The sequence below is a fragment of the Mixophyes fleayi genome, unplaced genomic scaffold, assembly GCF_038048845.1.
Source record: "Mixophyes fleayi isolate aMixFle1 unplaced genomic scaffold, aMixFle1.hap1 Scaffold_84, whole genome shotgun sequence".
NCBI classification, from domain to species: Eukaryota; Metazoa; Chordata; class Amphibia; order Anura; family Limnodynastidae; genus Mixophyes; species Mixophyes fleayi.
Window position 1 is genome coordinate 116,696 of NW_027448564.1, and position 144,179 is coordinate 260,874.

At 43.4% G+C, this 144,179-nt stretch overlaps 2 protein-coding genes across 2 annotated transcripts; one reads left to right on the forward strand and one right to left on the reverse strand.

Annotated features, from left to right (window-relative positions):
* The first annotated feature begins 24,853 nt into the window (after window positions 1-24,853).
* LOC142135729 (uncharacterized) lies at window positions 24,854-64,759 on the forward strand. The gene is made up of 11 exons (XM_075194620.1): window positions 24,854-25,000; window positions 26,835-26,924; window positions 30,267-30,324; window positions 31,639-31,944; window positions 32,713-32,748; window positions 33,310-33,453; window positions 35,926-36,024; window positions 37,320-37,397; window positions 38,117-38,212; window positions 62,611-62,743; window positions 64,123-64,759. The coding sequence occupies exons 1-11, from the start codon at window positions 24,854-24,856 to the stop codon at window positions 64,220-64,222; spliced, it is 1,287 nt and encodes a 428-aa protein (XP_075050721.1). The 3' UTR covers window positions 64,223-64,759.
* An 18,595-nt stretch (window positions 64,760-83,354) lies between these two features.
* LOC142135730 (uncharacterized) lies at window positions 83,355-99,896 on the reverse strand. The gene is made up of 8 exons (XM_075194621.1): window positions 99,862-99,896; window positions 89,735-89,877; window positions 89,055-89,210; window positions 87,699-87,890; window positions 87,521-87,620; window positions 87,308-87,405; window positions 87,031-87,142; window positions 83,355-84,106 (listed from the first exon to the last, which is right to left on the reverse strand). The coding sequence occupies exons 3-8, from the start codon at window positions 89,121-89,123 to the stop codon at window positions 83,355-83,357; spliced, it is 1,323 nt and encodes a 440-aa protein (XP_075050722.1). The 5' UTR covers window positions 89,124-89,210; window positions 89,735-89,877; window positions 99,862-99,896.
* Between the last annotated feature and the right edge of the window lie 44,283 nt (window positions 99,897-144,179).

Consider the following 144,179-nt stretch of genomic DNA (forward strand, 5'->3'; position numbering starts at 1 on the left):
TGGGCCTTTGGCCAGAGCAGGCATCTGACACTTCATCACAAAACTTCGTTAGCACTTTCTGCTATCAGACTTCAAACATATACCTTAGACATGAATGCATTTCCTCTCACTAAGATATGCAAAAGGCTTTCAAAACAAAGACTTATTGTATCAGATATATACATCCAGGGCCGGATTTACCGCTAGGCAACCTAGGCACCTGCTTAGGGCCCAGCGGTACTAGGGGGTCTCCCCTGACATCCGTCCCTGTAATTAAGTTCCGTTCTATTCTTGGATAGAACATCACTGCAGATAATATGATTAAGAGCTGAACCACATGCGGCAGATAACTCGCCTGCCCCGGCTGCAGCCTCTGTAAGGGGAGGTTCCAGCCTCCGGTCACATGACAGTGTGTGTTTAATTGAGACAGAAAGCACATGTAGCCGGCAGGCAGCCGAGGCAGGATGTTCTGCTGATAATCGCTAAGGGTCGGCTGACCACATCTCACATGAATCCTTTCTGTGAGTGTCTTAATAGAGGGGGGCTGGTAGTGTGTGGGGAGGACAAATATACAAGACAGAAAACATCAGTTACTTAAATCAAGGCAAAAGAACTTCAAAGCCCATAATGCTCTACACGGCAACAGAGTGCTAAGCATCATGGGAGAAAAACTTTGCCCTAACTCAGGGGTCAGCAATCCCTGGCACTCCGAAGCAGCTTTCACTTTCACTCTCAGGAGAAGATCGCAGAGCAGCATTTCATCCCGGGTCCCGTTGCTGAGCTGACAAATTGTGTGAGAGGTGAGTCACACACAGAGCTGGTTAATGTGATGTAATATTAGGGGCACTTGTGTGAGCATAATGGGTATTGGGGACACTTATGTGAGGCATATTGTGTATTGGGGCAGTAATGTGGGGCATAATGTGATTTGGGAGCACTTATGTGTTGCACAATGTTATTTGGGAGTACTTAGATGTGGCATAATATGATATGGGGGCACTTATGGGTGGCATAATGTGATTTTGGGGCACTTAGATGTGGCATATGTTTTGGGGGCACTTAGATGTGGCATAATTTGAACTAGGGCACTACTGTATCAATGTTTATTTGTTGGTTCCATTACTACTATCATGATATTAGCATAATAAAATGTAATTGTATATGTGTGTGTGTGTATAATATATATATATATATATATATATATACACATACAGTGCTCGAAGTGGGACGTATACGGCGGTGTGTCATACCGCCATTTTTCCCACTGATGTGATTTACTGGTTGGTATCTCTGTGTCTGTATGCTGAATGTATCCTTAAACCCCTACCCTTCTTGTATAACTATGCCTCCTATTACCTTAGCATCTGTGATTTGCTTCAATCCCTGCACCACCTGGATAAGAAAAGCATTGTGGATATGTCTGAGCTCCGCCCCCCCTGCATTGCTGCTATCAATCTAATCAAAGGCATTCTTCAGCAGGGGCCTCCGCTCCCCTGGTGTTAATGGGGCTTACCTGGCACCAGGCTTTTTCCCTCCAGATGCGCATTCTCTTCAGGTCCTCTCCCATCGCGCTACTTGCCTGCTATTACCACCCCTGTGGTGAATGATGTGTATGTGATTGTAGGTGCATACAGTCAAGCAGACAACCACATGTTTCTGCCGCAAAACCCTGCATTCCACTAACCCATATCCTTCCGCAAGTCCCCTGCCGCACGCCTACTACTACACTGCGTCAAGCCCCCTTTGAGGCCCATGGTTGTCAGGTAGCTAAGTAATAAAAGATTATCAGGAAGTTATTTTTATTAGTATTTTTGTCATCTCTGGTTATACAGTATGTGTAACAATGTTTTCTATGCTAATACATCAACCACTATGTTTAATACTTCCCACATGAATGTTAATTTATGAACTGCAAAAAGTTTTCACCTGCAATGCTTATTTATGTACCCCAGCTCTGCAGATCCCCCGCATCCTTCTCTATCCTCTACTCTGTCTCATCCTCTTCTCTCTCGTATCATACCTCACCAAAAGTTAATATATGAATATATGCTATGGTTGTTACACAGGGGGGGGGGGGGGCAAACTAGTACCTTGCCTAGGGCCCCATGAGGTGTAAATCCGGCTCTGTATACATCAGAAACAGGCATTTCCTATAGCAAGGTTAAACAGAAAACCCAATTTTTCTACCCTGGTTTCAGAGATAACGACTTCCTATCTTACACTAACAAAAATAAGTGCCTATGCAATTATATAAATATGCGCCCTGCGCTATTTCCTTTAAATAAATTTTTGCCAAAAGTTATTTAATAGTGATCCAGTCACACTTACTTACAATTATTCTCTAAATGTAATGATCTCTAGCAATAATACATTCTAAAGTCAATATATATATCCACTAACTTAACATGTTATACATCAATATATACATATTTATCAGTAAAGCACTGCAAGTCTGCAATCTAGTCTGTCTTTATCCCGGCGGAAAATGACTTGAAGAAATTACGCATGTACCCACTTTCCTCCTTGTCTTGTCCTATTACACAGGCCTGCAGTGAGTCAACTCTCCTCTTTACTTCCCTGTAACAAATGTCACTACTCTCAGGTAAATTCTGTTGTTTAGTGCAGATGTTCACAATATACAGCGAGTGAAATAAGTATTGAACACATCAACAATTTTCTCAGGAAATATGTATTTAATGGGGCTATTGTAATGAAATTTACACTAAATGTCAGCAACAACCCTTGCAATTCACACATGCAAATAAGTCAAACCATAGATGTCCATAAATTAAGTTTTGTGTAATAATGTGAAATGACACAGGGAAAAGTATTGAATACATGAAGAAAGGGAGGTGCAAAAAGGCATGGAAAGCCAAGACACCAGCTGAAATCTATCAGTAATTAGAAAGCAATCCTGCCAGCTGGCTCAGCCACAACTGATGGCCTATAAAAAGGTGTCTCATTACGAAGGTGTCACACAAGAAACATCTCATGATGGGTAAAAGCAAAGAGCTCTCTCAAGACCTTCACTACCTTATTGTTGCAAAACATACTGATGGCATTGGTTACAGAAGGATCTCTAAACTGCTGAATGTTCCAGTGAGCTCTGTTGGGGCCATAATCCGGAAGTGGAAACAACATCATTTCACCATAAACCGGCCACGACCAGGTGCACCTCGCAAGATTTCTGACAGAGGAGTGAAAAAAATTATCAGAAGAGTTGTCCAAGAACCAAGGACACTTGTGGAGAGCTTCAGAAAGACCTGGAATTAGCAGGTACAATTGTTTCAAAGAAAACAATAAGTAACACACTCAACCGCCATGGCCTGTATGCACGCTCACCAGGCAAGACTCCTTTGGTGAAGAAAAAACATGTTGAAGCTCATTTAAAGTTTGCTGCACAACATTTGGACAAGCCTGCGAAATAGTATGGTCAGATGAGAGCAAGATTGAACTCTTTCAATGCTATAATACACATCATGCTTAGAGGAGAAATGGCCCAGCCAATCACCTGACTTGAATCCAATGGAAAGAACTAAAGATCAGAGTTCATAGAAGAAGCCCACAGAACCGTCATGATGCGAAGACTATTTGCATTGAAAAATGGGGCAAAATCACACATGAGCAATGCATGCGACTAGTTTCTCCATACAGGAGGTGTCTGGGAGCTGTCATTACCAACAAGGGCTTTTGTACAAAGAATTAAATTTCATGAAACGTGTTCAATACTTTTTCCCTATGTCCTTTCACATTATTACACACAACTTAAATAATGGACATCTATGGTTTGATTTCTTTGCATGTGTGGATTGCTGACATTTGGTGTAAATTTCATTACAATAGCCAAAGTTTGATCAATCTCTGACATTAGTGCACATGTGCGAGCCATCATGTCCACCAGCTCTACATTAACTTATGTAGTTATTACATACAACTATACATTTTGATAAACAATGCACACTTACATAAATAACTTAAAATACCAAATAAACTAAACACTTTCCAGTTCACATAATGATCATCACTAATATTGAAGGTAGCACTTCTAATGGGATCCTTGACCCTGCTTCTCCTTTCTAAGTTTGTCAATATCCAGATTATAATTTGTTACTTTTAGTTGTACACAGGCTTCCGAGTGATCCGTTGTCAATCGGCTTCGGTATGGATTCAACACACTTTTCATGTGCGAAAAGATTGCTTCACATGTGTATATTGAACCAAATGCTGAAAGCATTGCTAGAGCTATTTTCTTGGGGCAACTAAATTATTCTGGGAGAGAACCCAGCATTTTAAGATAGCAGCACCTCGATTTTCACAGTTCCCTTCAAGGTTTTTTCTTAACTCTATAAATTTAGTCATCCATAAATCTGAACTTTTCAATTCCATCAACTGCATCTCGAAACCGTCAGGACCCATCCAGTCAAAAATGTTCAAATCCAACAGGTTTACATAAAAAACATCAGATTTTATCAAAATTAAAACATAGGTCCATATTTTTTTGAAACCTTCACATCTTCCTAAAAACTCCTTTATCAAACCATCCATATAGTTCCCCATTTTACTAACCATCATCTTGGAAGGGGTTGATAATTGTTTGACGTTGGAGAAGTAATGATAGGTCTCTCAGCAAATGTCACATAAGAATACCTTCAGTTTTTCAGTAAATGTCTTCCAACTGTCACACGCCAGCTCCCCGCGGTGTCTCCCGGGAGCCGGCATGCGCTCCCTCTGCTCTCCTGCTCCCTCCCCGCCAGCCTGTTTTAGCTGTCTGGCCGCAGCTACTGTCCTGATCCTCTCCACTGCTGTCTGTCTCGCCGGCTGTCAGCGGTTCTGCGCATGCGCAGAACCACCAATCCTTTTCTCTCCTTCTGATGCCCCCTATTGACTGCCCTGAATGAACCAGCCTATATCTTGTCCTTCTGTCCTAAGCTCTGGGCTGGTTCTTTCAGTCAGTATCTGAATACTTTCCTGGAAACAGCTCCTGTGCTATCTCATTCCTGGTTCCTGTGTGTTCCAGACTCTGTACCCCAGTGTTCCTGCTCCTCCGGGCTTCTTCGCTGCAGACGTTCCCTACTAACCATTTACAAGTGACAACGCTGCAGAACATTCCTTCCAAACCAGTTCCAAGTGGAAACGCTGCATTATCACTCCCTAGTGGTAATTTCACAGGTCATCACTAAACTCCAGTTGTCAGTAGTAACGGCTACAAATCTCCTGTGGCTCTACATCTTCTATACTACCGGTCAAATCTTACGCTTATTCTCTTGTGGTTTGTTGGGAACTTCCCTAGGGGGTCGCGACCTGCAAGTGGAAGCCGCAGAGTCCCGGGAATCACTGGCGAACACCTTTCACTTGTTAGAATCTGCGCCCCTAGCTGAAGTCACGCTAATCCCGGCTGAACTACCAGGATCCAGCTGTCCCTCGTTGGAATCATGACACCAACACTCATACAGATCGAGAACTGTTTGTCCTTCACCTTGAAGACGAAGATTCAGATCATTTAGTTGAGAAGTGATGTCAGTTATAAACATGAGCTTACATAACCATTCACTGTCCGTCAGCTCAGGGAAATTCTGATCTTTCTCAATCAAAAAAGTTTTAATCTCTTCAATGCAGCCAACAAATCTATTTAAGACTTTTCCCCAACTCAGCCACCTAACATTGCTGTGATGCAGTATATCGTCGTAAGCATTATCAAATTCTTCCAACAGAAATTCAAACTGCTTATGTGTTAAAGAAGATCGAGCAACGATGAAATTGACAATTTTGACAACTGTATCCAATACACTGTTAACGTCAGAATTTTATATTTTGGCACAAAGACTCTCTTGATGAATCATGCAGTGAAATTTTACTGATCTTCAAGGAGCTTAACAAATTCTTTGTTTTTTCCAACCATAGCCGAAGCACCATCAGTAACACAGAATATTTTTTTTAGGTCGATTCCTTTTTCTTCAAAAAAGTTTATAAAGGCAGATGCAATATCTTCACCTTTAGTAGTACCTTGAAGTGGCTTCAGTGTACACAGTTCTTCATAGATATTGTCATTGTCACAGTGCTGAGCAAGAATAGCTAAACGAGCTATGTCATTAACATCCACACTCATTAAGAACAACACTGAACACTGATGTTTCCTTAAGTGCAGGTTCTTGTTTGAATTGAATGTTTTCTGCCATTTCGGTGACACATCTCTCAATTGTCCTTCCAGATGAAGGGATATCTTTTATTCTTGATAATATTGTGTCTTTGCTTGACAAATCACTGAAAATGTATGAGACCTTGATAAATGCCTCTTTAATATACTCTCCATCAGTAAACAGCTTCCACGGTTTTGCAATACACTGTGTATTTTTGTAACTGCTGTCAGTTGCTTGGTTTTTTGTATCAGTCAATCGATTGAAAGCATTTCTTTGCTTTCTATATCCAGATACAGCTTTACTGATGGCTTCCATTCAGTCATCACGGTTAGGATACCTAACCTCGTGTTTTGTTTGGAAATGTCTCTGGACACTTGATGTACGACACACAACGCTTTCACAACAGAGCGCACAAACTGCTCGAATTTTTTGCTGAATGAATCCATAGTCATCAGTCCAAGAGCTTTGAAAAGCACGAACTTCAGTTTTTTAGGACAAGACATCTTATTTCAAGTTTTAGAACAGGAGGACTGCTGGATACATATGCAGGCAGAGTGGAGTGAGTGTAGCCTTCAATTTGATGTGACTATATGCCCCTTGATGTTGCAACTTGCTTGGGATCCTGACAAGGCAGACACAGGGCACTGGGAATCTCTGCTGGGCTCTTCCTCAGCACATCTATCAGTGTCACGAATCACCCTACAAGTTGAGTTATCAGAAGCTGTTGTTGACGAGAGCTTCACCTATAGGAACCCCCTTTCCCATAGAACCAGATATGTTTGCCATTACTCGGTTGTTCTCAGGACTTATTCTCGAGTAGTGATAACTCAACTCTGGTAGGTAGGCACCACAGAGGACTTGACAGTGGGATGCTGAGCAGAGATACTCCTGTACCAGATTAAGCAGTAACACTGAGTACCAACAGAATGCAGTACCAACCGTTACCAGTATAACAGATTGGCAGTGTGGAATAGAGGATGGTGTAGTACCAGATGTGGCCTGTGAGAGATGGAGCTAGAGAGCAGCACAGTGTCAGGGAAAATGCCAGAGCAAGATAGAGCAGTAAAACTAAACTGGGAAACACTGCTGACACAGGTGAGTCTGATGGAGCGGATAGCTGGCACCACTATCCAACAGCTGGGAGGTGATCTCTCAGGCAAAGGCTGAATCCAGTCAGAGGTCAGGGCCACATGCAAACAAGCAAGGTCAGGATCCAGGCAGAGGTCAGGGCCACATGCAAACAAGCAAGGTCAGAATCCATGCAGAGGTCAGGGTCACAAGCAAACAAGCAAGGTCGGTATCCAGGCAGAGATCTCAGTGGTATCAATCAAGCAAACTGGCAGACTACTTACAGACACAAGAGCACGGAGAAAGCAAGCGTGTGAACACTATAACTGGCAAAGGCAGAGTGAAGTTGACAGGTATTTAAACCAGTAGTAGCCAATCAGGGCAGGTGTCAGATAGAGCTGCAGGTGAGAGGACTTCAGGTGATCACACCCAAGCTGAGAACAACACTGCAGCAGCCAAAAAGATAACAGCAGTTATCTGCTGTTCCTAACAGTCAGCAAATATAGACAGGAGCTGCAGTGTACCTATGGAGGTTGGGAGTCGACACGCTGAAAAGTGGCTTGCACTATTTGTGTCCCGTTGACATTGCACCCTCTGCAAAGGCAGATGAGAGTTGTCTGAAGGCGAGCTGTAAAAGATTTCAATTGTGACCTCCGATGGGTTGGTGACATATGTTCCCCGGAATCCACGCACTTCAGTGGGAATTACAGGAACTCTAAACAAATAATAAAAAAAGATCCAGTGGTCTATTCTGCAAAAATAGTTTGAGATTTATTACAGAAAAAGCCTTAACGAGATTCCATAGTTTTGTCTCCCATAATTAGCTAAATTACACAGTGCACTGATATGAAGGTTATATACTGGTCTCCTGGTAACAAGGCAAATATCCAATTCAGAGACAGTAACAAGACAGCTCACTGCTGGTTTCATAATCTAAATGAGTATCATGACAGGAATAATGCAGCCATTTAGTTGCCAACAAGCTTTGCAACAAAACACTATAATATAATGTGCTAATAAGGAAGCTTATGTGGCTTGATTTTTATTTTAAAAATTCATTTTATGCCACAGTAATGCCCTCAATACATTCTATGCCACAGTAATGCCCCCAATACATTTTGTGCCACAGTAATGCCCCCTATACATTCTATGCCACAGTAGTGCCCCAGTAGTGCCCCAATACATTCTATGCCACAGTAATGCCCCCAATACATTCTGTGCCACAGTAATGCCCCCAATACATTCTATGCCACAGTAATGCCCCCAATACATTTTATGCCACAGTAATGCCTCCAATACATTTTATGCCACAGTAATGCCCCAATACATTCTATGCCACAGTAATGTTCCCAATACATTCTATGCCACAGTAATGCCCCCAATACATTCTATGCCACAGTAATGCCCCCAATACATTCTATGCCACAGTAGTGCCCCCAATACATTCTATGCCACAGTAATGCCACCAATACATTTATGCCACAGTAATTCCCCCAATACATCCTATGCCACAGTAATGCACCCAATATATTCTATGCCACAGTAATGCCCCAATACATTCTATGCCACAGTAATGCCCTCAATATATTCTATGCCACAGTAGTGCCCCCAATACATTCTATGCCACAGTAATGCCCCAATACAATATATGCCACAGTAATGCCCCCAATACATTATATGCCACAGTAGTGCCCCCAATACATTCTATGCCACAGTAATGCCCCCAATACATTCTATGCCACAGTAGTGCCCCCAATACATTCTATGCCACAGTAGTGCCCCCAATACATTCTATGCCACAGTAATGCCCCCAATACATTCTATGCCACAGTAGTGCCCTCAATACATTTTATGCCACAGTAATGCCTCCAATACATTTTATGCCACAGTAATGCCCCAATACATTCTATGCCACAGTAATGTTCCCAATACATTCTATGCCACAGTAATGCCCCCAATACATTCTATGCCACAGTAATGCCCCCAATACATTCTATGCCACAGTAATGCCCCCAATACATTCTATGCCACAGTAGTGCCCCCCAATACATTCTATGCCACAGTAATGCCACCAATACATTTATGCCACAGTAATTCCCCCAATACATCCTATGCCACAGTAATGCACCCAATATATTCTATGCCACAGTAATGCCCCAATACATTCTATGCCACAGTAATGCCCTCAATATATTCTATGCCACAGTAGTGCCCCCAATACATTCTATGCCACAGTAATGCCCCAACCCAATATATGCCACAGTAATGCCCCCAATACATTATATGCCACAGTAGTGCCCCCAATACATTCTATGCCACAGTAATGCCCCCAATACATTCTATGCCACAGTAGTGCCCCCAATACATTCTATGCCACAGTAATGCCACCAATACATTTTATGCCACAGTAATTCCCCCAATACATCCTATGCCACAGTAATGCACCCAATATATTCTATGCCACAGTAATGCCCCAATACATTCTATGCCACAGTAATGCCCTCAATATATTCTATGCCACAGTAGTGCCCCCAATACATTCTATGCCACAGTAATGCCCCAACCCAATATATGCCACAGTAATGCCCCCAATACATTATATGCCACAGTAGTGCCCCCAATACATTCTATGCCACAGTAATGCCCCAATACATTCTATGCCACAGTAGTGCCCCCAATACATTCTATGCCACAGTAATGCCACCAATACATTTATGCCAAGTAATTCCCCCAATACATCCTATGCCACAGTAATGCACCCAATATATTCTATGCCACAGTAATGCCCCAATACATTCTATGCCACAGTAATGCCCTCAATATATTCTATGCCACAGTAGTGCCCTCAATATATTCTATGCCACAGTAGTGCCCCCAATACATTCTATGCCACAGTAATGCCCCCAATACATTATATGCCACAGTAGTGCCCCCAATACATTCTATGCCACAGTAATGCCCCCAATACATTCTATGCCACAGTAGTGCCCCCAATACATTCTATGCCACAGTAGTGCCCCCAATACATTCTATGCCACAGTAATGCCCCCAATACATTCTATGCCACAGTAGTGCCCCCAATACATTTTATGCCACAGTAATGCCCCCAATACATTTTATGCCACAGTAGTGCCCCAATACATTCTATGCCACAGTAATGTTCCCAATACATTCTATGCCACAGTAATGCCCCCAATACATTCTATGCCACAGTAATGCCCCCAATACATTCTATGCCACAGTAGTGCCCCCAATACATTCTATGCCACAGTAATGCCACCAATACATTTATGCCACAGTAGTGCCCCCAATACATTCTATGCCACAGTAATGCCCCCAATACATTCTATGCCACAGTAGTGCCCCCAATACATTCTATGCCACAGTAATGCCCCCATTACATTCTATGCCACAGTAGTGCCCCCAATACATTCTATGCCAAAGTAGTGCCCCCAATACATTCTATGCTACAGTAATGCCCCCAATACATTCTATGCCACAGTAATGTCCCCAATACATTCTATGCCACAGTAATGCCACCAATTCTCTTAATACCTCACAAAGTGCCTCAAAATATTTTTAACATACACAAAAATGCCCCCAATGACTTTTATGCCTCACATAAGAGCCCCCAATACATTTTATGCCACAGTAATGCCCCCAATACATTCTATGCCACAGTAATGCCCCCAATACATTCTATGCCACAGGAATGCCCCCAATACATTCTATGCCACAGTAATGCCCCCAATACATTCTATGCCACAGTAGTGCCCACAATACATTCTATGCCACAGTAATGCCCCCAATACATTCTATGCCACAGTAATGCCCCCAATACATTCTATGCCACAGTAGTGCCCCCAATACATTCTATACCACCGTAATGCCCCAATACATTCTATGCCACAGTAATGCCCCCAATACATTCTATGCCACAGTACTGCCCCCAATACATTCTATGCCACAGTAATGCCCCGAATACATTCTATGCCACAGTAATGCCCCCAATACATTTTATGCCACAGTAATGCCTCCAATACATTTTATGCCACAGTAATGCCCCAATACATTCTATGCCACAGTAATGCTCCCAATACATTCTATGCCACAGTAATGCCCCCAATACATTCTATGCCACAGTAATGCCCCCAATACATTCTATGCCACAGTAATGCCCCAATACATTCTATGCCATAGTAATGCCCCCAATACATTTTATGCCACAGTAATGCCCCCAATACATTCTATGCCACAGTAATGCCCCCAATACATTCTATGCCATAGTAATGCCCCCAATACATTCTATGCCACAGTAGTGCCCCCAATACATTCTATGCCACAGTAATGCCCCCAATACATTCTATGCCACAGTAATGCCACCAATTCTCTTAATACCTCACAAAGTGCCTCAAAATATTTTTAAGATACACAAAAATGCCCCCAATGACTGTTATGACTCACATAAGAGCCCCCAATACATTTTATGCCACAGTAATGCCCCCAATACATTCTATGCCACAGTAATGCCCCCAATACATTTTATGCCACAGTAATGCCCCCAATACATTCTATGCTATAGTAATGCCCCCAATACATTTTATGCCACAGTAATGCCACAAATTCTTTTTATACTTCAAAGTGCCTCAAAAAAAATTTAGGATACAGAAAAAATGCCCCTTATGACTGTTATGCCTCACAATTGTATAAACAATAATTTTAGGGCAATAATAAATTAACAAAAAATTATATAATTGTGTACTTACCTCTTCCAGGCGTGATCCAGTCTGCAATGGTGCTTGGGAGGAACTGCGCACAGCTGAACTAAAAGGAATAAATGACAGCCGGAGAAGAGCTGAACTGCTGCGTTTTCAGCTCTTCTCCTGCTGTCATTTAGGAAGGACAGCGTGCCAGGACGCAGGGGGCTGCATGCCACCCCCGGCACCGAGTCCCTGATCTAGACCAATATGCAATACAAAGTCAGAAGCTTCATAAATACAGTACAAGCAAAAGTGTCATGTGATCACAAGAAACCTAAACACAAATAAAACAAGAAAAGCCGTTCCCAGGTAGCACACAGGTCCTGCCAATAATTCTATGTAAGCAGGACCTGTGTGTACTAGATGGGGATTTAGCACCGGCCAATCGTAAAGGATTATATCCAGGGACCAGTGGTTAGTGCCAGATGACCATACACTGTTTGGTTACTGCTATTAGTTGTAGCTGACTCATAATTTGTCCCCTCTGGACTCACAAGGACATGCCCACACAAATCAGGTCTCCCACACAAAAGGACCAAGAGTCACGTTACTTTAAGTGACCTGCGGCCAATGAGTAGAAGCACCATATGAATAAGTCGCTGACTGCAAATGTCATCCGGTCGAACTGTGCCTGCTCTGTGCGGAGGGAGAAAAATTGTTATATATGAAATCAACCGAGCCCATCGCTGGAACATGTGAGGGGGGGATTGAGGGAATTCGTGCAGTGAAAGAGACCCAGCAACCCCTGGGAGGAGACTTTATAGAGAACCCTCCCAGTGGATCCTATTGGCTAGGAGCTACAGTGGAAACAGTTCTATAAAAAAGACCCTTTTATTTTTTAAACTGCTCTCCCTCAGTATTGGCTGAATGGAAAATGAAACATTTGCATTATATCTCTTAAAAGTTGGTTAAACTATTGAAAAGTTATTGGCACCTGAAAGTAGGGGGGTGTAAATTACACATTTTAAAAAAATGTATTGTTTTTTCCCATCCTGCCCCTCGCATTACCTAGTCATTAAAGTGTTTAGCAGTGCTCCTCACAGTAAATGTATCAGGATCAGTGTGGAAAACCCACACAGCCTTGATCCCAGACTTTTCTTTCTGCTACTATGTTGCTAAGGTAACCTCGAGCAGCCGGGTGATCAACGCAGTGCAATCACATAATTCACAATGCAGCAAATCAACACAGAAGGGGAGCTCATCCCGCAGGAACCTTACAGTATAGTATGTTATAGTACAGGGAGTTCTATCTCTCATGCCATTAATAGCTCCAGCCATGCTGTGAAGCTGCTAAACCTGCTGTCACGAGCCGCGGCGGTACTCACAGCCGCCGCGGCTCGCATCCTGTCGGCCCCAGCGTCCCGGCCGTCGCTATGACAGGGACGCCAAGGCAACGGCCGGGCAGCGTCGCTGCAGCCAGGCGCGCCTGCACATTAGGGGCTAATAGTTAGATTTAGCCTGTGGCTGAATTAGCAGTCTTTAGCATGCAGGTGTGAGATTCAGGGCTAAGCCCTGATTGGCCTTTTAGTATCTGGCAATTAGTCTGCAACTGTGGCTCTGTTTGTGATTGGCTCTGGGCTGCATTTAAGGCAATGAGGTTCTGATGCCTCATTGCCGGTTATAGCGTTCTGTCCTCAGTCCTGCTGCCTGTTTGTACTATCCGTTTAGGTTCCTGCTACCTTAGATTTGACCACCCGTGTTTGACCCCTGCTTGTTATTGGACCTGTGAACCTTCTCTTCTGACCTTGACCTTTTGCCTGGAATTCGGATTTTGCTTCTTTGCCTGTGAGTTTGACCCTTCGCTTGCCCTTGGATATTGCATCTGTGCCTGTGACCTTTTGACCTTGGATTTCTCTTATATACCGTCCACCAATCACTCCTGGGAAACTCCTTTAAGTCAGTATACGCTACTCGACCCTCGGTCGGCCCACAGCCCAGTCTGTCCCCACCACTAGGGGCTCCAGCGAACACCTGGCCTTCTGAGTAGTTCCCGAGTTTCACTGTACTGACTTGGGAGTTCCTAACATTATAACCGGCCATGGACGGAGAGGAGTCGAATCTGTCCCCAGCCCAGATTCTGGCCAACCAGATACAGACAGTTTCCCAAGTGGTGCAGACTTTATCCCAGCGCCTGGCAGTCCAAGAAGAGGCTTCCAGAGGCCGGCAGCCCCAGCAAGTTCTCGCTGGTGACACACCGGAGCCTAAGATGAATTTGCCTGACCGATTCTCTGGAAGCAGGCCAGCCTTCCGTAATTTCAAAGAGAGCTGCAAGTTGTACTTTCGACTGAAACCACGTTCCTCTGGTTCCGAACAACAGAGGGTAGGGATCATAATCTCATTACTCCAGGGCGACCCTCAGTCTTGGGCCTTCTCCTTGCCTTCCACAAGTCCAGCCTTACAGTCTGTGGATGCCTTTTTTCAAGCTCTAGGGTTATTATACGATGACCCGGACAGGGTAGCCTCAGCTGAGGCTCATCTCCGTACGCTAAGGCAGGGACGTCGCTCAGCGGAAGAGTATTGTGCGGATTTTCGGCGATGGTCCACTGATAGCGCCTGGAACGACCCAGCATTGCGAAGTCAATTTCGCCTAGGACTTTCTGAGCAAATTAAGGATTCCTTAGTCCAGTATCCGATATCCGACACGTTGGAGAATTTGATGCAACTTGTTATAAAAATTGATCGTTGGATCAGAGAGAGGAAGGCTGAACGGGAGTCCTCTGCTCTTATGGACGTTTTCGCTAACCTCGATAACACTTTGCCCGATTCCTCTGAACCCATGCAGTTGGGCGCTTACCGTTTGCCTCCGGAGGAACGCTCCAGAAGACGCTCACTAGGCTTGTGTATGTATTGTGGTCAACCAGGCCACTTAGTTCGTTCATGTCCCAACAAGCCGGTAAACTCCAAAGCCTAAGTGCAGGTGAAGAGGTGCGCTTGGGTCTTCAGATTACCTCTTCAGAAAATTCTTTATTAGTCCCTGGACGTCTAACTTTCCGTGAGAGATCCATGGACTTGAAAGCTTTTCTTGACAGTGGTGCTGCTGGTAATTTCCTGGATATACATTTGGCTCAGACACTTGATATTCCACATATCAGGTTAGGATCAAGCATCACCACATGTGGTTTGGATGGTAACCCCTTGCCTGGGGGAAGGATTCTCGTTAGGACTCCATTGGTTCGGTTGTCTGTAGGAGTCCTCCATACGGAGGAGCTCTCCTTCTATCTTATCACTTGTCCCTCTGCTCCGTTGATATTGGGGTATCCCTGGCTTCGCATTCATAATCCCCTGATTGACTGGAAAAGTGGAGAGATTACTCGTTGGAGTCCCAAGTGTTCCACATCTTGCTTGACCCTGCCGCTTAGAATCCTACAGCCTAGTCCAGACTTGTTGCCGGTACCTTACCAGGACTTCACTGATGTGTTCTGCAAAAGGAAAGCTGATTCCCTTCCACCACATCGAGAATATGACTGTGCCATTGATTTAGTCCCGGGTTCCAAGTTGCCCAAAGGGCGGTTATACTCTTTGTCCATTCCGGAGACTCAGGCCATGGAGCTATATGTGGAGGAAAACCTGAAAAAAGGATTCATACGTCCTTCTAAATCTCCCGTAGGCGCAGGTTGTTTTTTCGTGTCAAAAAAAGATGGCAGTCTTAGACCATGCATTGATTTCCGTGGACTGAATAACATCACTATCAAGAATATGTACCCGCTACCGTTGATTTCGGTCTTGTTTGATCAATTAAAATCTGCCACTATATTTTCGAAGATTGACCTCAGAGGGGCTTACAATCTTATTCGAATCAGGAAGGGGGATGAATGGAAGACTGCTTTCAATACCCAGTCGGGACATTATGAATATCTCATGATGCCATTTGGGTTATGCAACGCTCCGGCGGTTTTCCAGGACCTGATCAACGATGTCTTACGAGAGTTCCTGGGTAAAACAGTAGTTGTGTATCTGGATGATATTTTAATCTACTCTGAGTCTTTACTCCAGCACCGTCAGCATGTTCGCCAGGTTCTGCTGAAATTACGGGAACATCACCTATTTGCAAAAAGGGAGAAATGTGAATTTGAGGTGGCCACCGTGTCATTCCTGGGATATATCATCTCCTCATCAGGATTCGCAATGGACCCTGCCAAAGTTCGAGCAATCCAGGATCGGGTCCTCCCTACTAATCTGAAGGCGATCCAGAGGTTCCTCGGATTTGCAAATTATTACCGTAGGTTTATTGACTCTTTTTCTTCGTTAGTAGCTCCGATCACTGCCCTCACTCGAAAGGGAGCTAACCCAGCAAAGTGGCCTTCGGAGGCATTGGCAAGTTTCTCGGCACTCAAAGCCGCGTTCATTTCTGCTCCAGTGCTGAGACATCCTGATCCGGAACTTCCGTTCATTGTAGAGGTGGACGCTTCAGATATCGGTGCTGGCGCTATCCTTTCTCAAAAAGACCCAAGCAGCAAAAAATTACATCCTTGTGCATTTTTTTTCTAAGAAATTTTTGTCGGACGAATGTAATTACGATGTCGGCAATCGTGAATTGTTGGCCATTAAGTTGGCGCTGGAGGAATGGCGACATTGGTTAGAGGGAGCTACTCATACCATCACCATCTTCACGGACCATAAAAACCTCCAATACATCCAGACCTATAAAACCCTGAATCCTAGGCAGGCCCGCTGGGCCTTATTTTTCACCAGATTTAACTTCATTATTACATTCCGTCCAGGTTCTAAAAACGCTAAGGCCGATTCCTTGTCTCGAAGTTTTTTGGCCCATCATCCTCAGTCTCCTGACACGTTGCCTATTGTTCCTACAACTACTGTTCATCTTGGACTCACCCAGGATCTAGGGGCAACTATCCGGCGTTTCCAGAGAATCGCTTCAGTTCAGACACCGGTCAACAAATTATTTGTTCCAGTACATTTAAGGAAATCTGTTCTCATTGAGGGTCACAACAACTGCTCTGCTGGCCATCCGGGAATCCGTAGGACTATTGAGGTTCTTTCTCGTTGGTTGTGGTGGCCCAATTTGTCAGACGATGTGGAGAATTGTGTTCGGGCTTGTCCTGAGTGTGCTAAAAACGGATAGGAATCGTCCTTCTGGGCTATTGTTACACTTGCCGGCGCCGAGCAGGCCTTGGACTCATTTGTCGATGGATTTCATTGTCGACCTACCAGTATCCGCAGGACATAACACCATCCTGGTAGTTGTCGACCGGTTCGTCTTCATGGGACTCCGGAAGATATCGTATCAGATCGAGGATCCCAGTTTATTTCCCGGTTTTGGAAAGCCTTTTGTAATTCCATTGGGATCTCTATCAGCCTGTCCTCAGCGTATCATCCCCAGTCGAATGGACAGACAGAGAGGACAAACCAAGCTCTGGAACAGTTTCTGCGCATCTATGTGTCTAAATTTCACGACAATTGGTCCTCTCTCCTGCCCTGGGCAGAATTCGCGTACAATAATTCCTGCCATTCCACTATTCATACATCCCCGTTTTTTTCTGCAACTTCGGGTTTCACCCAAAATCCAACTCATTTTCTACTACTGTTACCTGTGGGGATTCCGGAACGTCTGCTTTTACGGCCAGGTTAAGGTCCGTCTGGAAAAAGGTGCACGTTGCACTAGGTCACGCTTCTCGAAAATCCAAGATCTTCGCTGACCGTCACCGTAGTTCTTGTTCACTGAAAGTGGGAGATCAGGTTTGGTTATCTACATGGAACTTAAAGTTGCGACAACCTTGTAGGAAGCTGGGGCCCCAATACATTGGACCGTTTCCAATTAAGAAGAAAATGAATCCAGTGGCATTTAGATTAAAACTACCCACTTCCTTAAAAATACCGGCGACCTTTCATTGTTCGCTTCTAAAGAAAGTCGCTGCTCCCAGCAAGTTAAATCGGTCTCGCTCTAACAGGCCCAGGCCTCTGATGGTGAACGGGGACCACGAATATATTATCGAAAAAATCCTTGACTCAAGGAAGGTTCAAGCCCAAGTTCAATTCCTCGTACATTGGAAGGGTTATGGCCCTGAGGAGCGTTCTTGGATACCACAGAGGCGCCTTCACGCTGGAAGGCTCATCAAAGAGTTTTTTAGAAAGTTTCCCACAAAACCTGGATGTCGGGGTTCCTTAACCCCTGCTCAAGGGGGGGTACTGTCACGAGCCGCGGCGGTACTCACAGCCGCCGCGGCTCGCATCCTGTCGGCCCCAGTGTCCCGGCCGTCGCTATGACGACTGGGACGTCACTTCCTTCCAGCTCCCGACCGTTGCCAAGGCAACGGCCGGGCAGCGTCGCTGCAGCCAGGCGCGCCTGCGCATTAGGGACTAATAGTTAGACTCAGCCTGTGGCCGAATTAGCAGTCTTTAGCATGCAGGTGTGAGATTCAGGGCTAAGTCCTGATTGGCCTTTTAGTATCTGGCAATTAGTCTGTAACTGTGGCTCTGTTTGTGATTGGCTCTGGGCTGCATTTAAGGCAATGAGGTTCTGATGCCTCATTGCCGGTTATAGCGTTCTGTCCCCAGTCCTGCTGCCTGTTTGTACTATCCGTTTAGGTTCCTGCTACCTTAGATTTGACCACCTGTGTTTGACCCCTGCTTGTTATTGGACCTGTGAACCTTCTCTTCTGACCTTGACCTTTTGCCTGGAATTCGGATTTTGCTTCTTTGCCTGTGAGTTTGACCCTTCGCTTGCCCTTGGATATTGCATCTGTGCCTGTGACCTTTTGACCTTGGATTTTTTCTTATATACCGTCCACCAATCACTCCTGGGAAACTCCTTTAAGTCAGTATACGCTACTCGACCATCTGTCGGCCCGCAGCCCAGTCTGTCCCCACCACTAGGGGCTCCAGCGAACACCTGGCCTTCTGAGTAGTTCCCGAGTTTCACTGTACTGACTAGGGAGTTCCTAACACCTGCTTTCTTGTTATGACTCACTGTGACCAATGCTTGGATATTAACCCTGTCTGTTTGCTGCCTGCCCTGACCACTGCCTGGACACTGACCTAGTCTGTTAGCTGCCTGCACTGACCTCAGACTAGAAACTGAACATGTCTGTTTGCTGTCTGCACTGACCTCAGCCTAGATTCTGAACCTGTCTGCCTGCTGTCTGCCCTGACCACTGCTTGGACACTGACCTTGTCTGTTAGCTGCCTGTACTGACCTCAGACTAGAATCTGAACATGTCTGTTTGCTGCCTGTGATGACCTCAGCCTCGATTCTGAATGTCTCTGCCTGCTGTCTGTCCTGACAATGCTTGGATATTCGTCTAGCTGCTTGCTGTCCCTTCCTGGTCCCACTATTCTAAATCTGGAAGAACTAGATCTTCTAGATATTTAGTAGCTCCACACATCCTGCTGACCACCTTGGTGAGTTCTGTTCATTGCTATCTGTTTAATTTCTCACCTCAATACACTTCTGTCTAATGCTTCAGCCTCTAATATTATCTTGCACTGACGTCAGGATTGGTATAAGTTCCTACTACAAAGTGTTAACATCTAGCAGCAACCGAGTACCAGTGAGCATATCATGCTCTATAGGAAAGGGGGCTGCTATAGGTGAAAGCAATGTATAGACAGATCAAGGGGACTTATCCTGGTTTCTGATGCTTGGAATCACAAAATGTAGGATGAAACACTTGTTGATCATGTCAAAGATTTACTGCTGACCTAACAGTAAGGCAAGTTTAAGGATTACCAGCCTTGGGGTGGTTTATTGGAGTAGAGACATGAAATAAACTCTACAAGCGAGCATTGCTAACAGCTTATCTTTGGATTGACTGCCTCTGGAAGATTTTTTCTATCTCAATTCAAGACTAAATTTTAGCAGAACGTTACCTACCTATAAATTGTTCTAATTCGTTTGGTCAGATGATTCCTATTTATACGCTTATCTTTAAATAGTTGTAATATAAAATATTATTTAAAGGTAATTAAGCAATACTTTACTCATTTGCATAACTGAGTAATACATTTGTTCTTGCAGAGTTCCTGGACCTTCGTCTGGTTGGTGGGTCACATGACTGTGAAGGACGCCTGGAGGTCTATTATAATGGAAGTTGGGGATCTGTATGTAATAATGATATGAGAGATGACTCAATCTCTATTATCTGCTACCATCTGAGTTGTGGATCTAAGGGATATGTTAACGCATCGAGCAGATATAGAGTTCCAAATAAGCCCTTTTGGGTGGACCATATTAACTGTCGCAGAGGTGACAACTTCTTATGGCAGTGCCCATCTTCTCCATGGAATATCGACTCCTGCGATGATAGAGACCTAGCTATAATTCATTGTGAGTACATGAATGTTTATTTACACCATGTTTCCTGATCTGCATTTCACCATACTGTGTAATTCCATAATTTATGTAATAAAATATTAATGAATATCAATTTATTTAAAAATTATTTACTGTTTTATGATAAATATATCAGGATTAAACATTGAAATGGCCAAGGAATCCACCAGTGGATCACAAGCTTTACTGTCATTACACCCTTTATCCTCAGAGGACCAATTCCTGTATTAGATCCTCAAACATCTGTCTGACAGCTGATACTTTGTTCCACCGCTATTACACCAGATGGTATTATTAGCACTGAGGTCTCTAATACAGCACAACGTAAGTTCTCATCACTAGAGAGCTACTATATTCTTACAGTCTCCACCACTGGTAGGAGTCACCACAGTCCTGCACCCAGACAATATCAGTAGGACCAAGAAGAAGCCATCAGACAGAGATGGAGGTTATTGTATCTGGGTTACCGCTCCCAGCTATAAGAAGTGGGATATTGTATTGTGCTACCACCTATGTACCAGGGACATCTATGCACCTCCCCAGAGTTCCCCACCAAACCACTTATGTTCTAAGCTGGGGGTAGATATTTATTTCTATCTATTTTACAGGGAGAATGATCTATGTATTTTTTAGAAAATAATTTGATAAAATGTTAACGTGAATAACGGAACTGTAATTTTATTGTTGCATTAATACTAATATAATAAAAACAGGAAATATAAAATAAGCTGCTACATGAATCAATAGATATATTGGTTACAATGTATTAATACAGCCATTTAAAAACAAGTAAACACTTTCATGTTTAGTACATATTTATTGTTTCATTTTTAAACTATTTTAGTTTCTCGATATATCTAATAACAGGGCCGGTGCAAAGTTTCTCGGTGCCCTAGGCAAATCATGAGCCTACCGCCCCTCTTCCCCTCAATTTCGACTTCCTAGCCTCTCACACACACTTAACATTTGTAAAATTAATAGTAATGTCATGCCTGAGGATTTGTCTGTACCCGGACAGGTTGTGGCTGTGGAACAGGACTGGTGGCTATGTGCAAGAAGCTGGGTCGCTTGATTAGGGTTCTTCGCTTGGGAGAGAACGATCTGGTACAGATTGTGGTTGCTGAGCATTAAGAAGGCTACTAAGTGTGAATGGCATTGTAGACTGGGAAGAAGTCAGGAATAGCAAGACGGGGATCAGATTAAGCAGTGGAAACCAGGTTGGAACCGGAATGATGGACCGGACTGGAACCGGAATGCTGGCCGCGCTGTCTGGGCAGAAACAGACTGCTAGAAATTAGGTTGGTGTCTGAGGAATCAATGTTGCACTAGCAACAGGTTAGGGCTCCAGGAAGTCCTTTTATAGGGACTGCTAGCCCCTGACTGGAAGTTGTGGACAGCTGAGCTGAAGCAGCACTCTGGCTGGCTGAGATGGAGCAGGTGACTGAATCCAAGATGGCAGCACCCAGGCACTGGTCTTGGAGGGAACTCTGGAGTGGAGACAGACTGGACAGCACTCTGCAGGGAGACCTGAGACCAGCAGAGCCTGTGGACCACAGGGACATCTTAGAAAGTCAGCATAGGGGTGAGTAACAGGACCTGAGAGCGTAGTGCATGACAGTACCCTGCCTTTTGTGTGTGGATCCTGGACGACACCTGGGCTTTGAAGGGAATCATGCATGAAAGATACAGATCAAACATGGAGCACATACATTAGTGGATTTAATCCAGGCTCGTTCTTCTGGGTCATAACGACTCCAACTGATAAGATATTGAAGATGACCATGACAAATCTGTGAATCAAGTATCCTTTCTACTTCATACTCAACTCCTCATTGAGTTTGAATTTTAGGAGTCCTAGGGAGTGTAGAATGAAACCTGTTCAGTTCAAAAGCTTCAACGAGGAAATGTGGAAGGAGTTTGGGATTCGTAGGAATGGAGAAAGTTTGAGTCTGTTAGTTACTGGTTTGATGACCTGTTCTATGAAAAATGGACCAATGTAGCGAGGGGCAATCTTCATGGAAGGTACTTTAAGCCTCAAGTTGTGAGTGGAAACCCAGAATTGATCCCTCTGTTTGAGACCGAGTATTGCTTGATGTTTGTGATCAGCAAATTTTTTGTAATTGGAGGAAACCTCCTTCCATATTTTAGTGAACTGGCATAAAGTGTTATCAGCAACAGGTACAATAGCAGAAGGAAGAGGCTGGAACTCTGGTATTCTTGTATGAAGTCCATAGACTGTGAAAAGGATGTAGACGCAAAGAAGAAGTGGTACTAATTATTGTGGAATCTTATGAAGAAGAGACAAATCTGCAAAGAAACGTTTCTAAGTCCTGAGTCACCCTTTTGGTATGACGTTTGTTTGGGGGTGATAGGCAAACAAAAACTCAAGCTTCACTTGAAGACCTGATTATTGAGCTGACCAGTACTTGGCCACGATCTGGACCCACGATTGGAGTTAATTTCTGAAGGCAAGCCATGGAGTCTGAAAAACTCCAGAATAAACAATTGAGCCAGTTGGAGCAGAGGGTAGTCTAGTGAGGGGAATAAAATGGGTCACAGATGGTTTTGAACCCATTAGAAACTGGTAGATCTGTAATGATGTCCATAGACAGGTGTCAACCAGCAGGTGTCATACAAGGTATTTTATGCTGGGCACATTTGGAACAGGAACTATGAATTCTTGGATGTCCTGCTTGAGAGTAGGCCACCAATTGGATCTTTGAACTAATTTGAGAGATTTTCGAACTCCAGAATACCTGAAGAATCGTGAAACGTGAGTCCAGTGAGGCAATTTCTTGCGAAGTGCTGGAGCTAAAAAAATTGTAGGGACAATATTGGTGGTAGAGAAGGACCCAGGATTGATGTTGGGACTTCTTTTGATGAGGAAAAGATCTTCATCTTGAATCATACAACGATAGGGCAACAGACTGGCACGGAAGTTACCTTGAAATTAAACCTGGAAAAAAACAAGGCCCATCTTGCTTGCTTTGGGTTGAAACACTGGGCTGACTTCAGATACAGAATACTTTTATGATCTGTGATGACAGATAGGATATTTGGCACCTTTAGATGCCTCCACTTCTCCAAAGTCAACGCAATGGCTAATAATTCCTGATCTCCTATAGAGTAGTTTCAGAAATTTGTGAGAAAAGTAGCCACAGGAATGGAGATATCCACCTTCAAAATGCTGAGAAAAAACAGCATCTACACCTACTGCTGAAGCATACACTTTCAGGATAGAAGGTCGGGACACAACTGGCTGGCGAAGAACTGGGGCAGAAATGAAAACTTGTTTGATGCAATATTATTATTATTATTATTATTATTATTATTATTATTATCATTTATTTGTTAGGCGCCACAAGGTATCCGCAGCTCCGCACACGGTACTAACAGTAGACTATACAGGGTGAAACAGTACAGAACAATGAACAAAAAGTACCAATTCTTCAGAAACTCCGGCCAGTCATATGCAGTAAAGACGGAGCGGAAGAACAGGTATGGAGACAGGAGGGGAGGGGGCCCTGCTCATACGAGCTTACATCCTAAGAGAGGGTAGACAGACCAGGCACAAGAGGAGCCAGTTGAGGAGAGAAGGGAGGACGAGCAAAAGGGAGGAGATGGGGGTTAAGTAGATTGTTGGTAGGCTTTGAGGAAGAGGTGAGTTTTGAGTGCACGTTTGAAGGAGCACAGAGTAGGAGAGAGACGGATGAAACGAGGGAGGTCGTTCCAGAGAAGGGGGGCTGCATGGGAAAAGTCTTGGATTCTGGAGTGGGAAGAGGTGATAAGAGTGGAGGAGAGGCGGCGGTCATTGGCCGAGCGCAGGGAGCGGGCAGGAGTGTGAATGAAGAGTAGGTTAGAGATATAAGGGGCAGTAGAGTTGGAGAGAGCCTTGTAAGTGTGGTGAGGAGTTTGAAAAGGATTATGTAGGGGAAGGGGAGCCAGTGTAAGGCAAGGCAGAGAGGGGAGGCAGAGGAGGAGCGGCGTGAGAGGAAGATGAGTCTTGCGGCCGCATTGAGTATAGAGCGGAACGGGGAGAGATGGGAGTGGGGGAGGCCAGTGAGGAGGAGGTTACAATAATCGAGGCGGGAGATGATGAGTGCGTGGATGATAGTTTTGGTGGGATCCTGAGAGAGAAAAGGACGGATGCAGGCGATGTTGCGTAGTTGGAAGCGACAGGTTTGGGCAAGGGAGTGAATGTGGGGGCAAAAGAGAGAGAGGAGTCGAGGGTGACACCCAGGCAGCGAAGTTGGGTGACAGAGGAGATGGTGGTGTTATTGACGACAATAGAGAGGTCATGGTGGGATGGGAGTCTCAATAGAATGCCTCTTGGAGGGATCAGACCTTTTTCTGGTGAGGGATGTAATTGGAGTCTCATTTATGGAGAAATTTTTAATGAATTTTCTGTAATAATTTGCAAAACTCAGAAAGCGTTGAACCACCTTGAGAGTGGTTGGAAGGGTCCAGTTGAGGATCACCTTGAGCTTCCCCAGGTCCATCTTTACATCAGCAGCAGATATAATGTAACCTATGAAGGAGATGGATAGTACTTCAAAGGTGCATTTATCTTATTTACAAAATAGCCTATTGGTACGGAGTCATGAAAGAACCTCTTTGACATGGGCATGATGCGATTCCAGATTGTTGAAAAAGATAACATTTTCGTCAAAGTAGACAACTGCTTTGCAGAGGAGGTCATGGAAAATGTCATTGACATAATGCTGGAATACCACTGGGGCATTACTCAGTCTAAATGGCATGATAAGGTACTCAAAGTGCCCATCACGAGTGTTAAAAGGCGTCTTCCATTCATCCCCTTCACATATTCAAATTAAATTGTAAGCCCCTCTCAAATCTAGTTTGGTGAGGATAGAAGCACCTCTGACACGATCGAACAATTACATGATAAGCGACAAAGGATAACTATTTTTAATAGGGATATCGTTCAAACCTCTATAGTCAATACAGGGACGGAGACCTCCATCTTTCTTTTTGACAAAAAAGAAACCTACTCTAGCAGGTGAGGAAGACGGATTGCTAAAGCCCTTCTCAAGGTTTTCCTGGATATATTTCGACATGGACTTTGTCTCAGGGAGAGAGGGTGTGTGGGTACACCCCCTAAGAGGCGTTTTCCTTGGCATCAAATCTATAGGACAATCCCACTCTATGTGGTGGTAAAGAATCAGCACCAGCTTTACTGAAAACATCGGAGAAGTTCCTGTAAGGTAATTGTAGAAGCTCTTGACCAGAGAAGACTGTGGTCTGAAGGGGTATAACACACTGAAAGCCAGAGTCCCTACAAGTTGTACCACAGGATGTAACCTGAGACGCACTCCAATCAATCTGGGGGGTTATGTAACTGGAGCCAAGGTAAGTCTAGAACTAAGGAATGTTAAACTTTGAGAATAATGAGAAGCTCTAGCATTTCTGAATGCAGAGCTCCTACTCTAATCTTGATAGGGTGGGTCTGGTGGGTGATTATACTATCAGAGATGCATCTTCCATCCACTGCCATAATGTAGAAGGAGCGGGGTACGACTTTGTGGGTAGCCAAAAATCTTGAACCACTGTGGCGGTAATAAAGTTTCCAGTTGCACCAGAATCAAGAAGAGTGGAGAAATCCTTGGTTCGCTGAGCATGTTCAAGAGTGATTGGTACTACACAGTCGGATTGTTGTGAAGAAGAATTGAGTACTCTCAGTCACTGATTAGGAGCGGGTGTTTTCCCAGGCGCTTGGGGCAGGAATCCAGTAAGTGTCCTGGAGCTGCAGAGTAAAGGCATAATATTGCCAGTCAGAGTCTCTGATGCTCCTCCTGGATTAAGCAGAAGCGATTTACGTGCATGTGCTCATCGCTTGGCTCGGCATTTTCTCCAGTCTTTTATCTCTTCATTTTCTGTAGCATCCTCTGCCCCCATTTGCTCCAGTTCCTCTTCCTGTGTTTTTTTTTATACTTTCTTGCTTCTTCTTTTCTTCCTGGAGCCTCTCAGCTCCTATCTGCTGTGAGCATCGTCCCATCACGATGCTGCCAATAGTCTGTTGCCAGAGGGATGTGGAGAGGTGGTGCTGCTTTGTGGGAGCACCATGTTATGAACTTGCCCTCTGAATAGCCCTTATCCAAGATGGCCGGGACTGTCTCATGAAGATTCTATCTAGGATCTCATTTTCTGTTTGGACCTATAATAGACACTTCCTGTTTTGAAGCCTTTTGCTTTTGTATTGTGTTTTGTATTGTGTCTGAACCAGAGGTTTTCGCACAGCCTTGCTCCTTTTTGTGATTTGGGTTGCAAGTGTTTGATCCTTCCACCAATCCTTTATCTGCTTTGGGACTTCACTTGTTGGATACTTTAGATTTGCATATTAAAATAAATCCTGTTTACTTTAGAACTACCGGCTTTTGGATTCCATCTGTGATACCAGAAGTGTGACACACCGCCTTTCATTACACTTGGACAGCAGGTAGAGACATTATTAGCGTGAGTACCTGTCCACCGTGCCGCCCCCCATAGCCTGGTGCCCTAGGCAGCTGCCTAATGGTGACGCCGGCCCTGTCTATTAATGATGCTGCAGGTTATTTAACATTTCTGTTTATCTGTTTTTAGATAATGCTCTCCATTCTTTCCTCCTTGAAGATTGTCAAGCTGGAGAGAATGGTCAACTGTGTCAAAAGCAGCAGAGAGGTCAAGGAGCAAGTGACCCTTTGACTTAGCCAAGAGTAGCTCATTAGACACCTTGGTAAGAGCAGTCTCAGTGGAGTGGAGAGGGCAGGATCAAGGAGAGAGTGATTTGTAGGATTCCTTCGTCCAACTGTTGCTTTTAGACCTCTACACAAGTGTGGATTTAGATCTAGACTCATTGCTGGTCACTTTAGATCAGTGCAACATCTTGTCTTGAACCATTCCTGGGTCCATTTTGTGTGTGTTTGGGGTCATTGCCCTGTTCAAGACCTTCAACATTGACCCAGATGTCTGACTCTGGGTTCAAAATACGGTCCAAAATGGACTAAGGATCTCCAGATTTCATGCTGCCATGTGCAGTTAAGGAACCCAGTGCCAGATGCAGAACATCAACCCCAAAACATCACTGAACCCCCTCCCATGTTTAACTGTAGAAAAGATGTTCTTTACCTTGAAAGTTTTATTTTGCTGTTTGTAAACATAGGGATGATGGGCTTGATTTGTTAAGGAAGGTAAAGCAACAAAAAGGAGTAACTTTGAACCTTGGCAAAACCATGTTGTTTTGGAGGGTGTGGGGTAAATGTAAATTGTGAGGATAGATTTATACTTGGGGTAGGACATGTCTAAGAACAACTTTAAATTTCAGTGTAATAATAAAGCTATCAAGTATTTGTGTGCTACATGGAAAAACAGTCAGTATTTATCTTATGTGCCAAATAATAAAGTAAATTACACCTCTTGCATTGTAACATGGTTTGTCCAGAGGAATACTTACTCCTTTTTTCGCCTTCCTTTCCTTAATGACTCAGGCCCGATATGTTTACCAAAAAACTCAAATTTCCACAGGACATCTTCCAGAAGGAATTTAGCTTGTTCAGGTTTGTTTGAGCAAACTCCACACGTGGTTTCTTATGTCTCTCTCAGCAGTAACAATTCTGGGCTTACTACATATATATGTTAGGAACCACTCCAGCCGATACAACACAACCCAGAGTCTGCTCTGCCAGTCAGGTGTTCACTGGAGGACCCTGGTGGTGGGGACAGACTTGGCCGCAGACTGACAGAGGGTCGTGAAGTGTGTACCAGCTGGGGAGAACCCAGGTAAGTGTAGTGGAGTCCAAGCAAGGGTCAAGAGCCGGCAGCAGATAGCAGATCCAGTAAACAGGCCGAAGGTCGGGGTCACAGGCACGGTAGCAAGATCCAAGTTACAGGCTGAAAGTTCAATGGTCACTGGCAAACAGGCAGGGTCAAAGTCCAGGCAGGGGTCATACACGGGTAGTCAAATCCAAAGGTTACTCACCAAGAAGGCAGAGGAGCAGGCTAGCTGACAGCAACTGAACGCTATAACCGGCAGGGAGGCTAAGCCCTCCCTGCCTTAAATACAGACTTTGGCCAATCAGGGCTTAGCCCTGAACTGCATCACAGGTAGCTTCACTGGGATTAATTAGCCCGCAGGCTATTATAGCGCATGCGCCCGGCTGCCTCACTTGTCGGGGCGCACCGCTTGTTATACTCGGCGTCCGGCCGTTGCCTTGGCAACAGTCGGGCCCATGAAACCGGAAGTGACGACCCGGTCGTCATGGAGACGTCCTGAACGTTCACTGCAGGAGGAAGTGAGTCGCGGCGGTGCCCGAGGCCGCCGCGCCTCCTGACAATATATCCCACTTTCATTGACTTGACGAAGGATCTTACAACTGTTGTACCCCGTATCTGAAGGCTAGCGTGAATCTGTTTGGCAGTGTGATCGAGGTGTTCTCTCCACCATTCCAACACTCAGGTTTTCTCATGCGGTCACATCCAGGGATGTTGGCTACAGGGTGATGGGCGTTATACTTCCTAATACCATTATGTATCGAAGAGGTCTCTGGAGATTGTCCATTATGGGCTATAATCTTCTGTCTGACCTCCTCAGAGAATTATCTGCCTTCTTTACTCCATGTTCATTGCGGTACCCAGAGTGACGAAAATCCGGAGACTGAGCTATTTTCTCTATTCACTTGGGTTTAATGAGTGAAATTTATATTGCAGGCACCCGCTGCTGACCACAGGTGAGTTCAGTTACAAAGTGAAGATGAATCACCTGATCTAATTATTTCAGCAATCTTCTAGAAGACATGGGGCTAGATTTACTAAGCTGCGGGTTTTAAAAAGTGGGAATGTTGCCCATAGCAACCAATCAGATTCTAGCTGTCATTTTGTAGAATGCACTAAATAAATGAAAGCTAGAATCTGATTGGTTGCTATAGGCAACATCCCCACTTTTTCAAACCCGCAGCTTAGTTAATCTAGCCCATGGAGTGTTATTAGAAAGAACCTGTAAGGGTGTCAATGTTTCTGACTGCGACTGTACATACTGCGACAGAGGCTGCTTCCAACAGCACTTTAACAGCCAATTTCAGGCACAACCATTGTTGTTGTTTACTCTGGATAAGACTTTCCCCCATATGTGCTAAGAACTCTGGATAGTAAATGTAGTTTAGCAGCCATGATCTGCATGACCCTTTCTTTTATATGAACGTAGATTTGTAAGAGATGAATACGTTTATGTAAAATGTTCTTCTTGATTCTAGGAATGTATTTATGCAGTTTTCTCTGACTAGTGATTATCTCGAAACACTGATAAGAGACTTAGGGGGTAAATTTGTCAAACTGTAATTTTCCATCGGGTTTGAAAAGTGGAGTTCTTGCCAATAGCAACTGATTAGATTGTAGCTGTCATTTTGTAGAATGTACTAAGTAAATGGTAACTAGAATCTGATTGGTTGCTATAGGCAACATCTCCACTTTTCAAACCCACCAGAAAATCCCAGCTTGTTAAATTTACCCCTTAATGTCTCCATTTCACAGTGATCGGAGCCTCTTCTTCCATGTAGAAGGGGGAGGGGTGCATTCTTTGGGTGGAGATGCCCACAAATAGTATTTTTCCAAGCAAATGTCAGGCTCCCCCTGTGAAGGGTGCCAAGATTATTGTTTATAAAACTTATTTACAATGTATAGTCTTCTGATCTTATATGACTTGGTGGTCCGTGTCCTAGTGAATCAATAAACATGATTCTTTTCTACACCAAAGCATTGGAGATTCCTCCTCTGGTAAGACTGCTACATCAAGTGCATAATAAGACACAGATTTATGACCCTTCTTTCTGTGTCCTAACATCTCACATTCCGATACTAATTATCAGATGACAGTGATTGGATGTGATTTCCTGTCCTCACAACTGTCACCAGGAGACAGAAGAACAATGATTTACTGCTGGTTTCCCCACATACTTCTCACTGAGACGCAGAGATCTGAAGAACGTGGTTCCTGCAGCTGACAATTGATAACTGTACTTTATCATCTCATAAATATGTGAGGAAAGGAAACCGAAGACACAACTTCCTGGTAACTGCCCAACGTCAGAGCCCTGTTCAGGTGAGGATTTTATTATACTCCATCTATAATACTATTATCCCACCGTCGCTGGATGATCATGTCCTACAGAGACGGTGCTTCATGGTTACTATCTACTGACCAGGAAATAACATATTCATATAATTCAGTGAGTAGAAGCTGTAACAACACATATTATGTGTCTAGGAATTATACATCATCATTATCATTAGGTCATACAGGTATTTTACTTTATATCTGTGGAGGCAGCAACCTGGTGACCTGAACCAATAACAATGCCGACCTATCACATCACTAGGAGCTAGTGACATCACTGTGATCATTACACTGCCGACCTATCACATCACTAGGAGCTAGTGACATCACTGTGATCATAACAATGCCGACCTATCACATCACTAGGAGTTACTGACATCACTGTGATCATAACAATGCCGACCTATCACATCACTAGGAGTTAGTGACATCACTGTGATCATAACAATGCCGACCTATCACATCACTAGGATCTAGTGACATCACAGTGATCATAACAATGTCGACCTATCACATCACTAGGAGCTAGTGACATCATTGTGATCATAACAACACCGACCTATCACATCACTAGGAGCTAGTGACATCACTGTGATCATAACGATGCCGACCTATCACATCACTAGGAGCTAGTGACATCACTGTGATCATAACGATGCCGACCTATCACATCACTAGGATCTAGTGACATCACTGTGATCATAACGATGCCGACCTATCACATCACTAAGAGCTAGTGACATCACTGTGATCATAACAATGCTGACCTATCACATCACTATGATCTAGTGACATCACAGTGATCATAACAATGCCGACCTATCACAGCACTATGAGCTACTGACATCACTGTGATCATAACAATGCCGACCTATCACAACACTAGAAGCTAGTGATATCCCTGTGATTGGTTCTTAGTTAATTGGTTCAGAGCGCAAAATGCTTTTTGGTCAAGCGACAAATCTACTTGATGGGGTTGTCTGATCACCAGTTAGACTCAGCATCATAATGAAATGGACTTTATTCCGTCCTCAGGACGTATCATTGTTGTGGCCGCATCTATTTACTTATAATAAGATATGTCAGACTCACAATCCGCACATAAAACTACTATATGACAGCTATGTGTTAGTAAATCATATATAGGGATTAATAAGTAGTCTGACAGGTAATGTCAGTAAGTACAAACATGTCACATAGTGAGGTCTGATACTGGATAATCTGCAGTCTGACCATTAGTTGTACAGAACATTACAGACAAGTGACGTATATATTCTCTCCCCTTTGTTTCCTTACTAGACAGAGACCGAGTCCGTCTCACCAATAACTGCTCGGGCAGAGTGCAGGTTTATTATCAGGGAGGTTGGGGGACAGTCTGTGATGATGATTGGGACATGAAGGATGCAGAAGTGGTATGTAAACAGGTGGGGTGTGGCCCCGCTATGAATGCCACTGGAGGGGCCCTGCATGGAAGCGGGACCGGTCCCATCTGGCTGAGCGAGGTGAATTGCCGAGGTTATGAGCAAGTGCTACAAGACTGCTGGACTCTGCGCTGGAACATGAGCGATTGTCTCCACAAGGAGGATGCTGGAGTCGTGTGCATGGGTAACTTACTGTATGTGGTATGTCGTTATATAACGCTAACTTAGAGAGTCCACTAATCATATTTACTTATATAGAGATGATGCATTTGTGCACTGAATCTACATAGAGAGAGACATACACAGAATGGTACTTACATGTGTATATTGTGTTAGATAGATCTTATGTATAACTATAAAACTGTAATATTTGTGCCGGGTGACATCCGGTGTACAAGTGTGTACATTTACACCTAACGATAGAGCACAGTTGTGGTCTGACAGTGTTAGTGGTAAATGCTAAAGTCATATTATATAGACTGTGATCCAATAAACACATCCCTTGTTTAAGGGATGAAACATCTTCTTTCCCGCAGTCGTCCAATTAGAAATGACTAATAAGTGATATAAACAGCTGGACGCAACCTGAGATCATTTATCAGCTGGAGGGGTCAGTACACAATCAGCCAATCAGAAGAGGCCGGATAGGCACCATCATTACGTATCATTACACCGTGGTCATACAGCTGTCTCCATATGTATCCCTGGCACCATGTGGACTGTACACGCTACAACATGTAATACAGTGATGTGACGCATGATTAGGAGTTATGTACACGTGTCAGTATAACTGGGTATTATACAGGGATATGAACACTTTAGTGTTATAAAGAGATATAATGAGTAAATGCTGTATAGTCCTCACGGCTTTTGTGTCCTATTACAGAGCATGTGATGGGTAAGAAATGTTATTTGTATTTACTGATTGGTTTTATTTTTATTGGTCCTACAGAAAATTATCCACCTCCAACAACAGTCACCACTTCAGGTAATGCTCTATAAATGCTTCCGATTTATCAGTGACTTATATCCCCCAACACAATGACGGTGCCCTGTTCTCTTCCCGTTAGTAAGAGCTGCCGACCAATCAGATGTCACATCTAACCTGAGTGATTGTATGTTGGATGTTTTACAAATAACCATCTCAGGTCTCATGGCTGATCATTTACATGAGATATTCTGAATGTCATATTATCTATTTCTTTATCTGCTTCTATATATCCTTGAGCCACATTTACGTATATATCCGTGAGCCACGTTTATGTATATATCTGTGAGCCACATGTACATATATATCTGAGACACATGTACATATATATATCTGTGAGCCACGTGTACGTATATATATATCTGTGAGCCAAGTGTACATATATATCTGAGACACGTGTATGTATATATCTGTGAGCCACGTGTACGTATATATATATCTGTAAGCCAAGTGTACGTATACATCTGTGAGTGGTATTAGTAACTGGTATCTTAGTAATAGTTGTGCTGTCAGTTACTTATTATTGGAATGTCTCTCTGACACTATATTCTGTGTAATAAGATTTAGGGCGGCTTCGAACAGTTCAACCCCCGTCATATATCCCAACGGTTTTCCTTGTGGTCTTCATCGTCTCGGTGACCCTGGTTGGGATGGGAATCATTGTTGTCGGGGTTCTGATAAAACGTATGCAGAGATATAAGAGAGGTGAGTATGGTATTGGTGCTATTATATAACCAAACCTTACACCCCTGATACTGCACATTCTGCTCATGTATAAGAATAAGTTGGACAAGTGGAGGTATGGCTTACCACGTATACCAGCCCACGTCCACCACTGAGTGTAAAGGGAACTAACGGAAGAATCATAGAACTGTATTGTACTCCCGCCAACATTTGTCCTACTAGCCCCCCCACACACTTCCTGCCACCCCAAGGTTCTGTGCACATGGGTACAATGTGGCAGCGTAATGTGAGTGTAAAAGTAAGGATAAAAAGAGCACATTTGTCTCTGGACCTAAATGTCACACCTTGTATAAAGTACATATACGTGGTACACCTATATTTATATAAAGTACATATACGTGGTACCCTTAAATTTATATAAAGTACATATACGTGGTACCCCTATATTTTTATAAAGTACACATACATGTGTCGAAGTAATTATTTAAAACCCTATATTACCAATTAGTTCAATAGAATGAACCAATGAACTTGAATTTTGTTTCTGTGCTTTAAGAGAACAGAAAAACACATATTGCACAATACAGAAATTACATAGCAAGAGACATGTTTTTAGTAAGTTTCCAGTATTTCACAATAGCCGGATATGACCAAAGAAATATTGGCTCCATATAAGGTCAAGATGACCCTTCCAAAAGAACATGTCACTTTAATTACAGAGACATTAGATTGCCAGCAGTGATGTAAGCAGGGAAGGTGTGTTTTAAAGACATAAGGAGTATCATCTCTATAAATATATGACTTAATCAAATATAGATTGTCAATTTGCATTTGAGACCCTGGGCGTATGTCTGCTTCGTCCAGCATGGCTGTATCTATGTAGAATATCTTTTTAATAAACTATAGAAATATTATATTTTGGAAGCCTGCTCATCTCATTTATTATTTAAAGAAAGAAAAGAGAAAATCTTATACACGTGGTACCCCTATATTTATATAAAGTACATATACTTGGTACCCCCTATATTTATATAAAGTACATATATACGTGGTACCCCTATATTTATATAAAGTACATACATAAGTGGTATCCCTATATTTATATAAAGTACATATACTTGGTACCCCTATATTTATATAAAGTACATATATACGTGGTACCCCTATATTTATGTAAAGTACATACATAAGTGGTATCCCTATATTTATATAAAGTACATATATACGTGGTACCCCTATATTTATATAAAGTACATATACTTGGTACCCCTATATTTATATAAAGTACATATATACGTGGTACCCCTATATTTATATAAAGTACATACATAAGTGGTATCCCTATATTTATATAAAGTACATATATACGTGGTACCCCTATATTTATATAAAGTACATATACTTGGTACCCCTATATTTATATAAAGTACATATATACGTGGTACCCCTATATTTATATAAAGTACATACATAAGTGGTATCCCTATATTTATATAAAGTACATATATACGTGGTACCCCTATATTTATATAAAGTACATACATAAGTGGTATCCCTATATTTATATAAAGTACATATATACGTGGTACCCCTATATTTATATAAAGTACATATACTTGGTACCCCTATATTTATATAAAGTACATATATACGTGGTACCCCTATATTTATATAAAGTACATATATGTGGTATCCCTATATTTATATAAAGTACATACATAAGTGGTACCCCTATATTTATATAATGTACATATACGTGGTACCCTATATTTATATAAAGTAGCTCATTACACATTGGATCGGTATTTAGGGTAATACTATTTACTTATAACGTAATTTGGAGAAGAATCATAGAACAGAGAATATTTCCCTAATTGTGGCTGTTTTCCAGTATAATGTCCATGAGATAAAAGTATATAATTCTCCCACTATATACCATAGGGGAGTCTCTTCTGTGTCACTGCAGCCATGGGGTCACCTCCAACCAGGTCCTATCTGTGTAGATTGTATGTTCTCCCCGTGTTCACGTGAGGTTTCTCCAGGTAATTCAGTTACTCCCATTCCCCAGACACATACTGGTTGGTTAATTGGCTTCTGACAGAATCATCCCGTGTGTATATGTGGTAGGGAAAATAGATTGTAAGCTCTGCTGGAGTCACATATTATCTGTAATACTCTGTGTAATATGTAGGCGCTCTAAAAAGCCCATGGGGGGTGTTTTCTACCTACAATAACGTAACGTTACAGGTGAGTTTAGCACCTGATTTATTGGTGACCGTTTTCTTTCTAGGGGTAAAGAATGAACTGTCTGAGCTTAGATGGTAAAAGATAACTGAGATTGTGATTTGTACAACAGACATTTTGGGACATTTAGGACACAGGTCTGTAGACATGTCATTAACATGTAATAAAATAAAACATTCTGCCATATTTTCCTTATATGGTGACGTTTGATTAAAGGTTTATTTGCCGGTAATTACATGTGTGTTTCAGCCCTCAGGAACATGTATTCAGTGTCATCCCAGGAACCTGTGTATGAAGAGATTGATCTAAGAATGATGAAGAAGTATCAGAGCGTGTCCCAAGAATCAGGTATGCTCTGCTGTGATTACCTGTATGACACACGTTAGTTACTGGGTGTGAGTTTATATTGTGTGTGTACGGTACATACCTTCATGTGACAGTAACACAGTGTTCTGACATGACCTGTATGACACACGTTAGTTACTGAGTGTGAGCTTAGATTGTGTGTGTACGGTACATACCTTCATGTGACAGTAACACAGTGTTCTGACATGACCTGTATGACACACGTTAGTTACTGAGTGTGAGCTTAGATTGTGTGTGTACGGTACATACCATCATGTGACAGTAACACAGTGTTCTGACATGACCTGTATGACACACGTTAGTTACTGGGTGTGAGCTTAGATTGTGTGTGTACGGTACATACCTTCATGTGACAGTAACACAGTGATCTGACATGACCTGTATGACACACGTTAGTTACTGGGTGTGAGCTTAGATTGTGTGTGTACGGTACATACCTTCATGTGACAGTAACACAGTGATCTGACATGACCTGTATGACACACGTTAGTTACTAGGTGTGAGCTTAGATTGTGTGTGTACGGTACATACCTTCATGTGACAGTAACACAGTGTTCTGACATGACCTGTATGACACACGTTAGTTACTGAGTATGAGCTTAGATTGTGTGTGTACGGTACATACCTTCATGTGACAGTAACACAGTGTTCTGACATGACCTGTATGACACACGTTAGTTACTGGGTGTGAACTTAGATTGTGTGTGTACGGTACATACCTTCATGTGACAGTAACACAGTGTTCTGACATGACCTGTATGACACACGTTAGTTACTAGGTGTGATCTTAGATTGTGTGTACGGTACATACCTTCATGTGACAGTAACACAGTGTTCTGACATGACCTGTATGACACACGTTAGTTACTGGGTGTGAGCTTAGATTGTGTGTGTACGGTACATACCTTCATGTGACAGTAACACAGTGTTCTGACATGACCTGTATGACACACGTTAGTTACTGGGTGTGAGCTTAGATTGTGTGTGTACGGTACATACCTTCATGTGACAGTAACACAGTGTTCTGACATGACCTGTATGACACACGTTAGTTACTGGGTGTGATCTTAGATTGTGTGTGTATGGTACATACCATCATGTGACAGTAACACAGTGTTCTGACATGACCTGTATGACACACGTTAGTTACTGAGTGTGAGCTTAGATTGTGTGTGTACGGTACATACCTTCCAAATTAGCCAAAATAAATACAATAAATGAGGATATGAAGCAGTGATTGGATCCCTCTATGTATAATATAATAATGTTTTATGCAGTGTTTTACCCTGATGGCCTTGATGAGAAACTGGAATACTATACAAGTGAGGAGAGACATCATATGATGCCAGAGCCAGGTAACATGCATGACCAGAGCCAGGTAACATGCATGACCAGAGCCAGGTAACATGCATGACCAGAGCCAGGTAACATGCATGACCAGAGCCAGGTAACATACATGACCAGAGCCAGGTAACATACATTACCATAACCAGGTAACATGTATGACCAGAGATAGGTAACATACATTACCATAACCATGTAACATGCATGACCAGAGCCAGGTAACATACATGACCAGAGCCAGGTAACATACATTACCATAACCAGGTAACATGTATGACCAGAGCCAGGTAACATACATTACCATAACCAGGTAACATGTATGACCAGAGCCAGGTAACATACATGACCAGAGCCAGGTAACATACATGACCAGAGCCAGGTAACATACATGACCAGAGCCAGGTAACATACATGATCAGAGCCAGGTAACATGCATGACCAGAGCCAGGTAACATACATGACAAGACCACATTGTAAGATAAACATTAGTGGTTACATTGTGTCTAGAAATGTATTATAACTAACAGATGTGTTTGTACAGTTATATTATATAACGACTTACTTACTAGCACAATACAATTAGCACATAATGTATAAGCTGCAGTAGATTTCCATTTGATTTATAAAGGGAAGAATAACAGATCTTTGTATTATCTCCATATAATATAATATACGCTCCAGTAAGATACGTTGTCATCACTGCAGACATGTCACTGTGACGTTATCCTAGGTTCCTCTCTGGAGAACAAGATGACAGAATATGATGACACTGGATTATCCTATGAGAACCTCAACAATGATGAAACAACAACCGACGGGAGCAAAGGTCACTGTTCATTCATATCACTGGGTCACTGGTTATAAGTCACTATTGTGATGTGAGAAATATTGTATGTTCACATGTAATATGTGACAGTAACGTGGGGTTATATAGTGATCACTGCACTCAGTCACAGTGCTTAGTGTACAGTCATGTATGTCACATGTAATATGTGACAGTAACGTGGGGTTATATATAGGGATGAGCGCACTCGGATTTCTGAAATCCGAGCCCACCCGAACGTTGCGGATCCGAGTCGGATCCGAGACAGATCCGGGTATTGGCGCCAAATTCAAAAGTGAAACTGAGGCTCTGACTCATAATCCCGTTGTCGGATCTCGCGATACTCGGATCCTATAAATTCCCCGCTAGTCGCCGCCATCTTCACTCGGGCATTGATCAGGGTAGAGGGAGGGTGTGTTAGGTGGTCCTCTGTGCTGTTTAGTTCTGTGCTGTTTAGTTCTGTGCTGTTTAGTTCTGTGCTGTTTAGTTCTGTGCTGTTTAGTGCTGTGCTGTGCTGTGCTGTTTAGTGCTGTGCTGTGCTGTGCTGTGCTGTGCTGTGTTCTGCAGTATCAGTCCAGTGGTGCTGTGTGCTGTGCTCTGTCCTTCTGAGGTCAGTGGTGCTGCTGGGTCCTGTGCTGTGTCCTGTTCAGTCCAGTGGTGCTGTGTCCTGTGCTCTGTGCTTCTAAGGGCATAGTTATTTCCCCAATATTCCCCTGTGTTTAAAAAAATAAAAAAAAGTTTTTTTAAAAAAATACCAAAAACTACTTTAATATTTTTTAATTACCACAAAATTTTCACAACCAATCCTGCAGTATAAGCCCATTGGTACTGCAATATTACCAAGTTCACACATTCAGCAGTAAAAGTCCAGTGGTACTGCAATATTACAAAGTTTACACATTCTGCAGTATCAGTCCAGTGGTGCTGTGTCCTGTGCTCTGTCCTGCTGAGTTCCGTAGTGCTGCTGGGTCCTGTGCCGTGTCCTGTTCAGTCCAGTGGTGCTGTGTCCCGTGCTCTGTGCTTCTAAGGGCATAGTTATTTCCCCATTATTCCCAAGTTTTTAAAAAATAAAAAAAAAGTAAAAAAAAATAAAAAATTTAAAAAAAAAAAAATATATAATAATTATAACCAAATTTGCAAAACCAATCCAGCATTATAAGTCCATTGGTACTGCAATATTACCAAGTTCACACATTCTGCAGTATCAGTCCAGTGGTGCTGTGTCCTGTGCTCTGTCCTGCTGAGTTCCGTAGTGCTGCTGTGTCCTGTGCCGTGTCCTGTTCAGTCCAGTGGTGCTGTGTCCTGTGCTCTGTGCTTCTAAGGGCATAGTTATTTCCCCACTATTCCCAAGTTTTTTAAAAATAAGAAAAAAGTAAAAAAAAATAAAAAATTTAAAAAAAAAAATAAAAATAATAATTATAACCAAATTTGCAAAACCAATCCAGCAGTATAAGTCCATTGGTACTGCAATATTACCAAGTTCACACATTCTGCAGTATCTTGTGCTACATATAATGGAGACCAAAAATTTGGAGGATAAAGTAGGGAAAGATCAAGACCCACTTCCTCCTAATGCTGAAGCTGCTGCCACTAGTCATGACATAGACGATGAAATGCCATCAACGTCGTCTTCCAAGCCCGATGCCCAATCTCGTAGTACCGGGCATGTAAAATCCAAAAAGCCCAAGTTAAGAAAAAGTAGCAAAAAGAGAAACTTAAAATCATCTGAGGAGAAACGTAAAGTTGCCAATATGCCATTTACGACACGGAGTGGCAAGGAACGGCTTAGGCCCTGGCCCGTGTTCATGACTAGTGGTTCAGCTTCAACCACGGATCTTAGCCCTCCTCCTCCTCCCCCCCCTACAAAAAATTGAAGAGAGTTATGCTGTCAGCAACAAAACAGCAAACAACTCTGCCTTCTAAAGAGAAATTATCACAAATCCCCAAGGCGAGTCCAAGGGTGTTGGTGGTTGTCAAGCCTGACCTTCCCATCACTGTACGGGAAGAGGTGGCTCGGGAGGAGGCTATTGATGATGTAGCTGGCGCTGTGGAGGAACTTGATGATGAGGATGGTGATGTGGTTATTGTAAATGAGGCACCAGGGGGGGAAACAGCTGATGTCCATGGGATGAAAAAGCCCATCGTCATGCCTGGTCAGAAGACCAAAAAATGCACCTCTTCGGTCTGGAGTTATTTTTATCCAAATCCAGACAACCAATGTATGGCAATATGTAGCTTATGTAAAGCTCAAATAAGCAGGGGTAAGGATCTTGCCCACCTAGGAACATCCTCCCTTATACGTCACCTGAATAACCTTCATAGTTCAGTGGTTAGTTCAGGAACTGGGGCTAGGACCCTCATCGGTACAGGGACACCTAAATCCCGTGGTCCAGTTGGATACACACCAGCAACACCCTCCTCGTCAACTTCCTCCACAATCTCCATCAGATTCAGTCCTGCAGCCCAAGTCAGCAGCCAGACTGAGTCCTCCTCAATACGGGATTCATCCGAGGAATCCTGCAGCGGTACGCCTACTACTGCCACTGCTGCTGTTGCTGCTGTTAGTCGGTCATCTTCCCAGAGGGGAAGTCGTAAGACCGCTAAGTCTTTCACAAAACAATTGACCGTCCAACAGTCGTTTGCCATGACCACCAAATACGATAGTAGTCACCCTATTGCAAAGCGTATAACTGCGGCTGTAACTGCAATGTTGGTGTTAGACGTGCGCCCGGTGTCCGCCATCAGTGGAGTGGGATTTAGAGGGTTGATGGAGGTATTGTGTCCCCGGTACCAAATCCCCTCGAGATTCCACTTCACTAGGCAGGCGATACCAAAAATGTACAGAGAAGTACGATCAAGTGTCCTCAGTGCTCTTAAAAATGCGGTTGTACCCACTGTCCACTTAACCACGGACATGTGGACAAGTGGTTCTGGGCAAACGAAGGACTATATGACTGTGACAGCCCACTGGGTAGATGCATCCCCTTCCGCAGCAACAGCAACAGCTGCATCAGTAGCAGCATCTACAAAATGGCTGCTCATGCAAAGGCAGGCAACATTGTGCATTACAGGCTTTAATAAGAGGCACAACGCTGACAACATATTAGAGAAAATGAGGGAAATTATCTCCCAGTGGCTTACCCCACTTAGACTCTCATGGGGATTTGTGGTGTCAGACAATGCCAGTAACATTGTGCGGGCATTAAATATGGGCAATTTCCAGCACGTCCCATGTTTTGCCCACACCATTAATTTGGTGGTGCAGCATTACCTCAAGAGTGACAGGGGTGTGCAGGAGATGCTTGCGGTGGCCCGCAAAATTGCTGGACACTTTCGGCATTCAGCCAGTGCCTACCGCAGACTAGAGGCACATCAAAAAAGCTTGAACCTGCCCTGCCATCACCTCAAACAAGAGGTTGTGACGCGCTGGAACTCCACCCTCTATATGCTGCAGAGGATGGAGGAGCAGCAAAAGGCCATTCAGGCCTACACAGCCACCTACGACATAGGCAAAGGAGTGGGGATGCGCCTGAGTCAAGCGCAGAGGAGACTGATTTCCGTGTTGTGCAAGGTTCTGCAGCCATTTGAACTTGCCACACGAGAAGTCAGTTCCGACACTGCCAGCTTGAGTCAGGTCATTCCCCTGATCAGGCTGTTGCAGAAGCAGCTGGAGAAAGTGAGGGAGGAGCTGGTAAGCCATTGCGATTACAGCAAGCATGTAGCTCTTGTGGATGTAGCCCTTCGTACGCTTTGCCAGGATCCGAGGGTGGTCACTCTTTTAAAGTCAGAGGAATACATTCTGGCCACCGTGCTCGATCCTCGGTTTAAAGCGTATGTTGTGTCTCTGTTTCCGGCGGACACAAGTCTACAGCGGTGCAAAGACCTGCTGGTCAGGAGATTGTCCTCTGAAGAGGACCGTGACATGCCAACAGCTCCACCCTCATTTTCTTCCACATCTATGGCTGCGAGGAAAAAGCTCAGTTTTCCTAAAAGAGCCGCTCGCGGGGATGCTGATAACATCTGGTCCGGACTGAAGGACCTGCCAACCATTGCAGACATGTCTACTCTCGCTGCATTGGATGCTGTGACAATAGAAAAAATTGTGGATGATTACTTTGCTGACACCATCCAAGTAGACATGTCAGACAGTCCATATTGTTACTGGCAGGAAAAAAAGGCAGTTTGGAAGCCCCTGTACAAACTGGCTCTATTTTACCTGAGTTGTCCCCCCTCCAGTGTGTACTCGGAAAGAGTTTTTAGTGCAGCGGGGAACCTGGTCAGTGAGCGGCGAAGGAGGTTGCTTCCTCACAACGTTGAAAAAATGATGTTTATAAAAATGAATAATCAATTCCTCAATGAAGTACAGCACTGCCCTCCAGATACTACAGAGGGACCTGTGGTTGTGGAGTCCAGCGGGGACAAATTGATAATGTGTGATGAGGAGGAAGTAGACACTGTAGGGGGAGAGGAATCAGAGGTTGAGGATGAGGACGACATCTTGCCTCAGTAGAGCCTGTTTAGTCTGTACAGGGAGAGATGAATAGCTTTTTTGGTGTGGGGGCCCAAACAAACCAATCATTTCAGTCAAAGTTGTTTGGTAGGCCCTGTCGCTGAAATGATTGGTTTGTTAAAGTGTGCATGTCCTATTTCAACAACATACCTCTCAACTGCAGCTCATCCCTCCTCTGCGGGGATAATGTCTCCTGTGCTCTGACACGTCACTCTGTGTACTCTCAGCCTCAGGATCTGACACTACAGCTACCATGCCTCTTGTAGCAGCCCTCACTCCAGGGCCTCTTCCATGTGCAGTGTCCCCCTCTCTCTTGGGTTCACTATAGTGGCATGGAGTTCTCCCCCTCATCCAGGGCACACATTCCTTGCCCTGGCTCAGTCACCACGCTCAGACTTCCAGGCAATGCTGGGGGAGCCTGGGAGCTTCCACCCCAGGTCCCCAGCTACAACTCTCCTCTCCTGTGTCTTCTCTCTCTTTCTGACACTTTAAAGATCGTGCCTTTAAATGAAAAAGTCAGTCTTCATTGCACGACTATGTGCAAGTGCAACAGGGACATTTTTTTGGGTTTACAAAGTCAAACAATAACACTTCGACCCTGTCTGTCTGGGGTCTCTCAATGACGAATTGTCTGTAGCATGTTTGGAGGAGGTATTGTGGCCCCGGTATCAAATTGGGTACCGGGGCCACCCCACTATGCAGTCCAGATACTTGTTTGGTGGAATTCCGACACGTGGAGGGTTTTTTAATTATATTGTGGCCTCGGTACCAAATTGTGTACCGGGGCCACCACACTACGCAGTCAAGATACTTGTTTGGTGGAATTCAGACCAGTTGAGGGTTTTATTATTATATTGTGTGGACCACTCTATCTATACCACACTACAACTCTATACCACTCTATTTCCTACTTTAATTCTATTTAATTCTATTTCCTACTTTAATTCTATTACTAATTAATTACCATAAAGAGGAACAAAAAAAACCAATTTTACCAAAAGTATAATATGACTTAGACTTACAAACACTACACTTTAAAGATCGTGCCTTTAAATGAAAAAGTCAGTCTTCATTGCACGACTATGTGCAACAGGGACATTTTTTTGGGTTTACAAAGTCAAACAATAACACTTCGACCCTGTCTGTCTGGGGTCTCTCAATGACGAATTGTCTGTAGCATGTTTGGAGGAGGTATTGTGGCCCCGGTATCAAATTGGGTACCGGGGCCACCCCACTATGCAGTCCAGATACTTGTTTGGTGGAATTCCGACACGTGGAGGGTTTTTTAATTATATTGTGGCCTCGGTACCAAATTGTGTACCGGGGCCACCACACTACGCAGTCAAGATACTTGTTTGGTGGAATTCAGACCAGTTGAGGGTTTTATTATTATATTGTGTGGACCACTCTATCTATACCACACTACAACTCTATACCACTCTATTTCCTACTTTAATTCTATTTAATTCTATTTCCTACTTTAATTCTATTACTAATTAATTACCATAAAGAGGAACAAAAAAAACCAATTTTACCAAAAGTATAATATGACTTAGACTTACAAACACTACACTTTAAAGATCGTGCCTTTAAATGAAAAAGTCAGTCTTCATTGCACGACTATGTGCAACAGGGACATTTTTTTGGGTTTACAAAGTCAAACAATAACACTTCGACCCTGTCTGTCTGGGGTCTCTCAATGACGAATTGTCTGTAGCATGTTTGGAGGAGGTATTGTGGCCCCGGTACCAAATTGTGTACCGGGGCCACCACACTACGCAGTCAAGATACTTGTTTGGTGGAATTCAGACCAGTTGAGGGTTTTATTATTATATTGTGTTGACCACTCTATCTATACCACACTACAACTCTATACCACTCTATTTCCTACTTTAATTCTATTTAATTCTATTTCCTACTTTAATTCTATTACTAATTAATTACCATAAAGAGGAACAAAAAAAACCAATTTTACCAAAAGTATAATATGACTTAGACTTAGAAACACTACACTTTAAAGATCGTGCCTTTAAATGAAAAAGTCAGTCTTCATTGCATGACTATGTGCAACAGGGACATTTTTTTGGGTTTACAAAGTCAAACAATAACACTTCGACCCTGTCTGTCTGGGGTCTCTCAATGACGAATTGTCTGTAGCATGTTTGGAGGAGGTATTGTGGCCCCGGTATCAAATTGGGTACCGGGGCCACCCCACTATGCAGTCCAGATACTTGTTTGGTGGAATTCCGACACGTGGAGGGTTTTTTAATTATATTGTGGCCTCGGTACCAAATTGTGTACCGGGGCCACCACACTACGCAGTCAAGATACTTGTTTGGTGGAATTCAGACCAGTTGAGGGTTTTATTATTATATTGTGTGGACCACTCTATCTATACCACACTACAACTCTATACCACTCTATTTCCTACTTTAATTCTATTTAATTCTATTTCCTACTTTAATTCTATTACTAATTAATTACCATAAAGAGGAACAAAAAAAACCAATTTTACCAAAAGTATAATATGACTTAGACTTACAAACACTACACTTTAAAGATCGTGCCTTTAAATGAAAAAGTCAGTCTTCATTGCACGACTATGTGCAACAGGGACATTTTTTTGGGTTTACAAAGTCAAACAATAACACTTCGACCCTGTCTGTCTGGGGTCTCTCAATGACGAATTGTCTGTAGCATGTTTGGAGGAGGTATTGTGGCCCCGGTATCAAATTGGGTACCGGGGCCACCCCACTATGCAGTCCAGATACTTGTTTGGTGGAATTCCGACACGTGGAGGGTTTTTTAATTATATTGTGGCCTCGGTACCAAATTGTGTACCGGGGCCACCACACTACGCAGTCAAGATACTTGTTTGGTGGAATTCAGACCAGTTGAGGGTTTTATTATTATATTGTGTGGACCACTCTATCTATACCACACTACAACTCTATACCACTCTATTTCCTACTTTAATTCTATTTAATTCTATTTCCTACTTTAATTCTATTACTAATTAATTACCATAAAGAGGAACAAAAAAAACCAATTTTACCAAAAGTATAATATGACTTAGACTTACAAACACTACACTTTAAAGATCGTGCCTTTAAATGAAAAAGTCAGTCTTCATTGCACGACTATGTGCAACAGGGACATTTTTTTGGGTTTACAAAGTCAAACAATAACACTTCGACCCTGTCTGTCTGGGGTCTCTCAATGACGAATTGTCTGTAGCATGTTTGGAGGAGGTATTGTGGCCCCGGTACCAAATTGTGTACCGGGGCCACCACACTACGCAGTCAAGATACTTGTTTGGTGGAATTCAGACCAGTTGAGGGTTTTATTATTATATTGTGTTGACCACTCTATCTATACCACACTACAACTCTATACCACTCTATTTCCTACTTTAATTCTATTTAATTCTATTTCCTACTTTAATTCTATTACTAATTAATTACCATAAAGAGGAACAAAAAAAACCAATTTTACCAAAAGTATAATATGACTTAGACTTAGAAACACTACACTTTAAAGATCGTGCCTTTAAATGAAAAAGTCAGTCTTCATTGCATGACTATGTGCAACAGGGACATTTTTTTGGGTTTACAAAGTCAAACAATAACACTTCGACCCTGTCTGTCTGGGGTCTCTCAATGACGAATTGTCTGTAGCATGTTTGGAGGAGGTATTGTGGCCCCGGTATCAAATTGGGTACCGGGGCCACCCCACTATGCAGTCCAGATACTTGTTTGGTGGAATTCCGACACGTGGAGGGTTTTTTAATTATATTGTGGCCTCGGTACCAAATTGTGTACCGGGGCCACCACACTACGCAGTCAAGATAGATAGATGCGTATTGCGTATCATAGATAAAGTACATTCAGTGGTGTGGGGCAAATTGAAAAATATTCCAAATGCACTGACATTATCAAAAACAAGAGGTTGTCACACGCTAAAACTCCAACATGTATATGATGGAGAGGATGGAGGAGCAGCCGTATGTGTAGTGTAATGCAGATCTGTTGAAGGTTTTTTATATATTTTATTGTGGTGCCCAGTGCCCACTCCTCTACGCAGTCCAGGTACAATTATTGGTGCGAATCATAAAAGTTCAGGGTTTTTAATATATTGTGGTGACCCACTCCTCTACGCAGTCCAGGTACAATTATTGGTGCGAATCATAAAAGTTCAGGGTTTTTAAGATATTGTGGTGACCCACTCCTCTACGCAGTCCAGGTACAATTATTGGTGCGAATCATAAAAGTTCAGGGTTTTTAATATATTGTGGTGACCCACTCCTCTACGCAGTCCAGGTACAATTATTGGTGCGAATCATAAAAGTTCAGGGTTTTTAATATATTGTGGTGACCCACTCCTCTACGCAGTCCAGGTACAATTATTGGTGCGAATCATAAAAGTTCAGGGTTTTTAAGATATTGTGGTGACCCACTCCTCTACGCAGTCCAGGTACAATTATTGGTGCGAATCATAAAAGTTCAGGGTTTTTAAGATATTGTGGTGACCCACTCCTCTACGCAGTCCAGGTACAATTATTGGTGCGAATCATAAAAGTTCAGGGTTTTTAATATATATTGTGGTGACCCACTCCTCTACGCAGTCCAGAAAGATACCTTGTTGCAACGTTTTGGACTAATAACTATATTGTGAGGTGTTCACAATACACTGTAAATTAGTGGAAATGCTTGTTATTGAATGTTATTGAGGTTAATAATAGCCTAGGAGTGAAAATAAGCCCAAAAACTTGATTTTTAAACTTTTTATGTTTTTTTCAAAAAAAATCCGAATCCAATACCTTAAATCCGAACCGAGACCTTTCGTCAAGTGTTTTGCGAGACAAATCCGAACCTCAAAAATAACGAAAATCCGGATCCAAAACACAAAACACGAGACCTCAAAAGTCGCCGGTGCACATCCCTAGTTATATAGTGATCACTGCACTCAGTCACAGTGCTTAGTGTACAGTCATGTATGTTCACCTGTAATATGTGACAGTAACGTGGGGTTATATAGTGATCACTGCACTCAGTCACAGTGCTTAGTGTACAGTCATGTATGTCACATGTAATATGTGACAGTAACGTGGGGTTATATAGTGATCACTGCACACAGTCACAGTGATTAGTGTACAGTCATGTATGTCACATGTAATATGTGACAGTAACGTGGGCTTATATAGTGATCAGTGCACACAGTGCTTAGTGTACAGTCATGTATGTCACATGTAATATGGGACAATAACGTGGGGTTATATAGTGATCACTGCACACAGTCACAGTGATTAGTGTACAGTCATGTATGTCACATGTAATATGTGACAGTAACGTGGGCTTATATAGTGATCAGTGCACACAGTGCTTAGTGTACAGTCATGTATGTCACATGTAATATGTGACAGTAACGTGGGGTTATATAGTGATCACTGCACTCAGTCACAGTGCTTAGTGTACAGTCATGTATGTTACATGTAATATGTGACAGTAACGTGGGGTTATATAGTGATCACTGCACTCAGTCACAGTGCTTAGTGTACAGTCATGTATGTCACATGTAATATGTGACAGTAACGTGGGGTTATATAGTGATCAGTGCACTCAGTCACAGTGCTTAGTGTACAGTCATGTATGTCACATGTAATATGTGACAGTAACGTGGGCTTATATAGTGATCAGTGCACACAGTGCTTAGTGTACAGTCATGTATGTCACATGTAATATGTGACAGTAACGTGGGGTTATATAGTGATCACTGCACACAGTCACAGTGATTAGTGTACAGTCATGTATGTCACATGTAATATGTGACAGTAACGTGGGCTTATATAGTGATCAGTGCACACAGTGCTTAGTGTACAGTCATGTATGTCACATGTAATATGTGACAGTAACGTGGGGTTATATAGTGATCACTGCACTCAGTCACAGTGCTTAGTGTACAGTCATGTATGTTACATGTAATATGTGACAGTAACGTGGGGTTATATAGTGATCACTGCACTCAGTCACAGTGCTTAGTGTACAGTCATGTATGTCACATGTAATATGTGACAGTAACGTGGGGTTATATAGTGAGCAGTGCACTCAGTCACAGTGCTTAGTGTACAGTCATGTATGTCACATGTAATATGGGACAGTAACGTGGGGTTATATAGTGATCAGTGCACACAGTGCTTAGTGTACAGTCATGTATGTCACATGTAATATGTGACAGTAACGTGGGGTTATATAGTGATCAGTGCACTCAGTCACAGTGCTTAGTGTACAGTCATGTATGTCACATGTAATATGTGTCAGTAACGTGGGGTTATATAGTGAGCAGTGCACTCAGTCACAGTGCTTAGTGTACAGTCATGTATGTCACATGTAATATGTGACAGTAACGTGGGGTTATATAGTGATCAGTGCACTCAGTGACAGTGCTTAGTGTACAGTCATGTATGTCACATGTAATATGTGACAGTAACGTGGGGTTATATAGTGAGCAGTGCACTCAGTCACAGTGCTTAGTGTACAGTCATGTATGTCACATGTAATATGTGACAGTAACGTGGGTTTATATAGTGAGCAGTGCACTCAGTCACAGTGCTTAGTGTACAGTCATGTATGTCACATGTAATATGTAACAGTAATGTGGGGTTATATAGTGAGCAGTGCACTCAGTCACAGTGCTTAGTGTACAATCATGTATGTCACATGTAATATGTAACAGTAACGTGGGTTTATATAGTGAGCAGTGCACTCAGTCACAGTGCTTAGTGTACAGTCATGTATGTCACATGTAATATGTGACAGTAACGTGGGGTTATATAGTGATCAGTGCACTCAGTGACAGTGCTTAGTGTACAGTCATGTATGTCACATGTAATATGTGACAGTAACGTGGGGTTATATAGTGAGCAGTGCACTCAGTCACAGTGCTTAGTGTACAGTCATGTATGTCACATGTAATATGTGACAGTAACGTGGGTTTATATAGTGAGCAGTGCACTCAGTCACAGTGCTTAGTGTACAGTCATGTATGTCACATGTAATATGTGACAGTAACGTGGGGTTACATAGTGAGCAGTGCACTCAGTCACAGTGCTTAGTGTACAGTCATGTATATCACATGTAATATGTAGAGATGAGCACACTCGGATTTTGTGAATCATAGCCCACCCGAACTTTGCCGATCCGAGTCGGATCCGGGTATTGGCGCCAAATGAAAACCTGAAACCGAGGCTCGGAATCATAATCCCGCTGTCGGATCTCGCGATACTCGGATCCTATAAATTCCCCGCTAGTCGCCGCCATCTTCATTCGGGCATTGATCAGGGTAGAGGGAGGGTGTGTTAGGTGGTCCTCTGTCCTGCTATATCCTGTGCTGTGCTGTGCTGTACTTTGCTGTGCTGTGTTCTGCAGTATCAGTCCAGGGGTGCTGTGTGCTGTGCTCTGTCAATTTTGAGTTCAGTGGTGCTGCTGGGTCCTGTGCTGTGTCCTGTTCAGTCCAGTGGTCCTGTGTCCTGTGCTCTGTGCTTCTAAGGGCATAGTTCTTATTTCCCCAATATTCCCAAGTGTTTAAAAAATTTAAAAAAAGTTATAAAAAAAAATACAAAAAAATAATTTAAAAAAAAATTAATTACAACAAAATTTGCAAAACCAATCCTGCAGTATAAGCCCATTGGTACTGCAATATTACCAAGTTCACACATTCAGCAGTAAAAGTCCAGTGGTACTGCAATATTACACATTCTGCAGTATCTTGTGCTACATATAATGGAGACCAAAAATTTGGAGGATAAAGTAGGGAAAGATCAAGACCCACTTCCTCCTAATGCTGAATCTGCTGCCACTAGTCATGACATAGACGATGAAATGCCATCAACGTCGTCTTCCAAGCCCGATGCCCAATCTCCTAGTACAGGGCATGTAAAATCCAAAAAGCCCAAGTTAAGTAAAAGTAGCAAAAAGAGAAACTTAAAATCATCTGCGGAGAAACGTAAAGTTGCCAATATGCCATTTACGACACGGAGTGGCAAGGAACGACTTAGGCCCTGGCCCGTGTTCATGACTAGTGGTTCAGCTTCACCCAAGGATCTTAGCCCTCCTTCTCCTCCCCCCACCCTACAAAAAATTGAAGAGAGTTATGCTGTCAGCAACAAAACAGCAAACAACTCTGCCTTCTAAAGAGAAATTATCACAAATCCCCAAGGCGAGTCCAAGGGTGTTGGTGGTTGTCAAGCCTGACCTTCCCATCACTGTACGGGAAGAGGTGGCTCGGGAGGAGGCTATTGATGATGTAGCTGGCGCTGTGGAGGAACTTGATGATGAGGATGGTGATGTGGTTATTGAAAATGAGGCACCAGGGGGGGAAACAGCTGATGTCCATGGGATGAAAAAGCCCATCGTCATGCCTGGTCAGAAGACCAAAAAATGCACCTCTTCGGTCTGGAGTTATTTTTATCCAAATCCGGACAACCAATGTATGGCCATATGTAGCTTATGTAAAGCTCTAATAAGCAGGGGTAAGGATCTTGCCCACCTAGGGACATCCTCCCTTATACGTCACCTGAATAACCTTCATAGTTCAGTGGTTAGTTCAGGAACTGGGGCTAGGACCCTCATCGGTACAGGGACACCTAAATCCCGTGGTCCAGTTGGATACACACCAGCAACACTCTCCTCGTTAACTTCCTCCACGATCTCCATCAGATTCAGTCCTGCAGCCCAAGTCAGCAGCCAGACTGAGTCCTCTTCAATACGGGATTCATCCGAGGAATCCTGCAGCGGTACGCCTACTACTGCCACTGCTGCTGTTGCTGCTGTTAGTCGGTCATCTTCCCAGAGGGGAAGTCGTAAGACCGCTAAGTCTTTCACAAAACAATTGACCGTCCAACTGTCGCTTGCCATGACCACAAAATACGATAGTAGTCACCCTATTGCAAAGCGTATAACTGCGGCTGTAACTGCAATGTTGGTGTTAGACGTGCGCCCGGTGTCCGCCATCAGTGGAGTGGGATTTAGAGGGTTGATGGAGGTATTGTGACCACGGTACCAAATCCCGTCGAGATTCCACTTCACTAGGCAGGCGATACCAAAAATGTACAGAGAAGTACGATCAAGTGTCCTCAGTGCTCTAAAAAATGCAGTTGTACCCACTGTCCACTTAACCACGGACATGTGGACAAGTGGTTCTGGGCAAACGAAGAACTATATGACTGTGACAGCCCACTGGGTAGATGCATCCCCTTCCGCAGCAACAGCAACAGCTGCATCAGTAGCAGCATCTACAAAATGGCTGCTCATGCAAAGGCAGGCAACATTGTGTATTACAGGCTTTAATAAGAGGCACAACGCTAACAACATATTAGAGAAACTGAGGGAAATTATCTCCCAGTGGCTTACCCCACTTAGACTCTCATGGGGATTTGTGGTGTCAGACAATGCCAGTAACATTGTGCGGGCATTAAATATGGAAAATTTCCAGCACGTCCCATGTTTTGCCCACACCATTAATTTGGTGGTGCAGCATTACCTCAAGAGTGACAGGGGTGTGCAGGAGATGCTTTGCGGTGGCGCGCAAAATTGCTGGACACTTTCGGCATTCAGCCAGTGCCTACCGCAGACTAGAGGCACATCAAAAAACCATGAACCTGCCCTGCCATCACCTCAAACAAGAGGTTGTGACGCGCTGGAACTCCACCCTCTATATGCTGCAGAGGATGGAGGAGCAGCAAAAGGCCATTCAGGCCTACACAGCCACCTTCAACATAGGCAAAGGAGTGGGGATGCGCCTGAGTCAAGCGCAGTGGAGACTGATTTCCGTGTTGTGCAAGGTTCTCCAGCCGTTTGAACTTGCCACACGAGAAGTCAGTTCCGACACTGCCAGCTTGAGTCAGGTCATTCCCCTGATCAGGCTGTTGCAGAAGCAGCTGGAGAAAGTGAGGGAGGAGCTGGTAAACCATTGCGATTACATCAAGCATGTAGCTCTTCGTACACTTTGCCAGGATCCGAGGGTGGTCACTCTTTTAAAGTCAGAGGAATACATTCTGGCCCCCGTGCTCGATCCTCGGTTTAAAGCGTATGTTGTGTCTCTGTTTCCGGCAGACACAAGTCTACAGCGGTGCAAAGACCTGCTGGTCAGGAGATTGTCCTCTGAAGAGGACCGTGACATGCCAACAGCTCCACCCTCATTTTCTTCCACATCTATGGCTGCGAGGAAAAAGCTCAGTTTTCCTAAAAGAGCCGCTCGCGGGGATGCTGATAACATCTGGTCCGGACTGAAGGACCTGCCAACCATTGCAGACATGTCTACTGTCGCTGCATTGGATGCTGTCACAATTGAAAAAAATGGTGGAGGATTATTTTGCTGACACCATCCAAATAGACATGTCAGACAGTCCATATTGTTACTGGCAGGAAAAAAAGGCAGTTTGGAAGCCCCTGTACAAACTGGCTCCATTTTACCTGAGTTGTCCCCCCTCCAGTGTGTACTCGGAAGGAGTTTTTAGTGCAGCGGGGAACCTGGTCAGTGAACGGCGAAGGAGGTTGCTTCCTCACAACGTTGAAAAAATGATGTTTATAAAAATGAATAATCAATTCCTCAATGAAGTACAGCACTGCCCTCCAGATAGTACAGAGGGACCTGTGGTTGTGGAGTCCAGCGGGGATGAATTGATAATGTGTGAGGAGGAGGAAGTACACACTGTAGGGGGAGAGGAATCAGAGGTTGAGGATGAGGACGACATCTTTCCTCAGTGGAGCCTGTTTAGTTTGTACAGGGAGAGATGAATTGTTATTTTGGTGTGGGGGCCCAAACAAACCAATCATTTCAGGCACAGTTGTTTGGTAGGCCCTGTCGCTGAAATGATTGGTTTGTTATAGTGTGCATGTCCTATTTCAACAACATAAGGGTGGGTGGGAGGACCCAAGGACAATTCCATCTTGCAACTCTTTTTTTGGCATTATGTGACCATTCAACAGTCGTTTACCATGTTCAAAAAGTAAAACAAAATGTCAACAAATTCAAAAAATTAAACCAAAAGTAAAATGCCCTGTCATTATTTAAAACAAGAGGTATTGACGTGCTTGAATTACTGTAGTGTTTATATGTTATAAACACTACACTTGGAAGTTGGAGGGGGTATTGTGGCCCCGGTACCAAATTAAGTACCGGGGCCACTCCACTATGCAGTCCAGATAGAGGTGTATCAGATATTAAACAACGTTGACTGATGCTGCAAAATTTTTAAATAATATTGTGGGGAACACTACACTATGCAGTCCATAAACTTTTTTGGTGGAATTCAGACCCGTGGAGGGTTTTTTAATTATATTGTGGCCCCAGCAAAAAATTGTGTATCGGGGCCACCCCACTACGCAGTCAAGAAACTTTTTTTTTGGAATTCAGACCCGTGGAGGGTTTTTTAATTTTATTGTAGGGATCACTCCTCTACGCAGTCCAGATAAATTTTTAGGTGCGATTCAGACCAGTTCAGGGTTTTTAAATTATATTGTGGTGACCACTCCTCTACGCATTCCAGGTACATTTTTTGGTGTAATTAAGACCAGTTGATGGTTTTCTTATTATATTGTGGTGACCACTCCTCTACGCAGTCCAGGTACAATTTTTGGTGTAATTAACACCAGTTGATGGTTTTCTTATTATATTGTGGTGACCACTCCTCTACGCAGTCCAGGTACAATTTTTGGTGTAATTAACACCAGTTGATGGTTTTCTTATTATATTGTGTAGACCACTCCACTACGCAGTCCAGAAAGATACCTCGTTGCAACGTTTTGGACTAATAACTATATTGTGAGGTGTTCAGAATACACTGTAAATTAGTGGAAATGATTGTTATTGAATGTTATTGAGGTTACTAATAGCATAGGAGTGAAAATAAGCCCAAAAACTTGATTTTTGAACTTTTTATGCTTTTTTCAAAAAAAAAATCCGAATCCAAAACCTTAAATCCGAACCAAAACCTTTCGGCAGGTGTTTTGCGAAACAAATCCGAACCCAAAACATCACGAAAATCCGAATCCAAAACACAAAACACGAGACACCAAAAGTCGCCGTTGCACATCCCTAGTAATATGTGACAGTAACGTGGGTTTATATAGTGATCAGTGCACACAGTCACAGTGCTTAGTGTACAGTCATGTATGTCACATGTAATATGTGACAGTAACGTGGGTTTATATAGTGAGCAGTGCACACCGTCACAGTGCTTAGTGTACAGTCATGTATGTCACATGTAATATGTGACAGTAACGAGGGGTTATATAGTGAGCAGTGCACTCAATCACAGTGCTTAGTGTACAGTCATGTATGTCACATGTAATATGTGACAGTACCGTGGGTTTATATAGTGAGCAGTGCACACAGTGCTTAGTGTACAGTCATGTATGTCACATGTAATATGTGACAGTACCGTGGGTTTATATAGTGATCAGTGCACACAGTCACAGTGCTTAGTGTACAGTCATGTATGTCACATGTAATATGTGACAGTAACGTGGGTTTATATAGTGAGCAGTGCACACCGTCACAGTGCTTAGTGTACAGTCATGTATGTCACATGTAATATGTGACAGTAACGAGGGGTTATATAGTGAGCAGTGCACTCAATCACAGTGCTTAGTGTACAGTCATGTATGTCACATGTAATATGTGACAGTACCGTGGGTTTATATAGTGAGCAGTGCACACAGTGCTTAGTGTACAGTCATGTATGTCACATGTAATATGTGACAGTACCGTGGGTTTATATAGTGAGCAGTGCACACAGTCACAGTGCTTAGTGTACAGTCATGTATGTCACATGTAATATGTGACAGTAACGTGGGGTTATATAGTGAGCAGTGCACTCAGTCACAGTGCTTAGTGTACAGTCATGTATGTCACATGTAATATGTGACAGTAACGTGGGTTTATATAGTGAGCAGTGCACACAGTCACGGTGCTTAGTGTACAGTCATGTATGTCACATGTAATATGTGACAGTAACGTGGGTTTATATAGAGAGCAATGCACATAGTCACAGTGCTTAGTGTACAGTCATGTATGTCACATGTAATATGTGACAGTACCGTGGGTTTATATAGTAACCAGCGCACTCAGTCACAGTGCTTAGTGTACAGTCATGTATGTCACATGTAATATGTGACAGTAACGTGGGGTTATATAGTGAGCAGTGCACTCAGTCACAGTGCTTAGTGTACAGTCATGTATGTCACATGTAATATGTGACAGTAACGTGGGTTTATATAGTAACCAGCGCACTCAGTCACAGTGCTTAGTGTACAGTCATGTATGTCACCTGTAATATGTGACAGTAATGTGGGATTATATAGTGAGCAGTGCACTCAGTCACAGTGCTTAGTGTACAGTCATGTATGCCACATGTAATATGTGACAGTAACGTGGGGTTATATAGTGAGCAGTGCACACAGTCACAGTGCTTAGTGTACAGTCATGTATGTCTCATGTAATATGTGACAGTAACGTGTGTTTATATAGTGAGCAGTGCACTCAGTCACAGTGCTTAGTGTAGTCATGTATGTCACATGTAATATGGGACAATAACGTGGGGTTATATAGTGAGCAGTTCACTCAGTCACAGTGCTTAGTGTACAGTCATGTATGTCACATGTAATATGTGACAGTAACGTGGGGTTATATAGTGATCAGTGCACTCAGTCACAGTGCTTAGTGTACAGTCATGTATGTCACATATAATATGTGACAGTAACGTGGGTTTATATAGTGAGCAGTGCACACAGTGCTTAGTGTACAGTCATGTATGTCACATGTAATATGTGACAGTAACGTGGGGTTATATAGTGATCACTGCACTCAGTCACAGTGCTTAGTGTACAGTCATGTATGTCACATGTAATATGTGACAGTACCGTGGGTTTATATAGTGAGCAGTGCACACAGTGCTTAGTGTACAGTCATGTATGTCACATGTAATATGTGACAGTACCGTGGGTTTATATAGTGATCAGTGCACACAGTCACAGTGCTTAGTGTACAGTCATGTATGTCACATGTAATATGTGACAGTAACGTGGGTTTATATAGTGAGCAGTGCACACCGTCACAGTACTTAGTGTACAGTCATGTATGTCACATGTAATATGTGACAGTAACGAGGGGTTATATAGTGAGCAGTGCACTCAATCACAGTGCTTAGTGTACAGTCATGTATGTCACATGTAATATGTGACAGTACCGTGGGTTTATATAGTGAGCAGTGCACACAGTGCTTAGTGTACAGTCATGTATGTCACATGTAATATGTGACAGTACCGTGGGTTTATATAGTGAGCAGTGCACACAGTCACAGTGCTTAGTGTACAGTCATGTATGTCACATGTAATATGTGACAGTAACGTGGGGTTATATAGTGAGCAGTGCACTCAGTCACAGTGCTTAGTGTACAGTCATGTATGTCACATGTAATATGTGACAGTAACGTGGGTTTATATAGTGAGCAGTGCACACAGTCACGGTGCTTAGTGTACAGTCATGTATGTCACATGTAATATGTGACAGTAACGTGGGTTTATATAGAGAGCAATGCACATAGTCACAGTGCTTAGTGTACAGTCATGTATGTCACATGTAATATGTGACAGTACCGTGGGTTTATATAGTAACCAGCGCACTCAGTCACAGTGCTTAGTGTACAGTCATGTATGTCACATGTAATATGTGACAGTAACGTGGGGTTATATAGTGAGCAGTGCACTCAGTCACAGTGCTTAGTGTACAGTCATGTATGTCACATGTAATATGTGACAGTAACGTGGGTTTATATAGTAACCAGCGCACTCAGTCACAGTGCATAGTGTACAGTCATGTATGTCACCTGTAATATGTGACAGTAATGTGGGATTATATAGTGAGCAGTGCACTCAGTCACAGTGCTTAGTGTACAGTCATGTATGCCACATGTAATATGTGACAGTAACGTGGGGTTATATAGTGAGCAGTGCACACAGTCACAGTGCTTAGTGTACAGTCATGTATGTCTCATGTAATATGTGACAGTAACGTGTGTTTATATAGTGAGCAGTGCACTCAGTCACAGTGCTTAGTGTAGTCATGTATGTCACATGTAATATGGGACAATAACGTGGGGTTATATAGTGAGCAGTTCACTCAGTCACAGTGCTTAGTGTACAGTCATGTATGTCACATGTAATATGTGACAGTAACGTGGGGTTATATAGTGATCAGTGCACTAAGTCACAGTGCTTAGTGTACAGTCATGTATGTCACATATAATATGTGACAGTAACGTGGGTTTATATAGTGAGCAGTGCACACAGTGCTTAGTGTACAGTCATGTATGTCACATGTAATATGTGACAGTAACGTGGGGTTATATAGTGATCACTGCACTCAGTCACAGTGCTTAGTGTACAGTCATGTATGTCACATGTAATATGTGACAGTACCGTGGGTTTATATAGTGAGCAGTGCACACAGTGCTTAGTGTACAGTCATGTATGTCACATGTAATATGTGACAGTAACGTGGGGTTATATAGTGAGCAGTGCACTCAGTCACAGTGCTTAGTGTACAGTCATGTATGTCACATGTAATATGTGACAGTAACGTGGGTTTATATAGTGAGCAGTGCACACAGTCACGGTGCTTAGTGTACAGTCATGTATGTCACATGTAATATGTGACAGTAACGTGGGTTTATATAGTGATCACTGCACTCAGTCACAGTGCATAGTGTACAGTCATGTATGTCACATGTAATATGTGACAGTAACGTGGGGTTATATAGTGAGCAGTGCACTCAGTCACAGTGCTTAGTGTACAGTCATGTATGTCACATGTAATATGTGACAGTAACGTGGGTTTATATAGAGAGCAATGCACATAGTCACAGTGCTTAGTGTACAGTCATGTATGTCACATGTAATATGTGACAGTACCGTGGGTTTATATAGTAACCAGCGCACTCAGTCACAGTGCTTAGTGTACAGTCATGTATGTCACATGTAATATGTGACAGTAACGTGGGGTTATATAGTGAGCAGTGCACACAGTCACAGTGCTTAGTGTACAGTCATGTATGTCACATGTAATATGTGACAGTACCGTGGGTTTATATAGTGAGCAGTGCACACAGTCACAGTGCTTAGTGTACAGTCATGTATGTCACATGTAATATGTGACAGTACCGTGGGTTTATATAGTAAGCAGTGCACATAGTCACAGTGCTTAGTGTACAGTCATGTATGTCACATGTAATATGTGACAGTAACGTGGGGTTATATAGTGAGCAGTGCACTCAGTCACAGTGCTTAGTGTACAGTCATGTATGTCACATGTAATATGTGACAGTAACGTGGGTTTATATAGTAACCAGCGCACTCAGTCACAGTGCATAGTGTACAGTCATGTATGTCACCTGTAATATGTGACAGTAATGTGGGATTATATAGTGAGCAGTGCACTCAGTCACAGTGCTTAGTGTACAGTCATGTATGCCACATGTAATATGTGACAGTAACGTGGGGTTATATAGTGAGCAGTGCACACAGTCACAGTGCTTAGTGTACAGTCATGTATGTCACATGTAATATGTGACAGTAACGTGGGTTTATATAGTGAGCAGTGCACTCAGTCACAGTGCTTAGTGTAGTCATGTATGTCACATGTAATATGGGACAATAACGTGGGGTTATATAGTGAGCAGTTCACTCAGTCACAGTGCTTAGTGTACAGTCATGTATGTCACATGTAATATGTGACAGTAACGTGGGGTTATATAGTGATCAGTGCACTCAGTCACAGTGCTTAGTGTACAGTCATGTATGTCACATGTAATATGTGACAGTAACGTGGGTTTATATAGTGAGCAGTGCACTCAGTCACAGTGCTTAGTGTATAGTCATGTATGTCACATATAATATGTGACAGTAACGTGGGGTTATATAGTGAGCAGTGCACTCAGTCACAGTGCTCAGTGTACAGTCATGTATGTCACATGTAGTATGTAGAGATGAGCGCACTCGGATTTTGTGAATCATAGCCCACCCAGCATGCATTGCTGAAGGCTGCGCCATATAACAGTTGCTGCTCTAGGAAGTGGTAACAACCTGTGGCTGGGAGTGAGAACACTAGAGGCCCAACTGTTGTCTGGTGCAAGTGGTCCAGCACTGGGTAAAAGTGGTGTTTGAAATGACAATATTCAGTATATTCTTTAAATAACTAAGGTTAAATCTGCCTTGCATGCTATTTGTCCCCTCTCCTTGCAGACTGGTGGGGCTTCTCTATCTTCTATCACTCTGGAATGGGGAGTACAGAGAGGGCTTGTGTGCTGAAGCCTGAATCCCCATACGGCTGAGTGCTTGTTTGGAAGTCCTGTTCTCAATATAGGTCACATTGCAGTTTAATGTTCCGTCTATTGACTCCTCCAATTTTACGCCTGGATATAATTTATATTGTTGACCATTAACACTTTATGTTTGGGATGCTAACTACACCCACCACTTAATAATTACCAAAACACTATCCCTTAAATTACCTCTATTCAAGAAATACATTTTTGTTACCTTTGAGTCTGCGAACCCTATTCAGGGTGAAGGCAGCATATAAACGGAAATCAGTCACTTTTAGAAGACTGCGACAAAGTTGTTTAATTTGGACATCAACATTGCTCCCAAAATGATGCAAGATAGAAGAGCTTTGTTGTACAAAGTAGCTTTTTAAAGATGGCAACTGTCCACAAATGGATGGGAACAGTAATCGCATTGATTATTTCAGGGTCATATATAATGTCCAATCATGAGTGTACATTTTTTCCACCGTGGTTTATCCTGTTTTGTTCCAGGCCAGGAGATGCTGGAAAGAAGGACAGCTCTTCTGAGATACGTCCTTCTCCTGCCCCTTTGTTGACTACCTAGAGCAACCATCCAATGAACACACGACCCTGCCCACCAGAAAGCAGAGACACCCGGCAGTGAGCCAGGGAGCAGCTCCTCAGGTGAAGGCCAACGGTGATAACGCATATATATATATATATAACCTCATATCCTACTGACTAACCAAATAACGTAAACCATATTAACGCCCGGCTAGGATTAAGATGGCTACCGCTGGTGGGCTTGAGTTGATTACCTGGGTTACTTCACAGTGGATGTTTGATGATACCTACAATAACAACATCCCAAGGTGTTTGGATTCTACAGTTAGAACGGATAAACACAGCGGATCTCTTGGTTAAGCTTTCCAAAGTATATAGCACTGTATCTAGGGCAGTCGCTACAGGCCCCTAGTTTAACTCTTAAGCCGTATAATTGCACTTGGCTTCCTCTGATTCACAGCAAAGGTAATACACGTATCTGTCCCAACAGCGTTTGTGGAGGGTTATTTCTGGAGCAACGGTGAGAGCCCAAGCCTCCTTTTGTTTGTAGTCCTCACAATTCACCCAGGTCAGGAGTCTCCCTCTCTGAAGTGGGGCTTACTTTAAAAGCCCACTGGCTAAGACCGTCACAGGGCACCCCCAGAGGCTCAATACTACTGGTCACTGGTAAAACATTTCCCACGTTCAGGGCCGTCTTTCTCTAAACCTGGACAACCCCCCTCTCTGACCTGGTCTCTCCTACACAAGCTGCCACTCAGTCTTGTATGTCTCTCTCTTGTACACAAGGGGCACACAGTCCAGGCTCTCTCCGCAAGTGCTGTTGGTTGTGGCCAACTCCGGCGACGCCATTTAGGCTGAGCCCCCCTGCCGCGCCTGTTCCCAACACTCTAGCAGCAGAGGGGTTTACGTGTATATATGGCCAGCCTAACTACAAGAAATTGGGCTCTGCAGCCATAACATGTGCATGTGTCTTACAGAGAGAGAACACTTGATAAAACATGCCTCTGTCTCAGTCATCATGAAATTTAACATTGAGCTGCAGGGCAATGATATCTACCTATACAGTACTTTATAACATTTGATGGAAGAAGCCATTGGTGCCCTCGGCCTACCATTGGGAAAGGAGGTGATTGCCTCAGTAATCATTTCTACTGTAAGAACCCTGACGGCAGATTCACCCCCTGGTCTCCAACTTTGCTTGTGTTGGAGGGAGGAATACAGATGACTATAGGATTGACAAAATTTACTAGCTGTTTTTCGGGAGACCCGTCACTTTGGTATCATGGGTTGAGTTCCATGCATCTCCGTAGATAAGATTGCCAAAAGTTTTCCACACCTATCACTTTGATCGTTTAATGACTACCCTTGGCTTTGTAGATGTCCGACACCAGGGTAGAGGAGACTGGAGGGCCCCAGAATGTATCACACAACCTGTCTCATGTTACAGTAAATCCCCAGGAGGAAAAGAGGTGCTGAGCTCAAGGATTAACACCAAAATGTTTATCTGCCAATGTGATCCAACTTTCATTGGTTTAGATCAAATCTAACTAGACCGTGCCCTACAGTGTTGTGATAATGTAGATAATACGACCACACTATACATCGGTCTTTTGAGCGGTGAAACGTTGCTGCCCATAAAATGATCTGAGGCCAACAATATCGGGTGTGTTTTTAAAGAAATATAAAGACCAATTTTTACGTTTATCCTTAAGGCCCTGGACAATACTAATCATGTTTGGTCTTGTTTAGTCATGTTCAAGTAGACCAATGAAATAGAATATGTGGTCATCAACTATAGGTCCCCTTCACTTTCCCAAACACCTAAGATCCTTCTACCTCAACAGTAGGAATGGTAGATGTTTGCAAAGCAACGGAATAATAAGTATTTATCATTAATGTTCTATTGGTCATGCGTATGTATTGAGCACATTGAATGTACCAGCAGTCAGCAATCGTGAACTTATCCTAAAACTTTTCCCTGCCCAGGTATCTGCAAACAGTCTCAGGTGAGGAAAAGCAGGGGACGTAAGAAGACTCGGAAGAGCTCAGAGAAGGAGGAAGATCTCAGTGATGACCCAGAAAGAAGGCGGGAAATGCAACAGTACTTGTTACTGAAGAGGTGGGTAACACCCAACTTAGAATCAATGGTCAATGGGGCAGCACGGTGGCTTAGTGGTTAGCACTTCTGCCTCATAGAACTGGGGTCATGAGTTCTATTCCCAACCATGGCCTTATCTGTGAGGAGTTTGTATGTTCTCCCCGTGTTTGCATGGGTTTCCTCCGGGTGCTCCGGTTTCCTCCCACACTCCAAAAACATACTGGTAGGTTAATTGGCTGCTAACAAATTGACCCTAGTCTCTCTCTGTCTGTGTCTGTATGTCTGTGTGTATGTATATTAGGGAATTTAGACTGTAAGCTCCAATGGGGCAGGGACTGATGTGAGTGAGTTCTCTGTACAGCGCTGTGGAATTAGTGGCGCTATATAAATAAATGATGATGATGAATGGTCGGCAAGAAACGGCCAGTGTTGTTCTTAGCAAAACCGACACAACCATTTTCATTTTTCCAGTCATCCTGTCTGTATGTACTCAATAAGTAAGCCCCGCCCACAAGGCACATGGTTTAGATTAATAATGCAGCCTGTATTGCAGTGTAAAATTTAATCAGCGAAGACCAGAATCCTCTCCTATAATTTATGTCTCTGCGAGACCATAAATTGGTGCAGGTAATGGGTTGTTTTATCCGTAAACCTGCAAACCAGAAAGGAAATTGTTGCTGCAGTTCGGTGATATCATCATACACGGTCATGATCGTCCAGGGTTTCTTCATACAGTTACTGTGAGGAGCTCTGCTAAACACTTTGGTGAATGAATGCTAGGTACAATGTGTGTGTGTGTGTGTGTGTGTGTGTGTGTTTGTGTGCGGTGGGAGGGGGGTTGGTTGGAGAGGATGAAGGAGCAGCAGCAATGAGGATATGATGAGAGACCCTGGACTGTGCGCCCCTTGTGTACAAGAGAGAGTGGCAGCCTGTGTAGGAGGGACCAGGTCAGAGAAAAAGGCTTTCTAGGTTTAGAGTGTGTCAGAGGTAATGAGACAGCCCTGAACGTGGGAAATGTTTTACCAGTGACCAGTACCATTCAGCCTCCTGGAGAGCCTTGTGATCGTCTATATGCCATAGCTGTATAATACTCTCTAACTCACAAGTGTGTTCCAGCTCCTCTGCCCACCTTTGTTATAGAGGTGAATGATACAGTAAGAGGACTGTGGAGGTGAAATAATAGGCGGTATTGTGTAAGACTGGTCCCACTCTATGTAAAGGGTTGAAATTGAATTCCCAGCGCTCAACCTCCCCCTCTGAGACAGTGAAGTGGTGCAGTCCAGAAGCTTCCACCTCATTTATGTGGCGGGGGGAGGAGTTGTTACAGGTTCACACCTTGTCTATATGAATTGTTACCTTTTCTGTGACATGTGTTCACCTGTCGTTCTCTATCTCTGCAGCTCCGGCTGGATCCCGGATGGCACAGGGAAGTGGGTTAAGGATGAAACTGTTGAGTTTGACTCTGATGAAGAAGAGCCCCCTGCGATGCCACCACCCTGAGGACATCGGGTTGACCAGACTTGGGCATTAATATGAACGTCTAGTATACAGGCCCGTCATGGACACAGATTGGCCTCTTGTCCCACAGACACCAGTGGCTGCTAATCGGACACGGACAACAAAAGCTTCCTGACTCGGATTACTGCTACTCTCATCATCCCCATCTACGATTGTATGCTAACCAACAGCAGCTCACTGACCTGCAGTTCAGCATACTGCCCACTAGTGGGCGCTGTATGCTCAGGAATTCAACACTGTTTGTCAATTTGCCCTAGTTTGACCTATAACAATGCAAGTATTTGTATTTTACATTACCTGAAAAGATTTTTTTATTTGTGCATGAAATTAAACATGTCCCCTGTCCCTTTGTAACTGATTTCAATGTGTTCTCTCTTCGAAGTAAGCCATTGTCTGAAATATGGGTATTATATAACTATCCCAAAATACAGCCAAATCTGTTTTGGTTCCTTATATATAGACATACAGTATATTACCCTGCCGGGATCAGGAGAGGGTTGCAGGGAGTCTAAGATATATATATATATATATATATATATATATATATATATATATATATATATATATATATTAGAGATGGTCACTGACCCCCGTGTTTTGGTTTTGGATTCGGTTTTGGATCTGGATTACCGTCGTGTTTTGGTTTTGGTTTTGGTTTTGCAAAACCGCCATTGCGTGTTTTGGTTTTGTTTGGTTTTGTTTTGCTATTTTGTTGGAAAATACATGTTTTTGTGCCTAAAATAACCCAATTTAGTGCTCCAACTGTTTTAGAGATAAGTAATCTAATTGTTGAGGTAATAAATCATCCAAAAAAACTGTTTAATTCTTCGTTGGTAGGCCTTCATTTATTCTACACACAAAACAGATTGTCTTCCTCTCCATCTATGCATATTGGCAATGCAGCCATCGTCTTTGGATGTATATTACACCCTACACTCATAGTTAAATATGTAAAGAAAAAGAAAAAGACAGTTTGCTTTCTGTCTCTATAGGTCCCCCTCCACTTTTTTAAAAAAACAAAAAATTCAGCCATTATAGACTGTACAATATTAATTGACATGGAGAAAGCCAGTTTGGTTTCTGTCTCTCTAGGCCCCCCTCCACTTGTATAAAATACTAATAAATTCAGCCGTTATATACTGTACAATATAAATTGAAATGGACAAAGGCAGTTTGGTATCTGTCTGCATCAGATCCTCTCTCCACTAGGAGTAAAATAGAAAACTATTCAGCCGTTATATAATCTAGAATATAAATAGAAATTGAGAAAGGCAATTTGGTATCTGTCTGCATCATAATCATCAACATCATCATTAGCGCCCTCGTCGCCTACACAAATCTCCCCCTCATCCTCTTCTAATTCCAAAGTGGCATCCTCAATTTGGGTATCACCGGCTACACTCGGGCTATTAAGGCACACATCAGCAGAATGCTCACGATTAGACATCCCACTGTTGGATGGACTCTCCACAGGGATTGTTGTCATTTGTGAATCAGAGCAAATATTCTCCTGTAATGCCTCACTGTTATCTTGCAGCTCGGCTTTGACGCGTAACAGTAGTTGTGCACCAATTGTAGGCTGGGTAAATTTTTGGGATCTGCCACTAATAGCCAAAGGTGAAGGCCTCATTCTCTCTTTGCCACTGCGTGTGTAGAATGGCATGCTTGCAATTTTTTTTTTATCGTCACTTAACTTTTGCTCAGTTACACTTCTTTTTCGCTTCAATACAGTAAATTTTTTTTTGGTTTTTGTTTTTTGCACTAATTTGAAAACACTCTGTTGTTTGACATCGCCTTGGCCAGATGACGTACTGGGAACACTAACATCAGGACTGGTGACAGAACCTGGTTGCTCATTTAGATCATATGTGGACTGCTTTGAATCCATTCTGAGCGCAAACCACTGGGGAGTGCTAAAAATTATTTAGTAGATTCTGCTGACAGTTATGACTTTTGACAGCCAGAAATATTAATGCACAATTAGGGAGGACACCCCAAAAACACTGAGGAATGCTAAAAATTATTTAGTAGATTCTGCTGACAGTTATGACTTTTGACAGCCAGAAATATTAATGCACAATTAGGGAGGACACCCCAAAAGCACTGAGGAGTGCTAAAAATTATTTAGTAGATACTGCTGACAGATATGACTTTTGACAGCCAGAAATATTAATGCACAATTAGGGAGGACACCCCAAAAACACTGAGGAGTGCTAAAAATTATTTAGTGGATACTGCTGACAGATATGACTTTTGACAGCCAGAAATATTAATGCACAATTAGGGAGGACACCCCAAAAGCACTGAGGAGTGCTAAAAATTATTTAGTAGATACTGCTGACAGATATGACTTTTGACAGCCAGAAATATTAATGCACAATTAGGGAGGACACCCCAAAAACACTGAGGAGTGCTAAAAATTATTTAGTAGATACTGCTGACAGATATGACTTTTGACAGCCAGAAATATTAATGCACAATTAGGGAGGACACCCCAAAAACACTGAGGAGTGCTAAAAATTATTTAGTAGATACTGCTGACAGATATGACTTTTGACAGCCAGAAATATTAATGCACAATTATGGGGGACACCCCAAAAGCGCTGGGGAGTGCCAAATATGAAGAAAAAATAATAAACCTCTATCCTCCTCTCTGCACTAGCGATTTTGGTTAGAGCAATTGCAAGAACAATATTGTATTCTCTGTCCCTGCTCTAATTAGCCTATGACTACACCCTGCTCTCTCCCTCTGTCAAATGGCGATGGATTGCTGTGGAGGCGTGTATTTATAAAGTTGAAGTATCGCGAGAACCGAGTCCCGAGATCCGACGACGTCACAATGACGTTCGGCCTCGATTTGGATTCGGAATGGGCGGGAGAGTACCGAGCTGCTCAGCTCGGTACTCGGATACCCAAAGTTCGGGTGGGTTCGGTTCTCGGAGAACCGGACCCGCCCATCTCTAATATATATATATATATATATAGATTGGTTGCTATAGGCAACACCCCCACTTTTACTATTTCGAAGGTTTAGTAAATCTACCCCTTAGTGTCTAGCCTCTGCTCACCTAACATAGAGGTTGACAAAAAAAATCGTATGAACTTATCTTTGTTCTATAAGTGATTTTTATAATGGTCTGTTGAGAGTTTTTATGGTGTTTTCAAATAAATGTCAAACGTGTGTGTTGTACAATTCTTTGATATAATATCTATGTACTGGGTGAAGCCGAATTATAACAAATTGTTTACTCAAGAACCTTGTCTACAGAATGTCTTGAAGGGTACATATAATCTGACACATTACCATCTGCCAATACGACCCCATTTACCCTGTTCATCCTGTTTCCATAATACTTGACCCTTCCTTGAGGCCATGTGCTGTATCTGCCAAGAATACCTCCTCCGGTATCACATTCTCTGCTCTGACTGTAGAGAACCCTTCTATGGAACTAGAGCTGACATTTCCTGTTTGCTCTCTAGTCGTGTGTTCCTGTGAGGGATTTAAAGTATTGTTTTCCAGATCTCAGCTCTGCCCCTCTTAACAATAAAAGCATTTTGTATGTAAGTCAGATACAAAATCATCAGGTTTTCCCGTTTTAAATCTATTTAATCCTGGATAGGTGATAGACACACAACTAGACTAATAGGCTCTCTGTATTATGAGATCTGAAACCAGTAGGTCATACTCCGAGTCTTATTAAATTCTGCTAGAAAAAAAATGTTTGGTTAAAATTTCTTTCTATTGTATCATAATTCATTATTTGTAAAATTGTAATGCCTTAATGTATGTAATCACATAGAAGAATGTGGTGTTATCAGTGCTGGAAGTGAGCTGGTATACGGGGTATGTCATACTGCCGCTTCTCCTACTGCCATCATTGTAAAACTGTCAGATTCTATTCACTAACATTTTCCATACCGCAACTTCTAACTTTCCATTGTGACCACTGATCTGAAGAGAATACAGAAGTACTATAAAATTGTTCAGGAAAGATACCCAGGGAACGAAAACTTTCTTCAGGAACAAAAATGTCCATTTATATCCTGATTAAAGGACCTTTAATAGGATATAGTGAGAATCATATTGTCATTCTACCAAAGCTATGTTTAAGATACATCCAATTTTATTTTAGAACATCCCCCAGGTAAGAAGAATTTCAAAACCCGTTCTCTTATACTAAACTATACTATACTGATTAATTTATTAATGTTGCATTTAGGTCCACCAAATTTATTATAAACACTTATTGTGAAGGTAACATTGTCTATTTGTTATAGCTTATGCTACTCGTAGTGTAAACTTTATATATCAGATCATCTAAGATGGGTCTAGCTCTGTGTTCTTTGAATTTGGGTGCTTTCTGGTGATTGCACCTAATCTCGGTGATTGTGAGGTGGTGCAGGACTGGGTTTTTCAACAAAAACTGCACTTTGTCCTTTATGTTTCAAATGAATTGTTTACACAGAATAGCATAAAATAGCGGCGTTATAAGTTAATACTGGAAAGTGAGGATAATAAAACCTGAAACGTTTAGTTTACATTTTCTCCAGTTCATGGAAATCAGATTAAATCAACTGAAACCACCCAGATTCGGTGGAAACGATCGGAAATTGCAGCCAATCAATTGATCTCAAAATGATTCCACCAAATGCGGGTGATTTTATGGGATTGGACCTGATTTCAGTGAATGAAGGAAAAAGAAGAATATAAACAGGACTTGGGCTAATCCCCCAAATCAGGCTGTGCTTAGATGGACATATAGAGTTATACTTCTGCAGCCGTCCTGTTCTTCATGTATCAACCCTGAAATCAGTGGTTCAAAAATAATTGAGAACATAATATAATGGGTTATGCAATCCACCGAAATGAAGACATTAAAACACGTCCTATTTTTTTATTTTTGGTTTAATCTTTATTGAGGACTATACAGATATAAAGGGTACAAGACTTTCAGCAATGTACAGTAAAACATGCCTAAGTATGGATTTTTATACTGGGAAATCAGGTTAAAAAGCCAACAATCTGGACCATCTGGTACTCCACCAGACGTGCAATGTAGACCCTGTGACCGATCTGCATTTTCAGCAGAACCTTGCACAGTCCGAAGGGCACCTGTACCATCTGGAGAGGGTCTTCAACTGCGTTTCAACCACAGAGAGGCTGGAGGAACGGTGAATTGGAATATTTTTGGCCAAATGTTATCGGTTTCTGACCTTTCCAACTCCTCATCCCATGATTTTGCATAGCTCGGTAATGAACCATACAATTACAATTTACAATTAATATTTTGTAGATAGTGGAGATTGTGTGGCTGGGCTCCTGAGATGTGTAACAAAGATCCTCAAAGACGGTCAGTTTCCTCCCTGCCCCTGAAAGAATGGTCTTATCTTGGATGTAGTGTCTGGCTTGCAAATATAGCCAGAGATCAGGAAAGGAGAGATTCAGCCTCTCCTGCAAGTCAGAGAAGGAATATCCTACCATCTTCAACCAAGTGACCGCACCAGACCAACTCCCAATCTAACTATAGTCGTAAAACCCCGGTGGGAAGTTTGGATTGAGGGTCAGAGTGCTGAGAGGGGACAATGTGGAAGAAATGTATTTTAGTGTCCACAACCTAGCCCAGCATTAGAGGATAGGGCCAGCTGTGGGATGTGGGGCAGCCTGTTGATCCAAGGAGGAGATAGAGAGGGACTTTCAGCGTATAGCAGCATGTTGGCTCAGTGGTTGCACTTCTGTCTCCCAATGCTGGGGTCATGAGTTCGATTCCCAACCATGGCCTTATCTGTGTGGAGTTTGTATGATCTCCCTCTGTGTGGGTTTCCTCCCAACCCAAATGAATCACAAGCTAATTTCTGCGAGGGATGTAAATAGGAAGAGGTATAGGACTTTTGGTAGGGTGTTCATCTTGATAATATTAATCCTCCCCTGAAGCCTTAGGAACGTCATGTCCTCTATAAAGAGCAAAAATTGGAGATTAGTGGAATAAAATTCACCAAAAACAAGTTTGAGACTGTCCTTTTTTTTTTTTTTTTTTTTTAAATCTTCTTCAATCCACTGAATTCACCCAGATTTCTGACAAATTGAAGTAAAATCATTACTGTCACCCACTGATTTCATATCAGTGCCACTGAACCCGGATGATTTAACTAGATTTCTCCTGATTTCAGTGAATTAAGGAAAATTACAGATATAAACAGGACTGGCTTTAAAAAGTCCTGCTTTGATGGAATTATACAAATGTACCTCTGCACACCTTCCTTTCCTTATGTCTGAAATCCATAGTTCACAAAAAATTGGGATTGAGTAATCAATCAAATAAGACTGGAAATATGAACCAAAAACCCGTCCTGTTTTTTTCTTCAAATTTCTTCAATTCACTGAAATCAGGGAAAATCAACTGAAATCACCCAGATTCAGTGAGATTGATTTCAAATCAGTTTCACTGGATCTGGTGATTTCACTGGATTTCAGTGAATTTTTGAAAATAGCCAGAAAAAAACAGGACGGGGGTTTTTCTGTGTTGTTTTTCCTTCTGACGGGCACTGAGAACAATAAAATACCCTCCACCTCTTTATGTCTCCTCTCTGATATTCACTGTCAACAAATAATCAAGAATTTTAGCAATTCATCCAAACGTGGGCACTCGCTCTGGGAGGTCTTTAGACCCGAGGCAACACTACAACACAGCGCACTGCGGAGACTTTGAGCTGTGGCTACATGCTGTGACATCGGGCCATAGGCCGGCATAGGATTAAAGAATGTGTCCAGTTAATTTTTAAAGGAAAAAAAAGGTTTCTAAATAATATCAACCATTATCGTCAGCTATTTTTATAGCGCCATTAATTCTGCAGCGCTGTACAGAGAACTCGCTCACATCAGTCCCAGCCCATTGGCGCTTACAGTCTAAATTCCCTAACGTACACAGACTGAGAGAGACTAAAGTCAATTTAATAGCAGCAAACAAACCTACTCGTATGTTTTTTGGAGTGTGGGAGGAAATCCATGGAAATATGGGCACCATACAACCTCTACCCAGACAAAATCATGGGTGAGAATTGAACTCATGACCCCAGTACTGTGAAGCAGAGGTGCTAACCACTAAACCACTTTGTCTGACATCTCAGCTACCCACAGTTGGAAAAATCCTTGGCTATAGTTCTGGTGGGAAGTTTTCTATTTTGGGTCAGTGTGGTAAGAGGGGACAATGTGAAAGAAATGTATTTTAGATTCCTCAACCTAGCCCAGCATTGGAGGGTAGGACCAGCCGTGGGATGTGGGGCAGCCTGGTGAGCCAAGGAAGGAGATAGGGAGGGACCTATAGAGCATGGAAGATCAATGGCTTAGTGGTTAGCACACCTGCTTTGCAATGCTGGGGTCATGAGTTTGATACCTCACCATGGCCTTATTGGTGTGGAGTTTGTACGTTCTCTCTGTTTTTATGTGGGTGTCCCCCAGCCCAAATTAAATCACAAACTAATGTCTGGGAGGAAGAGGTATAAGTCTTTTGGTAAGGTGTTCATCTTGATATTAATCCTCCCCAGAAGCCTTAGGAGCGCCATGTCCTATATTAAGAGTGTAGTTTGGAGTTTAGCAAAATATAATTCCCCATAAACAAGTTTGAGACTGTCCTGTTTTTTTATCTTGAAGCTTCTTCAATTCACTGAATTCACCCAGATTTCTGACAAATTGAAGTAAAATCATTACTGTCACCCACTGATTTCAAATCAGTGCCACTGAACCCGGGTGATTTAACTAGATTTCTCCTGATTTCAGTAAATTAGGGAAAATTACAGATATAAACAGGACTGGCTTTAAAAAGTCCTGCTTTGATGGAATTATACAAATGTACCTCTGCACACCTTCCTTTCCTTATGTCTGAAATCCATAGTTCACAAAAAATTGGGATTAAGTAATCAATCAAATAAGACTGGAAATATGAACCAAAAACCCGTCCTGTTTTTTTCTTCAAATTTCTTCAATTCACTGAAATCAGGGAAAATCAACTGAAATCACCCAGATTCAGTGAGATTGATTTCAAATCAGTTTCACTGGATCTGGTGATTTCACTGGATTTCAGTGAATTTTTGAAAATAGCCAGAAAAAAACAGGACGGGGGTTTTTCTGTGTTGTTTTTCCTTCTGACGGGCACTGAGAACAATAAAATACCCTCCACCTCTTTATGTCTCCTCTCTGATATTCACTGTCAACAAATAATCAAGAATTTTAGCAATTCATCCAAACGTGGGCACTCGCTCTGGGAGGTCTTTAGACCCGAGGCAACACTACAACACAGCGCACTGCGGAGACTTTGAGCTGTGGCTACATGCTGTGACATCGGGCCATAGGTCAGCATAGGATTAAAGAATGTGTCCAGTTAATTTTTAAAGGAAAAAAAAGGTTTCTAAATAATATCAACCATTATCGTCAGCTATTTTTATAGCGCCATTAATTCCGCAGCGCTGTACAGAGAACTCGCTTACATCAGTCCCTGCCCATTGGCGCTTACAGTCTAAATTCCCTAATGTACACAGACTGAGAGAGACTAAAGTCAATTTAATAGCAGCAAACAAACCTACTCGTATGTTTTTTGGAGTGTGGGAGGAAATTCATGGAAATATGGGCACCATACAACCTCTACCCAGATAAAACCATGTGTGGGAATTGAACTTATGACCCCAGTACTGTGAGGCAGAGGTGCTAACCACTAAACCACTTTGTCTGACATCTCAGCTACCCACAGTTGGAAAAACCCTTGGCTATAGTTCTGGTGGGAAGTTTTCGATTTTGGGTCAGTGTGGTAAGAGGGGACAATGTGAAAGAAATGTATTTTAGATTCCTCAACCTAGCCCAGCATTGGAGGGTAGGACCAGCCGTGGGATGTGGGGCAGCCTGGTGAGCCAAGGAAGGAGATAGGGAGGGACCTATAGAGCATGGAAGATCAATGGCTTAGTGGTTAGCACACCTGCTTTGCAATGCTGGGGTCATGAGTTTGATACCTCACCATGGCCTTATTGGTGTGGAGTTTGTACGTTCTCTCTGTTTTTATGTGGGTGTCCCCCAGCCCAAATTAAATCACAAACTAATGTCTGGGAGGAAGAGGTATAAGTCTTTTGGTAAGGTGTTCATCTTGATATTAATCCTCCCAGAAGCCTTAGGAGCGCCATGTCCTATATTAAGAGCGTAGTTTGGAGTTTAGCAGAATATAATTCCCCATAAACAAGTTTGAGACTGTCCTGTTTTTTTATCTTGAAGCTTCTTCAATCCACTGAATTCACCCAGATTTCTGACAAATTGAAGTAAAATCATTACTGTCACCCACTGATTTCAAATCAGTGCCACTGAACCCGGGTGATTTAACTAGATTTCTCCTGATTTCAGTGAATTAAGGAAAATTACAGATATAAACAGGACTGGCTTTAAAAAGTCCTGCTTAGATGGAATTATACAAATGTACCTCTGCACACCTTCCTTTCCTTATGTCTGAAATCCATAGTTCACAAAAAATTGGGATTAAGTAATCAATCAAATAAGACTGGAAATATGAACCAAAAACCCGTCCTGTTTTTTTCTTCAAATTTCTTCAATTCACTGAAATCAGGGAAAATCAACTGAAATCAGCCAGATTCAGTGAGATTGATTTCAAATCAGTTTCACTGGATCTGGTGATTTCACTGGATTTCAGTGAATTTTTGAAAATAGCCAGAAAAAAACAGGACTGGGTTTTTCTGTGTTGTTTTTCCTTCTGACGGGCACTGAGAACAATAAAATACCCTCCACCTCTTTATGTCTCCTCTCTGATATTCACTGTCCACAAATAATCAAGAATTTTAGCAATTCATCCAAACGTGGGCACTCGCTCTGGGAGGTCTTTAGACCCGAGGCAACACTACAACACAGCGCACTGCGGAGACTTTGAGCTGTGGCTACATGCTGTGACATCGGGCCATAGGTCAGCATAGGATTAAAGAATGTGTCCAGTTAATTTTTAAAGGAAAAAAAAGGTTTCTAAATAATATCAACCATTATCGTCAGCTATTTTTATAGCGCCATTAATTCCGCAGCGCTGTACAGAGAACTCGCTCACATCAGTCCTTGCCCATTGGCGCTTACAATCTAAATTCCCTAACGTACACAGACTGAGAGAGACTAAAGTCAATTTAAAAGCAGCAAACAAACCTACTCGTATGTTTTTTGGAGTGTGGGAGGAAATCCATGGAAATATGGGCACCATACAACCTCTAACCAGATAAAACCATGTGTGGGAATTGAACTCATGACCCCAGTACTGTGAAGCAGAGGTGCTAACCACTAAACCACTTTGTCTGACATCTCAGCTACCCACAGTTGGAAAAACCCTTGGCTATAGTTCTGGTGGGAAGTTTTCGATTTTGGGTCAGTGTGGTAAGAGGGGACAATGTGAAAGAAATGTATTTTAGATTCCTCAACCTAGCCCAGCATTGGAGGGTAGGACCAGCCGTGGGATGTGAGGCAGCCTGGTGAGCCAAGGAAGGAGATAGGGAGGGACCTATAGAGCATGGAAGATCAATGGCTTAGTGGTTAGCACACCTGCTTTGCAATGCTGGGGTCATGAGTTTGATCTGGGGTTTTTCTGTGTTGTTTTTACTTCTAGTGGGCACTGAGAACAATAAAATACCCATCGCTTCTTTGTGTCTCCTCTCTGATATTCATTGTCCAGAAATAATCAAGAATAGCAATTCATCCAAATGCGGGCATTCGCTGTGGGCGGTCTTTAGACCCGAGGCAACACTACAACACAACGCACTGCGGAGACTTTGAGCCGTAGCTACAAGCTGCGACATTGGGCAATTGGCCGACGTAAGTGAAAAGATGTGCACATTTTATTTTTAATTAAAAAAAAAAAGTTTCTAAATTACAGCAACTGTCATCAGCTATTTATATGGCAAACACTAGGAGAATGTACAAACTCCACACAGATAAGGACATGGTTGGGAATTGAACTCACAACCCCAGTGTTGTGAGACAGAGCTGCTAACCACTAACCCACAGTGCTGTCCTTAATACTAGAGACATGTATGTATTATCTATTGATCTAAAATATAGTCCACTGAATCCAGAGGATTTTAAGTATTTTCCACTTAGTAAAATTCTCATGTGCCTGGGAATTAAAGGTAGATCTTGGCCTCTTAGAGAAACAACCCTACTAGTAGAAGCTAGATACTAACAGCTTTTAGGACAAATACCTGCTGTGAGAGAGGCAGCTGGGTGTCTTATAGGTGCTGTTGAGAGCTCATTGGCTGAATCATTGGCTCAACCCCCTGACTGGGCGTAGCCATGCAACCCCTTTGCCTTATTTGGACATAGCAGGGAGGTTATCGATGGAGAAATGATTTGTAAAGCTTCGGATTTCAATAAGTAAAAGTTGCATGTGGGTTTTTGCCAGATGTCGAGGTAGAAGGATGAGCGGTTCAAAAGCCATACTCAGGGCTGCCAAGAGGAATTCACGGCTCCAGTACAACAACTTCATGGGGCCCCACTTATAGCCGAGCACGCTAAAAAAAATTGCCTTTGCCCCCCTTCACACTCCGTCATGCTGTCCCGCTTCTTCATCACCAAATAGTGCCTTTTTCTCCCCCCTTCTTCATCTTCGTCATCATGCGATGGCGTCACACCATTTATTCAGTGCAAACGAAGGAGGGAAGACGCCGGCGTCGCGGTAATGTCAGTATTTGTATACTCACATGATCGCGGCGCCGGCGTCTTAGCCACAATCCCCAGCCCGGGCCCCCTGACATGCCCGGGCCACTGTAAATAGTACCCGCCCCCTCCCTTCACGGTGACCCTGGCCTTACCTGACAAATGACTAGAAAATCAGAACTCTGAGCAGCACGGTGGCTCAGTGGTTAGCCCTTCTGCCTCACAACACTGGGGTCATAAGTTTGAGTCCCAACCATGGCCTTATCTGTGTGGAGTTTGTATGTTCTCCCAGTGTTTGTGTGGGTTTCCTCCTACACTACAAAAAAACGTACTAGTTGTCACGAGCCGCGGTGGTACTCACAGCCGCCGCGGCTCGCTTCTGGCTCCCCCCTAGCGTCCCGGCCGTCACCTTGATGACCGGGACGTCATTTCCTCTTCCTGCCCGGCCGTCGCCAAGGCAACGGCCGGACGCCTCTTCAGTAGCGCTGCGTTCCGGCAGTGCTAGAAGCCGGGCGCATGCGCACATTAGACAGCCTGTGGGCTGATTGAATGAAGGGGGCTGAATTACAGGATATTAGCCTGCAACTGTGTATAGCAGGGACAAGCCCTGATTGGTCCTGCTCTGTATTTAAGGCAATGAGGTCTGCTGCCTCATTGCGGGTTATAGCTTCTGTTGCCAGTCTGCTGACCTGCTCTGTCTCTTGTTCCTGCCTGTTGAACATTCTACTGATTACCCGTGTGTGACCCTTTGCCTGGATTTGGACTTTGCATGTGTATCTCGTGACCCTGACCTCTGGCGTGTTTACCGACCTTCCTGTCTGCTCGTGACACTTGACCTCGGCCTGTTTATTGGAATTGCTATCCGCTGCCGGCCCTTGACCTCTGCTTGGACTTCACTCTGTTTGCCTGGGTTCTCCCCAGCCGGTACACACTTCACGACCCTCTGTCAGTTTGCAGCCCAGTCTGTCCCCACCACTAGGGGCTCCAGTGAACACCTGACTGGCAGAGTAGAATCCAGGTTGTGTTGTACCGACTGGAGGGGTTCCTAACACTAGTAGATTAATTGACTGTTAGATTGACCTTAGTCTCTCTCTCAGTGTATGTAGGGAATTTAGACTGTAAGCTCCAATGGGGCAGGGACTGACTTGAGGTCTGCAGAATTAGTGGTGCTATGAAAATAAGTGATGATTAGGCCATACCCACCAACACACACCCTTTTTGGATTAAATTAAAACCTTTTTCCCCAGTCAGAACCCTTTAGGGCGCTATAAATAGGGACAGTCCTGAAGAAAAAGAGGGATATTCTTTTTTGCGAGTGGGATCCGGGGTGTATAGGGTGTAGGTGTTCCTTGTCGTGCAGGGGGGCTGACTGCCATTTTCACTCTCCAAGGGGAATTGAATTTTGCTTATTAGTACTAGTACTAACAGATATTAGGGACCTGTGATTGCTTATTACACTGTATATGCTGCATCAGTTACTATCTCTTATATATTGTATTAAATATTTTATTAATATTGGCTTCTAGTTAATGTTTTTATTTTGTGTTCTTTACAATATAATGCTGTTTGAAGTTTACTACAATTCACTGAAATCAGGGAAAATCAACTGAAATCGGCCAGATTCATTGAAAATGATTTAAAATCACTGCAATCACCCCTTGATTTCAGACCAGTTCCACTGGATCTGGATGATTTCAGCTGATCTTAGCTTAATTCTGGTGGGAACCGAGAACAATAATGTACCCACAGCTTCCTTGTGTCTCATCTCCGATATTCATAGTCCACAAATAATCAAGAATTTTAGCAATTCATCCTGATGCGGGCACTCGCTGTGGGCGGTCTTTAGACCCGAGGCAACGCTACAACACGGCGCACTGCGGAGACTTTGAGCCGTGGCTACACACTGTCACATCGGGCATTTGGCCGCCGTAAGAGAAAAGATGTGTCCAGTTAATTTTTAAAGGAAAAAAAAAAGGGTTTCTAAATTATAGCAACTGTCATCTGTTGATCTAAAATAAATTCCACTGAATCTGGAGGATTTTATGCTTTTCCACTTACCAAAGTAAAAACAAAAGATTACACAAATGATTAACACAGGTCTGCAAAATTTAAGGTATTGAAAGCTTTTTTAATAATACTTTTATATTCTTAATTATACTCCTGTGTACATCAAGAAATCGTATATAAAAAAAATTGCCACATCACATTTACCTATAAGGGGGTTACATACATTTTTAAGAAAAAACAAGAAGTTTATTTGACATTTATTGTGAAACACGAAGACGTGTAGATGATATCACTGTGTTTTTGTCTTAATTACATAATAAAATAACAATAAAATCAAACAAGAATAGAAACAAAACTATAACTATTGAAAAAAATTGTTAATATCTTGTTTTTTATCTTGTTAATATCTTGGTGAACTCTCTACTTTAAAATTAATTCAGACAAAACAGAAACCCCACCCCAAACTTTTGACTGAAAATTAAATTCAACTTAAAAAATGAATTGTTGAGATTCTGGGGCTGCTTGAAACAGGGCAATTAACCATTCAGAAAAATGACAGGTCAAAGTCAATTTATTTACATAACTTAAATACAATGAACTTTTTGTTTTTTTTGCAATATCGCCCCCTTTTCCCACCAATCTGACTTTTTGTGGGCTGAGAGGATGAGAACGCAGCCAATCAAATCCTTAGGAACCAGCCATATTACTAAGGCTCAAAGTGTCTCCTGGCTCTGTGATGTCACCAGTTCCTGGGGAATAGGCCGGTTTCCCATGAGGTTTGGTTCAGCTCACAAAATGGCTGCCTCCGGTGTGTGTAGGTGACGTGTTCATGTTAGGACAGCATTGTGCAGTGTTACCAGAGAAGTTCTTTTACTAAGTCGGACATGGAGAAAGGATGGGTGGAGATGGAAGGACCAAATAAATGATTTATAAGAGGATTGCACATTAATAAAGACATGATGTACAAATGGTAGACAATGCACTTGAAAGAGCATTTCCTATCAACAGGTGCAAGATGGGTCATAGGCACCACCTAAGAGATCGTTGAGGATGGATTTGAATCGAGTCTCAGGAGACAAGATAGATTCCTTAAACTTTCTTCTTCTTGCGCCCTGCCAGAAAATAGGAGACATTTATAACTTGTTAAGAATTTAACCTTCAAGAGGTCCCACTGTACATCGACCTTGACTGAGGAGAGAGTTCGTTATGTCGTCCCCACCAATTTCTAGAGTTGGGTCACGTAACATCTTCGAGGACTTAAACAGCTATTGGGAAGACATCATTGGGAATATCTTAAACTAACCAATAGGGTTGTCAGGATTTATCTGTGCAAATTGGAGAAATTCAAGGACAATAAAACCTCAACCTGACCACATTCATTTACCATTCCTTAAAGATAAGGACAATGCCGTAGGGGACGTTCGGGTCATGAAACGTAGATCTTCTGAAAACGTTGGAAACTTACAAATCTCCAGATTTTTGGTGATGGCGGCTGATACCCGGGCCCTTGGTCCCTGCTGTGTAAAGTGGTACCCAAAGTGTATTATAGAAGGACACAGTTTTTATCTATATCTCCTGCAATGCTGTATGCACTATGCTACATTGTACCAATCCCTACACTGCACTATATCTCCTGCAATGCTGTATGTACTATGCTACATTGTACCAATCCCTACACTGCACTATATCTCCTGCAATGCTGTATGCACTATGCTGCACTGTACCCATTCCTACACTGCACTATATCTCCTGCAATGCTGTATGCACTATGCTGCATTGTACCCATCCCTACACTGCACTATATCTCCTGCAATGCCATATGTACTACGCTGCATTGTACCCATCCCTACACTGCACTATATCTCCTGCAATGCTGTATGTACTACGCTGCATTGTACCCATTCCTACACTGCACTATATCTCCTGCAATGCTGTATGTACTATGCTGCATTATACCCATTCCTACACTGCACTATATCTCCTGCAATGCTGTATGCACTATGCTGCATTGTACCCATTCCTACACTGCACTATATCTCCTGCAATGCTGTATGCACTACGCTGCATTGTACCCATTCCTACACTGCACTATATCTCCTGCAATGCTGTATGCACTATGCTACATTGTACCCATTCCTACACTGCACTATATCTCCTGCAATGCTGTATAATTGTGGGACTGTGCATATAATTTACGGGATATAGTGTGGATATTGTAAACAGGAACATGGTGCTTTAGAAGTGGAGTATGTGTTTTAGGAGATAATATGGCTTCAGTGACCCCCGTGTGAGATACATAATATATTTGATGTAGTGTGATGTACTATTGAGAATATATGGAGGTTGTGATATATATGCACATGATACAAGAACAACGGTGTTATGTATTATACATTTGTGATATAGTGAGGGTTTTGTGTTGATTCTGTGTGGATTGTATACAAGAATAGCAGAGTATTTATATACTGGAACATATCTATGATAATAGGGGTTTAATGTGATCTAGGACACACACACGTGTACATACATCCACACACACGTGTACATACATCCACACACACGTGTACATACATCCACACACACGTGTACATACATCTACACACAAGACTTTACACATTTACTAAATACAGTAAGAAATTATTAATATACATTACTGTACCTACATACAGATTGTTATATATATTGACCTATACGTACTGAGTGTAAGATTGTGTTATTGACTATTGTAACATTGTTGTAAGTAAATATGCTTTTATACACATATCTGCATTGTGATAATGGGTTAGGGTATATTATACTGCCTTGGGACAGGAACTATTATATAGAGAACGCTGTGAAAATTGGATGTTAATTTGATATATAGGCAGGGTCTGACTGAGGGTTCAGACCTCCTTCCTCGCTTTCCACATACAGCTAATACACAGTAAAATCGGACTTTCTTCACCCCCCGCCACCAAAGTTTATGTTCTCATATTACTTAAACTCAGGTCCACTTTCTTTTTTACAAGGGTCACAACAATCATTGTATGTTACACCTCCAAAAATGTTGCACCTTCCCCACCCCCCATCCAAAATAGTTACACCCTAGGCTGCAGCCTCGTCAATCTATTGGATAATCAAATCTTGTATGAAGGTGTGGCGGGCACATGCGCAAATATAATCATTAGCCCCCATGGCTGATTATTGCCCCAGTGCCTCTGATCCCTCATTGGTCCATGTCAGTATTAAAGGCTTAGCTTCCCTGCTGGTTATAGCGATCGTGTGACCCACTAGCTGACCTGCTACTAGTGCTGTGGATACTCCATTGATTCCGATTCCTTGTTGTGATCCTTTACTTCTTTTCTGGTCCCTGCTTGAACTCCGATTGTCCTGACCTCTGGCTTAGTTATTCGGATATCCCTGCTCGCTGCCAGCCCTGACCCTGTGGCTTGCCCCTGTTTATGCTATTCGCTACGGACCCTTGACCATCCCCTCCTGTCTTGGCCACCGCCTCCTATCACTTGCTGCGGGATTGCATATATGCTTCCACAACGCTAAGAGTTAAGACCTGGGGGCATCAACGTACCTGCGAACGTATCAAGCTCTACGGGAAAGGCAGCTCCTATAGGCAAACCATCGGTCAGCTTCTGGAAGCTCATGTCATTAGTCACTAGCCATATCAGAAGCTTAGTATAAAAGCATGTGGTTCTGTAACAAAACTATCCAGAAACAGGATATGAAGATAACATGTGAACAGGGACCAGGGCACTACATGACATTGTCCTATTTCAATTCCTCTGTATAATAGTTACAAATATCACAATTGAAGAACTCGGATGTTGTATGTTAATTATAATATATAGAATACTTATAACAAATGTAGAAAAATACCTCTGATATGGTAATTTTTGTACTTAGATGACAATAATTATCATCTTTTATTTATGAGGCGCCACAAAGGGTCCACAGAGCTGTATATGGATCATAGGAAACCAGAACAGGGAAACGATACATAGCATACAGGGTAGGACAGAAGCAAAGTACAGTAAGGTTAGATAAATACCAACATCGCAGAGAAAGGATCACAGGGAAAAGAGTGAAATTGGCGTAACCCCTATGCCCAGTAGAGCGGGACACTACATGCAGGATCAAGGCAGATGTAGAGAATAGGAGGAACTAGAGAAGAGGAAAGATGGGGGCAGAAGTCAAGTGATGAAATAGAGAGAGGAGGCGGAGCGCTAAAGGGGGAGGCCAATGAGGAGGTTGCAATAATCAAGATGGGAGATGATCACAGAGTGGATGAGAATTTTGGTGGCCTTAGAGGATAGGAAGGGTCTGATCCAGGCAATAGTTCTGAGATGGAAGCGGGAAGACTGGGTGAAGGATTAAATGTGTGGGGTAAAGGAAAGGGAGGAGTCAAGGGTGAACAGAAGGCATCAAAGTTGGGGTTAAGAGGAGATGATGATGGTAGAAGCAATAGTGATGGTGGGGGGGGGATCTCTAGAGAGGGGAAGATAATAAGTTCTGTTTTGGTCATATTAAGTTTGAGGAAATGTTGGGCCATCCAGGAAGAAATGGCAGAGAGGCAGCAGGACACCTGATTGAGGATGGGAGGGGGAAAAAAAAAAAAAGGAGAATAAGTGGCAATATTGAATAACAATATTCACACTTATCTGTGATATTCTAAAACCTTGCTGTGATTTCCTGCATCTTAATGTGGACACAGTGGACATCTGACAGCAAGTCTAATTACCTCTTCCTTTCCCTTAAGGAGTATTGGACACTCACATCAAAAGTTCTAGTCAACATGAGATTAGCATCGGTGCTTTCTTTCAACAGTTGCAGAATACACATTTCCTCCAAAGAAAATATTTCCCCAAGAAAAGTTGCAAACCCCAAACAAGACATTTTCTTACACCAAGATATACAAAATACTTTCTAAACAAAGGCTTATTGTATCAGATATATTCATCAGAAACAATGCATTTCCTCTAGCAAGGTTAAAACAGAAAAAAAAAAATTCTCCCCTGGTCTCAGAAATAAAGATTTCCTATATCAAAATATACACAATATCAAAAATAAGTGCTTTGGCAATTATATAAATAAGCGCCCATCGCTATTTCCTTTAAATAAATTTATACCATAAGTTACTTGTAAGTGATCCAGTCACAGAGAGGTTATCAATAGGGATATTGAAGTTGTGCAGGATGATGGAGGGGAGGTCAGAAGAGATGAAGAGGGGGAGCCAGGCCACAAAGTTATCAAAGGTTTGGGTCGAGGGGGCGGTATATGACTGCGACACGGAGATGAGAAGGAGTGAAGAGCCAGATGGAGTAAACCTCAAAAGGAGGAGAAAGTAAGGGCAGGCTCAGAAGGGATGACATGGAAGGTACACGTAGGGGAAAGAAGGATGTCCACACCAACCCCAGGACGGACCCATGGCCTATCGGTTTATCTCCCCATAGGAAAGAGCAGCAGGGGAAGCTGTATCAGAAGAGGAGAGCCAGGTTTCACTAATGGTACAGAGGTTTCAAGATTTGGAGATGAAGAGATTATGAACAGAGGGCAGTTTATTACAGATAGATCTGGCGATGCAAAGGGCGCAAGAGAATGGGAGAGAGGGAAATGGGGAAATGTGAATGAGATTTCCAGGGTTACAGGTGCGTGGGGGAGTGCATGGTTTAGGATGTAGACTAGGGCAGGGGGAGAGAATGGGTATTGGACATGAGCAAGGAGGCATGGTGGGGATAGATGTCCATCAAGATTTGATTTATGTGTAAAAGATTTACCACACTCAAAACATGTAAATGGTTTTTCACCTGTGTGAGTCATCTGATGTCTAATAAGTTTTGATTTATATGTCAAACATTTCCCACACTCAGAACATGTAAATGGTTTCTCACCTGTTTGAGCAGTCTGATATTTACAAAGAGATAATTTAACCATAAAGCGTTTCTTACCCTTAGAACATATAATTACTTTATCATCTGTTCGATCTGTACTATGTGTAACAATATCCATGTTATCAGGAGAATATTCCTCATGATTAGAGGGATCAGATGGTTTATCTGCTCTGTACATTGGATGTAAATTTAGGGTACTGGGGTTTCCTCCTGGAGAATCTTGTGTGATGTTATCTTCTATTACACAATCTGCAGATGCATTGAATTTCCCCTCTGAGATATTCCTGAGTTTGCATCCATCTGTTGGAAATAGAATAAATGTATGGAAATAGACATCTTATTTTACATTCATTAACAGATTATAATGACAAACATTACCATACTAAATAGAATTTCCAACTGTTTAATTTCAATTTGCAAATTACAAATACTAATGATAATTATAAATGTGTATTACCAAGCACACTGCATAGACCCAGCCACAGTGACAAACAGATTGTAGTCAGATTGGACAACTCCAGCCAAAATGCAGACTTTACACACTGACCAGCCAGCATCCTGGGATAGGATGCCTCATTAGCCAATTACATTGTCCAGCTACTCTGCCCACAGACAAACACTAGAGCCTCAAAAGTAAAGTAATCTTGTGTTAAATTAGCAGCACTGCATATGGGTTTACACTACTCTTAGGTCTCACGTCCTTGCACAGAGCAGAGAATGGAGCAGGGCACAGATGGGCAACAATACAAAGTAAAGTATAAGGGTAGAGCAGGGTCAGATCAGCAGATAAAGAACATAGTAACATAGTTGATGAGGGTGAAAAAAAAAAAGACACCAGTCCATCAAGTTCAACATATTTTGGATCTCCTGTGATCCCTCACTTATATTTGAAATTGATCCAGAGTAAGCAACCGCCAATCTGTTTTAATTATGAATATCTACCCAGACCCCATATTGCAGTCCTATTTTTACCCTATATCCACTACTGTCCTTCATTTTAATTAACTATCGTATCCCTGGATACACTTTTCCGCAAAAAAAATTGTCTAACCCTTTCTTAAACATATCCATTGAATCCGTCATCACAACCTTCCCTGGCAGTGAATTCAATATCTTGACTGCCCTTACTGTAAAGAACCCCTTCCTTTGCTGGTTGTGAAATTTCCTCTCCTCTTACCTTAGGGGGTGACCTTGTGTCCTGTGTATAGTCCTTGGGGTAAAAAGTTTCCATGAAAGTTCTCTGTATTGACCCTTAGTGTATTTGTACATAGTAATCATATCTCCCCTTAGACGCCTCTTTTCTAAAGTAAACATGCCTAAACTGGCTAACCTTTCCTCATAACTTAATGACTCCATACCCTTTATCAATTTTGTCGCCATTCTCTGAACCCTTTCTAGTTCCAAATTATCTTTTTTATAGAGTGGTGCCCAGAACTGTACTCATATTCAAAATGAGTTCTTACCAACGATCTATAAAGTGGCAAAATAACACTGTCTTCCCTTGCATCTATGCCCCTTTTTATGCATGCCAATACTTTATTTGCCCTTGCAGCTGCTGCTTGACATTGAGCACTATTGCTAAGTCTACTGTCTACGAGCACATCCAAATCCTTTTCCATTATAGATTCTCCTAAATTAATTCCATTTAATTTATAGATTGCGTTCTTGTTTTTGATCCCTAAATGCATAACCTTACATTTATCTATGTTAAACCTCATATTCCATTTGGCCGCCCAATCCTCCAGTTTATTAAAGTCCCTCTATAGAGAAGCTACATCTTGCTCTGATTTTATTACCTTACAGAGTTTAGTGTCATCTGCAAAAATAGAAACTTTACTCTCTAAACCATCACCAAGGTCATTAATAAATATATTAAAAGGAGTGGCCCCAGCACGGAACCTTGAGGTACTCCACTTAAGACTTTTGACCAATCAGAAAATGTTCCATTTATCACAACTCTCTGTTCCCAATTCTCTAACCAGTTTTAAATCAAAGTAAAAATGTTGTTTCCCAGGCCCAGTTCCCTTATTTTATAAACCAACCTCTTGTGTGGCACTGTATCAAAGGCCTTTGCAAAATCTAAGTAGACCACATCTACTGTGCTGTCCTGGTCTAAGTTCCCACTAACTTACTCGTAGAAACCAATTAGATTAGTTTGACATGACCTATCCCTCACAAATCCATGCTGATTCCCACTAATAATCTTATTGCGCACCAAGTAATCCTGAATTCTATCCCTTAATATACCTTCCAGTAGTTTCCCCATTATTGATGTCAGGCTTACAGGTCTATAATTCCCTGGTTGTGATCTTGTCCCCTTTTTAAACAACAGCAACACATCTGCAATTCGCCAATCCCTTGGTACTGAGCCTGATGAGATTGAATCTCTGAAAATTAAGAATAGCGGTCTAGCTCCATAAGAACCCTTTGGGTGTATGTCATCTGGACCTGGAGCTTTATTTATCTTAATATTCATAAGTCGCCTTTGGAACATTCAAGCACGTAGATTGGAGGGGAGCTTTTGTGCAATGTCAGGTGTTAGGTTATATTTCCATGTGTGCGAAAAGGTGGCATTTGCAATCTTAGAGGGAGGTGAATAATCTCATATTTTACATTAGCATTACAGGGTTAATATACAGCTAACTGAGGACCAAATATGAACAAGGAAATTAATGGGTAATGTCACATGTGGTAGTACATAGAGAGGATTATGGATACTGTAACAGGATGTAGTGTACAGGAGGTTCATAGGTCAGACAATGTGAGGAGGAGGCTGGTCAGATCTCTAGGCTGGTAGCACACAGTGATATGATGTGAGGAGGAGACTGGTCAGATCTCTAGGCTGGTAGCACACAGTGATATGATGTGAGGAGACTGGTCAGATCTCTGGGATGGTAGCACACAATGATATGATGTGAGGAGGAGACTGGTCAGATCTCTTGGATGGTAGCACACAGTGATATGATGTGAGGAGGAGACTGGTCAGATCTCTTGGCTGGTAGCACACAATGATATGATGTGAGGAGGAGACTGGTCAGATCTCGGGGCTGGTAGCACACAATGATATGATGTGAGGAGGAGAACAGGAGTCTAATAGGGGCTGATGGCTGCTGACTCCCCCACTGGACAGATATGTTTTCCTCATTAGTTTGTACCGATAGAGGAGGGTGTAGAATAAATGATTATAATAGTGAGTTTTTCTGTAATAAGTGTTTATTACTCACCTGTGCTGATATCTGTAGGGATTTCCTCCTCATTACACTGCTGATCACCCCTCACATACGTCTCTTCCTCTCCATCTGTAATTTCTACTTTAATATCAGTCAGGACATCATCCTAAATAGCCCAAAAAACAATAACAAGATCATAATTAATAATATCTGCTTTAATAAATTGATTTGAAACAGAAACATATCAGTGTATAAGATCCACACAGCTTTGTACAGATCATATAATGAAAAGTAATTTGGGGACTTTGCGAGACCCTAAAATGTCATCTACCTGATACTTCTGTGGGATACTGGGATTTTCCTGTGTACAATCCTGTGAATAAAGAGGACGGAGATATCTCTCTGGGGTATTTCTGTTACTGGATCCATCTGTAGGAAACACACAGTGACTGATTACATTGTTTATATGTGATTATCAGATGATGTGTATCTAGGTGGCCCTCAAAACTGCTCCACTTTACGATAAATTAACGATACCTCTTACACAGTGATGTGAGGATCCGGTGATTCTCCATCTTCACATCATCGTACAGACCTTTGGGCCCTTCAAAATTCTCCCACTCCTCCTGATACTTTATAGGAACCTGACAACACAATGACACAGTCATCACACAGACACATCCCCTAATGTTACTGTATAATGTCCCATTCCCAGCAGTCACCTCTCCAGTCACCAGCTGAATGATCTTGTTGGTCAGTTCCAGGATCTTCTGGTCGTTGATTCCCTCACGTATCAGTGAGTGAGGTTCAGGCACCGTGATGGGGCTCTGGGACCTGCTCAATCCTCCTGACACACAGGGGCGGCTCCTGGGTGTCACACACTCACCAGATCTCTTCATCACTACTGTGTAATCCTGTGTATGGAGAGAGATATCAAGGAAAATGAAGATCCACATATTTGGAATATTTTTAGGGATTAATTGTGCAAAATAAACAATAATGTTCTATTTTACAAATACAATCCCTATCCTATAAATAACTGTTTCATTGTCACACTACTATGCTGAGAGCTGGAAATGACAGCTATGGAGCCTGGAGTATGGTGAAAACAAATATCATTTATTGAGCAAATATGATCCAGATAGTGCAGAAAATGGTAGAAACCGAATATTGCAGACACTGAACAATGGACCTCTGGGTGAGGCTGAAAGCAGGCAACAACAAAGAATACGGCTGGCGCAGGTGAACAGGCTGAGTGGAAAGAAACCCGGATGTCGGCTAGCAGCAGTCCCAGGAAACATGAGAAGTAACAGGAGTAACAAATGAGAACAGCAACATCAATGACCAGCAAAGGGGGACTGAGGGGGGCAGGCATAAATAAGGAGAGAACAGGTGCTGATAGTTAGCAGTTGCAGCAGGTTAACCCCTGCTAGTGAGAGAAAAGGCAAGACATGATAGCTGCACCTCTGGTGGTTCAGAGGTACTGCAGGGTACATTCAAATAATATCAGATCCAGAGTAGTCCATGAGAAAGGAGCTGCCAAGACAAAACAGCATGCTGAAGCGATGCTGCAGTAGAAGCGAAAGCAGATCCTGACATTCATATATACAGGAATGTAGAGTGTATATATCTCCTGCAGCTCCGGACACCTTCAGTGTACCCATTTTTCTGAGTCCTCTACCTACAGCCGGCCCCCACGGATCTATCATCTGCTAGGATAAATCAGTGCAGACAGTAAGAGGAGTTTGAAGTGGGGGCTTGTAGTAGACAGAGGACTCAGATGGTCGACCTATGGCAGATAGTAGGAGAGGTAAGTGCTGTATACACTCTAAAAGACAGTGCATATAGGAAACAGTTATAGGTAGGGCAGGGATCGTATGTGTAAACTAAGCACACTCCTTATCTACAAAGTAGATTTGAAAAGTGTCCTAGTATTTCTCCAAGACTGGAGTCATGTGGGTCTTTGTAACCAGGGTCATGGAGCCTCTCCCCCAGAATCCCTCACCTTTCCAGTCATGTCCCTGTTTTATTTATAGCAGTAAGAATGGTGTCACTGTGACATTCCCAAAATCCCTCACCTCTCCAGTCAGCAGGTAGATGATCTCCAGGGTGAGATTTAATATCCTCTCACTCCTGTCCTTGTCCATCCTCAGGGAATCAATGATTTACACAGATCGGGTTTCACCTTCAGTTGACCTAGTAAAAGATTCTCTGGTTCCTCACAGCTCAACTGTCTAGGAATAAATAGAATTATCACTATAAACATCACAGAGCAGACATGTAAGATATTAAAATGTTAAACACTGAGGGTCTCATGTAGAGTTGGATGTAAGTGCATTTTCTTTCCATAAAATACTTATTTCTGTACTTCTTATGCATAGAAAAAATGCGTAAAACGAAGTCCTTATGTAGAGTGACACATCAAACACTTACTCCCCTGTATGTGAGAGAGGTTGAATAGCGAAGGGGGGCAAGCTTAGGTCAAGTACAGTATGGGCATGTCACATCATGTGTGTAGCATGTAGAGCATACTTGCCAACTCTTCCGGAAAGTCCGGGAGACTCCCGGATTCTGGGTAGGTCTCCCGGACTCCCGGGAGATTATGGCATCCTCCCGCATCACTAGGAAGTGGGCAGAATTAGAGAAGCAATGCAGCGATTCTCAGGGAATCACAGCATTTGGCTCTAAATCTGGCATTACGTCACGGGACGGGGCCATAATGGCACAATTTGCATAGCCCCACCCCCAAAACGCTCACCTCCCCCAGGCAGCTCCCGGATGCCATCTTCAGAAAGTCGGCAAGTATAATGTAGAGGTAGAAACAGCAGCAGATCAGTCAGTCTGGAGGCACATCTGTTGTGGGTGCTGGACCCTGCTGCACGATATGTTCTGATGACGGACCTTGTAGTGTGTTATAAAATAAATAATTTAGGACCTCCAGTGGGCGGGGCGTCTGAGACAACTACTGTTTAGAACAGCTCTGTGCTTGTACTGATAAACTGCACCATCCAACATTAGTCTCACAATGTTTCAACACTGCTGGGCGACTTCCTCAGGGAATAAGTCTCATTCTAGGACCTGAACTTCAGGAGCGAAAGCAGAACGACATTACAGCTTAAGTAGGGTTTGGAGTTCACTGGAGAAGGGGAGTTGCAGTCACAAACCCCCCCCCCCCCCCCCATGACAGACATGTCAGAGCACCCAAAAAACAAGACACCAAAATAAAGTGTGTTAACTTTTCATAATGAATCAGGCCCAATGTGAATTAAGTAAAAAATTGAGTAAGTAGTTTCCCGGACAAAGCCATTTGACAATGCAAGGGGTGCAAATTATGTGCAAAACAGAAAACCAAGTAGAATACGGTCTGTTATTTTATGTAGCACGAGATATCAACTTTAAATTTCAGTCTACAAATAAGTTATCAAGTATTTGAAAAAACAGCCAGTATTTTCCTTATGTGCAAAATAATAAACTAATTTGCACCCCTTGCATTATAACATGGTTTTGTCCACAAAAATTAGGTAAGAAAACCTACTCAATTTCTTGCCTAACTTCCTTAATGAATCAGGCCCATTGTGACTAACTTCAAAGATACTCAGAAAACGTACATCAGAGACTTTTGTTCATAATCTAAGTAGACTAACTCATGAACATTGCAGATACTTACGCTGAACATAACATCATTCTTATGTACTGTGGCTGCATCATCTGTATAAGGAGCTTGGCTGCTGTGTTATGTAACTGATCATATATATATATATAAAACCTGAACACATTATAAGGACCTTATATTGTTGTATACTCATCATTATAAATTGAACATTTGGTATAACTGTGGTATAACTTTGTCACCCCAAAGGGGCACACAACCTGTTGGTTTCATCCACTTAGCACTGACCCACAGATTATCTTGACACCAAAGCCACAAATAGGGCTCTATTTTCCAAAATAACCACTATACAAGTGTGTAAGACTCCCGGATAACTGAGACACACTAGCCCTAGAAACGAGGTACAGGAAGTGTAATCGTAGCGCTCGGTACCATCCTTTCAAAGAGACCTCAAAGCCTTCACCACCCTACTAACACGTCAAATACCGGATGTACACACCCAGATCCCCACCGAGGACCAAACCCTTCTCCCTATTTCAGCTCAGTGTGACCAGTGTAATAACACATACCATGCCAGTCAGTGTGATATAACATTGCAGTGCCCCCATCACTGGACCTGTAGGGGTTGCACCAACCCAAACAAACAAAAAAATAAGATGATGAAACTACACACACACAATTACAGTATAGACCAGTGATGGGCACCAGGCGGCCCTCCGAGCCCTCACCTGTGTGAAGAGTTACGAACTTCCACTGGCATTAATCTAATCTAAGCACAAAAACTGTGCGGTGAGAGCCTAATAGAATGGGTTTGAATGGCCAAGCAGCTGCATGCAAGCCTCACATCACCATGACCAATGCCAAACGTCGGATGTAAGGCACACTGACACCGGACTGTGGAGCAGTGGAAACGTGTTCTGGCGAGTGATGAAAAACGCTTCTCTGTCAGATGGGCGAAACTGGGTTTGACGGTTGCCGGGAGAACGTTACTTGCCTGACTGCATTATGCTAACTGTGAAGTTTGGGGGAGAAGGTATAATGGTATGGGGCTGTTTTTCAGGGTTAGGTCTAGGCCCCTTATCTCCAGTGAAGGACAATCTTAATGCTTCAGCATACAAAGTCATTCTGGACAATGCTATGCTTCCAACTTTGTGGTGGCAGTTTGGGGAAAGCTATATGTTAGTGGCACTTGGTGAGGGAGTGGTTGGGTAGGAGGTGATAGTAGGGGATGTGGGGTAATGGGGGTAGAAGGAGGGGGATGGGGGCTAGTCTCCAACACTAGACAAGCTATGTGTTAGTGGCACCTGCTGACGGGGTGGTTGGGTAGAAGGCGATAGTAGGGGGGATGTGGCGTAATGGGGGTGGAAGGAGGGGGATGGGGGCTAGTCTCCAGCACTAGACAAGCTATGTGTTAGTAGCACTTGGTGAGGGGTGGTTAGGTAGGAGGTGATAGTAGGGGGGATGTGGCGTAATGAGGGTGGAAGGAGGGGGATGGGGGCTAGTCTCCAGCACTAGACAAGCTATGTGTTAGTGGCACTTGGTGAGGGTGTGGTTGGCTAGGAGGTGATAATAGGGGGATGTGGGGTAATGGGGTAGAAGGAGTGGGATGGGGGCTAGTCATGGTGTGTGAGCCCCTCTGTGGTGTATGAGTGTAGCTGGTCTCGGTATTAAGTCTCTCACAGCTCTACCATTATAATAACCAGCTCTGCTATTACTAACAGCCTTCTGCTGACTGCAGCACTGAGACAATGAGGATTATGTAGCAGCTGATGGGAGAGCTCACGCCGCATGTATGAAGCCCTGATGACCGGGAGGCTGCACATAAACATGGGGTAACTCTATGGGGGTAATTCCCGCTGTCTGATATATTATTATAGGGAGATATTACCTCAGCCTTGTACAGGGTCCGGAAACAGGCCAGATTAAGGGCCACATTGGCCTGGAGCTGAGAATTATGAAGAGCCTATTGTTATCAGCACCACAGAGGGTTTGGTCAGCAGTATAGAGGGTATGGGTAACGCCTTCCTCCAACCACCTCCATGTCCCTCTCCTCTTTCCTTACATTATCTACAAGCCACCCTGGTTCGTGCAGCATTTAAGTAAAGTGAACAGTGACAAATACCTTCCAACTAATCCTCAAGTTCCTGGGTGGGCAGGGCATTCCCCAAAAATTGGGACTGTGCAGATGGAACCAGGATAGTTGAAAGGTACAGCCATACTGTTTTACTACACATGAACAACAACAAAACAGGAACCAAATATAAATTGTATCACTCAACATAAGCAGAAGACTGAATATAAAATTGGTATCAATTAAATCAGTGAAGAGTAAGTTATGTCAATATAGACAGAAGACAACACATTGTATCTTCAAGGACAAATAACAAGGATGTATTGAGAGTAAGGCAAAGTTATGGCTTTATGCATAATAATTTGCGAGATAGAACGCAGAGTGGTGGTACTGGATGCTGGGTCCCAACCTCAGAAGTCAAATAACAATTTAGATTGGTCTAATCTGTAGGTCACAGGAATTGCCACAGGTAAGTAGTCGTCAAAACAGGATCTTGAAGCAGTGATGTTTTATTAGCTCAAATAGTGCTGATAAGGACAGTTACACTCAAGTTTGTGGTACTAGTGATCTTTTCAGAAGTTACAGATGGTATGATACATTTCAGTGTAACACAGGGCTCTTTAAATACAGTTTTGGGACACTAGCTGGGCAGGAGGTAATCCAGCCTCCTGCCCCTTTAACCAATCCAGGTGCTTCGTGCAGTCTGCACATAAATCAGCCCAGAGGGGTGTAACACCTTCTTACATTGCTGCTAGCGGCATCACTACGTCTGAGGTTTTCTATTCAATGTTTACCATCAGGATATAACAGTTCTATAATCTAGCTCTGAGCAATTGAACTTGAAAAAGTCACATTCATCTGTCATCACTTGCATAGGGACTCTACCAGCAAGTCTAATTACCTCCTCCTGTCTTTCAGGCTCAACAGACATTTTGGTCACTGAGCGTTCAATGGGTCAACATTAGATTACCTGTCTCTAGACAGTTTCAAAACCCAAACGTGACAAACTGTCTCAGAAGTCCATAAAAAACACATACCACTATGAAAGGATTAGCACATGTATAATGATACACAGAGGTGCACTGCACTCCTAATTAAAATAAATATCTAATAAATAGCAGCAAAACTAAGATAAGCGGCGATAAAGAGTTAAAAGGTGATAATAAAATCCAAAATAGACCTCCTTATGATTAATCAATGATATACATACACAGTGCTCATTTACTAGCTCACCCATAGTCAATTTTTAATCTTCACTAACATCCATCCAATGTTTCTCTAGGCTCACTAACCTACTTACACTGTCCCATGGCAGAATATAACACAGAGCTGACACATGAAGTGTTATTTGCACACTGCCCTCACCTGCTCACAGCACAGTGAGATTGCTGCTGCACCCCATGTCAGTGTGTAACCGGTGAGTGATGTATCATTTTTTGCTCTGTTCTGAAATATAATATTTGTCCCACTCCTTTATAGATTCTGCATTTGCACTTGGACAGCATTCTGCGTCAGATATCAGTACATCTGGGCCTTACCTGCAACCAGGAGAAGGTAAGAGTTAGCATTTTTATTTTGCACATACACAATTTGCTTTGTAAGCTGTTCCAATGGTGGAAGACACTTTAGTCTAGGGGTCGGCAACCCTTGGCGTTGAGCGCCCTGCATTGTAGCACATTGAGCGGCTATCAATGCAGCACATCTCCAAAACACTGAACTGTTGCACATTTTCTGTGTTATATGACCTGGGGGCATTACTGTGGAATAATATAAACATGATGTACAACTATATGGTATGTTATGAATTGTGGCAACAACTATTTGGCATAATATTAACTAGGATTCTACTATGAGGCATGATTTGTGGGCACAACTGAGGCATAATATGATTTGTGGGCACAACTGAGGCATAATATGATTTGTGGGCACAACTGAGGCATAATATGATTTGTGGGCACAACTGAGGCATGATATGATTTGTGGGCACAACTGAGGCATAATATGATTTGTGGGCACAACTGAGGCATAATATGATTTGTGGGCACAACTGAGGCATAATATGATTTGTGGGCACAACTGAGGCATAATATGATTTGTGGGCACAACTGAGGCATAATATGATTTGTGGGCACAACTGAGGCATAATATGATTTGTGGGCACAACTGAGGCATAATATGATTTGTGAACACAACTGTGAGGTATAATCTGAATTGGGGGCACAACTGAGGCATAATATGATTTGTGGGCACAACTGAGGCATAATATGATTTGTGGGCACAACTGAGGCATAATCTGAATTGGGGGCACAACTGAGGCATAATATGATTTGTGGGCACAACTGAGGCATAATATGATTTGTGGGCACAACTGAGGCATAATATGATTTGTGGGCACAACTGAGGCATAATATGATTTGTGGGCACAACTGAGGCATAATATGATTTGTGGGCACAACTGAGGCATAATATGATTTGTGGGCACAACTGAGGCATAATATGATTTGGGGGCACAACTGAGGCATAATATGATTTGTGGGCACAACTGAGGCATAATCTGAATTGGGGGCACTGCTCTGTGGCATAACTGGTGGCACTACTGTGTGGCATAATATGAATTTAATTAAAATATTATGTGTTCTTGATTGTAGTAGACACTTTATAAAGTACAGGCAATAAGCTTATTCTCAAAGTTTTTCCATATCCATATGAAGCTTAACCTCCACATTTGCCCGAATACCAAAACACTAATTTATCTACTTTTACGTATTTTGCAGAAGACTAACTGTAAATAAATTAAAAATCAAAGGGACGGATCTGTTCCCTAAGAATATATAGCAAATTGGACATTTGAAAAAAACTTCAGAATGGATATTCGGAATTACTTTGGCAAACCAGGTGTAAAGCAATCACAACCCCCTGTACCCCAACCAAGTGCGGAAAGTGAAACTATGGTCGTAGCACTTGATTCACCTGAATGTGTACTAGACAGCCATGATGACAGCAATGATCCCAGCACAAGTTCCTATAGGTGTGAGGAGGATAACCAGGCAGAGCCTTGCTCTGGTAACCGAGAGGAACAAGATGAAACACAAAGTGTGCCTGCCAAAAAAATACTATTGTGAATTTACACCGCGAGTAACAAAAACATATCCAGTGTTAAAGAAATCCACACGTGGAAAGAATTTTGCTTACTGCACTGTCTGTAAAAGTGATTTTGATATAAAGCACGGTGGTGTGAATGACTGTAAACGCCATATTGAAGGTTCAAAACACCAAAAAATATCAGAAGCTTTGGAAACAAGCAAAAAAATGGATTCCTTCTTCCATACTTCACATGATGAAAATGCAGTAATTCCTGCGGAAATGCTTTTTACTGGATTTCTTATCGAGCACAATATCCCTATTTCAGCATCTGATCATGTAGGAAAATTGATGAGATCTATGATGCCAAATTCAAGTGAGGCTGCTGTGCAAAAATATGGTTGTGGTCGAACCAAATCTTCTGCAATTATTAATCATGCTCTCGCTCCACACTGCACCCAACCGGTCATAGAAGCATTAAAGCATTTACAATTTACTTTGGCACTAGATGGTGGAAATGATTCAGAGGAGAAATTATTTCCTATATTGGTGTCCTATATGGACATTGATGGAAAGGTAAAGCCCAAGCTTTTAGATCTTATTGTCTGTAACAACGCCACCAGCATTAATATTTTTAGCGCAGTTGATGAGGTGTTTCAAAGTCATCTTATTCCATGGACAAACTGCATTGGTGTGTGTTTGGATAATGCCTCTGTTAACATGGGAAGACTCAGGTCTGTAAAGACTTTAATTCAAGGGAAGAATCCTTCAGTCTTTACAGAAGGTTGCCCGTGTCATCTGGTGCACCTAGCTACAAGGAAAGGAAACCATGCCCTTTCATTTGATGCGGATGCTTTCCTCTACAAACTAACCAGTTACTTTAGATTCAGTGCAAAAAGAGTTCAAGCTCTAAAAGATATGAGTGAGTTTGTGGAAGTCGAATACTCGAAAATACTGAAACATGGGGTAGCCAGGTGGCTCAGTATACATCCCTACATTGAGAGAGTGCTTAAAATGTTTCCTGCTCTGAAATCATTTTTCCAATCTGAAGACTGTGAGAAGAATGCAAGAAGCAGAGCTCTCTGTGAAACGTTTGAGGATGCAACAACAGAGTTGTACATTTTGTTCCTTCACTCAGTGCTTGGTTCATTTAATGAAACCAATATTGTTCTTCAGTATCGTGCCCCTTTTATCCACAAATTGCACGAGTGCTTACTGGATTTATACAGATTGTTGTTGCTGACGTTGGTCAAACCAAACATAATTAAAGGCGCTGACACTTTTGAAAGACTTCTGGCCATAGATTTTGGGGACCCAGACATGCAAATGGGGGACAGAGAATTATTTATTGGCTTTAGCACTAGAAACTACATAAGGACCTGTGCTTCTCTAGAGCCAACAGCAGGTTCAGGAAGTGAGAGAATTTTATTGTTCTGCTCTAACATATATGAAAAATAAGTTTCCCTTTAGTGACGATGTAGTAAAGGCAATGAAAGTTTTTAAATACAGAAAACGCATGGAAGCCGACTTTGAAGATATTGAAATACTGGAACAACGTTTCCCACAAGTGGTAGAGATTTTAATGATCCCAAAGTTACATGAAGAATTTTCAGAATTCCGTGTTTGTGACTTGCCTGAGTCCTCTTTAAACAATGCACAGAGGATGGTGTGGAAAGAGTGGACTGTATTTGGCATGAACTAAGTATGGTCACTCATCCAGCAACAGGGAACCCAAAGTTTCCTTTATTATCAAATATGGCAAAATCACTTCTAGTCCTCCCTCACAGCAATGCCGAAATTGAACGCGTGTTCAGCATGGTCCGCAAAGTGAAGACTGAGCTCAGGGGACAATTGTCTACAGAGGGAACTTTAAAGAGTCTCCTACAATGCAAAATTAATTTGTTTACAGACATTAACTGTCACCAGTTCAAACCCTCCCCGGAGCTTTTGGGTAAAGCAAAGTCTGCTGCTTATCAATTGCGGAATTCAAGTGAACTGAGAAAATCGGTGGTTTTGTGTGTTTTTGCTTGAGTTTCATGTTCATTATTGTGATATTTTATGAGCCGGCACTTTATACAACATTGTTTACTTGGATATAGGTTTCATAGTGAAGCTTGGTTATATTTTTGCATTGTGTAATTTTTGGATGTATCATAGATATAAATCTGTCGAACAGCGCTATGTTATAGAGTTTTGTTAACTTTAGTAATTGTAATGTTATATTGTTGAAGCCATAATTTAATTTATTTATTATAAAGTTAATAACTTATTGTTGATTATTTATATATAATTCTGTTGATAAAGTTTGCGTAACTTATTATAATGTTTAAAACATGTTTGTTTTCATATTAAAAATCTTTCTCTTTGGAAATGAGCAAGTCATTACTTTGTCACCTATACACAAACACATTATGATTACATGCTAATCAAACTACTGCAGGTTGAGCTGGTCACGCCCAGTGGGCGGAGCTGCTCACGCCCACAATGATTTTTTCCAATCTCCCTGAAATGAATTTTCAAAAGTTGGCAAGTATAAATAAGATATCCTTATGAGTATCAGAGGTCGTTTATTATTTGGGCAAGTTAAGTTTAGCGGCAGAACGCCGCTATCAGCTCCGCCCACTTCCGGGTCTGACGTCACCTAGCGCGACGTCGGTCTGATGTACATTTCGCCCTGAGGCTTAGTCATGGGAAATACTAGACTGCTGGTAGGGGATCAGTTTTATAGCACTTGTAGCCAATCAGTTTATTGCAGCTTCAGTAACGTATATATCAGACTATCTATGATATCAGAATATCTAAAATATGAGAATATGAGATAAAAGACACTATAAATATATATTATATAAGACTATTTGAATAGTAATCCTCTCTCTCTCCTCATCTAGTATATACCTTATCAATGAGGAGTATATTTAAGTGCATGAACCTTCGGTGAAGTATACCACCCACTGCTGCCACCTAGAGTCCGTATATATATATGAGGATTATAATATTTATTTGTTTGGGATTTAGTGACATTGGAAACATTGTTACTATTTGCTCAATAACACATCAAAGGAGAATAATTCTATCAATCAGTAACCTGTCGCATATGGACTATATTCTAGCAGCTGGATATTTGTATATATAACGCTCAGGGCTAGAATTACTAAGCTGCGGGTTTGAAAAAGTGGGGATGTTGCCTATAGCAACCAATCAGATTCTAGCTTTCATTTACTTAGTACCTTCTACAAAATGATAGCTAGAATCTGATTGGTTGCTATAGGCAACATCCCCACTTTTTCAAACCCGCAGCTTAGTAAATCTAGCCCTCAATCTTGATATAGGCTATTGATCCTGCTTACAGGTTCAGAGGGTATCCATTATCAGTAGGTCTTTATCTGAATCACTATATATGAGAGATCAGCCTCACCACAGGGTCACTCATTTTAAACCCTACTATTTTTTTCAACACTTTATTTTAATATTTCACTCTCATTTTGTTTTTATATCTCTGTTATTTTTAATGCATATTAATAAAGTTTAATGTATTAATGAAATTATTCATCTATACCTGGAGTGCTATTTTGGTCACTTTTTTCTTCCCTCTTTATGGATTTATATGTGAATAGGACCCACTATTATCACACATGACATTATGCTGCTGAGAAGTAATGGGAGGTGCTGTAATTGAATTATAATAAAAATGCCATCTGCCTGCCAGCAGGTGGCGCTCCTCATCACACTGCCCTATGTGTAACTCTCTGCTGACAGTATGGGGAGATCTCTGATGTCACTGACTGAACGGGGGGGGGGGGGGGCTGTACCTCATGAATGGGCTGGGGGGGGGGGTGCAGGGGAATCTGCCCCTACCTCCATGTCTGGAAGGAGAGGAGGAAACAGGTTGGTGCCCATAATCTGCCATCACTCTGTCTAACTGGCACATCACTAATTGCCCCACCCCCTGTGGGGAATATGAGGGGGAGGGTGCAGGACCCTAATTGCCGTCTGGAGGGGTGACTTCTCCTAGGACTGGACGTGATGGAGGCAGAACGAACATTGTGACTGAAATGAGGGATGGAAAGACAACAAGCACTAAACGAATTGACAGAAAAGAACAATGAATAAAACGGTTAATAACCTCTACATAGACTCAGCCTGACAGCAGCACAGCAGTCACCACAGTAATGAGGGAAACACCCAGTGAGGGAAGACTATATAAACTCAGCCGAGCCCCTCCCCCTGCCCCCATAGGCTGCAGCATGTCACCTGACTTACCCTGTAAGCTTAAGGCCTCATTTGTCATTATGTCAATTGTGATGTTACCTGCAGCAGCAGAAGCGTTACACTCAGTGCAATATAATTACAATGTACAATATAATGGAGTTTTATGAAAAGCGCATTAGGTACATAGTACACTGTGCTGCTGGAAAGCTATGAGATCTATAAAATAAAACTAAAAAAGGATAAAGTACAAGGTTTTATTTAAGCTTTTTATTAGTGTTGTCCTTCTACACTTGTGTACGAGCTCCTAAATACAAAAGTAAAGACTTAGGGGGTATATTTACTAAACTGCAGGTTTGATAAAGTGGAGATGTTGCCTATAGCAACCAATCAGATTCTAGTTGTCATTTTGTAGAATGTACTAAATAAATGCTAAATAGAATCTGATTGGTTGCTATAGGCAACATCTCCACTTTTTCAAACCCGCAGCTTAGTAAATCTAGCCCTTAGAGGTGATTTAGAGATGGTAGACGGTGCATTTGCGCTGCTATAATATCACAACTTGCAGCAGTATTTGAGCTGTGTGTATCTAACATTTGTGGCTCCTTGTGCTTCTAAAGACAGATCAGAGGTGTTCATGTGTAAGTACAGTACAGTCAGGGGGAGCAGACACAAGTTAATCACATCCAGTTCAGCTGCATTTTATTTTGGGTTACGTGTGTCTAGAAAATGTATTCTACACCTTACAGGTCGGGTGTAAGTGCCGAGTGATAGTGACGCTGTGTATGCAGCTAGAATAAGAATATTTGCAATTAGGAGCAACTGTAAAAGTGTATTTTATGTAGAGATGGGCGGGTCCGGTTCTCCGAGAACCGAACCCACCCGAACTTTGGGTATCCGAGTACCGAATCCAAATCGAGGCCGAACGTCATTGTGACGTCGTCGGATCTTGGGGCTCGGTTCTCGCGATACTTCAACTTTATAAATACACGCCTCCACAGCAATCCATCGCCATTTGACAGAGGGAGAGAGCAGGGTGTAGTCATAGGCTAATTAGAGCAGGGACAGAGAATACAATATTGTTCTTGCAATTGCTCTAACCAAAATCGCTAGTGCAGAGAGGAGGATATAGGTTTATTATTTTTTCTTCATATTTGGCACTCCCCAGCGCTTTTGGGGTGTCCCCCATAATTGTGCATTAATATTTCTGGCTTTCAAAAGTCATATCTGTCAGCAGTATCTACTAAATAATTTTTAGCACTCCTTAGTGCTTTTGGGGTGTCCTCCCTAATTGTGCATTAATATTTCTGGCTGTCAAAAGTCATATCTGTCAGCAGTATCTACCAAATAATTTTTAGCACTCCTCAGTGCTTTTGGGGTGTCCTCCCTAATTGTGCATTAATATTTCTGGCTGTCAAAAGTCATTTCTGTCAGCAGTATCTACTAAATAATTTTTAGCACACCTCAGTGCTTTTGGGGTGTCCTCCCTAATTGTGCATTAATATTTCTGGCTGTCAAAAGTCATATCTGTCAGCAGTATCTACTAAATAATTTTTAGCACTCCTCAGTGCTTTTGGGGTGTCCTCCCTAATTGTGCATTAATATTTCTGGCTGTCAAAAGTCATATCTGTCAGCAGTATCTACTAAATAATTTTTAGCACTCCTCAGTGCTTTTGGGGTGTCCTCCCTAATTGTGCATTAATATTTCTGGCTGTCAAAAGTCATATCTGTCAGCAGTATCTACTAAATAATTTTTAGCCCTCCCCAGTGCTTTTGGGGTGTCCTCCCTATTTGTGCATTAATATTTCTGGCTGTCAAAAGTCATATCTGTCAGCAGTATCTACTAAATAATTTTTAGCACTCCTCAGTGCTTTTGGGGTGTCCTCCCTAATTGTGCATTAATATTTCTGGCTGTCAAAAGTCATAACTGTCAGCAGTATCTACTAAATAATTTTTAGCACTCCCCAGTGGTTTGCGCTCAGAATGGATTCAAAGCAGTCCACATATGATCTGAATGAGCAACCAGGTTCTGTCACCAGTCCTGATGTTAGTGTTCCCAGTACGTCATCTGGCCAAGGCGATGTCAAACAACAGAGTGTTTTCAAATTAGTGCAAAAAACAAAAACCCAAAAAAAATTTACTGTATTGAAGCGAAAAAGAAGTGTAACTGAGCAAAAGTAATGTGACGATAAAAAAAAAATTGCAAGCATGCCATATTACACACGCAGTGGCAAAGAGAGAATGAGGCCTTCACCTTTGGCTATTAGTGGCAGATCCCAAAAAGTTACCCAGCCTACAATTGGTGCACAACTACTGTTACGCGTCAAAGCCGAGCTGCAAGATAACAGTGAGGCCTTACAGGAGAATATTTGCTCTGATTCACAAATGACAACAATCCCTGTGGGAGTCCATCCAACAGTGGGATGTCTAATCGTGAGCATTCTGCTGATGTGTGCCTTAATAGCCCGAGTGTAGCCGGTGATACCCAAATTGAGGATGCCACTTTGGAATTAGAAGAGGATGAGGGGGAGATTTGTGTAGGCGACGAGGGCGCTAATGAGGATGTTGATGAGGATGAGGTTGTTTGTGTAAGTCCTGCACCAGTGGCAGCAGTTCTGGCACGTGACAAGAAAAAGGCCATTGTCATGCCTGGGCATAAAACAAAAAAATCCACTTCTTATGTGTGGAATTATTTCTACCCAAATCCAGACAACAATTGTATAGCCATTTGTAGTGTATGTCAAGCCACAGTCAGTCGAGGGAGGGACCTTAACCATCTTGGAACCTCGTCTATGTTACGCCATTTAACGAGAGTTCATGGCAAAGTGTTGGGAAAAGCTGAAAGTTCTTCCCAAAAGAATACAAGCACTCCCTCATCAGCTAAGACCCTCCGCTCACTGACATACCGACGGCTACAAAATACACCCACCACACCATCCTCATCAATATCCTCAGTAGCGCTCGGAGTTAGTCCGGCATCCTACTTAAGGCTGGATGACTCCGGCACTATTATTGATTCCTCTGAAGAAAGCGTTAGTCCTGCTGCTGCTGTTGCTGCTGCTGGGGGTGAATCGTCATCCCAGAGGCAGGTTAATAAAATGAGCAGTCCTACATTTCAGCAATTAACTGTGAAACAATCATTTGCGAGGGGAAGCAAATATGATAGCAGTCACCCAGTCGCCAAGCGAATCACAGACGCCATGGCTGCAATGTTAGTGTTAGATCTGCGTCCAATCTCCACAATAAACGCAGCTGGTTTTTCACAGTTAATTGAGGTTTTGTGTCCGCGTTACAGAATTCCATCGCGACACCATTTCTCCCGTAAAGCTATTCCACAACTATACCAAAAAGTGTGTAAAAATGTAGAGATTGCGCTGAAAAATGCCATTCTGCCCACTGTTCACTTAACCACAGATATGTGGACAAGTGGAAGTGGCCAAACCAAAGACTATATGACTGTGACAGCCCACTGGGTTGGTCATTCACCTTCACCAGCAGGAACAGCAGCAGCATGTACACCACTACGTAACATTTGTCACAGGCAGGCCACTCTTTGTATCACCGGCTTCACTAACAGGCATACGGCTGACAATTTGTTACGCAAACTGAGAGATGTGATTGATGCATGGCTTATACCACTCGGACTCTCCCCAGGGTATGTCATTTTAGATAACGCCAACAATATAGTGCGAGCATTACAGCTGGGTGATTTCCAACATATTCCCTGTTTTGCTCACACCATCAACTTGGTGGTGCAGAGCTTCCTACGAAATAACCGTGAGGTGCAGGAGATGCTTTCGGTGGCCCGTAAAATTTCAGGCCATTTCAGGCATTCAGCCACAGCATGTAGGAGATTACAGCAGCTCCAAGAGCAGTTTAACTTGCCCTGCCACCAACTTAAGCAAGAGGTGGTAACTCGGTGGAATTCCACCCTGTACATGCTTCAGAGGATGGAGGAACAGCGCAAAGCCATCCAAGCATATTGCACAAGTCATGACATTGGAAAAGGAGGGGGGATGTATTTCACTCTTGCACAGTGGGGAATCCTTTCAGTCCTGTGCAAGGTGCTGAAACCATTTGAAGTTGTGACATGTGAGGTCAGTGCAGACTCTGCTAGTTTGAGCCAAGTCATTCCTTTAATTAGACTATTGGAAAAGCAGCTTGAGAAAATGAAGGAGGAGCTGAAAGCAAGCAATTCAGCAAAGTATGTTGGCCTTGTCGATCAAGTACTTAATTCGCTTCACAATGATCCTCGAGTTATTAAGATCTTGAACTCGGATCAGTACGTTTTGGCCACTGTGCTTGATCCAAGGTTTAAAACCTACATTGAGTCTTTACTTGTAAATGAGCGAGATGTGAACTTTTGCAAGGAGCTATTGCTCAGCAAGTTGGCCGCTGAACTGGGCCTCGGCTTGACGACGTGTCCTCCTTCACTTTCTCAAGCTGTTGCTCGTAAAAAATTAAATTTCCAAAAAAGAAGCAGGGAAGACACAGGGGGCAGACCAGAACAATCTGGGCTGGTTTGAAGGATTTTTCAAAAAAATGTGTCACTTTGCCCATAACTCCATCCAATATGAGTATAAACATGCAAAGGATGGTGGAGGATTACTTTCAAGAGGTAGCTGATATGGAAATGTCAGACAGTCCCTTTCCTTACTGGGAAGAAAAGCAGGCCATTTGGAAACCCATGTACAAACTTGCTTTGCAATACCTAAGCTGCCCACCCTCCAGTGTGTACTCTGAACGAGTGTTCAGCACAGCAGGGAACTTAGTCAGTGATCGCCGTAGAAGGTTACTTCCCAAAAATGTGGAGAAAATGATGTTTATAAAAATGAACTACATCTTCCACGAGGTAGGCCTTCACCATCCAAGACATCCAAGCACTGACTGTTCTCTAATGGCGGATTCAAGCGGCGATGAATTGATAGTCTGTGATGATGACGTACACACTGATGAGGGTGAGGATTAAGCTGAAGATGATGCCGATAACATCTTTTTAAAACTTTCTATGTAAGTGTAGGGTGCAATCTACCCCCAAAGAGGAAAGGGACTTGTGGCATTTCCATATCACATACCATTTTGAAAGGCTGCTGTTAGGGCAATTTATCCTTAAGGGTAGGGTGTCATAGACAGAGTGACCCTAAACTGGCTTTGTCCATTTTTCATAATATTGTACAGTCTATAATGGCTGAATTTTTGGGTATTTTATACAAGTGGAGGGGGGCCTAGAGAGACAGAAACCAAACTGGCTTTTTCCATGTCAATTAATATTGTACAGTCTATAATGGCTGAATTTTTGGGTATTTTATACAAGTGGAGGGGGGCCTACAGAGACAGAAACCAAACTGTCTTTCTCCATGTCAATTAATATTGTACAGTCTATAATGGCTGAATTTTTTAGTATTTTATACAAGTGTTTAGGGGGCCTAGAGAGACAGAAACCAAACTGGCTTTCTCCATGTCAATTAATATTGTACAGTCTATAATGGCTGAATTTTTTGGTATTTTATACAAGTGGAGGGGGGCCTTGAGAGACAGAAACCAAACTGGCTTTTTCCATTTCTTTACTTATTTAACTATAAGTGTAGGGTGTAATATACATTCAAAGACGATGGCTGCATTGCCAATATGCATAGATGGAGAGGAAGACAATCTGTTTTGTGTGTAGAATAGGCCCACCAACGAAGAATTAAACTGTTTTTTTGGATGATTTATTACCTCAACAATTAGATTACTTGTCTCTAAAACAGTTGGAGCACTAAATTGGGTTAATTTAGGCCCAAAAACATTGATTTTCCAAAAAAATAGCAAAACAAAACCAAACAAAACCAAAACCAAAACCAAAACACGCAATGGCGGTTTTGCAAAACCAAAACACGACGGTAATCCAGATCCAAAACCGAATCCAAAACCAAAACACGGGGGTCAGTGACCATCTCTAATAATTATTACATCTATATAGACATATAATAACACATATATCATACACCTCACTCCCTGCATTACATAACACATTGCTGCATCTATATAACAGTGATATGTGTAACACAGGACTAGGACAGTATAATTATTACATCTATATAGACATATAATAACACATATATCACACACCTCACTCCCTGCATTACATAACACATTGCTGCAGTTATATAGCAGTGATATGTGTAACACAGGACTAGGACAGTATAATTATTACATCTATATAGACATATAATAACACATATATCACACACCTCACTCCCTGCATTACATAACACATTGCTGCAGTTATATAACAGTGATATGTGTAACACAGGACTAGGACAGTATAATTATTACATCTATATAGACATATAATAACACATAAATCCCACACACCTCACTCCCTGCATTACATAACACATTGCTGCACTTATAACACAGCGATATGTGTAACACAGGACTAGGACAGTATAATTATTACATCTATATAGACATATAATAACACATATATCACACACCTCACTCCCTGCATTACATAGCACATTGCTGCAGTTATATAACAGTGATATGTGTAACACAGGACTAGGACAGTATAATTATTACATCTATATAGACATATAATAACACATATATCATACACCTCACTCCCTGCATTACATAACACATTGCTGCATCTATATAACAGTGATATTAAAATGCATAGTGTTGACTACCCTTCAATGCATACCCCTTTTGTTTAAACAAACCCACATATACAACCATAAAATAAAGACACGGACACCGACTTAAGTTTGGAATAAAAAAGGTCCTTTTATTACATTATTATTTATTTTTAAATTATTTTTATTTTATTTTATTATATTTATCTTTATTTTATTTTATCTATCAATACTATCAAAACTATAAACAATTTGGACCTTTTTCTTTATAGAGGTGGCGAAGAGCAAGGGCAGCCAGCTAAAAAACCAACACAAGCCAATACGGTGGAAGATCGCCTCCTTTCCACCAACCCAGGTTAACACCTTATCTATTGGCCGGTACTATACACTAAAGATTAACTCAATACCCTCTGAACTCAAACTGGTCAAGCCCTTTCTAGGCAGAACCTGATACTCCTTACTAGAGTATCAACGAGTCTAATAACATTGAGGGAACCAAGGCTATATTGCCAACACATTAAGTACCGTATGTTTAACAAACTTATGGCTGCCATGCTCTCCTGCCAAAGCCGAGTGCCCTACGGACCACGCGGGCCGCCACCTAAAGAAAGAACTAAACCCTTGAGCTCTGAAAAAATCCTCTCTATGAACAAAACTGTTCCTTCTGGCGACAAATGAACCCCATCCGCTCTAAAAAGATGCCTCTTGTCCACTGTTAACCCAGGATGACTAATGACAACCCCCTTTAAGCCCCTAATGTTCTGCCTTGCGTATCCGTTTACCTTTTTAACCACCTTTATCAATGTGGCCGGGGGGATAGATGACCTCCAGGACAACCGAGGTATTATGTTAGACCAACAAATCTTCATTGAAGGCCAACGGGCATGTATTTGCGCAAGATCTTCCCGAATGTTAATGATTAAATCAAGGGATTTGCCCTTTCCTACATCATTACCTCCCAAATGAACGACCACTATATCCGGGGTACCGTGCTCTTCTATTTCTTCCCCTAAAGTGGGAATCAAAGCCGCCCATACCATGCCCCTTTTACCCAACCAGCGGATGTCAACTGGGTGTGTGAAACCGGACCACCTCTCCGCTATCCTGTGCTTCGCAGCCCAAAAGATAAATGAATGACCCACGACCCATATCCTTGTCTTCTTCACCGAAAAACCTAAAACAAAATGAATAGTCTCATCAATCATAACCGTATCTGAGAAATGATCCACCAAACAACCGTGTTAAAAAACAGAACTATATTATTATTTTATTTTTATTTTTATTTCAATTTTAACACTTCGCTGAGGTATCCCCTCCCTACCAGAGGGGCCACCCCAACTAAATTCGAATATTGGAAAGGGAAAAAAGATCCTATCTTTAGTTCTAAAAGCAATTGATTTTATCTATTTTGTCTCGTTTATTGAATTTATTTATTTATTTTTCATCTATTTTGTCTCGCTAAACTGAGATTATCTTTATTCTTTAATTCTTAACAAAATGAAATGGAAAATTGGTAACCCATATGAAGGTAAAAACCCCTTGTAAACCCCGGGAGGCACACACACTAATCAGGCCTTGCCAAGGAAAACAAGAGGAAAAATCCCTCCATGCCCCCGTTTAACACAGCGAGCAGCATAACCCTGGGTCACCAAGTGATAGATGAGAAAAGAAGAGATGAAAGCGATAAAGAACCATGAGAGACATAAGGAGAGAACATGACCATATATATAAGAGCCCTTACAAGGCTCATTTATCCGGCCGGATATATTTCTTATAGGCCTGTGACTTCCATCTCCCTAGCGCTTGAATCTCATTGACAGATGCCCCTCTGGCTGCAGCGGCGGTGGCCGCCCCTATTCTGAAAGAATGCGTGCCATATTCAACAGGGTTAAGGCCAACCTCCCCAAGGGCCCGTTTTAACAAAGCACTAAACTGAAATTTAGTTACTGGCGTATTGTCCGAATGACTTAACCACAAACCTTCCCCTGGGGGGCGAATTTTAGCGAATTGATTGGCCAGCTTGACCGGGCATATGGATGTTTCCTGCTGCTCCGTAATCGCTAACCAATGACCTCTGCCTAACTGATCCGTTTTGGACTTGACTATCTTACAACGTATCACATTAGTTTGTAAAATAACATTTCTAAACAACAAAGCTCCCCCTATGTCGTTCTTAGATCTGGCTACCAACTCACTAACCCTAAAGGCTCCGTGATACGCCATTGAAAAAGCCAGCCCGAATAGCAAAGCCTCATAGTCATCTGTAGCTAAATTACGCAACGCCGCAATCAATCTGGCTAAAATTTGCCCGTCAATCGGCCGGCGTGTGTCACTAGTTATAGGCTGAATCCTGGACCAACCCTTCAGCGCTTTAGTTATGATAAATGACTTTGTGGGATCCTGCGCGCTGTTCAACTTAGCCGTGAATGAAATACCAGCCAAAAGGGACCCCATCTTTGCTCTAGAAACCCCTTCGTTATAACACTTCCACATAAAACCCGTAATGGAGGGAATCTGACCTGAAGTGTCGCTGTTGCAAGATGCGCAGTAACTCAACCAACGTTCCCATGCCCCTTGATAACATTTTCTAGTTGCCGGAGCCAAGGACGCTTCTGCTAGCCACCTTATCCCTAACGGACCATCTGCCAAACATAAGGAGGACACTGTAAGCCAGTTAAACTTGCATGTGGAGCCAGAGATCTGAAACGCTGCCATTCAAAACGGGAAAGAGCATCAGCTATTTGGTTATCCACGCCAGGAACATGACGTGCCCGAAAGGTAATATCAGACTCTAAACACCTCAACACCAGGACACGGAGCAAATTAATCGCCGTGCGTGAGGAGGCGCTTTGCTTGTTAATAGCCTGCACCACACCTAAGTTGTCGCACCAAAAAACCACGCTCTTGCCGCGCAACCGGACAGCCCACAGCTCCAAAGCCACAACGATGGGAAACAACTCTAACGTTAAAAGATTTCGCACCAGGCCTTCGGATCTCCATGATTGCGGCCAGGGTGCCACGCACCATTCCCCTTGAAAAAAGGCACCAAAACCTTTCGAGCCTGATGCGTCTGTATGCAAATCCAACGATGTACTAGCTACTGCGTGTGCTGGCCATACTCTTACACCGTTAAAAACCACTAGAAAACGACTCCATATGCCTAGATCTTCCCTGATCTCTGTCGACAAACGCACCTGGGAATGGGGACTACGCAAGCCTGACGTTGCTAGCTGAAGCTTCCTACAAAATACTCGGCCCATGGGTATTACTCGGCAGGCAAAGTTGAAAGAGCCTAGCAACGATTGAACTTTACGCAACGTGCAAGATGGAACAGCCAAGACCTCTCGTATCAGGGATTGTAACTTAGCCACTTTATCAGATGGTAAACGACAACAACCTTCCAATGTGTCAATTTCGATACCTAAAAACCTCAGGCATGTGGCCGGGCCCTCCGTTTTGTCTGCAGCTACTGGCACCCCCCATCACACGAAATAACGCTTGCGCAGCATACAGTGTTTCCTTACAACTAGGGGAATTAGCCGGACCTATAAACAGGAAGTCATCCAGATAATGCGCAATGCCGCGATGTCCCGTCCCTGCCCCAATACACCAATGGAGGAATGAACTAAACGCCTCAAAATATGCGCACGATACTGAACAGCCCATTGGCAGGCACCGATCCACATAGTAACGGTTCTGAATTCTAAAACCCATAAATTTAAAGGACTCTGGATGCAACGGAAGGAGGCGAAAAGCCGATTCTATGTCCAACTTGGCCATAAGCGCACCATTGCCAAATTCTCTCACTAGTGCTAACGCATCATCAAAGGACTGGTACACCACTGAGCTAATTTGGGGGTCAATAGCATCATTAACTGACTTACCCGCCGGGTAAGATAAATGCTGGATTAACCTAAATTTTCCTGGGGCCTTCTTAGGTACTATTCCCACCGGGGAAATGACTAAGTCTTGAATGGGAGGGGATGAAAAAGGACCCACCATGCGCCCAAGGCCTATCTCTTTACCTACTTTTTCCGCTAGGATGTCGGGGTGTGCATACGCTGAGCGAAGGTTTCTGGCGGCAGTACCCGCCACCCCCACTATTTATGGGAAGACGAAAACCAAGGCGAAAACCCTCCCTAAGAAAAGAGGCCTGCGCCGCATCTGGGTAAAGGGACAGCCATTTGCAAAGGATAGGGAATATAATGGGGGAGTCCGCTTTACACAGAACCCCCCGCCCCTCCCCGTCCCCTACCGACTCCGACGGAGCCCCTAGGGCATTCTTTAAGGGGATGACTACCTCTACAATTGGTGCAGACGTGTCTATACCGGCACGAATCCCCCCTCCCGCATGAGGAATTGTTAAAGGCGAAGCAACGGTTTTTGGAAGACTGGGGAGCACCTCGTCTCCCCCCATACGGAAACCTGGCTAACTGAGGGGGACCGTAACCCATGCTCACCTCCCACACTTGGGCTCTATTTAATCTTAACCAGATCTCAACATCCTTAAAAGCCAGGGGCATATAAAGCTGACCGTGCACCTTCTCGCGGAACAGCTTATCATACAATCTCCAGGTACCTGGGCGTTCACAACTATGCATCTCATTAATAAGGTGAAGGTATTTCCATACGTCTATAAGTGCATCGGGTCTAGTTTCCAAATAACAAGTTGAGAAAACGGAGTACCCTGTCAGCCAGTTCGAAAAGTTTCTGTAAGCATCCTCCCCGACTCCCCCTCGCATGCACGCAGCCGCCAACTCCTTTTGAGCGGCCTTCGTCAGTTCAAATATATCAACATAATGACCTTTCTTGATCTTGTGCCTCATGCTGCGCCTAACTCCTATCAACAATGCCGTGTTTTCACATCTAACCAGGGGACCTCCAGCCGGAGTGGGAGACGCTGCCTCCCGCCGATCTACGCTCTTCCTCTTAGTTCCCCCGAAGTGGGTGTTAAGAATTTTAATGAGCTTGCGCTGACCCTGCCTAGGAGAAGATGGGGCTGACTCATCACTGGTGGTGGCTATGCTTGAACTGGACATGTAGGTGTTGCTTACAGTAGAACCATCATACTCACCGACCGCTCCCTGCGCCTCCTGCAGATCCAATCTCGCTCCGCCCTCGCCTTCCGAAACGACTTGGTGCGACCCCTGCTGCCCTGTCGAAGTCCCCGCTGCCTCTTCCTGTTGCAGCTGCAACCCTGCTCCGTCCACGCCCGTCTGCCCTGCCACTGAAGATGGCTGCATCTGTGAAACTGGATAAGAAGACATGTTAGCACGTGGGGAAGACAGGTTATGCAACTGTTGAGTAGGAACCCCATCCGGGGTAGACACCCGGGGGGAACCATGAGATGACTTAGGACACCCGCTTGAGGGGGAACCACTTGATCCCTACTTCCTTGTTGTCTAACCAGAGAAAACGAATCCGTACCAGAAACGCTAGGACTATTAAACAAGGAGGGTTGAGGATAAGAATGCACGTACTGACCCGCTAAGGCTGGATAAGGGTCCGACCACAAATTCCCTGCTTCCACTACAGACCCATAACCTCTAGGGGGGTACGGTAATGACCAAGAGGGGGCGGGTCCCTCCACCCTGTGTTGCTGGCCGACATGTTGCTGCAACGGCCACATCACGGCTGTGTCAGAGGCCAGTGATCGATTAGCAGCCGAACAAACAGAAGGGGACTGCTGATGGGCCGAAACCCCCATCCCTGGGGGGAAACCAACCGGGGCTGGGCCCAGCAAACCAGGGGCCCTGTTGGATGATATCCCCACCCCAGCCTGATGCAAGGAGTCCATGGAAAAAAGGAGGGGGGAGGAGGAGGAGGGGGGAGGGGGGGGGGGGTCCCTAACCTGGGAGGAGGACAGGGAGGAAAGGGGGTTGAGGGGGAGAAGGTAGGGGGGGGGGCCTGTTGAGACAGATAATGAAGGGTATGGGGCTGAAGCCCAGGGAACTGTTGCCCGGAAGAAGTCAAGGAGGGGGGCCCCTGTAACAACCGCCCCCAGCCTTCGTGACCCCGGAGAACCAACGGGATGGACAATAACGGGCCCCAGGCCTCTATAAGGGGACCCCTGGCCCTGCTCCACCGCAGGCTGGCCCAGGACCCCACTACTAGCGCCATGACCAGGAGGAATGGCGGGAGAGTCAGGAGACCCGCCGGAGGAGTGGGGGGGAACTAAAGCTGGCAGGGCCACAGAGGAAACCCTAGGCGCGGGGGAAGGAGATCCCCTGCCTCGGGTTCTGGCAGCCTGCCTAATGCGGTGAACGGCTCCGGACACGAGCGGCCTCACCGCCCGCTCCGGAGCCCTGGACCTGCGTGTGCGACCCGGCCCCGCCCCGCGAGAAACACTCGCGGCGGCCGAGTCACCTGGGCGGCGGGCGGCTGCCCTTATAGACAGACTAATGCCTCCGCCGGGAGGACCCGGGGGGCATACGGGCAGCTGGGCAGTACGGGGGGGGGGAACCAGGGGGAACAGCTTGGGATAAAGTCACAGACAGCGACGACGGGGGGGGAGGGGACCCCGCAAACCTGGCGGGAATGGAGCGGGACCTTCTAGGGCGGGATGATGCCATACCAGGGAAGGGTGGACAAAGTTAAGAAAAAGGGGGAAAAATAGACAGGAGAAGCAGACAAACGGAAGAGGAGAGAACAGAGAGAGAGGTAGAGAAAGCAAAACAAACCACAATAGATCAAAACTACAAATACAGAGGAGCCAGATACTAAGCCTGATGCTGCAGCTTCTCCGGATCCAGGAAACAGGAAGCTCTCTCCTTCTCACACTGCTTGATGTATTCTTTCCATGACACTCCCACATCCTTCCTATTGGCTGATTCCAACACTGACTTAAAACCCCCACCCAGTGGTAAGTAACATTATCAGTTTCACACCACATGATTTTAAACTCCCTCGGCTAATGGCCTCTCTCATAATTTCCTGTGTATTAATGTTCTCACTCAGGTTGTATCATACAGTGTAACTATATAAACGTCTGTGTGATCTGGCTGGTTTCTGTCCACCTCTAAACTGGGATTATGGGGTCTAGTGGGGAAGTTATTGACGGAGGACGCAGTAGTGTAGCCTTACACTGGCTGTACAGTGTTCACAAGTCCATCATCATTACATGGAGAATGTTTGGAAGCTCAGTATACACTGAATATATCTGCTGATGACAAGGTTTAATTACTTGCATTCATTTTAGGTCAGCCGCTTTTGTTTAGGCCAAAAATCTGATCCATGTAGGAAAAATGTATATACAGGGCCCCTATTTTGAGAGGTGACACACAGATATTATAATACACCCGGTAATAATCTTCCTACCGCCTCCCATCCCAGTGACAGCAGTATATATATATTTTCATTTGTGTTATTTGTGAAAATAACATAAAGCCCCAACCATACACCCCCAGGATACTAGAGATGAGCGCACTCGGATTTCCTGAATCCGAGCCCACCCGAACGTTGCCGATCCGAGTCGGATCCGAGACAGATCCGGGTACTGGCGCCAAATGAAAACCTGAAACCGAGGCTCTGAGTCATAATCCCGCTGTCGGATCTCTCGATACTCGGAACCTATAAATTCCCCGCTAGTCGCCGCCATCTTCACTCGGGCATTGATCAGGGTAGAGGGAGGGTGTGTTAGGTGGTCCTCTGTCCTGGTAGATCTCGTGCTGTGCTGTTTAGTTCTGTGCTGTGCTGTGCTGTGTTCTGCAGTATCAGTCCAGTGGTGATGTGTGCTGTGCTCTGTCAATTTTGAGTTCAGTGGTGCTGCTGGGTCCTGTGCTGTGTCCTGTTCAGTCCAGTGGTCCTATGTCCTGTGCTCTGTGCTTCTAAGGGCATAGTTCTTATTTCCCCAATATTCCCAAGTGTTTAAAAAATTAAAAAAAGTTATAAAAAAAAATACAAAAAAATAATTAAAAAAAAAAATTAATTACAACAAAATTTGCAAAACCAATCCTGCAGTATAAGCCCATTGGTACTGCAATATTACCAAGTTCACTGATTCAGCAGTATAAGTCCAGTGGTACTGCTATTACAAAGTTCACTGATTCAGCAGTATAAGTCCAGTGGTACTGCTATTACAAAGTTCACTGATTCAGCAGTATAAGTCCAGTGGTACTGATATATTACAAAGTTCACTGATTCAGCAGTATAAGTCCAGTGGTACTGCTATTACAAAGTTCACTGATTCAGCAGTATAAGTCCAGTGGTACTGATATATTACAAAGTTCACTGATTCAGCAGTATAAGTCCAGTGGTACTGCTATTACAAAGTTCACTGATTCAGCAGTATAAGTCCAGTGGTACTGATATATTACAAAGTTCACTGATTCAGCAGTATAAGTCCAGTGGTACTGATATATTAACAAGTTCACTGATTCAGCAGTATAAGTCCAGTGGTACTCTCCTGTGCCTCATATAATTTTTAAAGGCTTTGCCGAGTGTGTGTGGCTTAGGGGTACGCTCCCTTGTGCTACATATAATGGAAAACCAAAATTTGGAGTATAAAGTAGGGAAAGATCAAGACCCACTTCCTCCTAATGCTGAAGCTGCTGCCACTAGTCATGACATAGACGATGAAATGCCATCAACGTCGTCTGGCAAGCCCGATGCCTAATCTCCTAGTACAGGGCATGTAAAATCCAAAAAGCCCAAGTTCTCAAAAAATAGCAAAAAGAGAAACTTAAAATCATCTGAGGAGAAACGTAAAGTTGGCAATATGCCATTTACGACACGTAGTGGCTTAGGCCCTGGCCCGTGTTCATGACTAGTGGTCCAGCTTCACCCAAGGATCTAAGCCCTCCTCCTCCCCCCCCCTACAAAAAATTTGAGAGAGTTATGCTGTCAGCAACAACAACAAAACAGCAAAGAACTCTGCTTTCTAAACAGATGACATCACAAATCCCCAGGGCGAGTCCAAGGGTGTTGGTGGTTGTGAAGCCTGACCTTCCCATCACTGTACGGGAAGAGGTGACTCCATCCAGCATTTGCAGCACACCCTCTGCATATGCTGGAAGGATCACCCACAGTCCAGTTACAGATTTGGCTAATGAAGGTGTGAATGTTGTACACCGGGAGGAGGATATTGATGTAGCTGGCGCTGAGGAGGATGTTGATGATTATGATGCAGACAGATACCAAATTGCCTTTCTCAATTTCTATTTATATTCTGGATTATATAACGGCTGAATAGTTTTCTATTTTACTCCTAGTGGAGAGGGGATCTGATGCAGACAGATACCAAACAGCCTTTGTCAATTTCTTTGTATATTTGAATTTCTAGTTCTACAGTCTATGCAGGCTGCTTTTTTATATTCAACTACAAGTGTAGGGTGGGGGGGGGTGGGGCATAGATAGCCACCAAAGTAACGTGGTCCATTTAATTTCACTTTCTAGCTCCACAGTCTGTGCAGCCTGCTTTTTTTATCTTCAAAGTATTTACGAGCCTTGCAATCTAAATTAACTAGAGGTAGTGACGTGCTAGAACTCCACCCTCTATATGCTGCAGAGGATGGAGGAGCATCAAAAGGCCATTCAGGCCTACACAGCCACCTACGACATAGGAAAAGGAGTAGGGATGCGCCTGAGTCAAGCGCACTGGAGAATGATTTCCATGTTGTGCAAGGTTCTGCAGCCATTTGAACTTACCACACGAGAAGTCAGTTCCGACACTGCCAGCTTGAGTCAGTTGATTCCCCTGATCAGGCTTTTGCAGAAGCAGCTGGAGAAAGTGAGGGAGGAGCTGGTAAACCATTGCGATTCCACCAAGCATGTAGCTCTTGTGGATGAAGCCCTTTGTACGTTTTGCCAGGATCCGAGGGTGGTCAGTTTTTTAAAGTCAGAGGAATACATTCTGCCCACTTTTTTCGATCCTGGGTTTAAAGCGTATGTTGTGTCTCTGTTTCCGGCGGACACAAGTCTACAGCGGTGCAAAGACCTGCTGGTCAGGAGATTGTCCTCTGAAGAGGACCGTGACATGCCACCAGCTACACCTTCATTTTCTTCACTGTTTGTGCAGTTCCAAAAAAGAGGAACTGCCATTTCTATTGCTACCTTCTTTCTTTCTATATTTAAAACAAAAAAAAACCTGCCATTTCTAGTACTACCTTCTTTCTTTCTCTATTTAAAACAAAAACTGTCATTTCTATTACTATGTTAATTGTTTGTGCAGTCACAAAAAAGAGGAACTGCGCTCTTAACTGCTATGTTGATTTTAAACGTCCATCCGGTGTCCGCCATCTGTTCCCTGGAATTCTGACCAGTTGAGGGTGTATTTATTATATTGTGGCCCCGGTATCAAATTGGGTACCGGGGCCACCCCACTACGCAGTCCAGATTTTTTTTGGGGGGGAATTCAGACCCGTGGAGTGTTTTTTATTAATTATATTGTGGTGACCACTACTCTACGCAGTCCAGATACATTTATTGGTGCGAATCATACAAGTTCAGGGTTTATAAATTATATTGTGGTGATCCTCTACGCAGTCCAGGTACATTTTTTGGTGCGATTCATACCAGTTCAGGGTTTTTAAATTATATTGTGGTGACCCACTCCTCTACGCAGTCCAGGTACATTTTTTGGTGCGATTAAGACCAGTTGATGGTTTTCTTATTATATTGTGGGGACCACTCCACTACGCAGTCCAGAAAGATACCTCGTTGCAACGTTTTGGACTAATAACAATATTGTGAGGTGTTCAGAATACACTGTAAATTAGTGGAAATGATTGTTATTGATGTTAATAATAGCGTAGGAGTGGAAAATAAGCCCAAAAACTTGATTTTTAAACTTTTTATGCTTTTTTCAAAAAAAATCCGAATACAAAACCTTAAATCCGAACCAAAACCTTTCGGCAGGTGTTTTGCGAAACAAATCCGAACCCAAAACATCGAGAAAATCCGAATCCAAAACACAAAACACGAGACACCAAAAGTCGCCGGTGCACATCCCTACAGGATACCCTTCTTTATTGTCTAGTATGTGTCCATGGCTTGAGGAAGCCGCACTACACCGCTAAAATGTGTTTTGGGGGGTGCAGAAAGGATTCAGGTTACCTGATTTATACCTGGTTCAGGGCTACTAAAATCTGTAATGTGAGTCTTATCTGCAGAGATTGTACATGTAACTCCAGCTCTCTTATATCCAGGGCAGATACACTGAGCTCTAATTGTCTGTAATTGTGTTTGTGTGTCTGTGCATCTAGGATAACTGCTCTGCTGTTTGTGTGTGTGTGTGTCATATGTGAACGTTGTGCTGTGTGTGTGCATCTAGGATAACTGATGTGCTGTGTGTGTGTCTGTGCTCTGACTGCATCATAGGTGACTGTGGTTCTGTGTGTGTGTGTGTGTGTGTGTGTGTCATTTGTGAATGTTGTGCTGTGTGTGTGCATCTAGGATAACTGATGTGCTGTGTGTGTGTCTGTGCTCTGACTGCATCATAGGTGACTGTGGTTGTGTGTGTGTGTGTGTGTGTGTGTCATTTGTGAATGTTGTGCTGTGTGTGTGTCTGTGCTCTGACTGCATCATAGGTGACTGTGGTTGTGTGTGTGTGTGTGTGTGTGTGTGTGTGTGTGTGTGTTGTGTGTGTCATTTGTGAATGTTGTGCTGTGTATGTGTCTGTGCTCTGACTGCATCATAGGTGACTGTGGTTCTGTGTGTGTCATTTGTGAATGTTGTGCTGTGTGTGTGTCTGTGCTCTGACTGCATCATAGGTGACTGTGGTTCTGTGTGTGTGTGTGTGTGTGTGTGTGTGTGTCATTTGTGAATGTTGTGCTGTGTGTGTGTCTGTGCTCTGACTGCATCATAGGTGACTGTGGTTCTGTGTGTGTGTGTGTGTGTGTGTGTGTGTGTGTGTGTGTATCATATATGAATGTTGTACTGTGTCTGTATGAATCACAGGTTGTGTCTTTGCATCTAGGCTAGCTACTGTGTTTTGTGTGTGTGTGTGTGTGTGTGTGTGTGTGTGTGTGTGTTAGTGTGTAGACAAGAGTCCCTAAAGTCCAGGGACAATCCAACATTTTAAAGATACGTCATACATGCCAACCTTTTGAAGCTGGGGGGAGAGGTGGGCGTGTGGGGTCGAGACTTAAAAAATCGCTGCATTTTAGCCCCACCCCCACTATAAGATGCCGAAATTCACTGCATTGTATAGCGGGGCGGGGCTTAATGATGCGATTAAGCCCCGCCCACAATATTCAATAATGTTAATTTCGGCATTTTTTTAGGATCCGGGAACTGTGCCTACTCTTCCGGGAGGACTCCTCGAAATTCGGGAGCCTCCTGGAAATTCCGGGAGAGTGAGCAAGTATGAGATATGTCCCTAAAAATTTTTGTCTCAGAAAATGACCCTATTTTTGAAAACTGTTCATTACAATTTATTTTATTCAGCTCTCGATCTTTCAGTATCTGGGAGTCGCCGCATCACTTCAAGAATGACAAAGGTAAGTTAATTGGGGAGGGGGGTTGAAGTAGGCTGGATAGGGGTTTTTCCATTCTCAAATGCCACCTGTTACCCTCTTTATTTAGGAGCTCTAATTGCCTATAATAATGTTGCCAGAGAGGGTTCTCCTTCGCCTGCGGCATTGTCTGACACTGTAGATCTGGCATGAGGTTGGAGGACAATGAGCCACCAGTGTCATCTTGGCTCTATGAGCTGGCAAATCCTCCCCACCACAGAAGCTCCTCCCCACCACAGCAGCTCCTCCCCACCACAGAAACTCCTCCCCACCACAGCAGCTCCTCCCCACCACAGCATCTCCTCCCCACCACAGAAGCTCCTCCCCACCACAGAAGCTCCTCCCCACCACAGCAGCTCCTCCCCACCACAGAAGCTCCTCCCCACCACAGAAGCTCCTCCCCACCACAGCAGCTCCTCCCCACCACAAAAGCTGCTCCCCACCACAGCAGCTCCTCCCCACCACATAAGCTCCTCCCCACCACAGCAGAGTGGCCCCTTGTGCCCATCATCATAATCACTGTGTGCCGGGAACTATACAACATGTTTTTGTGTATTTAAGGTCAACAAATCTAGCGCCCGTCAGGAAGTTACAGACAGTAGCACTAGGGCTTATTAGAAGCCCATTTTCTTAAAAAAAATACTGCACCATACTATGTAGTCTGTGTTATATACACTTACTGCTCGCCTTTCCATATTTCATGAATGAACACATTTTTCAAACACGACCAAATTTCTCAGATTCTATTGCAACATTTCCACAAGTTATAGGAACAGTCACTGCTACACATGTAACCCTGAAACCAGGAGTATGAAATAATTTAATCTATTATAGCCAGGAATATGTTTTTTTATAAATGTACAGGCTATATGTGATACGTCTCTCCTTATCTGTATCCTGCTTGCCAAATATCCTGGGCGTATCTATGACTCCTTCTGTCACGGGCACTAGGAGTTGCTACTCGAGTTTCACCAGATGGCACTCTGCTGGAGAGGCGGGGATATGGCACGCACCTCCAAGCAGGCAGGTGAATGATTGGAGCGACACAACAGCCGGAGAGTAGAGATAGTCTGAGGCAATCAACGACTTGGAGCTGTAAACTGGAGACTGAAGATAATGTAGACACGAGGAGTGGACGTGGATCGGTGATGATAGGTAGAGGAGGAGTCAGTGGTCTGCGTACAGCAAGTTGTACCACTGCTCTGATGGGAAGAATAGGATTGGTGCAGGTAGGTAGCAGGGTAGTCGGTGGTCTGCGTTCAGCAAGTTGTACCACCGCTATGGTGAGGAGACGGGTCCAGGTGTAGGTAGGTAATAGGAAAGTCAGTGGTCTGCGTATAGCAAGTTGTACCACCGCTGTGATAGGAGGACTTGTCCAGGTGCAGGTATGTAGCAGGGAAGTCAGTGGTCTGCGTGCAGCAAGTTGTACCACTGCTGTGGAAGGAGTGAGGACTTGTCCAGGTGCAGGAGAGTGAAGTTGAAAGTCAAACTGTGGCTGTATGGGAACAGCGCGAGTAGAGCAATGTCTTGGAAGACACAATGAATAGTCTGTATATATAGTTGGTGCCTTGCAGTGAGGAGAAGCTGATCACAGCAGATTATGCACAATGACGCCAAGTAGTAGCGTGAGAAGATATCGAGCTTGAGTGACAGCTTGTCCTAACTGGAGCAATGCGGAAACACAGTCTATATGGGTACCTGTACCCTGCGCAACAAACAACAATGGATGCAACTGGTATGTGAGCAAAATAGGTAATAGTCAATAGTTAGTAGAGTATACCCAGTTGTGTAGATCCGGAATTAGCTGAGAGGTGAAGCGTTGTAGCGGTATGGGAACCGCCGCTGAGTTGAACAGGGGAGCAGCGTGGAAGCTGTAGTATGAGCAAGCTGCACACAGTTTGGAAACTGTACAAACGAGTAAAGCTGGAAGCAGTTTGGGATCTGCACACACCTATAGAAGTTCACTGGGAATGAGACTTCAAGATCAGGCCCCTACCTAGGGTTGCAGGTACCTCAAATAGGGTGAGGTGATTGATCTGTCAATCACCTCCATGGACAGGTGAGGTTAATAGCGAGATCTGCGCATGCGCAGATGGCAGGATAGCGAACGGCCACGATTCCACACAGGTGTCAGTAGAAAAGATGGAGGACCTCGCACCAGAATAGAGGCACTCACGGTTCGGTGAGTGACACCTTCATTAAGAGGCAATCAGCAATACAGCATAGGTTATCAAATGCAAGGTTAACAGCGGTGATTATTACCACAACATATATAGTTTTGAAAGGACTTTAGTCCTGTAAGTATTAATTTACACAGAGCATAAAAGTAGTCACACTGACACAGGTAAGTTTTTTAAGTTTCCCAATGCTGCTAAAAGATTTCAAGTAATGTTTCATTGCAAAATAATGAATTACCTAGTTGTTGTGTTCTTTAGCCAAAAGAACATATTTCAGAGACTGTAACATGTAAGATAAAAATGAACCACATATTCATTTTTGGAAAAACAATGGGCCTGATTCATTAAGGAAAGTAAAGCAAAAAAATGAGTAACTTTGCACCTGGGCAAAACCATGTTGCATTGGAGGGGGAGGTAAATTTAAAATTTTAGTACAGATATATAGTTGGGGTAGGGCATGTCCTAGATCAACTTTAAATGGCAATGTAAAAAAAAAAACTATCAAGTATTTGTGTGCTTCATGAAAAAACAGCCAGTAATTATCCTAGGTGCAAAATAATAAACTAATTTGCACCCCTTGCATTGTAACAGGGTTTTGTCCAGGAGAAAACTTACTCATTTTTTTGCCTTACTTTCCTTAATGAATCAGGCCCAATGTGTTTATTCTATTTGCAGGAGACAGTGCCAACCCTCTCCGACCGTGGCTCCTCAATCCTCTTTTACATCCAGCCACAGGGCAACAACTCGCAAGCAATTTGACACATACATCCACAAGATCTGTCATTGCACAAACATTCAGACTGCTTAAAGCCCATTTTTGCTACATTGATCAGGCTGCAGGAGCAACCTATATGTGCTCTCAGTTGTGTGAGCCATTATCGCTATGTCTGGCATTTTTCATACTGTTGTCCTCATGAATCTGGTATGGATTAACATTATGCTAGATTAATCTGAGGATCAAGTTCTCAAGTCTTCTCCCATGGAAGAGGACCACAGGTCTCAAGACATTGTGATATAACAACACTTCAGCTGTAAATACTACAGATGGAATACGTAAAGTGCATATTACGAAATAAAATATTAAGAAAGAAAAATGCTGAAACGTTTCTCTTTGTATTTTTGACTAAAGCGCAAAAGTGGATTATCTAAACCATATACACCTGTGTTAAAGTGTAAATGTTAATTTTTGTACACATATTGTATTTTCAGAATTTTCTTAATACCTCCCTCCATCTGTCTCATTTTAAGTTAACATTTTGAATTTCCCCCACAAATATATATATATATATATATATATATATATATATATATATATATATATATATATATATATATATATATCCACAGTAAAATGATGCATTAAAAGTTAGTGTCAACTATTCAATAAATTTGGTATAAATCACAAAGACAGCGGCAGTGGATGACTTATAACACGGCAGCCGCAGCTGCTGGTCGGGTTGGGAGAGGTAAGTTGCCATTTGATTTTAAATTTTTCTGTATCTATTTTTCTAATTTATGCCAAATAGTCCCCAATCATACCGGACTTGTTAACATGACTCTTATTCCTTACTTCTATTATTATATATAACACCTTATCTTAAATAATCAGCTTAGGGGAAGTCAACCTCCAAATAAGCTGTCACGGGCACTAGGAGTTGCTTACCCGAGTTTCACCAGATGGAACTCTGCTAGAGAGGCGGGGTTATGGCACGCACCTCCAAGCAGGCAGGTGAATGATTGGAGCGACACAACAGCAGGAGACTAGAGATAGTCTGAGGAAGTCAGCGACTTGCAGCTATGGTTAGAGGAAAGTCAGCGACTTGGAGCAGTAAACTGGAGGCTGAAGATAATGTAGACACGAGGAGTGGATGTGGATGGGTGATGGTAGGTAGAGGAGGAGTCAGTGGTCTGCGTACAGCAAGTTGTACCACTGTAGTGATGGGAAGAATAGGATTGGTGCAGGTAGGTAGCAGGGTAGTCGGTGGTCTGTGTGCAGCAAGTTGTACCACCGCTATGGTAAGGAGACGGGTCCAGGTGTAGGTAGGTAATAGGAAAGTCAGTGGTCTGCGAGTAGCAAGTTGTACCACCGCTGTGATAGGAGGACTTGTCCAGGTGCGGGTAGGTAGCAGGGAAGTCAGTGGTCTGCGTGCAGCAAGTTGTACCACTGCAGTGATGGGAAGAATAGTACTGGTGCAGGTAGGTAGCAGGGTAGTCGGTGGTCTGCGTTCAGCAAGTTGTACCACCGCTATGGTGAGGAGTCTGGTCCAGGTGTAGGTAGGTAATAGGAGAGTCAGTGGTCTGCGTGCAGCAAGTTGTACCACTGCTGTGAGAAGGAATGAGGACTTGTCCAGGTGCAGGAGAGTGAAGTTGAAAGGCAAACTGTGGCTGTATGGGAACAGCGCGAGTAGAGCAATGTCTTGGAAGACACAATGAATAGTCTGTATATATAGTTGGTGCCTTGCAGTGAGGAGAAGCTGATCACAGCAGATTATGCACAATGACGCCAAGTAGTAGCGTGAGAAGATATCGAGCTTGAGTGACAGCTTGTCCTAACTGGAGCAATGCGGAAACACAGTCTATATGGGTACCTGTACCCTGCGCAACAAACAACAATGGATGCAACTGGTATGTGAGCAAAATAGGTAATAGTCAATAGTTAGTAGAGTATACCCAGTTGTGTAGATCCGGAATTAGCTGAGAGGTGAAGCGTTGTAGCGGTATGGGAACCGCCGCTGAGTTGAACAGGGGAGCAGCGTGGAAGCTGTAGTATGAGCAAGCTGCACACAGTTTGGAAACTGTACAAACGAGTAAAGCTGGAAGCAGTTTGGGATCTGCACACACCTATAGAAGTTCACTGGGAATGAGACTTCAAGATCAGGCCCCTACCTAGGGTTGCAGGTACCTCAAATAGGGTGAGGTGATTGATCTGTCAATCACCTCCATGGACAGGTGAGGTTAATAGCGAGATCTGCGCATGCGCAGATGGCAGGATAGCGAACGGCCACGATTCCACACAGGTGTCAGTAGAAAAGATGGAGGACCTCGCACCAGAATAGAGGCACTCACGGTTCGGTGAGTGACACCTTCATTAAGAGGCAATCAGCAATACAGCATAGGTTATCAAATGCAAGGTTAACAGCGGTGATTATTACCACAACATATATAGTTTTGAAAGGACTTTAGTCCTGTAAGTATTAATTTACACAGAGCATAAAAGTAGTCACACTGACACAGGTAAGTTTTTTAAGTTTCCCAATGCTGCTAAAAGATTTCAAGTAATGTTTCATTGCAAAATAATGAATTACCTAGTTGTTGTGTTCTTTAGCCAAAAGAACATATTTCAGAGACTGTAACATGTAAGATAAAAATGAACCACATATTCATTTTTGGAAAAACAATGGGCCTGATTCATTAAGGAAAGTAAAGCAAAAAAATGAGTAACTTTGCACCTGGGCAAAACCATGTTGCATTGGAGGGGGAGGTAAATTTAAAATTTTAGTACAGATATATAGTTGGGGTAGGGCATGTCCTAGATCAACTTTAAATGGCAATGTAAAAAAAAAAACTATCAAGTATTTGTGTGCTTCATGAAAAAACAGCCAGTAATTATCCTAGGTGCAAAATAATAAACTAATTTGCACCCCTTGCATTGTAACAGGGTTTTGTCCAGGAGAAAACTTACTCATTTTTTTGCCTTACTTTCCTTAATGAATCAGGCCCAATGTGTTTATTCTATTTGCAGGAGACAGTGCCAACCCTCTCCGACCGTGGCTCCTCAATCCTCTTTTACATCCAGCCACAGGGCAACAACTCGCAAGCAATTTGACACATACATCCACAAGATCTGTCATTGCACAAACATTCAGACTGCTTAAAGCCCATTTTTGCTACATTGATCAGGCTGCAGGAGCAACCTATATGTGCTCTCAGTTGTGTGAGCCATTATCGCTATGTCTGGCATTTTTCATACTGTTGTCCTCATGAATCTGGTATGGATTAACATTATGCTAGATTAATCTGAGGATCAAGTTCTCAAGTCTTCTCCCATGGAAGAGGACCACAGGTCTCAAGACATTGTGATATAACAACACTTCAGCTGTAAATACTACAGATGGAATACGTAAAGTGCATATTACGAAATAAAATATTAAGAAAGAAAAATGCTGAAACGTTTCTCTTTGTATTTTTGACTAAAGCGCAAAAGTGGATTATCTAAACCATATACACCTGTGTTAAAGTGTAAATGTTAATTTTTGTACACATATTGTATTTTCAGAATTTTCTTAATACCTCCCTCCATCTGTCTCATTTTAAGTTAACATTTTGAATTTCCCCCACAAATATATATATATATATATATCCACAGTAAAATGATGCATTAAAAGTTAGTGTCAACTATTCAATAAATTTGGTATAAATCACAAAGACAGCGGCAGTGGATGACTTATAACACGGCAGCCGCAGCTGCTGGTCGGGTTGGGAGAGGTAAGTTGCCATTTGATTTTAAATTTTTCTGTATCTATTTTTCTAATTTATGCCAAATAGTCCCCAATCATACCGGACTTGTTAACATGACTCTTATTCCTTACTTCTATTATTATATATAACACCTTATCTTAAATAATCAGCTTAGGGGAAGTCAACCTCCAAATAAGCTGTCACGGGCACTAGGAGTTGCTTACCCGAGTTTCACCAGATGGAACTCTGCTAGAGAGGCGGGGTTATGGCACGCACCTCCAAGCAGGCAGGTGAATGATTGGAGCGACACAACAGCAGGAGACTAGAGATAGTCTGAGGAAGTCAGCGACTTGCAGCTATGGTTAGAGGAAAGTCAGCGACTTGGAGCAGTAAACTGGAGGCTGAAGATAATGTAGACACGAGGAGTGGATGTGGATGGGTGATGGTAGGTAGAGGAGGAGTCAGTGGTCTGCGTACAGCAAGTTGTACCACTGTAGTGATGGGAAGAATAGGATTGGTGCAGGTAGGTAGCAGGGTAGTCGGTGGTCTGTGTGCAGCAAGTTGTACCACCGCTATGGTGAGGAGACGGGTCCAGGTGTAGGTAGGTAATAGGAAAGTCAGTGGTCTGCGAGTAGCAAGTTGTACCACCGCTGTGATAGGAGGACTTGTCCAGGTGCGGGTAGGTAGCAGGGAAGTCAGTGGTCTGCGTGCAGCAAGTTGTACCACTGCAGTGATGGGAAGAATAGTACTGGTGCAGGTAGGTAGCAGGGTAGTCGGTGGTCTGCGTTCAGCAAGTTGTACCACCGCTATGGTGAGGAGTCTGGTCCAGGTGTAGGTAGGTAATAGGAGAGTCAGTGGTCTGCGTGCAGCAAGTTGTACCACTGCTGTGAGAAGGAATGAGGACTTGTCCAGGTGCAGGAGAGTGAAGTTGAAAGGCAAACTGTGGCTGTATGGGAACAGCGCGAGTAGAGCAATGTCTTGTGAGGCAGAGATGGAAGGCACAATGAATAGTCTGTATGGAGTAGATGCCTTGCAGTGAGGAGAAGCTGGTCACAGCAGATATGCACAATAACGCTAAGTAGTAGCGTGAGGAGATATCGTAGCTTGAGTGAAAGCTTGTCCTAAATGAAGCAATGCAGTAACACAGTCTATATGGGTACTTGTACCCTGTGCAGCAAACAACAATGGATACAACTGGTATGCGAGCAATAGTCAATAGTCAGAAGAGCATACCCAGTTGTGTAGATCCGGAATCAGCTGAGAAGTGAAGCATTGTAGCGGTAAAAGAACCGCTGCTGAGTGGAGCCGCGAGCAGCGTGGAAGCTGTAACACGATCAGCAGGGTGTCAGCGTTGGAGCAGTAGGAGGACCCCTGCTGAGTGGAGCCGGGAGCAGCGTGGAAGCTGTAACACGATCAGCGGGATGATAGTGTTGTAGCGTTGTGGGAACCGCCGCTGAGTTGAGCAGGGAGCAGCGTGGAAGCTGAAGCACGAGTAGAGCTGGAAGCAGTTTGGAAACTGTACACACGAGTAGAGCTGGAAGCAGTTTGGAAACTGCACACAGGAGTAGAGCTGGAAGCAGTTTGGAAACTGCACACAGGAGTAGAGCTGGAAGCAGCTTGGAAACTGCACACAGGAGTAGAGCTGGAAGCAGCTTGGAAACTGCACACAGGAGTAGAGCTGGAAGCAGTTTGGAAACTGCACACAGGAGTAGAGCTGGAAGCAGCTTGGAAACTGCACACAGGAGTAGAGCTGGAAGCAGCTTGGAAACTGCACACAGGAGTAGAGCTGGAAGCAGCTTGGAAACTGCACACAGGAGTAGAGCTGGAAGCAGTTTGGAAACTGTACACACGAGTAGAGCTGAAAGCAGTTTGGAAACTGCACACAGGAGTAGAGCTGGAAGCAGTTTGGAAACTGCACACAGGAGTAGAGCTGGAAGCAGCTTGGAAACTGCACACAGGAGTAGAGCTGGAAGCAGCTTGGAAACTGCACACAGGAGTAGAGCTGGAAGCAGCTTGGAAACTGCACACAGGAGTAGAGCTGGAAGCAGTTTGGAAACTGTACACACGAGTAGAGCTGAAAGCAGTTTGGAAACTGCACACAGGAGTAGAGCTGGAAGCAGTTTGGAAACTGCACACAGGAGTAGAGCTGGAAGCAGTTTGGAAACTGCACACAGGAGTAGAGCTGGAAGCAGTTTGGAAACTGCACACAGGAGTAGAGCTGGAAGCAGTTTGGAAACTGCACACAGGAGTAGAGCTGGAAGCAGTTTGGAAACTGCACACAGGAGTAGAGCTGGAAGCAGTTTGGAAACTGCACACAGGAGTAGAGCTGGAAGCAGTTTGGAAACTGCACACAGGAGTAGAGCTGGAAGCAGTTTGGAAACTGCACACAGGAGTAGAGCTGGAAGCAGTTTGGAAACTGCACACAGGAGTAGAGCTGGAAGCAGTTTGGAAACTGCACACAGGAGTAGAGCTGGAAGCAGTTTGGAAACTGCACACAGGAGTAGAGCTGGAAGCAGTTTGGAAACTGCACACAGGAGTAGAGCTGGAAGCAGTTTGGAAACTGCACACAGGAGTAGAGCTGGAAGCAGTTTGGAAACTGCACACAGGAGTAGAGCTGGAAGCAGTTTGGAAACTGCACACAGGAGTAGAGCTGGAAGCAGTTTGGAAACTGCACACAGGAGTAGAGCTGGAAGCAGTTTGGAAACTGCACACACCTATAGAAGTTCACTGGGAGTGAGACTTCAAGATCAGGTCCCTACCTAAGGCTGCAGGTGCCTTAAGTAGGGAGGGGTGATTGATCCATCAATCACATTAGTGGTCAGGTGTAGTTGTTAAAGGGACCTGCGCATGCCCAGTGCGACAGGATGGCGGACGGCCGCGGTTCCACACAGGTGTGAGCGGGAAAGATGGAGAACCACGTACCAGAGTGGAGGCACTCACACTCCAGTGAGTGACATAAGCAATAATTTACATAAATATGTTACTATTCCAGTAATATTGTCCCATAGCAGTAATTGCTGGAAAAATATATTGTTTCAAATCGATTATAATCCTTTAAATTCATTTTTTCATATTTATATTTCGCTGCTTTTTAGAATCAAAACTTTTATCTTTTACTAATAAAAGTTATGTTTTATTCCAATTACCTGGTAAGTGTCCATTTCAAACAAGAGACCTCATACTACAATAAAATAAAATAATAATAAATAATAATAATAAATATATAATAAATATAATAATAATATATAATAAATAAATAATATAATATATAATAATATATAATAAATATATAATATATAATAATATTAAAATAAAAATACTACTACTCTCTTTTTTGCTTACTTCTGGTTATTTGGTTAGCAGGACCTCAATACAAGAATGATGGCAACATATACCTAGAAATGTTAGAACATGATACTGACACAATGTATAAAGAGTTGTGTAGTTGGTGTCTAACTAGTGCGACAACATCCTCTGTTATTGTAGGCAGCTCTAACATCACTGTGTCAGTGGAGCACAGAAATGGTGTAAGACAAAGTGTGAGGACTGACCCCAGTGTAATATGTATTATATATGTATTATATATGTATTATATATGTTGTATTATATATGTATATTATATAACGTACAGCCCCCGTCCACCTAATATATGTTGGTCACATATCCTTCTCCCCAGTATATATTAGTCCTGAATGATTAACCATAAGTACAAGACAGGGTCTACAATCCCTAAACCAAATCCCTAACCCCGGTCTATTCTATTACAGCAAATTATAGAACAAATTAAGTTTCGCTCAAATGCTGGAACCAAAGCAAAATATTTTGCAGCAGTTGTGACATGTTAAAGCCACTTGTCTGGTATAAATTAATTATGTTTCCTCACTTGTATCCTCATCAGGGAACATCTAAAATTTATATAGATATAAGATATGATCTCAGGCCGATAATTACGTTCATTTATCTGTAGTGTAAACTAAAGACTATCATTCCTCATTAACATTAGATCAAGTAATTGTCTATTTTAATTTTTACTTTTTCTGTAACAAGTATGATACTAGTCTTATTAGACACTTTACTATAAATGCTGAATAGTGACTTTACACCTCTCTGCATGTGCTGTGCCCTTCATACCACCAGATATACAGTAAATTACATGTAGCTGGAGATGGTTTACAGATAACAGTAACAGAAGTACATACTCAGCTTTCTGTTTATCACGTAATCTAACCAATATTCCCCTCATGTAGTTATATGACACAGTTACAGTTTAGCTCATGTGGTTTCCTGACATTTACAACATATTAGTTGTGTTAATGTGTTATGATCTGAGGAATGTAACAAGGACATTATTAATCATGTTACAGGGAGTAAAACTTGTATCTTGTCCTGACGCCGGAGCCAGATCACCTCTCCCTGACCATGTGGGCAGTCTTGTCTATAACAGTACTGACCGGATCACCTCTCCCTGACCATGTGGGCAGTCTTGTCTATAACAGTACTGGCCGGATCACCTCTCCCTGACCATGTGGGCAGTCTTATCTATAACAGTACTGACCGGATCACCTCTCCCTGACCATGTGGGCAGTCTTGTCTATAACAGTACTGACCGGATCACCTCTCCCTGACCATGTGGGCAGTCTTATCTATAACAGTACTGACGGATCACCTCTCCCTGACCATGTGGGCAGTGTTATCTATAACAGTACTGACCGGATCACCTCTCCCTGACCATGTGGGCAGTGTTATCTATAACAGTACTGACCGGATCACCTCTCCCTGACCATGTGGGCAGTATTATCTATAACAGTACTGACCGCATCACCTCTCCATGACAATGTGGGCAGTCTTATCTATAACAGTACTGACCGGATCACCTCTCCCTGACCATGTGGGCAGTCTTATCTATAACAGTACTGACGGATCACCTCTCCCTGACCATGTGGGTAGTCTTATCTATAACAGTACTGACGGATCAACTCTCCCTGACCATGTGGGCAGTGTTATCTATAACAGTACTGACCGCATCACCTCTCCATGACAATGTGGGCAGTCTTATCTATAACAGTACTGACCGGATCACCTCTCCCTGACCATGTGGGCAGTCTTATCTATAACAGTACTGACCGGATCACCTCTCCCTGACCATGTGGGCAGTCTTGTCTATAGCAGTACTGGCCGGATCACCTCTCCCTGACCATGTGGGTAGTCTTGTCTATAACAGTACTGGACGGATCACCTCTCCCTGACAATGTGGGCAGTCTTATCTATAACAGTACTGGACGGATCACCTCTCCCTGACAATGTGGGCAGTCTTATCTATAACAGTACTGACCGGATCACCTCTCCCTGACCATGTGGGCAGTCTTATCTATAACAGTACTGGACGGATCACCTCTCCCTGACAATGTGGGCAGTCTTATCTATAACAGTACTGACCGGATCACCTCTCCCTGACTATGTGGGCAGTCTTGTCTATAACAGTACTGGCCGGATCACCTCTCCCTGACCATGTGGGCAGTCTTGTCTATAGCAGTACTGGCCGGATCACCTCTCCCTGACCATGTGGGCAGTCTTGTCTATAGCAGTACTGGCCGGATCACCTCTCCCTGACCATGTGGGCAGTCTTATCTATAACAGTACTGGACGGATCACCTCTCCCTGACCATGTGGGCAGTCTTATCTATAACAGTACTGACCGGATCACCTCTCCCTGACTATGTGGGCAGTCTTATCTATAACAGTACTGACCGCATCACCTCTCCATGACAATGTGGGCAGTCTTATCTATAACAGTACTGGCCAGATCACCTCCTTCTAAGGGGGCTGTCAAACAATGATCTCAGAGAGACGACAGCCCGCTGCAAAATCAGTTTTGGTTCAACCATCCTCCTCTGTCAGCATCATCAGCTATTTATATAGCGCCACTAATTCCGCAGCGCAAACTCACTCAGATCAGTCTCTACCCCATTGGAGCTTACAATCTAATTTCCCTAACAAACACACAGACCGAGAGAGACTAAGGACAATTTTAATAGCAGCCAATTAACCTACTATAATGTTTTTGCAGTGTGGGAGGAAACCCACGCAAACACGGGGAGAACATACAAACTACACACAGATAAGGCCATGGTCGGGAATCAAACTCATGACCCCATTGCTGTGAGAGAGAGAAGTGCTAACCACTGAGCCACCCTGCTGCCCCATTTATTTGTGCAAGTCAGCCAGATTTCCACCAAAATGCATAGGAGAATCCTTTGTGGAGGAGGAACAGTTTGCTCAGGTTGTAGGGTGGAGTTGGGTGGAGTTAGAGCACGGTATGAAGAGTGAACATAGTTTGGCTGAGCAGTGCAGAAATGATTTCCCTTTGTGGTGAGTGTTTATAGATCGCTGATAAAAGGGTGGGGAGGTAGTTTATGTCATCACCATTTCTTCCTGTGTGGAAGAGTGAACAGCCATTTCCACCCTGCAAAGCTGAGCCGACGGTCTTGGAGTTTGGTCCCATTGGGGTCTCCATGTTCCACTTCCGCCGAGACGTCCTCTGCATTTCTGGGCACACTTAGAGCGATGTAATAAACATCTTCACACACACAAGACTGCCACATATAAAACACCACACATGATGTCTCCTCACTCTCAGGAGTATTTTAAGCTGTAAATGAGGCTAAACAATATTTTAGGATAAACACTGAAGAGGATCATGTACTGTAGGAGGTGGTTGTAGGGTAACAGGAGTGAACTTTGATGCGACATTCACACTTTCATACAATTGTTCTCTGCAGCTGTTACCCCTCTCTGCAGACTGCTGGTTGGTGGAGATGTCGTCAGAATGGAGAGTAGGCGGCACCTCGATGAGCTCTGAACAGACCGTTCCAGTTCTACTTGGCAGAACCGAAGCGTTTTGCAGTGCTCCCCAAGTGCACTTCCCCACTGTGCACCTCTTACTAATACTTTTTTGAAATGAGAAAAACAGAGCAAAAAAAAATTCATTACAGCTGTCAAAATATTTTAGATGGAGCTGGTTAGATGGGTGGTTAGTTCTGAATACAATGTAATAGAATCACAAGAGAGTACAAGACAAAATGATTTTCACATATGATTTCATTATTTAATATTTAATTATTCTCTATACTTAATTTAAAAAAAAATTGCAATTTATGGTATACATACACATGCCCATCTCTTACATTATAAGATATACACATAATAATAACACAGTCAGAAATCAGAGTATTCAGGAAGTAACCCTACAGGGTAAGGATGATGACACACGTGGGTTAAGGGAGATAATTCAATAAGCAAGATTTACTTCATTTAATTATTTCTCCTAACTCCCAATCAGTTACTGGATGTTGATTACGTAACCGCTGGAGACCTAAAATAACTTGAAAAATAGACGAATCCATCAGGAAATATTGTGCTATTGTGAAAAGATTTCGCTGTGGAGCGCTCCTGTACACTGCTGCCTCAGATGAGTGTCAGAACTATCGTCCAACAGTACTAGTATATTAACCCAAACACATAAATATGACTCCACCAACGCTGTAATATAGCATAAAGAATTAATGATATAAAAAGTTGAAACTTAGATATGATGTTGCTCCTTCTAAATAGATTTCTTCCATATAGAAGTCATCCAATCTCATATCATATAAAGGAGAAGGCGAATTTCATATTCATAACATATAGGAAGAAAAAAAAAAACATCTCATAGTTTATTACCATGTAAAATCAAACATGGTTTATTACACTATACATAACATGCATTTATACAAGAAAAAATGAATAATTGATCCTTCACCAAAGAGGTAGTGGCCACCTACCAGATAAAACCGATGATCTGGGCATATCGATACAATGTATCCATCTGGATTTACTTGACAGTGCGTGAAGAACTTCAAAGTGAATGGCAGGCAATAACAGCAAAGTAGAGGTTCGTCAATCAACCAACGCGTTTCGACCTGCTAGAAGTCTTTATCAAGGCATCAGAAAATATGATCTAAATCTCAGCCAGGTTCTAGGATTTTCCAAAATCTGAAAACAAGTAGAAACAAAGTGACCCTTCTCTTCACAGTAAGGACAGAATCCCAGTGATTGTTGCTAAAATGTTTGTTAAAGAGAGAGCCTGGCTTCTCCAGTCTATATAGGAATGTGGTTAGGCTGAGAGGGTACTTGTTTGGGAAAGGGGGATGGTCGGGCTCCTCCTAAAGATCTTCCCTCTATTTAGCACAATCTACCTTCTCTGAGACTAGGTAATAATATATAATAATATTAAGAGATAGTTAATATCTTCAGATCTCTGGAGAGCCGCAATAGAAGGAGGAAGGTGGATGCACACATACAACAGAGCCTAAGACCTCACTCCCTGCGTTCTCGCTCCTCATCCTTACACATTGTGGGACAGAGCGATAAAAACGTTATGATTCCTGAGTGGTCTGAGGGAGGAGCAATGCTAATGCATAGCAGGGAGCATCAAGGGTTAACCCACGACATGCTTTATTTTCCTAAGATCCAGTAAGTGCCATCTTATACCTTGTGATTAAAGATATTTGAACACACTTGGAACTTTTTTATTTTCGGTGATCTGCCTCTATCTATAAACCCTTTATAAGTTATATCACTGTTGGGTCCTGTGTTTCTAACTATTATCAGTAGGTGGCAGCAGCGTGCTGGCTGTCTTACACTTCTAGTACTTACCCAGCAGGTGGATACAGCACAAGAACTGTACTATGGATCTGCTACCTGTTCCTGTCTGATTGTGGGATTAGCTGCGCTCCAATTATCTAGCTTATGTTTTTCCAAATCAAACATCTCCTAGTATTATATAGCAGAGGAACACCGTGGATGTCCAGTTACTGCACAGGATTATCCTGTGAGCTGGTCCAAGTTATTCTTCAGTTCCTGTCTGGGATATTCCTACCGTATATGTGCAGAAATCTCAGTGTAAAGTTATCACCCTGCAGATTAGTTTCCTCCCTGTGGTTATAAACAGATCTGATGATGGTCTGATTTGTGCTGCAGCAGATGGTATCAGCAAAATGAAGTTCACAGACCATGGAACAAATTACAATAAGTATTGAATCATTTAGGAATAAAATAATCATCCGGAAGTTATTCTGCAATCTTTACATTCGTGACATCTGAAACTGATAAAAGACCAACATCGGAATTACAAGAAACAATTATATGGTTTCAGCTTAAAAAAAAACTCTTTCTTTATCTGGTGTCATTATCCTGCAGTCTACAGACAGTCGCCGTGTTTGACAATCGTGATGTTGACAGTTTCAACAAATCTATATGACATTGTCAGACAGAGAGGGAGTGAGGTCTGCAAGCTCAGGATGGGGAGATGGAAAAAGTCTGATAGTGTCAACTATGAAGGGGCCATAAAATCCATTATCATCATCATCATCAACATAAATCAACGGGCATGGTGTATACTGATACAACCCCTTAATCTACTCCATACCTGAACTGCACTTTTTAGCCATGTTGTTATCAAGAAGTATCAGTGATGTAATCATCATCTCCTTGGAAAAGTATTTCAGGGGTTAAATTCCACGGCCACAGGGAACACTCAGCAGTTGAGTGAATTTAGTTATCATTGTTATTTCTGTTTGCTCCGTATTGTCCACTAGTGAGCTCTACAGACAGCCAGGAGCCGGAACCAGCAGGGGTCACCTGAGGGAAGACACCTGGGGAGGTAGGGGAGGGGGCTGGATAGTGTAACCAGCCCACCAATCGAGACCTTTTGCAACTCCCCTGGACAGGCAGCTCCAAGGTGGGATTAGGAGGTGATAAAAGAGGCTACCCTGGGAGCTGGACGTGTGCGATTAACTTTTGGCCAAGAGGTGATGCTCTGCCAGAGATTCACTATGGAACATATCTCACTGGATTTATTTGGACTAAGTTCCTCACTTGTTGGACCTGCTATCGTTACGGGGCCGTGCTGTATTTAATCCTGTTCTGCAGAATAAATCATCCTTCTATTTATCCTCTAATACCGTGTCTGAGTGATTTGGGAACCACGTATCTTCACAATCATTATCATCATTATCATTGTCATCATCATCATCGTTATCATCATCATTAACATGATCATTATCATCGTCATCATCATCATCAACATGATCATTATCAATATGTTGTTTTTTCTCCTACCTTCTTCATATAATTAATACAGATTACTGATAGAAAATGTATTGTAGCTTCTTAAATAGGTCTCGCTATAGAATCGTAAACGTACATATAAAACAGAGAAATATATTTGCCAATGTGTTTTGGGGATAATATTGTTACATATGTAAATCATCCACATAGTGCAGCTGTGTATACTGCAGAGATAGTGACTCCTGGTGCACATTGTGTGATCCCGTCCATCTGAGTGTGCACTATGGTGTCAGCCGGAGAGGCAGCGACATCTGTACTACTGTATATACTACTGTACAGACCCTTTCATAGAAGAATATATATGTTTATGTATAAAGCAGAAGATGAGTGGGAATCAGAGAGTGAGGTAGAGAGTGACAGCGTCTCCCCACAGCTCCCACTGAGACAACACTGAGCACACAGAGCAGTCACTATAACATCATTCAGGTGCAGACATACTGCGGCACCAGATCGGTAATAGGATCTAATCTTACGGCTTCCTGTAATGTTCCCTCAGATCTAATAGCAGCTTATACTAGAGGTCCTCACTGAGACATGTACTTATATTACACACTGCTGATAGTGGGGAATACTCAGGATGGATTAGAAAATGTCACAGACTCTTCCTGGGATGTCAGAGTCTGCTCAGCGGTTATTTACACTTAAGAGAAACACAGTACTTGGAGCTGCCGCATCTGAGTCGGCACGTCCTCAGTACGCCCTCAGCACGTCCTCAGCACACCCTCAGTATGCCCTCAGTACACCCTCAGAACACCCTCAGCACGTCCTCAGCACGCCCTCAGCACGCCCTCAGCACGCCCTCAATACGTAGTCAGCACGCCCTCAGTACACCCTCAGCACACCCTCAGTACGTCCTCAGCACACCCTCAGCACACCCTCGGTACGTCCTCAGTACGCCCTCGGTACGTCCTCAGCACACCCTCAGTATGCCCTCAGTACGCCCTCAGCACACCCTCAGCACACCCTCAGTACATCCTCAGAACGCCCTCAGCACACCCTCAGTACACCCTCGGCACGCCCTCAGTACACCCTCGGCACGCCCTCAGTACACCCTCGGCACGCCCTCAGTACACCCTCGGCACGCCCTCAGTACACCCTCGGCACGCCCTCAGTAAACCCTCGGCACACCCTCAGTAAACCCTCGGCACACCCTCAGTACGCCCTCAGTACACCCTCAGTACGTCCTCGGCACGCCCTGAGTGTATCATACTACAGCTGGAGGGAGGGAGGCGAGTGTATTATACTACAGCTGGAGGGAGGGAGGGGAGGAGAGTATATCATACTACAGCTGGAGGGAGGGAGGCGAGTGTATCATACTACAGCTGGAGGGAGGGAGGCGAATGTATCATACTACAGCTGGAGGGGGAGGAGGCGAGTGTATCATACTACAGCTGGAGGGAGGGGAGGCGAGTGTATCATACTACAGCTGGAGGGAGGGGAGGCGAGTGTATCATACTACAGCTGGAGGGAGGGAAGGCGGGTGTATCATACTACAGCTGGAGGGAGGGAGGCGAGTGTATCATACTACAGCTGGAGGGAGGGAGGCGAATGTATCATACTACAGCTGGAGGGGGAGGAGGCGAGTGTATCATACTACAGCTGGAGGGAGGGGAGGCGAGTGTATCATACTACAGCTGGAGGGAGGGAGGCGAGTGTATCATACTACAGCTGGAGGGAGGGAGGCGAATGTATCATACTACAGCTGGAGGGGGAGGAGGCGAGTGTATCATACTACAGCTGGAGGGAGGGAGGCGAGTGTATCATACTACAGCTGGAGGGAGGGAGGCGAATGTATCATACTACAGCTGGAGGGGGAGGAGGCGAGTGTATCATACTACAGCTGGAGGGAGGGGAGGCGAGTGTATCATACTACAGCTGGAGGGAGGGGAGGCGAGTGTATCATACTACAGCTGGAGGGAGGGAAGGCGGGTGTATCATACTACAGCTGGAGGGAGGGGAGGCGAGTGTATCATACTACAGCTGGAGGGAGGGGAGGCGACTGTATTATACTACAGCTGGAGGGAGGGGAGGCGAGTGTATCATACTACAGCTGGAGGGAGGGGAGTGTATCATACTACAGCTGGAGGGAGGGGAGTGTATCATACTACAGCTGGAGGGAGGGAGGGGAGTGTATCATACTACAGCTGGAGGGAGGCGAGTGTATCATACTACAGCTGGAGGGAGGCGAGTGTTTCATACTACAGCTGGAGGGAGGCGAGTGTATCATACTACAGCTGGAGGGAGTGGAGTGTATCATACTCAAGCTGGAGGGAGTGGAGGCCAGTGAATCATACTACAGCTGGAGGGAGGGGATGCGAGTGTATTATACTACAGCTGGAGGGAGGGGAGGCGAGTGTATCATACTACAGCTGGAAGGAGGGGAGGCGAGTGTATCATACTACAGCTGGAGGGAGGGGAGGCGAGTGAATCATACTACAGCTGGAAGGAGGGGAGGCGAGTGTATCATACTACAGCTAGAAGGAGGGGAGGTGAGTGTATCATACTACAGCTGGAGGGACGGGAAGCGAGTGTATCATACTACAGCTGGAGGGAGGGGAGGCGAGTGTATCATACTACAGCTGGAGGAAGGCAAGTGTATCATACTACAGCTGGAGGGAGGGGAGGCCAGTGAATCCTACTACAGCTGGAGAGAGGGGAGGCGAGTGTATCATACTACAGCTGGAGGGAGTGGAGGCGAGTGTATCATACTACAGCTGGAGGGAGTGGAGGCCAGTGAATCATACTACAGCTGGAGGGAGGGGAGGTGAGTGTATCATACTACAGCTGGAGGGAGGGGAGTCGAGTGTATCATACTACAGCTGGAGGGAGGGGAGGGTATCATACTACAGCTGGAGGGAGGGGAGGCCAGTGAATCCTACTACAGCTGGAGAGAGGGGAGGCGAGTGTATCATACTACAGCTGGAGGGAGTGGAGGCGAGTGTATCATACTACAGCTGGAGGGAGTGGAGGCCAGTGAATCATACTACAGCTGGAGGGAGGGGAGGTGAGTGTATCATACTACAGCTGGAGGGAGGGGAGGTGAGTGTATCATACTACAGCTGGAGGGAGGGGAGGTGAGTGTATCATACTACAGCTGGAGGGAGGGGAGTCGAGTGTATCATACTACAGCTGGAGGGAGGCGAGGGTATCATACTACAGCTGGAGGGAGTGGAGGCCAGTGAATCATACTACAGCTGGAGGGAGGGGAGGCGAGTGTATCATACTACAGCTGGAGGGAGTGGAGGCCAGTGAATCATACTACAGCTGGAGGGAGGGGAGGTGAGTGTATCATACTACAGCTGGAGGGAGGGGAGTCGAGTGTATCATACCACAGCTGGAGGGAGGCGAGGGTATCATACTACAGCTGGAGGGAGTGGAGGCCAGAGAATAATACTACAGCTGGAGGGAGTGGAGGTGAGTGTATCATACTACAGCTGGAGGGAGGGGAGTCGAGTGTATCATACTACAGCTGGAGGGAGTCGAGTGTATCATACTACAGCTGGAGGGAGGCGAGGGTATCATACTACAGCTGGAGGGAGTGGAGGCCAGTGAATCATACTACAGCTGGAGGGAGGGGAGTGGAGTGTATCATACTACAGCTGGAGGGAGGGGAGTGGAGTGTATTATACTACAGTTGGAGGGAGGGGAGGAGAGTGTATCATACTACAGCTGGAGGGAGGGGAGGCGAGTATATCATACTACAGCTGGAGGGACAGGAGGTGAGTGTATTATACTACAGCTGGAGGGAGGGGAGGCGAGTGTATCATACTACAGTTGGAGGGAGGGGAGTGGAGTGTATCATACTACAGCTGGAGGGAGGGGAGGCGAGTGTATTATACTACAGTTGGAGGGAGGGGAGGAGAGTGTATCATACTACAGCTGGAGGGAGGTGAGGCGAGTGTATCATACTACAGCTGGAGGGAGGGAAGGCGACTGTATTATACTACAGCTGGAGGGAGGGAAGGCGAGTGTATCATACTACAGCTGGAAGGAGGGAAGGAGAGTGTATCATACTACAGCTGGAAGGAGGGGAGGCGAGTGTAACATACTACAGCTGGAGGGAGGGAAGGCGAGTGTATCATACTACAGCTGGAAGAAGGGAAGGAGATTGTATCGTACTACAGCTGGAGGGAGGGAAGGCGAGTGTATCATACTACAGCTGGAAGGAGGGAAGGAGAGTGTATCATACTACAGCTGGAAGGAGGGGAGGCGAGTGTAACATACTACAGCTGGAGGGAGGCGAGTGTATCATACTACAGCTGGAAGGAGGGAAGGAGAGTGTATCATACTACAGCTGGAAGGAGGGGAGGCGAGTGTATCATACTACAGCTGGAGGGAGGCGAGTGTATCATACTACAGTTGGAGGGAGGGGGGGAGTGTATCATACTACAGTTGGAGGGAGGGGGGGAGTGTATCATACTACAGCTGGAGGGAGGGAAGGCGACTGTATTATACTACAGCTGGAAGGAGGGAAGGCGAGTGTATCATACTACAGCTGGTGGGAGTGGAGGCCAGTGAATCATACTACAGCTGGAGGGAGGCGAGGGTATCATACTACAGCTGGAGGGAGGGAGGAGAGTGTATCATACTACAGCTGGAGGGAGGCGAGTATATCATACTCAAGCTGGAGGGAGGGGAGGCGAGTGTATTATACTACAGCTGGAGGGAGGGAAGGTGAGTGTATCATACTACAGCTGGAGGGAGGGAAGGCGACTGTATTATACTACAGCTGGAGGGAGGGGAGGCGAGTGTATCATACTACAGCTGGAGGGAGGGGAGGCGAGTGTATTATACTACAGCTGGAGGGAGGGAAGGTGAGTGTATCATACTACAGCTGGAGGGAGGGAAGGCGACTGTATTATACTACAGCTGGAGGGAGGGGAGGCGAGTGTATCATACTACAGCTGGAGAGAGGGAGGCGAGTGTATCATACTACAGCTGGAGGGAGGGGAGGCGAGTGTATCATACTACAGCTGGAGGGAGGGGAGGCGAGTGTATCATACTACAGCTGGAGGGAGGCGAGTGTATCATACTACAGCTGGAGGGAGGCGAGTGTATCATACTACAGCTGGAGGGAGGCGAGTGTATCATACTACAGCTGGAGGGAGGCGAGTGTATCATACTACAGCTGGAGGGAGGGAGGAGAGTGTATCATACTACAGCTGGAGGGAGGGAGGCGAGTGTATCATACTACAGCTGGAGGGAGGGAGGAGAGTGTATCATACTACAGCTGGAAGGAGGGAAGGAGAGTGTATCATACTACAGCTGGAGGGAGGGAAGGTGAGTGTATCATACTACAGCTGGAGGGAGGGAAGGCGACTGTATTATACTACAGCTGGAGGGAGGGGAGGCGAGTGTATCATACTACAGCTGGAGGGAGGCGAGTGTATCATACTACAGCTGGAGAGAGGGAGGCGAGTGTATCATACTACAGCTGGAGGGAGGGGAGGCGAGTGTATCATACTACAGCTGGAGGGAGGGGAGGCGAGTGTATCATACTACAGCTGGAGGGAGGCGAGTGTATCATACTACAGCTGGAGGGAGGCGAGTGTATCATACTACACCTGGAGGGAGGCGAGTGTATCATACTACAGCTGGAGGGAGGCGAGTGTATCATACTACAGCTGGAGGGAGGGAGGAGAGTGTATCATACTACAGCTGGAGGGAGGGAGGCGAGTGTATCATACTACAGCTGGAGGGAGGGAGGAGAGTGTATCATACTACAGCTGGAAGGAGGGAAGGAGAGTGTATCATACTACAGCTGGAGGGAGGGAAGGTGAGTGTATCATACTACAGCTGGAGGGAGGGAAGGCGACTGTATTATACTACAGCTGGAGGGAGGGGAGGCGAGTGTATCATACTACAGCTGGAGGGAGGCGAGTGTATCATACTACAGCTGGAGAGAGGGAGGCGAGTGTATCATACTACAGCTGGAGGGAGGGAGGCGAGTGTATCATACTACAGCTGGAGAGAGGGAGGCGAGTGTATCATACTGGAGGGAGGGAGTGGAGGCGAGTGTATCATACTACAGCTGGAGGGAGGGAAGGCGAGTGTATCATACTACAGCTGGAGGGAGGTGAGGCGAGTGTATCATACTACAGCTGGAGGGAGGGAGGGGAGTGTATCATACTACAGCTGGAGGGAGGCGAGTGTATCATACTACAGCTGGTGGGAGGGGAGGCGAGTGTTTCATACTACAGCTGGAGGGAGGGGAGTGTATCATACTACAGCTGGAGGGAGGGGAGTGTATCATACTACAGCTGGAGGGAGGCGAGTGTATCATACTACAGCTGGAGGGAGGCGAGTGTATCATACTACAGCTGGAGGGAGGCGAGTGTATCATACTACAGCTGGAGGGAGGCGAGTGTATCATACTACAGCTGGAGGGAGGCGAGTGTATCATACTACAGCTGGAGGGAGGGGAGTGTATCATACTACAGCTGGAGGGAGGCGAGTGTATCATACTACAGCTGGAAGGAGGGAAGGAGAGTGTATCATACTACAGCTGGAGGGAGGGGAGGCGAGTGTATCATACTACAGCTGGAGGGAGGGAGGCGAGTGTATCATACTACAGCTGGAGGGAGGGAGGCGAGTGTATCATACTACAGCTGGAGGGAGGGAAGGCGAGTGTATCATACTACAGCTGGAGGGAGGGGAGTGTATCATACTACAGCTGGAGGGAGGGGAGTGTATCATACTACAGCTGGAGGGAGGGAAGGCGAGTGTATCATACTACAGCTGGAGGGAGGCGAGTGTATCATACTACAGCTGGAGGGAGGCGAGTGTTTCATACTACAGCTGGAGGGAGGGAAGGGAATTAAATATTGCATATTAACATGTTAGATACACCTGTCACATTCACATACAATGTGGATAGACATAAAATAGATTTTTGGGATATCAAAATTTTTCTAAAAACTATTGGTCTGAGCACGACACTTTATCGAAAACCATCTGACCGGAATACAATTTTACATGCTACCAGCCATCACCACAAAGCATTGAAGGAGAGTCTTCCCATTTCACAGTTCATACGTGTATTAAGAAATAATACAGAGTTGGATATTGCAGAAGAACAACTTAAAGAAATCAGACTACGTTTCCTCCAAAGGGGATACAGTAAAAGAGAGGTGCCTCACCAAAGCCAAAAAACATAATAACCTGGGAGAAAAAAAGACATCATAAAAATAAAGATCTTACAGACCAAATAGTCTTTTCAACAGCCTTTGACACACAATCCTATAGGGTTAAAAAGGCCATAAAACAATACTGGCCAATTGTTGCCACAGATCCTTTACTGAAAGAAAAATGTAAAAAAAAACACCATTAGTATCCTACCGTAAGGGCTCCAACCTTAAACAACTACTGATGAGACCAGAAATTAAATCTACTATAGAAAAACAACTAAAAACTGGCTGAGAGCTGGAAAACCAGGATACTACAGATCATCGTCACCATTTATTTATATAGCGCCACTGATTCCGCAGAGCTGTACAGAGAACTCGCTCACATCAGTCCCTGCCCCATTGGAGCTTACAGTCTAAATTCCCTAATATACACACACAGACAGACTAGGGTCAATTTTGATAGCAGCCAATTAGCTCACACAAGTATGTGTTTGGAATGTGGGAGGAAACCGGAGCACCCGGAGGAAACCAACGCAAGCTTGGGGAGAACATACAAACTCCACATAGATAAGGCTCATGGTCGGGAATTGAACTCATGACCCCAGTGCTGTGAGGCAGAAGTGCTAGCCACTAAGCTACTGTGCTGCCCAGATGCTACAGATGCATAAATTGCATGACATGTAGAAGTATGAATACAAGAACAACATTCTCACATCCACAAAATGGAAGAAAAATCAGATTTAAACACAGATTGACATGTACAATGGACCATGTGATTTATCTTCTAACATGTCCATGCGGCCTAATTTATGTGGGCATGACCACTAGGATATTCCGTGAACGTATGGCCAATCACAGATCATCAATCAGACAAGCATTGGACACGGGTCAAACTGATAAACCAGTAGCGAAGCATTTTCTCCAAAAGAAACATCAATTGTCATCATTGAGATGTATTCTTATAGATTGGGTGCCACCACCATCCAGAGGAGGTGATAGAGAACTAATGCTAAGAGAGAAAGAGGCTAGATGGATCCACCATTTGGACACTATAATGCCAAAAGGACTTACTGAAAATAACCCTCTAAATATATTCTTAAGGATTTAAGAAGTCTAAATCTGGATACACTATATTGTTCTCTAACAGAAAAGAACTTGGCTATGCACGGCTATTAGATCTACCTATAGGGTCCTATATATTCACAAGATTCTATTGTTTTTAATAAAAAACATA

Coding starts and splice junctions, on each gene's coding strand:
- LOC142135729 (XM_075194620.1), top strand. CDS start 24,854: ATGGGCATGATGCGATTCCAGATTGTTGAAAAAGATAACATTTTCGTC. Junction 26,925..30,266: donor GCAGAGAGGTCAAGGAGCAA/GTGACCCTTTGA, acceptor TAAATATGTGAG/GAAAGGAAACCGAAGACACA. Junction 62,744..64,122: donor CAGTACTTGTTACTGAAGAG/GTGGGTAACACC, acceptor CTATCTCTGCAG/CTCCGGCTGGATCCCGGATG.
- LOC142135730 (XM_075194621.1), bottom strand. CDS start 89,123: ATGGACAAGGACAGGAGTGAGAGGATATTAAATCTCACCCTGGAGATC. Junction 87,891..89,054: donor TCTACCTGCTGACTGGAGAG/GTGAGGGATTTT, acceptor CTCCATACACAG/GATTACACAGTAGTGATGAA. Junction 84,107..87,030: donor CCCTACAGATATCAGCACAG/GTGAGTAATAAA, acceptor TATTTCCAACAG/ATGGATGCAAACTCAGGAAT.